The following is a 121,896-nucleotide window of genomic DNA, read 5'->3' on the forward strand; positions in this document are numbered from 1 at the left end:
TTTCCTGTTATCACTGTAAAGCTGTGAAAATTGTAAAAAGCGCTATATAAAAAAAGGTGATTTGACTGGCAGTTAGATTGATTTTGTTACTCATCTGTGTTCCTCTACCCCACTGTCAATAAACCCTGCTATTGAAATCATCTTCAGTGAATCAATGCGTCTGTGACAGAAGACCACACCAACATCATCACAGGGACATCACGAGCTGCTGATGCTATTGAGGAACTGGTTGAACAGCTTCATCGAGCTCTGCCTTCATGAACTCCTCACTCTCCAGAACCAGAGGAGAATCCTATGCACTTTTCTGTTAACCCCTTTTCTGTACTGCGGAGCTGGTGGCTATATCATCTCAGAATGCCCTGTTAGACCTCCTCATCTTCCAGTTAGGTCCATTCATACTCTCCTTGTAATACACTCACTCTTGTGTACTAAACTCACAGTGACCCGTTCCTACATTACTCTCATAGCTATGGCTCTCCTTGACTTCGGGTCCGGCAAAGGCTGCGGGAGCATCGTCTGTTCCTCAGAATCAGAGCCGCCTTAACCTAATGTTAGGCCCCGGGGCTGAGAGGTCTTGTAGGCCCCCCATCCCCTAGATTTATAGTCTCATTTAAAAAAAAGTGTAATATCTAGGTAATCTACATCACAAAATGCATTAGTTTCTTTCGAGACCTACAATAGTGAGGTTTCCCTCTTTGAGCCAGAAAACACCATAATATTGTTATTAAAATATCACTGAGCCCACTTGAGCATAAACACAAGACACTTTATTTTAACAACCACACACAGCAACTAAATTTCAACTTTATGCAAATGAGAAGCAAATTTCGCGAGCGACAACCAATAGGAAAGAAGCCTTTCAGTGGCGCTCAGCCCCCGTCACCGTCTCGAGTGCAGGCAAGACAGAAGAGTTCGAGGCCGATTTCACTGTTTTATATGATTTGACTGTAACTAACCACAAACATGGATATAATAAAATGATGCATGGAAAAGAAACTGTCGACAGTCTCAGTGAGTTTAATTCATACATTTATAGTTCGAGTGTTGTAGTTTTATGATGCAAGTTTAGCACTGCTGCAGTTCATTTTACGTTTCCCCTGCATTATGTTGACTATTAGGACAAGGACAAGAAAATGTATTATTTGTCAAATTCGGATGACGTTTTAGTAATTTATGACAGTATGAGTGAGTTTCATTTGTAGATTGATCGATCGTTAATCTAGTGAATTATTTAATCTACTGAACACTGCTGTGTGGTAATATAAAAACACTCTCCCAACAGCATACTGTTTCTTTTGAGCCTAATTCCTAGTCAAATTAAAATAATATAGTTGTATCACTTGTGATGGTGTTTTGTATAGATGTGGCCAGACGTGCAGTCTACCAACATTAGCGCGACAGCACTATCAACGCCCACAAGCGACTTCACAGTATAGAGACTAGCGACATACAGCGACAAAATCTGACCTTTTCAGCTCATCATGAACCTGAACATGGGAGGCCCCTGAACTTGGGAGGCCCCTGAACATGGGAGGCCCCTGAACTTGGGAGGCCCCTGGGCTTCAGCCCAGAATGCGGCCTTGCTCAGAATGGAGAAGTGTGAGTTTCAGCAGCCTTTGATCCATTTTCTCTACTATAATATCAGTCCTGGGGGGAACAAATGGACCAGAGGAATGTCTAAGCTAAATAATTACCATCCACCATAACAGAGCTCCACTCGCCTCCCTCCTGCAGGCAAAACCCAAGTCTCTGTCCTGGAACACCCAAGCCTCATCTGACTTTCAACGTGTAAAGGATGCCTTCACCAGTGTTCCCATCTTTGTGCATCCTGACCCGAGTGTCCCATTCATCATGCAAGTCGATGCCTCCCTCTTCCTCAGGTGTTAGACTGGTACAGACCCGGAAACTGTCCCCGGTGAAGCAGAGCTACAACATTGGCAACCTGGAGATCTTTGCAATCCAATGCACTCTCGACGATCAAATCACACATTAATTCATACACATTCAAATGCACATTCATAGATTCTGTCCACTTCACTCTGGGCTCTCGTCACCCTGACTGACACTCATCAGACCCTCTTGAGGCTCAGAAATCTCTACTGGTGACCCTGTATGTCCCAAGAAGTTCAGTGTTTCATCCAGGGTTGTCCAGACTGTGCCATCTCCAAATCTCCATACCAGCTTCCAGCAGACAAGCTCCTTCCTCTGCCCGTTCCTCATCATCCAACCCTCTACACATAGCTTGGCAATGATATACTATTTTTATATGATTCCATCATATCAGCTTATCTTTGATAATCAAGCACTATTTAATGATAGAACTTTAGTAATTAGAACTAAAACTTGGTAACCATATATGAATGCATATTTGTCATTATAACTGAACTTAGACTGGTGGTGGTGCTTAAGATATCGTTGGTCATTCAGTGTTTCTGTAAAGCAAAATAGCTCAGTCATTGTTCAACGAGTGAAAATATATAACTTATACTAGCCTCGAACACACACACTGGCTAGAGTTTATAGCCAGTCTAAGGACTAAGAATTTATTAGCCAATGGCTAATGATAAACATTTTTAGTCGCCCAGAGTGAACATTTTGTCGCGTATGCAAATTATTCAGTCGCATTGTAGAGAGTTGTCATCCCTAGTCACACCTCTGGGTGGATTTCATCAGAATCACACGGCATCAGATGCGTTCACCTGTGTGTGCCTGTCGTAGAGGATTGTTTCTCTAAGGATTGTCATTTAGTGCCGTTGAAGGGCCTCGCCACAGCCACTGAGACTGCGCTGTTCCCTTAATTACAGCCTTCGGGAAGACATAGTGTCTGAACGCGGTCTGCAATTCATCTCCTGAGTTTGGAGATTGTTCTCCTGGGTGTGTTAGTAGGCTTGTAACTCATAGTGGTAAAAGATGGCTGCTGTTTGTTTGCAATTCTCTCTTGGTGACTAGCAATGTGTCTATAACTCTGAACACGCTGATGATTACGATGTCTGCGCGAGCAGGATGACAGGCAGGGAGGACATTAGGCCCGAATGCAATGATTGGACGAACATTTTTTGGTCCTGAGACTTCCACAGAAGATATTAAAATATTGTTTGATATCAGGATGTAAAGAGACTTTCAATTAGTATAACAAAAAATGTTTATGAAAAATTGCCTACCCTAACCTTAAAGGTATAGTGGAGGATCTTTCCGAATTTTAGATAAGACCCGCCCTCTCCACTTTTTGAATAAGTTTGATTGATTCACCAGAATGATTGACAATTAGGAGGACCAATAGTATAGGTGATCCACCCGGAAGAAAAAAATCCTCCGCTATACCTTTAATCTGGATCATTTTTAAAACTTTGTTTTTGTTTCAAAACAATCCCCATCCACACTAGCGTTTTCAAGGGTTTTCCGGAAGTTTCTTGTCCACACTAAATAATAATTTTAATGCGCATGCATAAAACATAATAAAATGTCACAAGTCGATACCGAGAAACCAGACTAATATGACATCTCCTGCCATTCTTCTGGCACGATAGTTTCATTACCAAAATATCTCACCACTCACTGGTGAGTCCAGGTCACACTCAATCACTATTCCTTGTTTGATCTAAACACATTTGCCCTCGTGTTTTGCCGCAGGACAGCAATTGCAAGTAAATAAATCAAACAGTCCCACTGCTTTATATCATTGGGGTCCAACTACAGCCCCACATTGTCTCTTATTTTGTACTGAACAGAGAGACAAATGACCAAAATTAAAAAGAAAACTAATCATAATCAATATTTAAATAATAATTCAAATAATTTTTTTTGCCACTTAGAAGGTTCATCCTTACACCTCTTATTTTTTCTTATAACTTAAAACGTTATTTTAGAAGCCTTAGACAGTGCATATGATCAATCGGTATCTATCATTTTATTCCTACTACAAGTGTTGTCTATGTTCTAGTTGTGTTTTTGTTATTAGTACATTAGTAGGTCATGTCTAGCCTTAGATTAACATTTTTGCAGTGCCTTTCTATAGTATTGGACATTACAGTCGTTTAATTTTATTAGACATACAATGTTTACATTTTTTGGGGGGACACTTTACAATACAAAAAAAATATATAAATATATATATATATATATATATATATATATATATATATATATATATCATTTTATTTTTAATTTTTTTACTATTTTTTTTAATTACCCGCTGGCTAAAAGGTCTATAAGCTGACTCCTGACAAACAGTCCTGAACACCAAAGTCACATTCCCAACACTGAACCACGTTGATTTTACTAGCAGACCATATTAATACAGTATGTTCTTCATGGGAAGTACGAACATTGCCTCAAAACATATTAATCTATGATCGATATTGAACAAAACCATGTCATAATCGTATCCATTGGTGTCTGTTGGATAGTGTTACTTTATTTTTTTATTTTTTTAAGTGCTTTGCTCACTGTTTGACCTCCTATTTTGTAATATTGTTGTTTCACTTTCTCTTTGTTTGAAGAGGCACTTACCTTTTGTCCTCGGGGAAAACGCCCTGCGTGACATCCGTTAATTCAGTCAGATCTGAGGCGTGACGGAACACGCGGTCCTGATGCCGTCATTATTACTGTGGGCTGCAGATTCGCGCACGCACTCGATTCGTGCACGGTGTGAAACGTGCGTAAACACTTACTTTAATATAGTTCAAAAAGTGATGAGGTTAAAGTAGTTTTAAGCAGTAATGAGTTGCACATCTGTATGAGCTTTTGTGTTTTTGCAGTACGCGAATGAAATTGGGTCCGTCATGATATTCTTAATTGGGCTATGAAGCATTAGTTGATTAAATGTCTCTTCCATTATCACATTGTAAACCGCAGTCCAGATGACGATGGGAGGATCCCTGCAGCGGTTTCTTTGTCTCTTTCATTCGCTGCCACACCCATGTCTCATGAACTTCATTATAGGCTACGGACATACGGTTATTTTAAAAGATCTAATCTTAATTAGCCTACCTCTAATGAAATCTGCACATTTCAGAATTTCTCCACTAAAGCAAATCTCTTTTCTTTTATACCAACTACTCTGTATCAAAGTAAACATATAGCTAAAGCAAAAACCTGAGCAAATTTAAAGTTCACTGTAAACAATAGAAACATAGGCTACTAGTAATTTTCTGCCAGGACAATGCAATGCGTAATTCAAAATACAGGTAAACACCTGTAAAAAGTGCCTTATTTTTTTGCTGATTTTATTTTTTACAGTGTAGCCTTAAAGGCTACTCATTTTATATCTATAACATCTCAATGCATCCAAATTACAAGATACAACAGGTATCATTATAACAGCAGTTGTAAATATATCAGCTGCTCAAAATATCCTCTATAAATGTCTGTACCTCCACTTTTCAAAGTACTCACTTAACACTCAATCTTTGTCACTTTTAACTTTAACTTTTAACTTTTAGTCCAATTTTCTCTTAACTGGTTAGTTCACCCAAAAATGAAAATTCTGTCATCCTCATGTCATTCCAAACCTGCATGACTCTCTGTCTTCAGCCAAACACATATATACATACAATAAACATACAATAACATTAACTTCTTTTGTATTCCAAAGTTTGGAATGACATGAGCGTGAGAAAATGAAGGCAAAAGATTAATTTTTTGAGTGAACAATCCACTTACACTAGCCAGTATCAAACATTAAAGGTCAGAAGTTTTCTAGATATATTAACAATGCAGAATCTGTCACGTGTAGATGCATACACACCCCACCAGCCCTCACACACACCTCTGCTTGAGCAGGGCCACATCTTCAGCCAGGTTGTCTCTCTCCACCTGCATCTGGTCTCGATCGTTGCCCATGAGCTCCATCTGTCTGCGCATCTCTCTCATCTCCTGCTGGCACAGCTCATTGACCCGTCCCGACGGCCCCTGCTGCTGCTCCTTAAACTGACCCAACTCCAGAGTCAGCTTTGAGTTCTGCTGCTCCAGATAACGCACCTTCTCGATGAAGCTGGCGAAGCGATCGTTGAGTTCCTGCAGTTCTCGTTTCTCGTTGCTGCGTGTGGTCAGGAACTCCTGGTTGACGGCCTCTGCCAGAGAGAAGTCCACTTTATCATAAGAGAGCCGGGGGCCCGGAGCGCTGGAGCGGCTCCTGAAGTCCACCGAGCGGGTGGGTGTGGAGGAGGAGATGTAACGGCCTCCTACACGACTGGACACTGGGCTATAGGAAGGCGCCCCAAAAGTGCGCTGATAAGAGGTGCGATATGAGGAGTGACTCATGATTTTGCCTATAATCCTTGTACTTTTCTTGAATTATTAAGTAGTGTATCTTCCTCTTCTTCTGGTCCGGGTGCCTGTTGTTTTGATCAAAGCTGAGTCACGGCAGGATGTGAGACTGAGAGGCTTTTATACATGAAGCTGGTCAGTACATCTGAGCTCCACCCAGCCCAGCCCATTCCCAGTCTCCCGAGCCCCTGATCTCATCCTCTTTCATGTAATCTATTCATCATTCATCCATACGGTCAGTCACTCCCTCACAGGCACAACCTAGGCACTTCTCGGACGGTTTCCATTTGATATGTGAATTAATGCACTGAAAATAAATGAACAGCTTTATGTGTAATCATTACATTTATAATGTTATAATGGCATTTTTCAGTAAAAGTCAAAAGCAAAAGGATGAATGCATTTTTATTTATTTTTTTGCATAGAAAATGTAATGTGCTGGGAGAATGTAAGAAATTTTCAGGCCAGACCATTGGACTAGAATGGGTCCAAATTGGGCTCAGCTGTAGGAGCAATAAACACACATGAAAGATTGATGTGCGCTCACTGAAATCTCCAAGAACATGTTTAACAACCAAGTTTTACAACCAAGCACAACATTTCCCAACTGACTGGTCAAATGCATTTGGTTGTAATCATAATTTTCTGGAGCTTTCACTTCAGAGTACAAACATCTCTCTTTTTTCTACTAATGCAATGACCCATTCATAAATAGCAACGCTTAGTTCTGTTCTTGTGATGGTTTTGGGTGGGTTTGCACATGTTCTAGTTCTGTGTCCTGTGTTTCAATTTTTTAATTCAACAAAAAAAGTATATCTTTTTTAGTCCCTCACAGACAATTTTCCATAATAAATAAAAAATACACATAATAACTGAAAAATGTGTAGGCTGAAGCCTTGCTTATTATGCCTACCCTTTATACATATTTATCTAATGAGAGTCACTTCTCTCATTGGATTTGGTTTATACAAGATAAAGAAAACAGTTACATAAGACATTTTCCAAAATGTACATACATAATTACAAATGTACACATTTCAGATATTAAGTATTACATAAACAAATTGAATAAAGAATTACATAGACAAAAAATATGTTACTTTGGAGGACACTGCCACAGTGAAAAACATTTATTTATTCTACTTTAATTTAAATTTACATAAAAGGTGATTATTCAACATGTTGTCTGACAACCAAACCATACAGCAATGTAAATCAAGCCTTTGCCTTCTAAAAAGTGAGTTGATTGTATTCCTTTGCTCTTCAGTGAATGTGCCGAGTCATTCTGCAGGAAATGTAGAACTATTTAAATGATTCTTTTGCACACTGTACCACACAAACATAACGGATATGCTCACTGTATGCCCACATTAATCATTCATAAATAGCTTCAATTTTTCCCCCTTTGCTCAGTCAATAAAGGCATCATGACTGAAATACAGTAAACTTCACATTAAGGCAAGCATTTCATATCTCATATATATATATATATATATATATATATATATATATATATATATAGCAAAATTAACAGTAATTATGTGGCAATTAGTGTGACACCTTGCCAAGAATTTCTAAATATCTCTCTTTTAATGTCTCTTCAAGTTTTAATGCAGTGTCACCCCCTGCCCTGACACATTTACTTTCAGTTTCTAAGTAAAATCTGTGGGATACGTCAACATTTTTAAAAGGGACATGCAAAATTCACTTTTACATGATGTTTAAACATAAATGTGTGTCGGCAATGTGTACACAACCACCATAATGGTAAAAATCCACCCACTCCTCTTTCTTTAATCCCCATAAATCATAAGCAGAGTCTCAGAACAAGCTGTTTGCAGATTCTAGAATATGTGAGTCACAAATGCTTAAAGGTCCCATTGCATGAAAATTTCACTTTATGAGGTTTTTTAACATTAATATGAGTTCCCCTAGCCTGCCTATGGTCCCCCAGTGGCTAGACGTTTTGATGGGTGTAAACCAAGCCCTGGGTATTTTTGAGAAAATGAAAGCTCAGATGGGCGAATCTAGAAACCTTCCCCTTATGTCATCATAAGGGGAAAGGTTACCTCCCCTTTCTCTTCTATGCCCGCAAAGAGAATTTGTCCCGCCCATGAGAAAATGAGCTGCGCGAGCGCGATATTGGTTTTTCCTCGAGAGACATCATGGCAGTTGCTCAGTGTTTGGATGTACAAATTACCACAAAGGTATTTTTTTAGTTCCTTCATCCGAGCCTCTGAAGAACCAGTGGGTTATGTGAATTTCTGATGTGTAGTTGTTCAAGTTCAGACAGATAATCTTTCTCTCAAAGTCGTTCAATACCGTTTATGCATCAGTAAATCAAGCCAGTGACTAAACGATCAACTTCACATCGTTTCTTAGGATGAAAATAATCTTACTTAAACTGTGATTAATATAGCATACAGAAAACGATCAAAGAACAATCCCTTTCCAATCGCCCAAGCTGTCAATCACACAGCGCGAGTTTATCTGGACACTTGCCAAAACTCGATATGAAATCAATGACGCTGTTACGCTGCACAACGAAGCTCTTACTGTACTTTCCTCATGTTTGCATTGGTGAAATCATTAGTGAGAGTACAGAAACTGCATTGCAATGATAAGATCTTCATTCACGCGATCAACAGGCTGTCATCTGCTCAGTGCTCATCACTGCAACCTTTTATGTGAAGGGAATAGATCTAAATACTTAAAAAACTTCTCACGATTCGTTAATCTCGATAGCTGTAATAGTAAAAACGTATAATAGCTGTAATAGTAAAAGTTTTCGAAAGAGTTCCACAATATGCTAGATATTTCATATGCAAGCATGTCAGCCAATCACAGCAGTGGGCGTTTACACTGAAGTCTCACAGCCAATCACAGTAGTGGGCGTTTACACTGAAGTCTCACAGCAGACACGCCCCTTCAAACAGAGCGTTCAAATCAGAGCCTAAAATCAGGCTAGGAAATATGCCTTTTATTTCTAAATTATAACAAGTTTTGATCTAAAAAACATACTAACATTATAAGGGCACCCCAGGAAACATTCTAAAATAATAAAATAATCCATGCAATGGGACTTTTAAGCCCCGCCCATGACTGCTGATGGACTCGGCTCATTAGCATAGACCCGCCCACAGTGAGCTGAACACAGTCCGCCATGTTTATTTCTTCGCCAGACCATTTAACAACAGCATTCAAGTAAGAAATGTATTCTTATTAAAGGTATACAATATCTAAGAATTTTGTATCAAAATATCCAAAAACCACTTGCACAGTGTAATATATTTCTTTCAATTGTGTACTTACATTATCCTAAATGTTTCCAAGAATTTGTAAATTCTGAGAAATTCACATTTTAAATAGTGCCCGTCCCTTGTCACTTGTCGCCTGTCAATTAAGTAATATCCGCGTTATCCCTGGTTTCGTTCAAACATTATGGACCATGGCAAGCAGACTTTGGAACAAAAGGAGAAATAAAACGAGGATCAACTTCGACTTGACAGCGAAACTGCTCTTGCATGTGCTTTATTAGACAGGTGAGCAAATGTACATAAAACTAATCAATGTTATAGAGCTCAACATGATGAAATGCTAGAATGTGATCAGTATGTTATTCTAATGTTGATCTAGTAATACTAGTAATACTAATAACATTATAACTTTCAACACACTCAAATGCTGTTTAGTATGATAGTGTAATGTTAGACCAAGTGAAACAGCGCTGCGTTACCTCACAAGTTTAATTCGTCAAATAAACTGACCTGTGTGAGTAGTAGCCTAATTCAGCACTTGCGGGTAGTCTGGTATGAAATATCCTCATTCCTTAATATACGCGGGACTCGCATGTGGCGCTGATATCTGTCTCTCATTAGCAATCATGACCTGCTTCATACCACAGTCATGTTAAAAAACATGAATGTATTCACTCATCCATAAACATTATTAGATCCATCGGCATTACGACAAGTTCCATGATTCCGCTTATTCACTGCGTCATCAACCTACGCCTTTGTTATTGTAAGAGGTTAGCGACTCCTAGCGGCGACTCCTTAAAGCTACTAAAGTTATTCAATCAAGAGCAGTGAGTGATTTTCTGTTTTTCTTTTGATGTTTAATTCACTTTAATACACAGACCTAATATACACATGAGATTTCTTTCCCTGCTGTTTATGTTCACAGACATAACTGTATGTGAACTTTGTGTGTTTTTGAAAGTTTAAGCACAAAAAGACGTAAAAGAGAGCAGTTTAATACTCACGTGACGCTCCGTCTGACTTTCTTTGCGTGTGTTTTCGGGTGTGTGTGCTCAGAAAACCATATATCAGAAGTTTAGACTGATGGGGCTTTAAAACGCATGCAGATAATACACTTTCATGATGATGAAGAACTGCAATGTCACGTCAGAGTGACCACGATAGAGATAATCAAAACCAAACACGTTTTAGTTTTTGGCAGAGTATCCAAAGCTCTAGCGGTACAGGCTCCGCCCTCTTCTGGAAAGAAGCTCAAGCAGCTAATTTGCATTTAAACATACATGCACGAAAACAGCATGATTTTCCTTCCACTCAAAAATGGGCATTTACAACATGATATTGACTGGAAGAACTGGAAGAACTGGAAGAGAGGCCAACTCTCTGATAAAACAAAGGAAATTAACATTTGAACTCTCTCGTGAAGTTAGCATCACCATTTGAGACGCAAGTCTCACCTCAGAATCATCCTAATTTACATCTCTTTCCCTCTTCCCCCATTCCTTCTCTCTCTCATGCTGAGATCACCAAAATTCACCCAAAAATCTATATGGTTTAATGTGAATAATTATCATACAGTATTATATATGTTTGGTATCATTTGAAATGTCTCAGTGCGACTGGTACAAAGGTCTCATCCTCAAAGAAGTAAACCAAAAGGTAATGAAGTTTTTAAGATTTTAAAGATAACTTGCTAACAGAGGAGGGCGGGTCCTCCAGACAAATGGCATCGGCCCTCAAAAGGTATAAACTCTGAATGCAAATTCCCATTGTTGGCAAATGTTTCCATGTGAAAGAAGTTTCTGTCTTGGTCTGGGTATATAAAGAAATGCAACAAGAGGCTCAGGGCAATTTGTAGCTCAAAGTAGCCTGTGATGCGGAGTGTGGGCAAGACTCTCAGCATCATGTATTTTCTAATGTAAGGTTCGCATCTTTTTTCTTTATTCCAGAGCATTTGATGTTTTGTATTTATCATCACTGAACTGATTATGAAATTGGCATGATACATTTACCTGACATAATAAATGTGGAAACATTTGATTTTATTCATTTGTTTTCCCAAGTAGATTAAATGGATTCGTATGTTACCGCAAGTCTGCGTCAGATTAGTGACGACTAATATTTGGCACTAATTCAAGTGTACTTGGTTCGCAAAGACAAGAAGTGAATTTCCGTTTAGAACAGCAAAAATGCTGCTTGACCAATCTAAATTTGGGTGTGTCTTACCTCTGTTTTAATTGAATGATACTTTAGATAAGTGTACGTGGGAAACCACGGCATGGCCAATCCAAAGCTATTATAAGAGATGTTGGTCTACTTATATCTGTAGTAGAGGCCATACCTCTGCCTGAAGTAAACGTTAATTTAAATTCAAGTTCATGCAAAACCACGGGGACTATACTAAAGTATCTTTGATTGTGTAAGCATGACCTTCACCCGTTCTATCGGATACCGCCATTGGACCAATTTAGACGGGCTTACAATATAATAAATGATCTGTGGGGTATTTTGATCTGAAACGTCACAGATACATTCTGGGGACAACTGAGAATTATATTACGTCTTGTAAAAAGGGGCATAATAGGTCACCTTTAAGTCAGCAACAATTTTCTTTTAAATATATGTTTTATTAACAAAGTTTGGGAGGAACACGTTCAAATGATCTATTCAATCAACACGAGAGGAGGCCAATACATACATAGCCGACTCATCTGTTCCTCGACAGTTTTTCTGCATCCCGACGACTCACTCTCGACTGGTTCCTATCCCAGCCAGGGATACTTGGGAATACATACTCTTTACTCTATCTGATTATTTGTAAGTGTGAACTTGTGAAATATGGATTATGTGAAGGGGGAGGTCTGTAATATTCTTATATTGTGTTCAATTTCAAATTTAACAGAATGTCAAATTTGTCTGGGATGTGCTTTTACAACAGTACCATGTGATATCAAAAACAAAATAAATATACCTGCACAGTACCTTTACTAACTGGTTCAAAATGTGAAATGAACAAAACATGTCAAACCCTGTTCTACTAGTGCTAAGTTTCGTTTCACTTCAGATAAGGTTTTAGAAGACTTCACACATCTTTGAAGAAAATTATGCTTGTAAAATTATTAAAAAAAAGCTACATTGCATTATTTGATCTTGTGGTTTTTGGAATAATAATATATTGCATTGTTAGTGAAGTTGTTTACAAAAAAGTTATTGTTAGGGTAGGTTTATCACTGAAAATTGTATTGTTCTTTGTCTACTCTTATTGCCGTTAGTTAGTTTGGACGGAAAGAAGCACAAATTCACAAAGTCAGTGATTTCAGAATGAGCTGTTTGAGTTGTTTAAGACACAGGAGGATGTTCTGAAAGTTACAGTATGTCAACTCTTGCATCAAACTCTTGTTTCCAAAGATCCGGGAAAACTGATTTCTAATGACCCCTTAAAATGCAGAACTAACGGTCAATTTATTGTTGATGTGGCATTCATTTTATTAATTACATAAGTGATCAAGAGCATATGAATGTAAACAGAAACGTAACATGATTATTTTAAGGTTTTTATTGAGTTCTTAAAAACCAAAACGTACATTGAACAGAATATCCACAATTAGCTTTTGTAATGTTTATCAGGGAATTACATGGATTGAAACTAACACCAATACCATTATGTCACTTGGCATTTTCTTAAGCTTGTGAGATTGTTCAGTCTAGGCTACCTGCTCATTTTGATTCTAAGGAAGGCATGAAATAAAGGAAATCTAATATTCCTCACCTTCCTCTTCTCCTTCTCCCTCGACTGAATCTACACCCACCTCCTCATAATCTTTCTCCAGAGCTGCCATGTCTTCTCTAGCCTCCGAGAACTCGCCCTCCTCCATTCCTTCACCTACGTACCAGTGCACAAAGGCACGCTTAGCGTACATCAGATCAAACTTATGATCAAGCCTGGCCCAAGCCTCTGCGATCGCAGTGGTGTTGCTCAACATGCACACGGCTCGCTGCACCTTCGCCAAATCACCACCGGGAACAACAGTGGGAGGCTGGTAGTTGATGCCGACCTTGAAACCAGTTGGACACCAGTCCACAAACTGGATGCTGCGCTTGGTCTTAATGGTGGCTATTGCAGCATTTACATCTTTAGGCACAACATCACCGCGGTACAACAGGCAGCAGGCCATGTACTTCCCGTGACGTGGGTCACATTTGACCATCTGATTGGATGGTTCAAAGCAAGCGTTAGTGATCTCGGCCACTGAGAGCTGCTCATGGTAAGCTTTCTCAGCAGAGATCACAGGAGCATAAGTTGCCAAAGGAAAATGGATACGTGGATACGGCACCAAGTTGGTCTGAAACTCAGTAAGATCAACGTTTAGGGCGCCGTCGAATCGGAGAGAGGCAGTAATGGACGATACAATCTGACCTATCAGCCTATTGAGATTGGTGTAAGTAGGACGCTCGATATCAAGGTTTCTACGACAGATATCATAGATGGCCTCATTGTCGACCATGAAAGCACAGTCTGAGTGCTCTAGTGTGGTGTGTGTGGTGAGGATGGAGTTGTAGGGCTCCACCACAGCAGTAGAGACCTGTGGAGCTGGATAGATGGAGAACTCAAGCTTGGATTTCTTTCCATAATCAACGGAAAGACGCTCCATCAGCAAAGAGGTGAAACCAGAACCGGTTCCTCCTCCAAAGCTGTGAAACACCAAGAAGCCCTGAAGTCCAGTGCACTGATCAGCCTATGAAGAGAGAGGAATGGAAAGAAAGAAAAATATTCATTTAAAAACAAGCGCTGAATAAAAACAGGCTGAGTGCGATTATAAAGATTCCTCACCAGTTTGCGGATCCTGTCAAGAACGAGATCAATGATCTCTTTGCCAATAGTGTAATGGCCTCGAGCGTAGTTGTTCGCTGCGTCCTCCTTTCCAGTGATCAGCTGCTCCGGGTGGAAAAGCTGTCGGTAAGTTCCAGTGCGGACCTCATCTGAACCGCAAAAAAGCAGTTTGAGAGAACAAACTCGTGGATCAACCATAAAGGCCAGTTCACACTGCACTGACAGATGCCAAACAACGGCAAGAGACACAGTGTCGGGTTTTGCTGGATCGACGTTACATGATGTTTTATTAACAAGGTTCGGGAGGAGCACGTTCAGATAATTAACACAAGTGGAAAGCACTCAGCAATCAATGGTGAGAGGTATAAATACTCAGCAGTCTCACCTCATTCCATTGACAGTTTTTGCAGCATCCCTCCACCACCCCTTCTCCACACTTCTAGTACTAAACACTTACATACGGGGGGAGTACTCTGGGTTCGGGCTGAATTCCAAGCTCGGAGCCCTCCCTCCGGACAGCACGCCATATACGCATTAAACTTACCCATTCAAATTATATGTAAGTGTGAACTCGTGAACCTGTCAGTGTGTGTTGGTGTTGGTTGCTGCTTGTTTTCTGTTCCAATTGCCGTTTGTTGGATTGTGGACTGCCTGAGAAGTGAATACTGTAATCTGGTGACTGTCCGCATTGTTCGCCGTCTGTCGGTACAGTGTGAACTGGCCTTAAGAGACAGCAGGTAATCAGATAGATACTAACCGATCACAGTGGGCTCCAGATCTACAAACACTGCTCTGGGTACATGCTTTCCAGCTCCAGTCTCACTGAAAAAAGTGTTGAAGGAGTCGTCCCCTCCACCGATCGTCTTATCACTGGGCATCTGTCCATCCGGCTGGATCCCATGCTCGAGACAGTAAAGTTCCCAGCAGGCATTGCCAATCTGGACGCCAGCTTGGCCCACGTGAATTGAAATACACTCGCGCTGTTGTAGAAAATAAACATTTGCATTGTCATGAACATATATCCTGTAAATTATGGATCGTGTCCAGCTCTGAGACACAATGAAGCTTTAAAAAATTTCTTATGATAGATTTGATTACATCTGGAAGATTTTTTTTTTTTTTTTACAATTTTTTAAGCTGTTATGAAACATAGCAATAGTCTACTTTATAAAAACATGATGTCAGCACCATTTTGAGATGCATAATTGTCTGTAATTAAACAACCAATGGCATCAATGTCATGAAATCTAAAGAGCATTACAATCCCAAAATTTGACTTATGACATATGGGGTGATTTAACTCTCTTTAAAAGCAATAATACTGGCTAAATCTCACAAGTTAACGTATAATTTACAGTACATAATATGATCCTTTTTGGTCTCACAGATCAGAAATATTGGCAGAATTGTATAATGCAGAATTCTATCTCCTCTTCTAGCAATGGCGTGCAACTATACTTAAAGCTGCAGAGCAAAACATCAAAATATATGAACATATGAAGAAATTAATTGAGAAATTAAAGTGTAAACTCACCATTTTGTGTTTTTTTCACAGGTGCTGTCGGCGCTGATGTGTGTTGATCTCACTGCAGAGAAGATGGAGGAAGAGAGAGAGAGAGAGAGAGAGAGAGAGAGAGAGAGAGAGAGAGAACGGGCTGCAGGAGGGAGTGGCTCATCATCATCAAAAAAAAAAAGAAAAACAAGCTTTTGTGTGATGATAACATTCCAGACAAAACGCTGTTTTACCGCGCGCCACTCTTACTGAGTGCTGTTAAATCCTTTATCTCTTTGTGCAAAAGGTTGATTCAAACATCATACAAAGTGCAGTTCGTGTAGCCTAAATTTATTCAAATGACCTGCAACATGCATCCTAAAATCATTTAACATTTTTCCATTCGTGTTTTTACGGACCGTGACGTTACATTTCACACAGTTAAACGTTACACAGTAATCAATAACATGCAAAATTGATGAGTATAATAACGTTAAACAGATGATTTACAATATATGTCTTTTAGATTTGATGCGGTTGATGCACAATATCCAGACAGACAGAATGTGTTTCAAAACGTATAAACTGCCTCTAAAGTATTCTAGTCTAGGGTAGCCTATAATAAACCGCTCCAAGCTCCCAACTAGTCAGCTCACAGGTTTTTAAAACACGACCAGCTCGGCCACCGCCCGTATTAGAGATTCTGCTGCAGTGATGGCGTCATGCTGCAGACTATACCAAGTGATGCACATTGTGTATAATTTTTTTTTTTTTTTACATTTATAGATTTTAAAATAAATCTTTTGCAAGAGGGGTTTAACTGACTCAGTATCATATTCATATTCAGATATACAGAACAATTATAGCCTAGGCTACATAATGACAAAATTATGCTCAGAGATTATTCAGACATCAACGGCATGCATAAACTCGATTGAAACGAAAATGTTCTGGTGCAATAAAATTACAATTCTATATTCACATATAGGCTACATAAAGAAGTGGGTCAGATCCTGCTGCTCTGTCGCTGTATAAAAGCGGCGCGACTCGAGGATTTCTCGCAGTTACTACATCGACTCTTCACCGTCGAGAACAGTAACGCTGTAGAGCAACATCTCGTTTCCAGATCAATCCTAATTAGGCCTAGAGGAAAATGGTAAGTAGCTGACTAACGTATTATTACTTTTTAGACTACACTCTTTAAAATAAAGGTTTCAAAAAGGGATTTTTCCCCACTATAACGAACCTTTTTGTGCAATGGAAAGGTTCCATGGATGTTAAAGGTTCTTCATGGAACTATACCAATAAATAACCTTTATTTTTAAGATTGTATTCTATTTTAAAGACAGGATACGAATAATAAAACAATTACAGCAATAATTGAGTGATTGGTGAATTTATTATTAGCCAAAGCCTAAACTAAATCGGGTTAATTATCTTTGTAGATATTATTATTATTATTATTAATATGCACGTGTAGTAGCAGATAGTGATGCTCCTCAACTGATGCGAGGCTGCAGAGTGTATCTGATCGATATAGACGAACGATATGCTCGATAGTATAGGGGATAAGTTGTTCAGGAATATTCAGCATGCATTTGACGCGGCTCAAACGTTAACATGTTCCACATCAGTGTTCATATTTTTCGTCGAGGAGATGAGCGTTTAAACGTGGCGATACAGTATTAAAACGACAAAACAATAATCAGTGCAACAGTGAGAAAATAGGCTCATAAAACCTTTTAAAACGGAGGGGTAGGCTACATTTCAAACGGCTGGATTAAATCACAATCACTTGTAATCAAGTTACTTATATTGGAGTTTTGATTCTGGTAAGGACTATTCTGAAAATTGTGTCCTATAGCAATGGTTAATTGTGTTGTAAAGGGAGTGAAAACACTAATCTTTCTACAGTGCAGCATATGCAGACAGCCATAATCTCATTAAAATGTATTACCCTGACCAGCTAAGCTCAGGAAACATATGTTGCTTGAAATGCTTTAAACAGATTCATAATTATTCTCAGTTGCAGAGTGAGGACTATTATAAACCCAGAACGAAAATACAGCTCTCAGCCTTTATGGGTTGCTCTTAAAGGCCTACTGTATATACTGTACATTGGAATATAGTAATTCAATTTGGTAAAATGGATTGTAGTTCTTTAAATAAACCTATGTTGATAGGCAATAGGGAACAGCCGGATGAAGTTTGTGGGTTTTAAATAAGAGAGGATGAGGAACGTGGCATCCATGGTTGCTCAGCCCAGTATTTTCCCATAATGTCTCGCCTCTATCCTCTCAGTTTTATGTCTAAAGCTCTGAACTGCAAATATCACAACACCTAATTCACAGTTGCAAATATATTAAAGTCCTAAAGTATATCAGATTTGAAGGATGCAAATAACGAACTATTATATAGCATTGAAACGGTGGCTTTTCTTCCTCACAACAGCGCGAGTGTATTTCAATTCACGTGGGCCAAGCTGGCGTCCAGATTGGCAATGCCTGCTGGGAACTTTACTGTCTCGAGCATGGGATCCAGCCGGATGGACAGATGCCCAGTGATAAGACGATCGGTGGAGGGGACGACTCCTTCAACACTTTTTTCAGTGAGACTGGAGCCGGAAAGCATGTACCCAGAGCAGTGTTTGTAGATCTGGAGCCCACTGTGATCGGTTAGTATCTATCTGATTACCTGCTGTCTCTTAAGGCCAGTTCACACTGTACCGACAGACGGCGAACAATGCGGACAGTCACCAGATTACAGTATTCACTTCTCAGGCATTCCACAATCCAACAAACGGCAATTGGAACAGAAAACAAGCGCCAACCAACACCAACACACACTGACAGGGTAACGTCGATCCAGCAAAACCCGACAAAGTGTCTCTTGCCGTTGTTTGGCATCTGTCAGTGCAGTGTGAACTGGCCTTTATGGTTGATCCACGAGTTTGTTCTCTCAAACTGCTTTTTTGCGGTTCAGATGAGGTCCGCACTGGAACTTACCGGCAGCTTTTCCACCCGGAGCAGCTGATCACTGGAAAGGAGGACGCAGCGAACAACTACGCTCGAGGCCATTACACTATTGGCAAAGAGATCATTGATCTCGTTCTTGACAGGATCCGCAAACTGGTGAGGAATCTTTATAATCGCACTCAGCCTGTTTTTATTCAGCGCTTGTTTTTAACTGAATATATTCCTTTCTTTCCATTCCTCTCTCTTCATAGGCTGATCAGTGCACTGGACTTCAGGGCTTCTTGGTGTTTCACAGCTTTGGAGGAGGAACCGGTTCTGGTTTCACCTCTTTGCTGATGGAGCGTCTTTCTGTTGATTATGGAAAGAAATCCAAGCTTGAGTTCTCCATCTATCCAGCTCCACAGGTCTCTACTGCTGTGGTGGAGCCCTACAACTCCATCCTCACCACACACACCACACTAGAGCACTCAGACTGTGCTTTCATGGTCGACAATGAGGCCATCTATGATATCTGTCGTAGAAACCTTGATATTGAGCGTCCTACTTACACCAATCTCAATAGGTTGATCAGCCAAATTGTATCGTCCATTACTGCCTCTCTCCGATTCGACGGCGCCCTAAACGTTGATCTTACTGAGTTTCAGACCAACTTGGTGCCGTATCCACGTATCCATTTTCCTTTGGCAACTTATGCTCCTGTGATCTCTGCTGAGAAAGCTTACCATGAGCAGCTCTCAGTGGCCGAGATCACTAACGCTTGCTTTGAACCATCCAATCAGATGGTCAAATGTGACCCACGTCACGGGAAGTACATGGCCTGCTGCCTGTTGTACCGCGGTGATGTTGTGCCTAAAGATGTAAATGCTGCAATAGCCACCATTAAGACCAAGCGCAGCATCCAGTTTGTGGACTGGTGTCCAACTGGTTTCAAGGTCGGCATCAACTACCAGCCTCCCACTGTTGTTCCCGGTGGTGATTTGGCGAAGGTGCAGCGAGCCGTGTGCATGTTGAGCAACACCACTGCGATCGCAGAGGCTTGGGCCAGGCTTGATCATAAGTTCGATCTGATGTACGCTAAGCGTGCCTTTGTGCACTGGTACGTAGGTGAAGGAATGGAGGAGGGCGAGTTCTCGGAGGCTAGAGAAGACATGGCAGCTCTGGAGAAAGATTATGAGGAGGTGGGTGTAGATTCAGTCGAGGGAGAAGGAGAAGAGGAAGGTGAGGAATATTAAGATGACACATATCAAGTGAGCATTCAGTTTGTCTACTGCAGTGTAGAAAATGTGCTGTTAATATTCATTCTTTATGATCCTGCAAGGAATTTCGATTTTTAAGCCATATTTTATGTGGATCATCCAAAAACAATGTATAAATAAAATAAAATTATGCACTGACCTTACCAACGTCTGCAATAAATTGATCATTTGAAGGGATGAGTTGTGTATGCCTTTACTGAATCCACACACACATTTATATTCATTTCAGGTATGGTAATATTTATTTTCACACTGTCTTTTCCTGAAAGCAACAAGAATGATTTTATCTCACAACCTTGTTTACTTTTATTTTATCCACTAAATATCAAACTTACCCACTTGAAGAAAAACTTATACTGAATGTAGTGTATTTCTCTCTCTTTTCCCTTGCTCCCTTAAACGTTTGACATGTAATAAAGATTACTTTTACAATATAATACACCAACATCAACACCTATTACACTAAAATAACTACCACTTATTAAAGGTTAAAAAAAATATATCAACATTCAAATGTCACTTAAAAAAGTGGAATTGTAAAATGTAATTTTACTATGGGGAAACTACATTTGTTGTGATGTGGTACTCCTTACCTTATTCTGGCATAAACTTTTTATTTTTCCATTTGTCTAAAATTTAAAGTGCTTCAGTTAGCAATGTCAAGATTGATTATGAATTTAAGTTACATATTTTAAATACCTTCTTACAAAGTCAGTTTTTGATGATATTAAGAAGCATAATTACATTTAAATATGCTTGCAAAGCTGGGTTTGTCAGTGACAAACACCTATAAAGCAAAAATGCCAAACCCATAATTGCAGTGAAAATTATGCAACCCCCTGACCGGCAAGAAATTCTGGTTTTGTGAACAACAACAACAACAACAACAAAAAAAAAAAAAAGAGAGAGTCAACCAAGGCATCATTAAATAGTCATATAAAGTTTATTAATATACATTTGCATGTTTCTGAGAATGAGTTTCTGACTTCAAAAGAAAAACAAGTTGAAACATCCAAGTACAAAATTATTCCACCCCCAGAAGCACTTTTTATAACCTTCAATAAATGCTGCCTGTACTGTAACTACTTACAAGCTTGACACCTCTCCACAGTTAGCTTAGAGATTTTGTGCAAAAGCTTCCAGTTCACTGATATTTCTTGGTTTCCTTACTGCTACTGCTTTCTTCAAATTTACCAAAGATGGGATTTAAATCTGGAGATTGAGCAAGCACTTGAGAACATTCCAGATCAGATCCCTAAACCAAGCCTAGGTAGATTTAGTCCAATAGTCATCAAACTTAAGAGCAGGCGTTCTCAACTCAAATCCACTAGAGTTTAGCTCCAACCCTGATCAAACTTAAAGGTTTACTGATGCAAACCTTGGTAGCTCTCGAGCAGAGATGGTCTTATTATTGGGAGAAATGAGGGCCAGTGGCTCTACCAAAAGTGTAACGGCTATCTTGGATCACGTGTGCCTTGATAACCAATCACATGACAGCCTTCAAGTTACTGAAATTCATTCAGAACTGTGCGACAGTCAATCACTGTTTGCGGATACCATTGAAATGAATAAGTGCCATGAACTGAATCATACCCGTTGCACAATTGTCCGTGACTTCTCTTCTAAAACAGCATTTTTTTCCCTAAAAATAGATAAATCCAAAACGAACGTTTAAGAGCACACATTTTGAAGATTAGCCGATGGGCTGTCGATTTATTCAATGATAAGCTATTTCCTCACAAAAGCAGCTTATTCTGCGTAGTGAAGCCTCTCCTCTATTGACATCCATAAAAAAAAAAAACGGCCTCTGGTCTCCTTCCCTGCATTAGAAGGCGTTACGCTTTTGTTTGCTAACCCTGCAGGCTTGCCTTCACGTGGCTTTGACCTTGTTCAGGTGTGTTTGATTAGGGTTGGAGCAAAACTCTGCAGAGAAGTGGATCTCGAGGGCCAGCGTTGAGAAACTCTGCTGAAGTATGAACTGAAGGCTTCACATTCTTTGACAAAATGGCCTGACACTTCAAAGAATCCTTGATGAGAGTCACACGGTCAAGATTCACCAGTTCTTCTTGGTCAAGAGTGACATTCGGCAAGGAGCCTGGACATGAAATCCTTGCTTGTTAAGCACTTATAAAAAACTAAGATTAACAAAATCAGACCTTAAACCTTGTGCGCAGTGGAAATGTGGGACCTCATTATAAGCCTATGTTGATGTTCACAATTATGAACAGTGTAACTTCACGTGGTCTTCACGTCTTTCACAATTTGGTGATAGCAATGAATGACAAATGATAAACACGTTTGGAATAATCAATCTGTCCCAAATATTCAGGATTTTAGGATTTACTCACAAGCTCAAACAGCTACAAACTTAATTTTTGGTCTTACAAATCCTCATTCACTTTTACCTTTACTCGATGCCACGCATTGCTAAGCACTCCCCGTAAGTTCCAGATAGGGGCAACAGTATCTGGCTGCATGTTGTAACTACTGTCCACTGCTTTGCATACAATCTCCAGCTCCTGAGCCCTATGAGGTAGTGGGACGTCAATCTCCCATAGCTTCCAAGCCCAGGCTTTTCCAGGTGGAGGAGGAGGAGCTTGTTGTCCCTTATCGCCAGTGCGAAGTTTGGCGACATGCCACGTCTTCCCACCATCTATTGAAACATCTACTCTGACAACTTCTCTTCCTCCTCCACTCCATGCATAGCCTTTTACAGTCACCTCCCCGTCACTGGCGTCTACTGAGGTTCCCTCTGCTGGATGAGTGATTGCTGACTGTATGGGGAGTTCCTGTATGGCTGGTGCTGATTTAAAGTCCACAGTGTCCCAGTCGGTACCTGGAGAAAAGCCTTTGTAATCATTCTGCTGCCAGTGACTCTTGCTCTCCTCTTCACTCACAACAATTTTCCCCAACCACTTGACATTGCGGGCTCCAACAATTCCAGGTGCAACCACACGAACAGGGTAGCCATGATCAGGCGGAAGATCCTCCCCGTTCATCTCATATGCAAGGAGAACGTCACCTTCTTCACTCACAGCTTTGTTCAGTGGAATAGATGCGCCATACGCTGTACCGGTCACATCCTTGTCCAACCCTTCGAACTGGACATGTTGAGCCTTTGCTGCTACCTCTGGTCCAAATCCATAGTGCAACAGTACATCCCGCAGGAGTGCGCCTGACCACGTAGCATTGCTTATCGCGGCAATTCCCCAATTGAGTCCTTTGACTTGCTTGACTGTGTTCATCTCAGACCGACGGTTCCCAGCACACTGAAGCGTTGCTGTAATTGTGTGTTTTGGAAAACAAGACTTCAGCTCATTTAGTGTAAGTGATACTACTCCACCAGGGAGACCCTCAATCTCCAACCTGTAGGTTTCAGGATCCACCCTGGGCACTGGAAGATGATTCCGCTTAAAAAATATGACTGAGGGGGTGATGTAGTTATCAGAGAGTATTGAAGAAGGTGGTTCAGCATTGAAGGGTTTCAGACTGTTGATCTGAAGGGCAGGGTGACGTGTTGGCTCGGCAGAGTAAGGGTCTAAAGTGTTGACGCTCTCTTGCTTCTTGATACTCTCTGTATTAAGAACACCAATTTTATACTCTGAGAGGATTTCAAAAACATGGTCTTGTTCATGAACGGCATATAACGCCCAGTAAGGCTCTAGAGATCCACCTGCAGCCAGAAGTATTTTGTCGCCACCAGGGTGCATGGCTACAAAGGCAGTAATATCGTAAACTTCCCCTTTATAGGTGACCCACACGCCGTTGTCAAGGGAGCAATGCTTTGTGACTTCTTCAAGGGTGTACACAGGAAGAGCTGAAGTCTGCGTTACTGGTAACTGTGCTGATGAAGCTGCCCACTCAACCTGAACAAAAATAGACACACACACACACACACAAAAAAAAAAAAGATTACTCAGTGACAACTAAAGCCAAGGGAACACTGTGCAATTTTATTTTACTATTGCACCCAGTGTGATATTACGGAAAGACAGATTGTGAGAAATCAATTATCTTTTATGTCAAACTCTATGATCTTAGCCAAGACTTTAGTAATGATTGACAGCGTTTGAATTTGCATTTCGCTTTGACATCCTTATTTACACACAAACTTTAAGCTGCTGGCGGGGGGGGGGGGACACGTGACTATGTGACACTGTCACACAAGACACAACATAACGTGCCTTTTTATTTTAATATACTTAAAAGTGCACTTTTAATGTCATGTAACGTTTAACATATATATAAGATACACAAGATATATTTGCAAAACATGATCATTCTTCTCCCTCTTTCTCAGGTATAAGTAATGACTTTGTATTTGTACACATAACTCTTACCATACCGGGCCTTTAGTAGATAGATTAATTTGGTTAATGTGCAGATTCTTTTTTTTAATTAGTTGCCTAAATTATACTTGATAAAACGGGGCAAGCCTTTAGTCAACAGTAGCACCATTTCTGCCATACAAACGTGCTTGAAACACACAAAGTGTAAAGTTTGTAAAGTGTGTAAAATTGGCCTGGACCCTTAGTTCCTGTGAAAGGAACTTTTAATGCTTCAGCATACCAAGATATTTTGGACAATTTCATGCTCCCAACTTTGTGGGAACAGTTTGGGGATGTTCCAACATGACTGCGCACCAGTGCACAAAGCAAGGGCCATAAAGACATGGATGAGCGAGTTTGGTGTGGAGGAACTTGACTAGCCTGCACAGAGCCCTGACCTCAACCCGATTGAACACCTTTGGGATGAATTAGAGTGGAGACTGCGAGCCAGGCCTTCTCGTCCAACATCAGTGCCTGACCTCCCTTACGAAAAAGAAGTATACTTCAAGTTCATTTTATGAAGTATACTTAAGTAATGTTCAAGTATATTTTTAAGTATACATACTAGTAGTTTACTATTTTAATACTTGTAGCAAATTTTTAGTTTATGCAAGTACACTTTGAAGTATACTTTCAGTAAACTACTAGTTTAGTAGTTTTACACTACAAGTTTTCTTTAAGTGAACTTAACATTATACTTGTAGTTTACTATTTATATATTCTTTTTGCTCTTTTAGTGTACTCTCAGGAAACTACTAGTTTAGTAGTCTTATACTACAAGTTTTCTTTAAGTGAACTTAACATTATACTTCTAGTTTACTATTTATATATTATTTTTGCACTTGCAGTAGGCCTAGTCTATACCACTATGTTCAAATTGTATTTTTTATACTTGAAAAATACCTTTAACTGTACTTTAATTTTAAAAACATTTTATTAGCTTCATGCATCCTTTTTTATCAACACTTGAATGTTGGTCAGTTTCATAAGGAAAGGCAACATTTTAAACAAAAAAGTTGAGAAAATCACATTTTTGTCAAAGACTACGCCTTGATCAGATTCAGAACGATGATCAAAACACAGATGGAGTAGATAAGAGTCCAACACCCCCAAAGCTTCACAGTCGTTTTCTCTTCATGGGTTGCGCTTCATTTCACTTGGTAATATTAAGCAGTTTTGATTTACACGCTGTTTAATGTTTGATGATCACGTTATTTTACATTTGAGTGAGCAATCTTCTATCACTTGTTTCAGCTTCTTCTTCTCCTGTGTTTTGATCTGGAGATTCTATACTAAAAGATGTCATATAGCACCCCCTACCGTATAACAGTGAAAACATGGATAGCTGGAAAATTCAGTCAATGGCGGGGAAAGAGTAAAGTACAATTAAAGTAAATTTCTATACACTACCAGTGGACTAGCCTTTTCAATACACAGATACACAGAATTACAAACATATCTGTTTTATATCAATATTTTAATCAATATTTTCAAACAATGTAAGTTTCATAAGACTGTATATGAAAAACTATGTAAAAAAAGTATATTTAATAGGCTACTCAAAAGAGTTAACAACTACAAGCCAAGTATACTTTGAATACTTAATTATACTTTTAAGTATATCTCGATCAAAATATTGAGCACAAGTACAGGCCAAATATACTTGGACCTTTCTCTCAGTATAAGTCAAGTACACTTAAGTGTAATTTAAGTATATTTTTGAGAAGTATATAAAATGTAGACTGAAAGTATGCTTTCTTATTTTTAGTTTAAAAGAAGTATAATAATAGCACACTTGAATAAACTTCTTTTTCGTAAGGGCTCACAAATGCACTTCAAGAAGAATGGTCAAAAATTCCCTTAAATACACTCCTAAACCTTGTGGAAAGCCTTCCCAAAAGAGTTGAAGCTGTTATAGCTGCAAAGGGTGGGCCAACTCCATATTAAACCCTACTGATTAAGAATGGGATGTCCTTAAAGTTCATGTTCATTCATGTAAAGGCAGACGTCCCAGAACTTTTGGCAATATAGTGCATGCATCAGTCAGCTGCTGTAGATATCCTTCTTTGAAATCTTTCCCCTAGTTATATCTTCAGAGATTTTTAATTTTTTGAATTGGGAACCTTGGGAACCAAATCTCACCTTGCCTTGGTGGAGCCTGTAGGCTAAAACAGCTCCGGTACCCACCAGCAGCCCCGTCAGTGCAAATCTAAACTTCGGCACCCTGTCACTGAAGTATTTTTGCCTTCCATGGCCACCAGTGCTTCTCCAGCGGGAGGAAAGGTGCCCATCCCACACAGACAATGATGGGATAATGCTCTTTGAAATCCTGGAACTGAGAGTTAAGAGAAGTTTATGCAACAATTTCATAATAACAAACAGCATTATTCTTAAGTCTCCTACTTCCTGAGAGAGATAGAGAATCTGGCCTTGAAATAAATGATAAGGAACAAAGGTTTACATGAAATGGCATAATTACCTTTGACTCCTGATAAGGAAGACCGAAGCAAGACCTTGGCAATGTTTTAGGTGCTGCATTGCACTTTCTGAGAAAAGAGAGAAAGAATGACAACAAGGTGTCAAAGTACAATGACAAGTTTAAAAGCTCTGGTTTGATCTGTTATGATGAATCAACAGTAAAAGGCTCATATATTGGATCGAAGGAGCTTTTTTTCACTTTCCCTTAAGCATTTATACACGTGCACTTCAAAAATGGTGCTGATTGACACGCAAAAAAAAAACAATTTGATTGAAATGTATTTGATATAGCCTAGAACAGGGTTCACCAATCTCGGTCCTGGAGGGCCGCTGTCCTGCAGAGTTTAGCTCCAACCCCAATTAAACACACCTGAACCAGCTAATCAAGGTCTCATTAGGCATACTAGAAACTTATAAACAGGTGTGTTGGAGCTGGTTGGAGCTAAACTCTGCAGGGACAGCGGCCCTCCAGGACCGAGATTGGTGAACCCTGGCCTAGAATGTACTTAAAGGGATAGTTCACCCAAAAATAAAAATGATATCATCGTTTACACACCCCTGATCAACCCCACCCTTTCTCTTAGCTTAACACTTCTCTTTATTCCTTAGTAAAAGTTGGTCTCACCAGCTTTGTGAATAGGTTTTAAGAGAAAACTCTAATCTAAGACTTTTACTGCTATTTAGGAGAACTCTTAGTGGTAAGATAAAATGTTTTGCAAATTCGGCCCTGGTGTGTTACATAAGGAATGTGTAGAGCATTGGGAAGCCAGGACCAGGACTGAAAACCACCGCTCTAAAGCCTGGAACACACCAAGCCGACGGTCGGCCGTCGGGCAGTTTTTGTGCGTCGGCCAACTAACCCCGGATTTACACCAACTGCGGAACGGCTCAGCTGCGTGTCGGCTCCGTGCTCCGCCGTCCTTCAATACTCACCAGGTCCGGATTTGTTGCGGAACGGCTGCGGCCATGACTGACAGCTGAAGTCACGAGGACCCACGAGATCTCGCGAATTCACGAATGGTCACGCGATATAACAGGATGCCCTGTGCTGAATTGCTGCTATTACTGAATTGCTGCTCCGGCATCCGGCAAAAATAGAAGCTCTGCGTATCTGCTCCGGAGGGCTGCGGATCGCCGGAGTCGGAACGCAGCCGTTCCGCAGTCAGTGAAAATAGACACATTGACTTTAATGGAAACCTATTGACTCCGCCGCCGTTCCGGAGCGGATCCGCAGCCGTTCCGCAGTTTGTGGAAATTAGGGGTACGTTTTCTCAGTGTGTTCCGCACCGTCGGCTGAAATTGGTCCTCGTCAGCTTTTTTCCGGCCGATTCGACATGTTGAATCGGCGTCGGGCCGTCGGTGAAAGAGGGAACTCTGATTGGCTGTTCAGCTTAGTGAACGAGTCAGTGCACGAGAATAATAGCAAAACAGCAAGCAAAGAAGTCAAAATGGTACAGATAGAAGGCTGTTCTAATGTTACGTCATCTGACCTGAGTGTTCATTGGCGAATATTTCAATATTAACATGAGCAGAGTGGAATAAAGAGTTTAGCAGGATTGATATTCAAAACGGTAAGCACGCGCTGCTTTGTTTACGGTTTGTGTATCTGCAACCTGCAGCGTCGGTTTCCCTTTTTGAATGACGAATATTCATAGATGCCACCTACGTCACTACCAAATTCATAGATGCCACCTACGTCACTACCAAATAGAACGCCGCCATATTTACGACCGATCTCGCCCGGTATGGCCGCCCAAACTGCCCATTTGAATGAGAGAGAGAGACAGAGATACGTGGAGAAAAATTCAATTTTAGGCTCCGATCCTTGTTTGTTACCCCCAGTTTTCTTCTGTCCATTATCTGCCCCAGACTTGCCCCGATTGGCCTTCCATGATATATATAGAAATACTTAGAGCTTCATGGTGCGCGTTCATGAGAGTCGGGGCGATGTCATGAATGAATCTATGAATCTGCTGCTGTTTGGCATGAATGAATCTATCTAATCTGAACAGCAGCACTGGCAGAGTCCAGAGAGACACCAGCATCAGCACAGCCAGAGACATCAGCCGAAGATCATAAAAGACTGCCATATCTGTCCGAAAGAACAGATGTTCAATTATAGAGAAGGTTTAATACACACAAATATGGAAATGATTGAATCTTTCGAGTCGAATTTAGCAAAGCTACAGTGACGTCATGTGACCCGAACGAATAGATCTGCAGATATAGACAGTTGTCTCATTCACACGCATGTGAATAACGCGCATTCTAGCTGACAGTCGGCAGTAGTTTTCTCTGTGTGTTCAAGTGCAACTTTTTACCCTGACGCGAGGCGACAACACAGTCGGCTTTCATCAGCGCTAGTTCGTCGGCGTCGGCTTGGTGTGTTCCAGGCTTAAGTCGGTGATTCTCAAACCTGTCCTGAAGTGCCCTGCAACACGTTACACTCCACATTTTGAATGTCTCCCTGATGTAACACCTACATTACATTTAATCATTTAGCTGACGCTTTTATCCAAAGCGACTTACAAATGAGAGCAACAAAGGAATTAAACTAACAATAGGACAACGATATTCAAGTGCTGTGACCCTTCCCAGTTTAGTCTAACGCATTTTTGAGATGATGGCATGGCACCACGAGTCGACGTCCACTTGCAAAGTCAAAGTCTTGAGTAATGAGTTTAGGTAAAAGGGAGCAGAGCCAGTGCTTGTTCTGTAGGCAAACATCAGTGCCTTGAATTTGATGCGAGCTGCAATTGGCAACCAGTTTATGAAGACTTGGGCTCTCTTCGACTCGATAAAGACCAGTCTAGCTGCAACGTTCTGAATCAGTTGCAGAGGTTTGACAGGGCAAGCTGGGAGGCCTCCCAAGAGAGCATTACAATAGTCCAGAGCACCTGATTTAACTTGGCTAATAGCAGCATGGTGGTGTCTGAAAGCTCCACAGGAGGCATGAAAGCAACAAGGCACATCCAAATTCAATCATCGTGTCACATCCTGTCTCCTGAGATACCTTCATCTGATCAATTTTTTAAGGCAGGCAGTACATGGCTGCACCCATATCTATATATTTTTCAACCAATGTTCAACTAATGAAATATTTTTTCAGTAGACAACTCCATAAAACAGTTTTGAAAATGTGATCAGGATCATTATGCAGTATGTGTGTCCCTCACAAACTCGTTTTCATGTAATATTCAGTATGGCATCTACCATGACTAAAGTCTACTAGTAGAGAGTGCAAGACACGAAATGGGTCAAAGACATCCAATTATGCAAACAAACACAGTCAGTTCAGTAAGCAGATGGGGCAAAATATCTAATGTGTCAAAATAAAAGTCTTGCAGCTTAAGGGGCCATTAAAGGATTAGTTCACCTCAAAATGAAAATTTCCTGATAATTTACTCACCCCAATGCCATCCAAGATGTTCATGTCTTTCTTTCTTCCGTGGAAAAGAAATTAAGTTTTTTGAGGAAAACATTTCAGGATTTTTTCGTTAATATTTTTTGCTAGATAAGACCCTATTCCTCAGCTAGGATCGCGCAGAGCCCTTTGAAACTGCATTGACAATTTGATGACCGTTGAAGTCCATTGTGTGGAGAAAAATCCCGAAATGTTTTCCTCAAAAAACTTAGTTTCTTTTCCACTGAAGAAAGAAAGACATGAACATCTTGGATGGCATTGGGGTGAGTAAATTATCAGGAAATTTTCATTTTAAGACTTTCATAATTATTACATAATTGAAATTGCTTGTATCAATCTTGTGAGACTTCCCTTACTTTAAGGGCCTATATTCCCTAGTCCATTACGGTTCACTACAATAAAAACAATGCGAGTGAAGTTTATGAATTAAAAGGAAGTGTTCTGTTACTGCAGTTAGGACTTCTTGGGAAGTATAGGGGTCAATAGAGCCATTCCTTCCTAAATGTACCTTTCGGTTTAGCAGCAATATATTAAATAGGCCTATTTGGTGAGTTTAAAAGCATACTGCATGGATCTTTACAGACTAACATCATGACTCATCGAAACTTAAACATTTGTCTTATCATTGCAACCGCATGTAAGCCTGCTGGGTTATGACCAAAAAAAATACTTCACCTAAAATGACCAATGAAAACAGAATTCAAGCTCTAGTTGCTTAAAGCTCTTAATGTCTCACTGCACCTGAAAAAGATTTACACCCCATGTTTCAACATTGCAACATTAATTGACTCCAACATCACATATCAGTCTATTAGCTTGATATCAGCGATGCATGCGCCACATGGGCTACTGGTTTTAAAACGGTTCATGACCCACCATAAACATATATTTGCACATGATAAGACACGTCCACGTCCAAGTGATCTGAAGCCAGAACGCGCGCACACGTCACACACCAGGAAGCGCGTGCGCCCTCAGATCACTTGGACGTGGTTGTGTACAAGAGGTAAAAACGATATAAATACTGTTAGTTTTCTCACACAAACCGCCCGTTTCGTGTCTTAGGCCGTCAATGTATACTTACGATGGGGAATTGTTTAATTTGGACTCTGTGCATGCTCTTTGAGGTGGTGACCATAGACCTGCATTATATGACTGACAGACAAGAATGGTTTGACCTAAAAATATCAAAATTGAAACAGACACCTACATCTTGGATGCCCTTGAGGTAAGCTAAAACATACCAAAATGTCATTTCAAAGTGAACTATCCCTTTAAGCAGAAAGACTCCTGGCACAGAGAAAATCTCTTGGAAATAACTAGGCTAGATTTTGTTTTAAAAAAGCCACCAATCAGCTATGCGCTAATGAAAATGAAAGGTTTGAAATGAGAAGCTGTTGCAAACATATTTGGACTGAATGGATTGCGTCATAACAGATTATACACTTGTTTTGGTACATGCCGTTCTTGTGTACAGAACACATAACCTTGCTGTCAGGACCAGCAGTGTGGAATCTTGGCTTCTCAGCATTTTCATTAACTAGACAACATAAAGGGCCAAAAACAAATCCCACTGACTTTATTTCAAAGTACTGACTTACATTAATCGATATTAAAGCTAACTTCAACATTAGGCTATTATACACTGGATTAAAATGATGTAATACTGTAATTAATTGTGTCCAGGGATGGTTTGACATTTCTGTGACTGAAGTGTGTGCTGTGCTGAATAAAGCTTTTCCCCTTAAATTAGTTCTGTCATAACTCGTAGTGTTTGGCACGGTAATGGATATGACCATATTGATATGTTTGTTATGTTTAGGTTTTAAATCACGTTCTAGCTGCTTCGCAAGTTCAGTCTTATTTAGGAAGTTAAAAGGCATGTTGCTGTAAAAAGCCACAGTTTGAGAAACAGCGAAATTAACACCCGCTAACTGCGAGTGACGCGGTCAAATCACTAGCCAATTTGGCGGTTACTTATTATATTTACTGACTGGGACTTTGCTGTGGAAGTTCGTATAAACCAAATCTGCGCAGATTTAGCGCAAATACTCAACTTCGTGGGTTATCATGATATTAAATACAGTATTGTGCAGAATCTGCCATTTCTGGCTTAATTGAACATGCACGTCACTAAGCAGCAAATAGCGTGCGCTTGTTCATTTGCATTTGAAATAGCTAAGATTAAAAAGCATTTGGTTAACAGAAAAGACATTGTTATTTTCCAATATCCTACATTTTTGTATGTTCTTTGTACTGATGAATAAGAAATAATGTACGAAATACAACTTTTATAATATATATAAGCTGCGACGTTGTTTATCTGGTGGTTTATTTATTTATTTTTGGCAAGTAGAAGTTCTGAATGGCCGATAAATTAACAATTTAGTAGCCAAATTGAGTAAAAATGTGAATTTCAAACCCTGTTTGCAATTAAAGTCAAACATGCTTTAGACACAAAAGAGTATGGATGGGTTAAACTAAAAGATAAATAAATGCACCATTATTCATATCTAATGATAAGCTCCCACTGAGGTACATATTAAAAAATAAAATAGGTCGCCAATAAAAAAAAAAAAAAAAAATACATAACAATGGAACACTTTCCACAAAAAAAAAGAAAAAAAAAAGAAGAACTATTTTAGAACTTGGAACTCGTTCTAAAATGGAACTATTTTCAACGTAGTCTGTCATAATATGCATCCATGCACATGTTTTAACCAAAAGCAATAACTTAAAACATTTATATACAGTAAGCTAAAAAACATTTTGTATAAAATAGGCTAAAAAAACATGTGCCACACAAAAACTCAACCAGCTAAACGATTCTGCCCTTCACGGTCCCAACTTAACATACACACACACACACACACACACACACACACACACACACACACACACACAGTGTTGCTTTGAATTCCAACTACTGACGGTTTCCCGATTATTTATGAATAACGAGGAAAGCTTATTCTTACTGTAATTACACTGCAGTTCCCACAGAAGTAGAACACGCCATGAACTCGCGATCTCGAGCTACTGATCCTTCACTGAACGCGTATCACGCTCGGAAACTGAGAGTGACGCACGAGTGTGACGTGGCCGCAGCCTCCGGCTACATCAACTTAGATCGTTTTAGAATCACGCTAGAACATTCAATAGGGGAACGTTCAAACATTCTAATTACGTCTAGGTCATTGACAATGGTTTATGCATCGTAATATCGTTTAATACCATTGTCAAATTGCCTTTGAGTACAGCGAGAGACAAAAGCAGATTCGCCACCGGTCAAAACTTAATAGTAGGATTTTCTTGTTTTTGAAAGAAGTCTCATGCTCACCAAGTCTGCATTTATTTAATAAAAAATAAATATATATTTTTTAAAAATGTAATTTATTCCTGTGATCAAAGTTGAATTTTCAGCATCATTGCTCAAGTCTACAGTGTCACATGATCCTTCAGAAATTGCTGCTCAAAAAACATTTATGATTATATTATCAATGTTGACAACCATTTTTACAGCATATTAGAATGATTTCTGAAGGATCATGTGACACTGAAGACTGGAGTAATGATGCTGAAAATGCATCTTTGCATCACACGTGTACATTTCAGAGACTTCTTTCAAGCATGTTAAAAACCTGAATTATTCCAACCGTTTGACCTGTTGGTGTATTTACTAACTGTACATTTTATAATTAGATCTGAACCATTACTTCAAATGTTCTTTTATGTCCACTCTGGGCTTGCACCCGTTCATGTCAAGATCCAAAGAAACGCACGCAAAGTTTGCCACTCAGTTCACAAAGTCACTTACAAACAAAGATATTACTTTGCTTACACGGATGTATCATTAAAACATTTTTTTTTTGTTTTAATTGATCTTCATGAATATATTTACACTAGTTCTGTCTTGGCAGAATATTAGCATACCGTCTTTGATTAGACAATGCAAGGCTACTGAGTTTTTAATTATAAACAAACAAAAATGTACAGGTCAAAACACTGAATTGAAAAAGGTTCACTTATACAAATAACAGCAATTCTATCTCACACACACACACACACACACACACACACACACACACACACACACACACACACACACACACACACACACACACACACACACACACACACACACACACACACACACACACACACTGGGACAATGTTCTCAAACAGTCAGTCCTTTCAGTTCAAATGTGCCTTGAATAATAGGCATATCAAATCTTCAAATGATTTTGAACTCCAGATCCAGGCTCAGCTGTTGCGACGAGAGCCCGTATAATCTTGTGCTGAAGGTCTTCTGTTTATGACTCTACGCAGAGATAAAGGTAGGACTGAATGGTGTTTGACAGGTGAGTTCAGCATCACGGCTGGTTCATCTTGGCAGCTTCAGCTTTAATGAGAGAGATCAACTCCTGATTGATCAGGAACACAAAGCGAAGACCTGCAATCTGGACAAAAACAAACACAGATGTGCTTTATTCAGGATGTTTATTATCCAATAACAGTATCAGATTAGATTTTTTTTTTTTTTTGTCAATCATATTCATTCATTAATGTCATTTCAACAGTTAGATCCTCAATAATATACACATCTGGTTAACCAGCTACAAAAACTATATGACATTGCTGAAAACAAAGGCAAAATCAACTAAATATTGCTATTTTTAAAGGGGTGGTTGAATATGATTTGACTTTTCTAACTTTAGTTAGTGTGTAATGCTGCTGTTGCAGCATAAACAACATCTGCAAAGTTACAACGCTAAGTTCAAAGCAAAGGGAGATATTTGCTTTTAAAGAAATTGCTTTTTAAGGACTTCAACAAACGGCTGGTAGGGACTACACCACATTCCTCCCGGGTTAGTGACATCACCAACCCTAAAATGTACATAAACTCCGCCCCCTGAACACAATTTATAGATGAAGACAGAATATGCTAATCAGTGACTAGAAGATAACTGCACATAAATTCATCAACTAACCATTCAGAAATGTTGCTCTACATGTTGTCACTTCTTGAGTCTCTCCATCATCCTGACTTCGGTTTTAACAAAAAAGGCTAAAAGTTTTTGAAATTTTCAGTGCATGTCTGTGTGACGTAAAAGGAGAGCTGTTGTAGCTCCGCCCCCTGTGCAGGGAGCAGCAGCTCATTTGCATTTAAAGGGACAGACACAAAAACGGTGCGTTTTTGCTCACCCTCAAAAAGTAACAACTTTAACATGCTATATAAAAATATCTGTGGGGTATTTTGAGCTAAAACTTCAGAGACTTATTTTACATCTTGTGAAAAGGGCATTATACCACCCCTTTAACAGCTGTAATTATGTGACTCAAATGCAAGTGTATCCGTCCATACCTCCATCACAGAGTTGTTATTGAGTTTCCACTTGTTTCCAGATAAAACTGGTCGTCCGTCAATGTAAATGGGTCTCCGCCCTTCATTAGCGATGAAGAAATCTCCATTGTTTTTCAGTTTAATGATCCCTGGTGTTAGAAAACAAATATTATTTCATTTATTACAGTGTTCACATAACTCAATGCCACACAAAAGTCCTGGTGATAATAATTCAAAGCATCAAAATGTTTAAAATGACATGAATCGTCTGTGACATTAAAGCGGGGCTCAGTAGTTTCGGGATTTCTTCGCTGTATTCTCGCTTTTTGCTCGCAGGTTTCTCTCTAGAGCTCCCCCCACAGCTTCGGAATAGATATTTGACAACACTGTTGTAAAAACTCGTTGGCGATTCTCAGACACCAGAGGCTAGTAGATCAACGACATCAAAGCAGATGGGACATTCTTCAAAACGTCTTCATTCGGGGTTCGAACAGCGTGAGGGAGCGCAATAATGACAGCATTTTAGCAGATTTCTTTTGGCCGTAAAGCAGTTGTTTACATCGCGAGACCTGATATCACGCGATACTTCCTGACGCGGCGGCCGGCGGCCCAAAGTTGCAAGTGCGTATTTTCCGCTCTCGGGCACCAGGGGGGTGCGAAACGACCACCATTCAACCCGAAATAAGTAATATAACCATTCCAATGACTCCGAAGCTGTTCAGTTAAGGTAAAAAAGTTACTTAGTTCACCTTTAAACACTGGCTAAAATGATTATGTGCTTCAATGTAAAGTCACAGCTGACATGGAAAAAAGACAAGAAAAAGCTATGGAAAGTATGGACTATGGACTAAACTGAAAACCACGCTTAACAGACATGGCTGATGTTTTACAAGGATAACATCAGAAACATATGGCATACCAGCAGTAAACCTAAACGGGATGCTGTAATGGATAGCCAGTGAGGCCATGTGACACACTTGGACAGTTTAATATGTGCTGAAAAGTAGTCATTAAGTCACTCAAAAACATAATTCCCTCTCTTTTAAAAAAGTAACTAAAGTGTCGTTGTGATAGTTTAGTGAATAAGCTGTATAAGTTTAGGGGTGCAAAGCTATATTTAGCATAATATTTAGCATCCGGGAGCAGGACTGAACACATACAGACAAATGAAATGTTCAAATGAACAGTTCAATCATGAATGTCATTAATAATGATGTTGAATTGTCTAACCCTGTTTTCTGGAGATCTTCCATGCAGGTCCCTCCAAAGACAGATCCACGTCTATCTGCTTGTCTTTAGTAGCACGACCCAGTGTGATCTGAAACATGTCAATCGAGTTTGTTACTGGTCGTTTGTGGGTGAACTGTTCCTTTGAAAACACCTCACACTGCATTAGATGACTAAATAACAAAGCAAGTCACTTTTAAAAAGATAGCACAAAAACACATTTCAAGTGAAGCATTTGACAAAAAAAAAAAGTTTGATAGGTTTTTAGAACAATAGATAACGCACAAGTTAGTTCTGAGAAAAGCTTGTACAGCAATAGAGAGAAGAGAAGATATTTTGGTAGCACTTTATTTTACAGTCCTGTTCTGAATTTACATACGATGTACTTTACTATTATAGTAATCACAATAACGGTGTAAACACTACATACTAAACCAGAACCGAAAACTTATACAGTTACTTTACATTACTCAGAACATTCTTGTGCAATTATTATTATGTAGTAAGTGTCTTTAGTCGAAGACACTATCACAACTAAAAAGAGGTTTGAGTCTCCTTTAACCCTCTGGGGTCTGAGGTGTTTTTGGGGTCCTCGAGATGTTCTGACATGCCCTGACATTTGTGCTTTTTTCAGTTGCTTATTAACATATTAATGGTAAAGGTGTCATTACACTCTATTTAGCACAAACAGGGCTGGCGTAATATGTGGGCAACATGTATGTACATGTTTGTATTTTTGAGAGAATAATGTTTATGTATGGTTATTGTTTCTGAAATAAGGAAATCATATTTAAACAGTCTTTTTGTGGTTTACAGATACTATTCCATATCGCGATTAGAACAAAGCACTTAAGAATAAACAACTTACTATTCACAATCCTCAGCTGGATCCATTGCTCCTCGAGGTGAAACTAAACCAGCACTTCTGAGGTACATTTTCTAGGATTATTATTAAGATAGTATTCCTCACAGCGTCGCAAGACGACGTGAAGTACATGACCGATTAAACTTGACGTGTTTTATCGAGTTGATGTGGCGTTGACACGTTTGCATGGATTGCCTCAGATCATTTGCGTTTAATAGCGTGCGCTCTCAGTAGGCGTGTTCACATTAGCAGATAATCTCTCTCTTTTCATACAGATTACATAAACAGAGAATATTTGTTTTCGTTTTGAATTAGATTATTTAATAGTAGACACTTAAATGATTATAAAGATATATTGCTCATGCCTGGGTGAAAAGTATTCGCTGAGTTTTGTTTAAGTTTAGAGACTTGCTCCAGAAAAAACGGAGACGGAGAGGCAGAAAGCACACCCTGTTTATTTTCTTTATTTTACAAAAGCACAATGTTTTGTTTCGATCGTAAGTGGACACATAAAAAAGTAGACATTTTACAGCTTATTTTTTCATATTTCTTAAAGGGATACTCCACTTTAAAATGAAAATTCTGTCATCATTTACTCACCCTCATGTTGTTTCAAACCTGTATGAATTTCTTTCTTCTGCTGAACACGGAAGATATTTAGAAGAATGTCAGTAACCAGACAGTTTCTGGTCTCATTGACTTCCATAGTATATTTTTTTCCTACTATGGAAGTCAATGAGACCAGAAACTGTCTGGTTACTGATATTCTTCTAAATATCTTCCTTTCTGTTCAGCAGAAGAAAGAAATTCATACAGGTTTGAAACAACATGAGGGTGAGCATTTGATGACAGAATTTTCATTTTAAAGTGGATTATCCCTTTAAGTCTGTATGACGATAAAGTCTATTTTGCTGCTATGTAAAAATAAAATAAAAATCGACCTCAGAGGGTTAAAGTTCAGGTACAAGTCAATGCACTGATTTGACATATACCAAAGGGATCACAGAAGCACAATAAATGTTTACCATTCCTAAACACTTATAATGTCAAAGCACAATATTCCTGTGTTTAGCAAATGTTCACTGACCTCTCTAGACCTCATCAGATATCTGACCATTCGTCCACGTAAAGCTGCCAGCGTCTGATTATCAAAGTCTGGTGAATTCATGCCTGAAATAATTACATCACACAATTGCTTAAGTGATCACCATTCATCTCATGAGTCACAACCGTATTGAAAACGTCGTCACAAATCTGACCTGTGATGCTGTCCACTAACACCTGCCAGCGAGGAAGTTCCTGCTCCAGTTGTCTGATCTCACGCTTCTGATGTCTGTCTGCAATCATGAGCTCTATAAGACATGCAACATAACATGTCATAGACAGCCACAGGAGAGAGCATTCAAACAACTACACTGACACACATTAAAAACAACAAGAGGCTGTATGAAATAACTCACCATGCTCCAGGACTTCATCTCTGCTGTCCCTGATGAACAAGATACATGATCAGAACCAGAGAGTCACACATGATTACCACAAAAGGCTGCAAGGGAGCCAATGAAGCAACACATTATGAACCAGAATCTGCAGGTTTTCTGCAGGTCAAAACCTTGCATTTTAGCACTTCCAGTTCCATCGTTCTGAAGTCAATGGGTTTTTTTTTAATGGGTTTGTGGTTAAATGCCTGAAAAAAGTTCTGTGGTGAACACAAGCTCAAGATAGTTATAAACTGTATTCTAATACCCTCTTTGTGATTTGTTTTTAAAGCTTTCACTTGTCTTCAAAAAACATTAAACATCATCAAACCAAACAGGTAAAGTCATCTTACACACAAATCCACTTTTACATCCTTGGTGTGTTTATAATCACACTCTTACCAACTATTTTAACTCAAACTTTCAAGGAAAATATATTTAAATAAACAGTTGTCAAAAGCTTAGTTGAAGTCAAGCGACCGTATTGTGGTTCGTTTATAGCCTACGTTCGGCTTCTTACTTCTGCCGATTGTATTTCGTTTCCAAATTAAAGTTGTGTTCATTTGAGAAGAAGTTTATCATCATGAGAAAAATGTGTAAGAATCACAAACTTTAGTTTATTCCTGCAATAATCCAAAAGCTAATAGGAAAAATCCTATTGGGTTTTGTCGCGATAAACCAGGGTGATGCAAACTTATGGGTTGGCCTAAAAAAATACATCATCACTGCAGCGCTCTATTAAGAACTAATGTTATGTAAACTTTTGAAAAGCACAAGGAGTAAAATACTTAAAGGCAGGGTCAGCAGTTTAAAAAAAATAATAAAAAATTCAATTTTTTTTACAACTTTCTTTATATACCAATACATAATTAAAATGTAAGTACTCTGAAAAAGAGAATCGCTTTCGTTAAAAATTCATTCGTTCCGAATGGAAATAAGTAGCTGTTTATTGCGCCCTGAGAGGACTACATACACTTGATTTTTATGCTCTCTTTTTCAGAGTACTTACATTTTAATTATGTATTGGTATATAAAGAAAGTTTAAAAAAATTTGGAAAAATTCTTTTTGTAAAAAACTGCCGACCCTGCCTTTAAATGTGCAAAGCGGAATATGCTAAAACCCAAAGAATACTTCTCTTTTTAGGCATATGTTAGGGTCCGCGTACAATGTGCGTTACGCAAAATCTCGTCATCAGTACAACACGCACATACCGTAAACATGGATGAGAGATTGTGCAAAGAGGTTAGAAAGTAGCCGTACTTGTACAACTCTAGCCTAAGAGATTAGAAAGCTGTGCATATGGGTTATAATTTGTGACAAAACATTGTGTAGACAGTGTGCAAACGGCTGTGTGCACGTTAGGGATGGGCATTCGATTAAATTTTCTTAGTCGATCGTCGATTAATCATTAATATTTTTATATTGAAATTCATTATTTATTTAACTTTTTATAAATTAAAAATGCAATGAAAATACAAAAATACAGTTTGTTTGTCCTCGATGAGATCTTTATTACAAGAAGATCAACTTGTGGCAGTGAAACTGGACGTTCGGTAGACTTGAAGATATGCCCTGCGGTGCTCTAAAACAGCGGAACCTGCAGCTGCGAGCAGGCGTTCTTAAACAGAGACCAATGGCCACTTAATCCGTTTTCTGTGATCGGATAGCTATCCGATCGTGAAAAGACCAAATGTAAATGCCCTCCGAAACGCATTCGAGACGGATTTAAATCCGATCGCTCAAACCACTTCAGGAGGAGATCTGAGACGCATTCCAGACGAAACTGGACAAGAGTAAATGCATCTGGTTGTTGAAACCACATATGTAAATTTGACTTATCCCAAAAATGCTAAGAAATAAACGTGTGGGAGCGTGTTATAGGCTATATGTCATGTTATAGCCAGATATGACGACGCTACTTCAACACTCATAGATGAGCATCTATTCATCAAGCCAACGTGCAAACTATCGCAAATCAAAGTGAAAGTCATTCATCAACACACAATCATCTTCATTAAATGTAAAGAACCGAAATGATCTTACCAGGGCCACACCATACCTTACCATACCAACAATATCTTGTTGCGGTCTTTGATTTAGAAATTTTCGCTGACGATCAATAAAATGCAGCTCATATCAGTTGCTTTCGGTATCGTGCAACAATTTAAATATAGCGCGGGAATTCAAGATCGGATTTATGTCCGTTTTGCAAAAACACATTTATGTGACCAGGTGTAAATGGAATCGTTTGGATAAATCAGATGATCTGAGAAAACGCATGAAGTTCCCATAGAACTTCTGCACCAGTCTACTGATTTCTGTTGAGAAAGATAAGCATGTTGACATGATCTGGGATCAGATGCGACCGCAACCTGGTGACAGCCAGTCCAGCCGCCGAAAACACCCGCTCTGAGGGGACTGACGTTGCCGGGATGCACAGGTACCTCCGCGCTAAAATTAATTCCATTGCTTCAAGACTCACACTACGCAACGCAACCTGCATTAGTTTAATCGATAACAAATAAACGTGATTGACGAAATTCTTAACGATCAATTATCGATCGTCGATTAATCATGCCCATCCCTAGTGCACGTGCACATCTAATGGAGAATACTTAGAAAGGCTATGCGTACAACTGTGCATGTATGCTAGCATGCACGTAAAAAAGGAAGTATACTTTGTCTGGTGGCTTTAATTTGCACACTGGAGGAATAAGTGTTACTGTGAAGTATTATTTGTCAGTAAACTCAAAACACATGATGGTATGTCGATAGGGGAGTTGAAAAAATGGTTCTTACTTGAGTTTGGCATCATCAACCACCTGCTCTGCATCAGAGAAGTTCAACACTTGCTCTCCTTTAGGCAGAGGTTGAACTAGAAACAAATCAGATGAAATTAAATGACAGCGATCAGCACAAGCAGGATCATCAGACCGAGTGACATTTAACAGCATCTCACCGCTCTGATCCTCCAGTAAATAATACTGCTTCAGCAGCTGCCAGTGCACCAGCAGATTCTTAGCAGTGCGTGATGGGTAAAACACATTTGGGTGCTTGTTCAGCAAATCCTGAAACACCTCCAGCTTAGGCTGACTGCTCTACTCACAAACACGAGGCAAGGATCAATTACATTTGAAGTAAACAGAACAGAGACATTTAAAACATTTATAAAATCTAGAAAGCATTCATTGCTACATATCATCAAATGCATGGGATTAAAATGCAGATGTCATTTGCTCACAGAGATGATCTTGGCGAGCAGGGCCTCCTCTGTCTGGCTGAAGAGAGCTTTACTCTGGATAGCAGCGATGGCCTCTGGGTGAAGCTGTCTCATGGCCTGCCACGCCAACCTGAGGAACAGACAAAACCCTTATAAAAAAATTAATGGACATTCAGATTCTAAGATCAAGTAAAGAGTAAAAAAAAAATAAAAATAAAAAAAAAAACTCTTTCTTTATTTACTAACCCTCATATCATTCCAAACCCTTCCAGACAACAAAACCTGAGGACTGTTTTACATGCAAAGCGGTAAAGACTCACTGGAGGGAAAGTTCATCTGTGTAGGATCTAATGATTCTTAATAGCAACCTCTCTGTGTGTGTGTGTGTGTGTGTGTGTGTGTGTGTGTGTGTGTGTGTGTGTGTGTGTATGTGTGTGTGTGTGTGTGTGTGTGTTGCTTCAAGAAAGCAAACATACATCTGTGGTTTTCTTAATACTTAGAAATTGCCTTTGTACCTACTTGACTCTCATTTGAAATTTTAATATTTTGTAATACAAAATAAAATTCATTGCACCAATGTTATGCAACTTTTTGACACCTGCCATCAACTTTATATATGTTTGTATGCACGTACAGTGAGGAAAATAAGTATTTGAACACCCTGCTATTTTGCAAGTTCTCCCACTTGGAAATCATGGAGGGGTCTGAAATTGTCATCGTAGGTGCATGTCCACTGTGAGAGACATAATCTAAAAAAAAAATCCAGAAATCACAATGTATGATTTTTTAACTATTTATTTGTATGATACAGCTGCAAATAAGTATTTAAACACCTGTCTATCAGCTAGAATTCTGACCCTCAAAGACCTGTTAGTCTGCCTTTAAAATGTCCACCTCCACTCCATTTATTATCCTAAATTAGATGCACCTGTTTGAGGTCGTTAGCTGCATAAAGACACCTGTCCACCCCATACAATCAGTAAGAATCCAACTACTAACATGGCCAAGACCAAAGAGCTGTCCAAAAACACTAGAGACAAAATTGTACACCTCCACAAGGCTGGAAAGGGCTACGGGGAAATCGCCAAGCAGCTTGGTGAAAAAAGGTCCACTGTTGGAGCAATCATTAGAAAATGGAAGAAGCTAAACATGACTGTCAATCTCCCTCGGACTGGGGCTCCATGCAAGATCTCACCTCGTGGGGTCTCAATGATCCTAAGAAAGGTGAGAAATCAGCCCAGAACTACACGGGAGGAGCTGGTCAATGACCTGAAAAGAGCTGGGACCACCGTTTCCAAGGTTACTGTTGGTAATACACTAAGACGTCATGGTTTGAAATCATGCATGGCACGGAAGGTTCCCCTGCTTAAACCAGCACGTCAATGCCCGTCTTAAGTTTGCCAATGACCATTTGGATGATCCAGAGGAGTCATGGGAGAAAGTCATGTGGTCAGATGAGACCAAAATAGAACTTTTTGGTCATAATTCCACTAAACGTGTTTGGAGGAAGAAGAATGATGAGTACCATCCCAAGAACACCATCCCTACTGTGAAGCATGGGGGTGGTAGCATCATGGTTTGGGGGTGCTTTTCTGCACATGGGACAGGGCGACTGCACTGTATTAAGGAGAGGATGACTGGGGCCATGTATTGCGAGATTTTGGGGAACAACCTCCTTCCCTCAGTTAGAGCATTGAAGATGGGTCGAGGCTGGGTCTTCCAACATGACAATGACCCGAAGCACACAGCCAGGATAACCAAGGAGTGGCTCTGTAAGAAGCATATCAAGGTTCTGGCGTGGCCTAGCCAGTCTCCAGACCTAAACCCAATAGAGAATCTTTGGAGGGAGCTCAAACTCCGTGTTTCTCAGCGACAGCCCAGAAACCTGACTGATCTAGAGAAGATCTGTGTGGAGGAGTGGGCCAAAATCCCTCCTGCAGTGTGTGCAAACCTGGTGAAAAACTACAGGAAACGTTTGACCTCTGTAATTGCAAACAAAGGCTACTGTACCAAATATTAACATTGATTTTCTCAGGTGTTCAAATACTTATTTGCAGCTGTATCATACAAATAAATAGTTAAAAAATCATACATTGTGATTTCTGGATTTTTTTTTTAGATTATGTCTCTCACAGTGGACATGCACCTACGATGACAATTTCAGACCCCTCCATGATTTCTAAGTGGGAGAACTTGCAAAATAGCAGGGTGTTCAAATACTTATTTTCCTCACTGTATGTGTATTGTATGTATGTATATATATATATATATATATATATTAGGGCTGGGTATCGATTCAGATGTTACAATTCGATTCGATTTCGATTCTAAATTTGATTTCGATTCGACTCAATGAATATATATTTAATACAAATCCTATATATATATATATATATATCTATTTTAAAAAAAAGTGAACATAAGTTTACAAGTGGTTAATTAATTTAAAAGAAATTAAGAGCTACAAACCTGTATATTAAACTCTTTATTTTAGGGACACTTGGGTACATTAAACAGTTAATTACTTAACTTAAATATACAAGCTTTATAAAAATGATCATTCTAGAAGAAAATTTCAGATGGCACTTAGAGGCTTTTGCATCTGAACTCTCCATATATATATATATATATATACACACACACACACACACACATTTGAGCAGTATTTATTTTACAAAACATTTATTAAAATAATTAATAATAAAAAATAATTATTTAAAAACAGAAAGTATAGTTGGTGGAGTTAGGTGACAAGCCAGAATGGTTAGCAACTGAGGAAGCTTCTTGTAACAAGACTTCATTAGCGGCTCTGCTTAATAATCCCATTAAAATTGATGTAAAAAATATAAATGGAAATATAGTTATTTCTAACTTAAAGTGTGGAAACAAATTAAATAAAATATTTGAAAACAAATCGGACATCGGATAGCTTCGAAGAGCTATAGAACAATAGGTATATCTTTTCTGATACTATTATGAAATAGTATAATAACGTGGAAAACATTCTTGAAATTATGTCGTTTTGTGTTTTGTGGAAGCCATTAGGGTTTGATGACAGTTTTGTAATTTGCCATTAATGTTTAAAACAGGGCTTATAGCTATGTAAGTCAAAAACTCACTTTGATATGACAGGGTCATACAGCAGAGCGTACCAGCGCTCCTGGATCTCCCGCAGTGTGAAGCGACAGCTGAATTTCACCCCCAGATGAACTGACGTGAGATCTGTAGTCTGAACATAATGTACATGTAACTTCAGTTCATCTCTGAACTAGTCAGCTTCTAAGCGCACTCAAATCTGAGAGCTGACCTGTAGGACAGCATTGATGAGCAGCAGGTCATCCGTGGGTTTCCAGCGGCCCAGGTCTTTGGTTATCTGTAACGGCTGCTTGTTTTTCTTCATTCGTTTGGACATCGATGAAGGAGTGATCACCATGGTAAGAGGAGGCGTGAGAGAGCTACCGGACTTTAAACCCTGTGGTTCAGAACGAACAACAACAACAACAAATCAAAGCACGTTCAATGAAAACGAGTTTATCATCACAGACACTAAACAATTTCGTAAGTATTGAGAAAAACACCGTCACTGAATATAAACCCGTACTGACTGCATATATTGCACCTACCTTCAAAATAAATGAAAGGGAATGACATATAACTTATTATATAAATGATTCAATTATATTAAAAAAAGAAAAATCGTACAGTAACACAAGACATGCTACTGCAGCCATGTAGGATATGTGTTGCCTGGGACAATTGTTATCAGGTGCAGTTTAGGCCGTAATTTAAATGTTACCACTTACATAAAACTTTCTCACATTCACATGAAATAATCGCATAAGTGCACAACACACAAACATGCCTCGGATATTCACATTCACTCTCACACACTTCCACTACGGCTCAGAAGTTTGGAACAAGAAGAAGTGTCTTATGCTCACCAAGGCTGGATTTATTTAATCAGACATACTGTAAAAACAGTAATATTGTGAAATATTGATGCAATTTAAAAGTGTTTTCTATGTAAATATATTTTAAAATGTAATTTATCCCTGTGAATCTTCAGCATCATTACTCCAGTCTTCAGTGTCACATGATCCTTCAGAAATCACTCTAATATGATGATTTGACGTTTCAATGTCTCGATTATTGTTGCTGCTCAGTTATTAATAATGATTCTTATTACTGTCAATGCTGAATAGTGTTTGCTATTGAATATTTCTGTGGAAACGATGATACTTTGTTTTTCAAGGATTATTTAATGATTAGAAAGAACAGCATTTATTTGAAAAAACATTTTTTGTAACATTATAAATGTCTCTAATGTCACTTATGAACATTTTAATGTGTCCTTGCAGAATAATATTTTTAAAATCTTATCCCAAACTTTTAAATGGTAGTGCATCAGGGTTTAGACAAAATTAAGGAACTGTTTTCAACATTAATAATAATCAGAAATGTTTCTTGATCATCAAATCATCATATTAAAATGATTTCTGTAGGGTCATGTGACACTGAAGACCGGAGTAATGATGCTGGAGATTCACACACAGATATAAATTACATTTTAAAATATATATTAAATGTTTTAATTTGTAATAATATTTCACAATATTTTTGATCAAATAAATGCAGCCTTGGTGAGCAGAAGAGACGACTTTCAAACACATTAGAAAACTATAATTATTACAAACATTTGACTGGTAGTGATTAACTCACGCTTTTCAGTCTCTCTCTCGCCCATTTTCAGAGGTCAATTATACAGTTTAGTGATGCTTGACCAGAAAATGATACGATTAACCACAATCAAATATTCCTTAGAGTTATATAATGACATACAGTAACCTTCATTACCTTCTTCTTGTCGCTGGATGCAAGGTCACTCCCAGGGCATCTGATTGGCTCAATGACGGGCTGACCTTTGACCCGACTGGTAGATTTCGCGAGGCTACTCTCAACCAGTTCATCATCAAACTTCTTTCTCTTTATTGATCTACAATATAATGACAAGACACCTTTGATTCACAATGACATGTACAGTAGCAGTAGTGAAGCAGACGGTGGGAGATGAACTCTCGTGACCTGGAGGAGCTCCTGCGTTTGGGAATCATTCCCGCTCCACTGAAGGCCTGAGCAGCGGTTCTCTTCACACCAGTGGCCTCCTCGTCCTCAGACCTGCTCTGTGAAACCATCGGCCCGACCGACGCTCCTGCAGCCGCGACAGACGAGATGCCCGCCTTTACGTCTACAACACATCACATTATCAAACAGAATGCATAAACTCGCTGGGAGCAAGGATAGATAGTGATCATAGTAATTATTCAACACATCCGGTCAGCTTTTCAATATTTTAGATGCCACTGACCCCCCACATATGTTAAATAAGCTAATTGACATTTTTTTTTCTCAAGACTTTTCCATAGACCTTCTGTCACTCCCCGGAGCCCAGTTTGAAAACCCCTGACGTACATCACAGAAAATATCTGATTATATGAAATTGCTAACAAAAAGGTGTCCTGTACAGCAGAATTACAGTCAAACTGTAGGCTATCTATTATAGATCCAGCAAACGTACAAAAAGCTCAGACTTATAACATATTAATGTTATTCCTCTGTTAATATCATGTTCATGTTGACTTACCTTTCTCCATGATCAGCTGATTAACTCTCAGAAACCCGATGAATCATGAATACTGAACACAGACACAGACAGAGAAGAGTATGAACACCGACATACACAACACACACTATTAATACAAGTGCATCGTTAGAAAGACACTATAATAAATCGCTTATTTGTATGTTAAAAGTGTATTATATAACTTAATTGCTTTGTAAGCTCTAACAGCGACAATTGTTGTTTCAACCATGACACCAAAACAAGACATTTAGACATCAAAAATCGAGAATTAGGGCGATGTATGTTTTACCTTTAGAATAGGTATCGCTGCGCGCGGACTCTGAATAATATAATATACTATAAAATTCTAATATTACGCAATATGTTATTCTTATATTTGATAATCAAAAAAGAAGCAACGAGGCTAAGCTAACTGGAGGCTTCTGTGGAGTTTGGATCGTTTCCGGGTTAGACCGGAAATGTCGTTCCAGAGAGCAACAAATCTCTGTCCAAAGTTACCAAAGACTTGAAATAACTGCACTGATTGTGATACATACACAGTAAATGTAATGTATTGTTAATGGCGCTAAACTGTAGTGATAGGAGAAACAAAGCTTTTTGAAAACCAACGATTCACTCGAAGCGCTAAAACCACCACAGTTTAGCGGCGCCTGTGTGTAAATGCAACGAAAACTTATCTCAAACATGTATAATGAATCATCATGACATCTTTTACAAACCAATAGCAAATGTTTTCAAGACAGCATAATCTATTAAATACAGTCTACAAATAATTAATTAATAATCTTTAGGGTTGTGTTTTAGTCCTGTGGGTTTTTTCATGTTTAATCCTTCTGCTTCTGACATTTTAAAATGACAGAAGATTTTGAAGGTTGCAAAAAATGACATACAAAGGATCCAAAAGGGCCTGCAGTTGGGCAGGAAAATATCAAATGCAGACAAGACCCTTCACATGTATTACTGTGAGGCGGTCTTTGTGTATGCACACATGCAGCTCCCAGGAGCTGTTGAAGACATGACGGTAAGTTGATCTATTTTAAGTAGTTTATTTGTTCACGTATGGGGTTAGTAAATTCATTCTCTCAAACACACACACTGATAGTCTTCAGGCTGATCAAGCTTGCAACAGGTTTTTCGTGTCCTGTTCTGGTTCTGCTGTCCACACCGTGTCCCAGGACATGAACCACCTACATTCACATACACAGATCAATGTGCACGTGTGTGAATGTATAGGCTACACTTAGCTACATCTTGTCAGTCACAGTCATTCCAAGATTAACATTTCCTTTTATATTTTATTTCTACAGGTATAAAGTGGACATGTTTAGAAGCCAGGGTGTGAGGAGGGTGGTTATGGTGGCTGCGAGCACACCAACAGGAGTGCATCAGCCTCTACTTGGCCCGTAACGCTGGCGTGGGACAAAGTGAGAAGGTGGTAGAGGCAGCTGAGCTTTTGCACTCCTTGGCCGTGTATGTCTCTTCATTTATCAAAGACATAACACAAACTATTTGAACAGCAGATTAGCAACTTGTCTACATTTATCGTATATTACTATATTCTTTATATTCCTCACTTATACAGGACATGTTCAGACGAAGAGCAAGCAGTTGCTGGAACCAGCATGTGGCGTTCTTTTTCTGATTTTTTTGGAAACATTTCCTGTTTCAACTCCAACTAAGAGGCAGCGGATTGACCGTGGGTTCCCAGGAGACTATAGAGGTTATATTACGATATATTACAAGTGGCGCCTCTCACAGTATGGGCAAAGAAAAGAATATCTACTTGGTAAGTCTCCAAATCCATCAATACAGCATTGGCACCCATTAATTTGACATTAATTCACAGTGACAAATGACTTGCATGAGTAAAGTCTTGTCATTCTGTCTTTCAGGTTATTTCAGTCTCCGCAAGCCTTCTGCAGCTAAAGTGGCAAGGGTGATTGGTCAGGAGGGGTGGACGACCAATTGCCCAAAACCAGATGATATTGCAAAGCTGTGGAGGCCATCCTCTAAACAGAGGGTTGAAACGGATCCTTTTATCCAGATAATCCAGCACTGTGTGGCTGAGCAGACCTGGACAGGCCTTGCTATTAAGGACTTTTTTTTTTTTTAAAGGTCAAAGGTGACCTTTTAACAGCCATTTACTGCACCTAAAAGTAGAATTAAATCCTGATTTTTTTTTTTTGTCTGCATGTAAAGTATGTTCAGTAACTCAAAATGTAATGTTTTCCTAATTACAGGAGTGGTGGTCTTTCAGTTTTTCTACAAAGCTAATAGCTCTGCCAGTTTGCTCAAGCTTCACCCAGTCGTGACTGAGAAGGGTGTCTATATGGCCACACTTTGATATTGTTAGATGCAAGTGCTTTATTGAATATATATTTTGTCAGCTATTAAAAACAGTCGTGTCTCTTCTGTCAGCTCAAAAGTCAGAGGCAGGTGAAAAGCAAGAAACCAACTGAGGTCAAAACGAGTTTTAATAAGCTTACTGAATAATATAATTTAATAATCTGATTTGCGTGACTGACCTGCATACATTTAAGTTGACTCTGAAGTTTAGATAGAAAGGAATTGTTTCCGCCAGTAGATGGCGCTCGTGCAATGTGATCAATGACGTGGATCCCAGTCTATGAGGCGAAAGAGAAGTGAGCGCGGGAAGACACAAGTAGGCTGCCTACAACAGCCGTTGGTTCTGCTGTAGGCCTAAATATGCTGTTTCAGACTATGAGTAGGCCTACATTCGTTTTTATTATGGAAAATCTACATCTTATTGACTTGACTAATCGATTCATTTTAGTTATAAAAAAAAAAAAAAATACAACCAAGCCTGAGTTAATCCGAATCAGATCTTGAATCCGAAATTAGAGAAATCCGAAATAATGGGAAATTATTACTTTCGTCATGTCCGACCATAGACTTTAAAAAAAGTGTCCCACTTAATAAACCCATGTTGTACATTTATTGAAACTTAAGCACGTTAGCATACTGACTTGTTATTCACATGACAACGTGTAAAGATTATGAGTTGTGTAACTTGTGTTGATCCATATTTTATGTAATGAATAAACAAGACCTGATAAACGCGTAACATAATACGAGCAACTTTCAGAATCAAACATAGGCCAACCATTTAACAATGGAATTTTCTTGATAGAAATTTATTATACATTATTTTGTAACTGTGCTGCTAAAATAACGCTAAATTGTGTGTCACTAAAAAGTTATCTTTAGTGACGCACACACACACACACACACACACACACACACACACACACACACACACACACAACTGGAGTTAAATACAAGGGTTTGTCTTGTCACGATACCATAAAATTGTCCTACGATTCAGCCTAAGTATCGCCATACCATGCAGATGCAGTATTGTGTTAATTTATAATTCAAACTTTCATAAATACACAGGCTAGTTGTAAATGAAAACAGACCAGATTTCCTCTGAATACTTCATTAATGAGAATGAATAACTGGATATTGCTAACAATAACAAATGAAGTCAGTGTAAACAAAAATTATCCTAGCACTGTACAAGCTGATATTGTTGCACAGCATTTGCGCAGCAATTACAATTGCATAAATAATATTATGAGATTAACGTTTTAAATATAAAACTATAAATAGGCCTATAGACATATGAAATGTTGGAAAAAATGAAATAATAGGCCTACTTTTAGATGGGAAACTAAAGCCGCTATAGGTGGCAGCAAGTGTTCATGAGTCACTGAATCCTTCAACCGATTCGCTCAAAACGGCTGATTCGTTTCGCTGATTGAGGAAAAGAAGCAAATGACTGTGGCTGCGTCCAAAATCGCATACTATCTTGAGTAGGTACTTATTTTGAATAAGTGATTACTTCACGGCCACTAAAAAAGTATGAATGTGTGTAGTATGAATCTAATCTGGACATACTGCATTCGCTGTGTTGTCATTTATCATGTGACTACCAGCGTCTGTTGCGTCGCCTCACTGCCATTCATAAACCCTCTCCTGATGCCTCATGGGATAGTAAAGTGTCTGTCATATGCAAACGTCAGTATCTCACTAAGTATTAGGTCATCTGGGTACTTTTTGCCTACTCTTTATGAGTCCTGTGAATTCTGACATACTTTTGTCACATACTGTTTTTCGCCGACTATATATTAGGGAAGTATGCAATTTCGGATGCAGACGTTTTTTATGAATGGCTTAGTGAATCAGTGATTTGCCTGGTTTGTTCAAAAACAAGGATTCTTTCAGACACTAAACAATAACAGCACTCTTGCTCATGTCACATTTTCGAAATATCGAAATTTTCAGCCCTGACTGGAGAGCAGTATATATATTCATTAATTCATTTATAATTTTAACATCTTTACATTATAATGATTGATATGACTGATAAGAACCGAGTGCAAAACCACTATGTTGATTAATGGAATGGCATTAGTCTGAATCGTCTTTGCAAAGATGTTTCTAGAAACAAACTATTACACCTGTTCCAGAAGTGATCAAATGAGCAACGGAAAAACGGCGAGAATACATTCTTATATAAAGATATTATGATGTTGATTTCATGATGCTTGAGCTGCTTTTTTTATCATTTAAGGAGGGGGGACGCGTGGCGTAGGGCGCTACCTGGACACAAGTCGGGGCCTGATCACCCCCGGCTGGGTCGCCCGGGTGAGTGTGTCTGATGTAAGACCCCAAACACCCTATGACCCCGGGAGCATCACTGACGATGTGTATTCAAGTACACTGGAGAAAAACCGTTCACATGCACTCAGTGTGGAAAGAGTTTCACACTGGAATCAAGCCTTAAGACACACATGAGAATTAACACTGGAGAAAAAACGTTCACATGCACTCAGTGTGGAAAGAGTTTCACATCCAGAGGAGATCTCAAAGACCATCTGCACCGTCACTCTGGAGTGAGATCATTCCGCTGTGATCAGTGTGATAAAGCATTTGGTGTGAAATCAAGCTTAAAAAAACACCTTAAAGGTCATACTGGTGTAAAGCCTCATTTTTATTTTTTTGGAGAAAAGAATTTTTCACAACTGCGATATTTACAAGCTCACCAGAGTGTTCATACTGGTGTGAGACCTTATATGTGCTTTGACTGTGGTAAGACCTTCCCTAAATCGAGCACCTTAAAAATACACCAGGGGATTCATACTAGAGAGAAACCGTAAGTGCTCACACTGTGGAAAACGTTTCTCTCGGTCAGGAGAACTGAAAGCTCATGAGAGAATTCATACCGGTTCATCAATCTGAAAAAGCGTTGCCGGAAAGTTCAAAGTTCATGTTCTGATCCATCACGTTCATGTAAATAGTTTAATTTTCATACAATAAATACAGATAAATGTCATAGAAACAGAGAGTTTCTATTGCAGCAGTCAAAAGGCTTGTGCTAGACTGGATCTTTTATATTTTTGAATGTGTCAGTGTTACAAATTCAGTGGTGCAATTTTCCATTTACCTTAAATGAATAGTTCACCCTTAAATAAAAATTAGCTGAAAATGTACCCACCCCTTATAAACAGTGCTTGATCTGTGCACGTTTCTCTCCTGATTAAGATGAGAAGACTTTTTCACTGGAGAAAGAAATATTATAAATGGAGGACTCTTATTTTAGCCAGAATCAACAGTTTGAAGTTAAAAACACCTACATTTATTACAAACATTTTTGGGAGAAAATTATTCCGTTAATGCATTCGGAAGATGATTTTATTCAAAACGACTCACCCATTCATTCATTTATACATTCTTTCATTAGGAATCAAATTCCTATCATTTAAATGCAACATCATGCCATGATTACAGTATCAAACCAATGTGTCAGAGCTGAATATATGCAAGTTTAAAGGGTTTTTAGATTTAATCTCATCATGTAAGCACGTTATCATTTCAAGAAGAGCAATGCAGTGAACGTGAGAGCATATCTGAACTGCAGAAATTAATATTTACAGATGACTACTATATGAAACAATTGAATATAATGCTGACAATAATGTCAAAGTCACTAGCCTATGTATATACAAGACTAAACGAGGGAACTATTGAGCTAATTAAACAACAACATGTGAACTGAATGAAACAGGCACATACATGGAAATAAGGTCAACTGACAGGGCACACAGGTAGAACCAAGCGGCAGCCTTCCGGTCTCTTGAATCCAACACGGAAGTGACTTAAACTGCAATTCATCGACTGACCGCTAGAGACACGCTTCAAAAGGTACAAAAAGTTTTGGTCTATATAGCTAATTTTTTATCTATGTCACTACTATCCGTTTGTCTGCTGTCTGTTAGCATTACGTCACCTCAGCTAATCCCGTCTCTTTGCCCATTTTCGGTTATCCAGGAGTGACGCGCTGCCAAGATGGCGATGGCCGGCTCACTTTGGGCTTCAAAAATACTCTTTAGAAAATTACGGGTGATGTCACGGAAACTACGTCCATATTTATTTACAGTCTATGGACAGAACCAAAAACCCAATGAAACAAAGTAAAAACAGCATACATGTTACATCATGTATACTCCCCCGGAGTACACAAGTTACAACTGAGGAGGAGGGCGGGGGCTCTGGAGGGGGACGTGGAAGAGAAGAAAGACACGAACAGTCCAGGGCAAACAAAACAGTCAATGGGGGAGTGGAGGGTGGGAGGAGCCAGGGTGAGGCAGGAGCAGAAGGAGCCAGATTATAGTCCAGAGTCCAGCCAGGATGAGGCCACAGGACAGAGTCGAGGATTGGTGAAGTTTTGGCTGACGACACCCTGGGGACGACTGATGGAGATGGAGCCGCTGGAGATAAAGACTCAGGTGGAGCTGACGAGACTAAGAGCCCACGCAACATGGCTGGCACTGGAGACCGAGGTGGAGCCTTGGCGAGGAGCATCCGAGGTGGAACCAGGGAGCCTGAGGACTGAGGCGCAGCCGGTGGGACAAGGGAGCCCTGTGCAGCCGTCAGGATGATGGTTTCTGGTGGAGCCGAGGGAGGGAAGTGCCAAGGTGGAGCTGACAGGTCCACAGGAGTGGAGTGATGAGTTCGTAGGCTGGGAGCTGGGAGCTCTGAGGCAGATCCTCAGAAAAAAAGGTATTTTAAAAGGCCATGGTGTGGCCCCTGATTCTCTCTGGCACGGTAGTTGCCGGCTCACACCCCTGGTTAGACTCACACTGGGGCATCTGGGTACTTTGATTATGTCATACACCAATCGGTCTGCACAGCGGCGCTTCAAGTCGAACACACCTATTAATTTCTGAAGGATCATGTGACAGTTTTAAAAGAAAACCAAGGCATCATAACTAAAAAGTCCACTTTAAAGTCCAGCTACAATGTCAACATAAAACACTTACAAAAAAATATCAAATATTTATTTAAATCTATTTACTTGCTAGTCATATGACTATTTAAAAACATCAGAGAAGCGTGAATATGTAAATGTGTTGTTAAATTATTGAATATTAACTTAAAATCTCAGGGGGTTCATATTTTATGTCTAAGGGGTTCGACTGGCAAAAAAGTTTGGGGTTTGAGGTTGGATTGAGGTCGAATCCTTTTTTAACAAGAAAATATTCATCAATCAAGCTTAATTACGATTAGTTAACCTCGACAGCTGTAAAAGTAAAAAATGTGGTTAAAGTTTGCGAGAGAGTTCCACATGTAATATTGAACTATTTCATGCAAAGATGTCAGCCAATCACAGCAGTGGGCGTTTACACTGAAGTCTCACAACAGACATGCACTTTTAAACAGAGCAAAATCAGAGGCCAAAATCAGGGTAGGAAAAATGAAAAAAAAAAAAAAAAATTTATGTACAAATCATACTAACATTATAAGTGCACTGTGCACCCCAGGAAACATTACAAAACAATAAAACAATGCAGTTCATGTCCCCTTTAACAAAAAAAATTGCACTTACAGTACAGTACACACTAGCCCACCGTTACACGCACTAGACACTACGCTCCCCATGATAACACATCCAGTGTGGACAGTTTACTCGAGAACAGACGTGATAAGAGATAATGCGTTGATTCTGTGCTGGGTCACTTTAACTGACCCGGGAGGAGGTTCCTGCTCGAGTTCCTGTTTTGGATTTCCTGATAGCCAACTTACTGTTTTCTTAAATTTGTAAAGTTTACTCTGGACTGCATATACGGACTCTTCATCGCACGGTCATCAGAGTGACAAACGTAAAAAAATATATATCTTCCATTGTATCGATTTGATTACGAATGTCAGGATATTAGTAAGCACGTAGATTATGTATAGCCTACTATTATGCAAATCTGTTCTTCCTCTTTATGCTTAGGCTACATTCTGTGGCCACATCAATGCAATGTAGAAACGTGTTGGTATTGTTTGCAACAGATTTATTCTTGAATATCTGGTGGTACAAAGAAAGGTAGGCTGCTCTGTATTTGTTGTGCTTTCGGTTGACACTTGTGGTTGAAGTAGCCGGAGGAACACCGCGGATGATTTTGATGGTTTGAGGTTTACCCATGGTTGTTAACCTAGCTAACTATCGGTTAACTGAATTGTCCAACAACAAAAATGTCACCTCGGTCAGAAAATACCTTTCGACTTCGAAGCTGTCGCCACCTTTGTAAAGCCGTACATATTCTGATTCTTAAGGGAAAACTGAAAAGTTGTTCTCACCCTGACAGATTCAGGTTGTAGCCAAGTTTTTTTAATGTCAAGTCAAGAGGGCAAAAATATTTAGATGTTATAATTTTGTGACAGCACCCAGTTTATGACCTGTAACAACTAACTTGTTTCCCCTCTAGTTCCCGATGGTAAAATAAACAGCAACTTTTTTTGTGGCAGCCAGAATCTGTTGTGTTTACTTCCCTGTTTGTCGAAGCTAATCTGTTCTAAGCGGTTCTAAGGCGGGTAACGTTAATGCTTTTTTTGAGTCATAACCAAAAACAAAAAAAACTTTATCCCAAATATTCATTACAAATGTGGCTTCTGAAGCAGCAATTAGGTGTCTACTACACAGATTGTTTAAAGTCATAATGAGATCAAAATTGAAAATTTTTATGGAATTCTGCAGTAGGCCTATTTATTAGTAAATTATTTTTTGTTTTAAATTCATGTGCCTCGAAATCTTTAATCAAAGAGCTTCCCCTCCCTCTTGCAGAAACATCTCTTCTCTGATGATGTGTTTACTGGCGTGAGGGCGGGGCAACCTGTCACTCACATGAGATCCACCAATCGCAAACCACAAACATCCAATCAATTCCCCATGGACAGAATCAAGCCACGCCCATAACTTCCCCTTGTGGGGTTAATAAAGTGGTTAACTTAACTTAAAATTTGTTCTTGTTCCAGAAGCCATTGTGGTGACGAATCGGGTCCTATTCGCAAATTGGGTCTAGGACCCCAAGCGATCCCATTGGCTCAAATTACTTTGAATAGGCACTCGCCAGTTTACAATTCTTACAAAATCATGTTATGATAAATGCTGTTTGAATTAACGTTATAATGACCATTAATGTTTGTATTAATTAGCTTATGTACTAGCATAGCATACAGATACCCGATTAGCCTGATAGCTTAGTTTATACACACATTTGTACTTACTCTACATGTATTCACAGTAATTATGTGTTAAATTTCCAAATATTTCAGTTTTAAAAAGAATGTAATCATGTTAATTTATTCACTTAATAGGCTATTATTATTAGTACTATTTATTTAATAACTAACAGTTTTATCAAGTGAAAGAAACGTTCATTTTGCTATTATGCACTATATAGTAAGTTATACATATTTCAAATGAATATTGTTTGTACATTCTTAGTATAATCATTAACTGATTTCGAGGGAGGACCCGATTCGTCATGACACTGTTTCAATTCAATACGTCGCAATTGAAAAGAAAAGACTATCGCAACTTCAGTTTCATGCTGACTTTAATGCTGCTCAGAGGTGGCATAGTTGCATTTACACAGTAATTACTACTTTATAATTTGATTCTAGGGTCTGAGATGGATCAGAGCAGGCATAATTTAATAAGCAGCATTATGACTTTACACAGAAGTTTGAGCAGGGACAGAGCAGCCTTAATTTTATTATAGTATATAGTAAAAAAAAGTATTAAGTTACTTTTAAATGCATTGCATTTTTGCTGGAAAAAATCTCATAAGATGTAAATAGGCTTTTTAATGACATTGAGTGAACTTGCTCCATTTTGGTCAATGAAATGCACGTTTGTAAAAAAAAATTTTTTTTAATAATGGTGGAAATCTCTCTCTCTTTCTCTATTTCTTACTATACAGAAGTTGACTGCAAGCTCGAAGACTTTCCAATAAGTTTTATTTTTAATTTCCTCCACTCATAAAGATGGAGGAGGCGTATACAGCGCTGTATCAGGAGTTTGTCCGTCTCCAGTCTCTCTGCTTAAAACAAGCAGCAATGCTACAACATCTCTCTGACACAGTGCAACGACAACAAGGTCAAAGGACTCAAATAAACCAGTACTTTTTCAGTACTTCATTTATTATTAATATCTTAATGTATTAAATGATTGTAGAGACTGTGATAAATGATTTAAATGACACTGATGTGCACTTTCAGAGTCGGCCAACCTGTGCCAGTGTACAGCGAAAGAGACGGGACGCCAACCCCATCCTGCAGAATCCCATGAATCTCGGACACATCCCACTGAAACACGCATACTGAACCCTCAAAGTACAGGATTCTCATTATGAAAGTTATTCTACACTGATGTAAATAGTTTTAAAATACAACAAAGATTATTTGAGCATTTTTTAGAAGAAAATACTACTTTAAAATGTCATTTTTAATTCAGTGTTACAAGCCGTTTCATTGTAAATAATTGTACAAGCAATTTCTGAGTGAAAGTTGTCAGTGTACCATTGATATCACTTACTTTTGTAAATCTTTTGAGCGCCAGTTTTTTCACTCTGCCGTTTATGTGTTTGTTTTTCAGCTGCTCATGATCTCAGTCACATTGATAGAGGACTAGACCAACTGCATCTTAACCTGGACGTGTCCGATCAGAAACGAGGTAGCCACGATAATGTGGTTTTCCATAATCCCGTAAAGACGGCTGAAACCAGTGCCTGGGATGACCTGAGGAAAGTTGAGCAACATTATTACGCTAACCAGACTTCACAACGGCTGCGGGTATGTATCATAGCTGTTTTTAGTTAGCTTTGGTTCACTCCGGTTTTCTTTTCGGTTTTAAGCTCCTAAACTTGAAGAATGACTTTTAATTTATTGTGTCTAGTCCTTCTGACCTCACCTCCTGCTAAACCTCTTTCTACACTCTTGTTAGAAAAGGTTCTATATAAAACCTTGAAAGCCTTCTGTCAGACGCTTCATATATGGAAACAGTTGTTAATAAGTCATATTATGGATTTGGTTTAATTTTTTAATGAAATTCAATTAATTAAACAGCTCGTAAACTAAACTAGACAAAAAATGTAAGTAACCCCCATAAAAGAATTATGCAAGAATTTAAAGTCACCTTGTAGTCAAAAATTGTATCGCTTAAAACTCATCTTTGATCACCAGAATGACACGTTTAAACTTTTTTTTCCTTGAAAAAAAGTTCTTTATGACTTAAAATAGCTTCAATGTAACTCGACACCCTTGCCTCATTTAGTACACGCGGTTCTATGAATATGCAAATGAGCCCCGCCTCCACTCACTCACTCAGCTCAGAGATCCACTCGTTGACGATCACACGTTGTTCTGATTGGTTACAAGGTATTTTCAAAGGCGATTTCAAAGCGTGTTTTTGAGACTGTCTTTGGTTCACTGCAGTTTTAAGGAGAAAATACTCAGCAATGGTGTCGACTTGTGAATTTACTCGTGGTTTGTCTTAAATCACATTAAAAACACCACACAGACATAATGTGACACCAAAATGAACAGAATATGTCATTTTGGCGATCAAAGATGAGTTTTAAGGGATAAAATGATGTACTACAGGGGGATATAATAATGTAAGCCAATGGGAGACTGCAGACCTAGTTAATATAAAGATATTTAATACAAAGTATCTTTCCAAAATTAAGTTTATTAGTATTTTTGTGCCGTGACTGTGGGAGCAGGAACATGAGTGTCACAACGTGACGTAGTCATGCTCACTTACTAGACGGTCTCATTCTAGGGTTTAATGCTGACAAGGACTAGACTAAGAAGGACACAGCCATCCGTTTGAGAAGCGCCCTAAGAGTTTACAACCTGATGTGTGTGAAAAGAGTGTTTGTCTGTCCCACAGAGGCCCTGGTCGTCCTCCTTTCTGGACAGCGAGTTGATCAGTCAAGCCGGAGGGCTGTTCATGTCTGGAATGACGCTGCAGTCGCAGGTGTGTGAGTTCTGTCACGCTGTGTTTCCGGGACACACAAGCACCCGTGGAGAGTTTCTGCGTCACCTCACTACACACATGACCTGAAGAAAAGCAGTGCTGGGAATCAAATTCACTAGGAAAAAATATTTAAGGTTAGGTCAGTGATGGTCAAGATTTCTTTTTATTAAATTGTAATGCATACAAAGATGTAGTGCAAACACATAATGGCCTGGTTTCACAGACAGGGTTTAGATTAAGCCTTCATTCAATTAGGACGTTTAAGTAGCTTTTATTAAAGTGCCTTAAAAAAAACATTACTGGTGTGAATCTTGAGACAAAACAATGGCATATTTTAAGATAAATCACTGCGAGATGCTGTCAGTTAAAACAGCTCAAACATGCATTTTAGTCTGGGAATAGTTTAGGCCTTATCTGTGAAACTGGGGGGAATATGATAAAGCAGGAAGAACAACAAAAAATGTTACTCATGCACATATTTGTTGTTTATCATGTGATGATTCATCTCCTGTCCTAATTATTTGGTTCCATCACAGAAAAGTGTTTTGTACAAATATAAATATCTCTTTTTTTTTTTTTTTTACCCAAATGCTGTATTTTCACTACCCTATAGCGCAGTGGTTCCCAATTCCAGTCCTCGTGACCCACTGCTCTGCACATTTTGTATGTCTCCCTTATTTAACACACCTGAACCAGATCATCAGCTCATTAGGAGAGACTCCATGAACTGAACTGAGTGTGTCAGATAAGAGAGACCTACAAAATGTGCAGAGCAGTGGGTCACGAGGACTGGAATTGGGAACCACTGCTATAGCGCATGATAGTGAATAGTGCTGTCTATCAATTAAAGATTAAATACACTATAAAATGATGTTTTGTGGGGCATTAACGGATCATACCAGCATGAATGCTGTAAAACCTCATTAGATTATCATTATGTTTAGGCTACATGTAAATCAGTGGTATCCCAGCTAACAGGGAATGTTCTCAGAACTTCGGCTAACGTTCTGGCAAGGTTCTCTCAAGGTTGTGAAGAAACGTTCTTCCAGTAACAATAATAGAACATTCATTCAAAGTTATCTGGTCTTTAATAATGTTCTAGAAATGTTATTATCAAAAACATTATTTATACATCATTAATTGAACGCTTTTTTTCTGAAACATTCGTCTAACTTTTTTTTTCTAACAAATGTTACTACTTGTTTCAGAACATTCAGACAACATTCAAAAGTAACGTTATCATTATGTTTGCAAAATGGAATGTTCCCTTAACATTTGTATAACCGAGCAAATTTTTGAAATCGCTGGTGTTTCTGATGTCACAAACTACCTTGTAACCAATCAGATCCACGTGTGATCGTCAACGAGTGAATCTCTGAGCTGAGTGAGTGAGTGGAGGCGGGGCTCATTTGCATATTCATAGAACCGCCAATACTAAATGAGACAAGGGTGTCGAGTTACATTCAAGATATTTTAAGGCATGAAGAAATTATTTTTCACAAAAAAAAAAGTCAAATAAAATTATTGACTACAGGGGGACTTTAAAAACATGACAAAAACAACGTTTTGACTGTTTAGATAACATTCGGAATCATAACTTAATATGAACGTTAATATGAAAATGAACGTGGAACAATTTATTTATTTATTTTTTACCTGGGATGATTATTGCCATTAATGCATAATTGGATCCTAAATGAAAACTGTGCAACCCAATGTCACAAAAAAGACTTGTATATATGTATTATAGGTCATTTTTCAACTTTAAAGTGTTAGTTTCTTTCGTTCATGATTTTGTCTGTTTTTTTCTAAATAAAAATCAGTAAATTTATTCTCGTTTTTTTTATTTTTGTCTATTTAAATTCTATTTACAAACTCACCACACACAATAATGGTCAATAACTGTAATTTGTTGAAAGCTTATCTTTTTCTGAAAAAGATGACACCTTGCACATACTTTTTTTTTTTTACCTGGGATGATTATTGCCATTAATGCATAATTGGATAAAGATTTTTACATGACATTACGAATCTCTTCAGTCTTGTATGCATCCTACTTGCCATTACTTTTTATTATGTGTTGCTTTAAACACATGCTAACCAGTTTATCCAGTATGCATGTTTGGGTTTCTGTACTCTGTACTTTTGTGTTCCACGGATAAAGAAATTATGCAGGTTATGAGGGTAATTGATGACAGAATTAAAATATTTGCCTTTCCCTTCAATCACTGGTCTTTACAAGCACATTGCATCAATTTAATGATTACAGATTGATTATTCCAGTAAAGGTGAATTTTTCAGAATTGAAACAATTAAGACAAGTTTCCAAAACACTCCTCCATCTGTGAGATTGATGATGATGATGATGATGATGATGTCAGGATCGGGCCAGTGAATCACAGGCATCATCTGTCTGGGTTTGCTGAGATGAGACTGGGGCGAGTGGGTGGTGGATCAGTGTGTCAGAAACCTCAAAATTCTCTATACATTTTCATATGCAGTACTTTAATTCCTTGAGACAGACAAAAAGCAGCATATGGGAAAAAAGTTGTTGTAAAACAAAGTTTCTATATTTTTACACTATTAGCAAGTAACAGTCTCAAGACGTAAAACAGAAACATTACGATATAATTTATTGAGGAATTAAAAAATAAATACTCTGTCATTAAAGAGGCCACAGATATATTTCTAATATTGGAGCTGTAATGCACAAATTCATTATAGCCATTCAACCTTTAAACAGTGAGAATACCATTCTTCCCATGATTCATTTGAATCATTTACACATTGTTGTAACCTCGGAAATCTACTAAAATATGAGCATTTAGAGTTGGTATATTAATATTCACTGCATCGGTGCAAGTAAATAGTGTCAGGGTTTCTCAATACAGTCAATTTCATGATGCAAAACATGTAAAGGTTGACATATTTTGCCCGCTGTACATCATAAAGTGTTTGAGCAGTTTATATAAAGCGTATTCTAGCATTGTCATTGGTTGGATTAAATGAACACGCACCTTATGAACTTTAGTTTAAAAATACCATCGAATCTGAGAAAATGTACTGAAACCTACAGCTCTTCAAACGAGAAGCATGCCATTTATCCTAATAAATAATGGTTTGGTAATGGATCAAAATTAGCACCAAGTCTGTCAAGTTAAAATATCCTGACCAAGAAAATGAAATGTATTTGTAACACGTTGTTTGCGCTAACCTGCAATTTGAAAAGACACAACTTCATGTCTGTAAATGTTCTAAAAATGAACGTTCGCGAACCGAACACCACGGCTGCATGATATCCGACCTGAGTTCAACACAGAATGTCGGTTATGGGTCGTCTTTGGTGTTCGCTGGACTGATGCTTCTGTGACTCGATCCTCTCCTCTCGGACACCTTCTCCTCCATCTCTACGAGAATATAAACAAAGTTACTTTTATTTACATTTGAGTCATTTTTGACTATCAACAGGATTGGGAGCACAATACAGTACTTTACAGTATCACAATTTCGTCAATTGTTATATGCTTGCTCACACTGACACTTTTAAAGGTTAAACTGACTTAACTTGAATGAGCAAATTGCCTTTGAAAGTGACACATTCCCCATTGAAAACAACAAGCAAGACAGTTGATGGTCAGGATTGTCCTGCACATTGATGTAAAGAGTTATCAAGAGTCTACTGAGAGTCTACAATATGGAACTGGGAGAGTTTGTATCACAGGGTTTCTTATTGCATTTCTACTTGTGTTATTATTGACGTGATTATGCTTTTAGACAAGTGGATACCTGATTGATTAAACAGCTGACACTAAGGCTACATCTAATTTGAAACCGGATACATTTGAAATGTTAATACGTTCAAATCGTCTTACTGCACATGCGTAAAACTTAATAAAAGCTCACTGAAATTATAACGAGAGACCAGATATAATAAAGACCGCACACTATTCTTCTGGCACAATCATTTTATTGATTTTGGTGAGAATCAAATTACATTCAATCGCTGTTTTGATGCAGGACAGCATTCGAGTAAATTTTCTCTCATCTTTGCAGGAAGGGAATCGGACAATTGTACAGTGTAACATTTATCTTTAGTAACACATAAAAGTAAATATCGGTATAAACAGATTTCTATTGGTACAATATGCGTCATAACTAAACGTGCGTCGTCGTTTTTAAATACCTCAATTTTCGAAGTTGACACCACAATGCCATTTTCAAATGAAAAAAAGTGTATTAAGTGTCTTAAAAATATATTTCACAGGACAAAACTGTCACAAGCGCCGGTTACGCGACATCATTTTCAACTAAAAACAGAAAACATTTTATGCGCTTTGGCACGACATTTACACGACAACTGCAACTGCACAACTGCATTTTGAGGGGCTGAAAACGCAAATATTTGAAAACAAGTTTAAAGTGCAAGTTTTTTTTTAATGATACTGTTATCGTCTCTGCGTCATAGGCAGTATGCTCTGCGTAAGCAACAAAAACACTAATATGTGAAAACAAAGATGTCATGTGTTCAGTCAATAAGACCTTAAAGGAGCTGTATGTAAGAAATTTATTTCAATTAATCATAAAATGGCCCTGATATGTCCCTAGACATTAAGAAATCATCTTCATTTCAAATACTTATATCACTGACAACAGTAGTCCGGCCAGGATATTGTCATTTAAAGGGATACTCCACTTTTTTCGGAAATATGCTCATTTTACATCTCCCCCAGAGTTAAACAGATGAGTTTTACCGTTTTAGAATCCATTCAGCCGAACTCCGGGTCTGACGGTACCACTTTTAGCATAGCTTAGCACAGATCATTGATTCTGATGAGTCCAGTAGCATTTCTTTCAAAATGACCAAAGAGTTTCAATATTTTTCCTATTTAAAACTTGACTCTTCTGTAGTTAAACCGTGTACTAAGATCGACGGAAAATGAAAAGTTGCGATTTTCTAAGCCTATATGACTAGGAACTACTCTCATTCCAGCGTAATAATCAAGGAACTGTGTGTCTGTACCATGGGTGCAGCAGGCGTAATGATATGACGCAGCGCCTGAAAATAGGTCTAATAGGTTAGACAAACTTAGTCCCGGTCACGTTGGAAGAAGTTACCGAGCTGGGGACTATTTTCAGGCGCTGCGTCATATCATTACGCCTGCTGCACCCATGGTACAGCCGCACAGTTCCTTGATTATTACGCTGGAATGAGAGTATAGTTCCTAGCCATATAGGCTTAGAAAATCGCAACTTTTCATTTTCCGTCGATCTTAGTACACGGTTTAACTACAGAAGAGTCAAGTTTTAAATAGGAAAAATATTGAAACTCTTTGGTCATTTTGAAAGAAATGCTACTGGACTAATCAGAATCAATGATCTGTGCTAAGCTATGCTAAAAGTGGTACCGTCAGACCCGGAGTTCGGCTGAATGGATTCTAAAACGGTAAAACTCAACTGTTTAACTCTGGGGGAGATGTAAAATGAGCTTATTTCCGAAAAAAGTGGAGTATCCCTTTAAAAAGTGAAGTTGCAGCCCTCAACTGATGTTGATGTTGTCATGTTGTGTTTTGGCCTGAAGCGCCACCCTCCACCTATCTACCAATCACGAAGTCAGTAGTGTTTCGGCATCGGGGTTGCCAGCTCTGCTCTAGTTACCACAGCTACGTAGCAGCCTACGTTCCTGCTGGATCCTGCAGCCTATCTGGCAACCTCGAGTCAGGGGGGAGGGGGAGGGGACACACCGCTCTACAGTAATTTGAAAGTGATTGCAGTACCAGTTTTGGCCACAATCTTACATACGGCTCCTTTAACGCGCCATAAAAACAATAGTGCAGCCATCTTTAGTATTTTGTCTTTGAACTTCAGTTTTTGCGGCAGCTCTGTATATTTCTATGGCATCGCTTTAGCTGGTGAAGTGGATTTTTCTTGTTGTAGAGTTAATGAAAGTTATCATGTTTGAAGCGGATGTCATAACTATGGAAGCTTGTTTCCGCCACAAAATTAAACATTTTAAAAGATAATTGCGACTTTTTATCTCACAATTGCGAGTTTATATCACGCAATTCTGACTTTATATATCACGCAATTCTGACTTTATAACACATAATTGCGAGTTTATATCACGCAATTCTGACTTTATATATCACGCAATTCTGACTTTATAACACATAATTGCGAGTTTACATCTCGCAATTGCGACTTTATATCACGCAATTCTGACTTTATATATCACGCAATTCTGACTTTATAACACATAATTGCGAGTTTACATCTCGCAATTGCGACTTTATATCACGCAATTCTGACTTTATATATCACGCAATTCTGACTTTATAACACATAATTGCGAGTTTATATCTCGCAATTCTGACATCTTTTCTCAGCATTGTGAGATATAAAGTCCAATTCTAAGGGAAAAAAAGACAGACTTTTTTTTTTTTTTACCTCAGAATAGTTTATATCTCACAATTCTGACTTTATAACACGCAACTGCAACTTTATATCATGCAATTCTGACTTCATATCTCGCAATCCTGAGAAAAAAAAGTCACAATTCTGACTTGATATATCGCAATTGTGATAAAAAAAAAGTCACAATTGTGAGATAAAAAGTCGCAATTATTATTATTTATTTATTATTCAGTGGCGGAAACAAGCTTTCATACATAACAGATGTCAGTAGAAAGAGAAGTTTTTAAAACAAGCGATTCATTTATAAATCCGTAAGATCTTACCTTCATGGGGTTTTCAATTTATGAGTAAAATAAAGCCTTTGTTAACCATAACTTGACGATAGTACCTTCACCCCTCTATGGCGCACAGTGTTTCTTTAGTGACATCGCCAACTACTGGCTGGGCTGCAGAATACAGCGTTTTTAGTCATTTTTGCAGAACCGTGTGGGGATTGTTTTGTCCTATCCGTTTTTAGTAGGCTACATCGCTGTCGAGTAAACGTGCCCTCAGTGTGGACGACCAAAACATATAAAAGATGTGTTTTCAAACGTATCCGGATTTGTTACAGCAATGCAATAAAACAACATATTAAAACTCTTTATTTTTATGTGAAGGCAGAACAATGCTGAGGAATGTAAGTGCAGAATGATTGACAGCGCAATGAAATGAGGAACTTGCATTTTCACTTGAAGGAGAGACAAAAAACCCAGAGAAAGACTGATTAAAGCTCATTTTTGGCCACTGAACAGAAGCACTGGTGAGTTTGCTCATTAAGAGAGAGAGAGAGAGAGAGAGACTGCATCCTTTCACTGCCCACATGGTTTATTTTTACTCTGTCTTTCTGAGTCAAAGCGACGCCCTTCTCACTCCCTCCTACTCATTCACCCCCTCTTTCTCTCCATCCATCCATCCGCCCTCCACTCACACATTTTCATGAGCTTTGACGTCAGACAGGGAAGAGGGGCTCCAGTTTATCACCCACACACACTTCCTGTGGCCCCCTCCGCCCAAACACATTTCTCTTCTCATTTCTCTTTTATTCTGCGGTCCCTAATGACGATGTCTGACTGAGATGTTTGCCTCTGCAAGAGCTTCTCAAATTCATTGACAATCTCTGATTCATCCCATCCAAGATGAGCAAAATTAGCTAACCAGATAAGTACAATAAATCCATTTGTCACTGTTCTTCTATGCATTCCTCTGAGACACTTCAAGGTGTGTTAGTCTCTTCACTATCATCTCTAGTAAAATTGAATTCTTTCATAGCGAACCTGCAGCCTTTAAAGGAAATTTCAGTAACACTTTACAATAAAATCTCGTATGTTAACAATAGTTAAAGGGATAGCTCACCCAAAAATTTAAATTCTGCCATTCATTTCTCACCCTCATGTCGTTCCAAACCCGTAAGTCTTTCGTTCATCTTCAGAACACAAATGAAGATCTTTTTAATGAAATCTGAGAGCTTTCTGTCCCTCCATTGACAGCTACGCAACTACCACTTTAACACTTCAAAAAGTTCATAAAGAGATCGTAAAACTAATCTGTGAATTGAGCGGTTTACTCAAAATTTTCTGAAGAGATTTGATCGCTTTATTTGATGGACAAATTGCTTAGTTGCGTAGCGGTCTACGAAATGAGGGTGAGTAATAAATGACAGAATTTTCATTTGTGCGTGAACTAACCCTTTAATAATAAGGTGAATAGATCCCTAGGGTTCTGACTTAATTATAAAGAACCCAAAAAGGTTCTATATTAGTAAAAATGTCTTAAATTATTGCATAATTTCAAGTAAAAAAGTATGTTGACATGCTGTTTAATTCATAACATTTAATCAAAATGAAAAAAGAATTATAACAAAATGAAAGAATTAAAACTAAATCCATAAACTGATCCCATGATGGGAACCTCTAAAGGTTCTATATATGAAGTGCCAGACAGAACCTTTTAGATTCTATTTAGAACCTTCTCATCGTGTACTTTACTATAGTTTTAGGATTAGTTACATTGCAAGAATGTGTGTTTTACGTAGCGTAACTACACTCCCTTAAAATAAAGTGTCATAAAAAAATTGAACAGCTTATATACGTTTTACCTGTTGAGGCAGATACACAACAAGGTAGATAATCATCTGATGGTATAAGCATCTCTTTTTTGGGCAATTTAAGTTTCAAACTATGTTTTGTACCCTATTCATGGTGCATGAAAAGCGTGGTTTATGTTATAAAACATCACAGAATTCACCTGAAATCTGTCTCTTTTCTGACCCTAGGCTGACTTTGCTTGCGTGGTCACGTGACACCATTCTAGCCAATCTGAGGCCCTCATCCATGAGAGTTTGCTGCATGAGCTGGCGACTCCAGGTGATGAGGCCAGTGGTGTCGGTGGGGGGGTGAGGGGATGAGGACGGGTGCAACTGAGGGCTGATATCTATCAAGACACACACACAATTAGACAAACATGCCTCTCAATCACGTTACGGTTTCTTTCAGCAATGTTTCAACCAGACACGAGTATGAATGGACAAAAATGTGGAAAATCTTGCATGATCTTTACGTCAAAGTAACCCACTTTACGTGTGAAGAGGCCCTGCGCGGCACAATGTGGGACAATGATGGTTTTGGGGTTACATGTCTAGGATTTACTGACAAACTGCAGTGAAAATAATAATAATAAAATTCTTACCTTGTGTTAAACTATCTAGACTTTCTCCAGAGAGGCTGTTGTCATCTGCTGTAGATCTGATGTCACTACTGGCTACTGGGTCCTTAGACAGCCTGTCCGAATCTGTGACCTGTAACATGTTAGTATTATGTGTTTTTGCAACAGTAGTTGATTTGTTTCAATATTAAATATTTCCAGTGTTGGGGAAAGTTACTTTTTTACTTTGCATTTCAATATTCTGTTATTCCCCCAAAATGAACTAATTACGTTACTTTGTTACATTTTACATTAAGTAAGGTGTTAAGTTACTTTTGCGTTTCTTTCTCTCAGCTGGCTGAGGCTCGCTCTCTTCGAGGCCTTGTAGTAATGTATTCAACAACATAGTCTATATAACATCCACTTTCAGTAAAAACACATATAAATATTATTATTCTGAGCACTTTGAATATTTCCTGATCCTTAGAGCGATGTACGCTACACATAAGCTTTACGTTACTTTATACATTATGGAGAAGAGAGAGAATTTTAATTCAGTGCTTTTAAGCTAATTAAAACATTACATTACTAGTTACATCAAAAAAGTAATCTGATTACATAATGCATGTTACTCGTAATGCGTTACCCCAACACTGAATATTTCAACCTGTTTGATAAAGTTACAGATATCGTTATAAAATCAATATTTCAAACAGAGTTCAAAGCTTCTTTTTGAAGTTTGACACTAGAGACCTGCACTCCCGTGGGACGACCTTGGGAACCGACGCAACGGAGTGCGACGCGGGACAAGATTTGATGAGCGATTGCGGGTTGCGGGAGAATAAACTGATTTGCGGGACTCCCGCAACACAGAAATATCTAAGAAATAAAATTAAGGCACATACATTGTTATTTAGGGTAGAGTGGGGGAAAACGCCCCCCACCTGTTTTTCCCAAAATGATCACTAAAAGTAGTCGAGAATTTTTACTGTTGCTATGCACTACATTGATAACGGGGATATACAAATCTCTATGGAGAAGCTGACACCAGCGACATATTTTAAGAGAAGAGGATTACAGGGTAAATGCTATAATTTTCAGATATTAGTAAACAAGTGTTTAATACAATATTGTTCTGCAGGATATCGCAGTGATGTATGATAGATGAATAGTGAAGTCTGTAGTTTGAGATCATATGGTATTTATAAGGAATATAATTAAATTTAAAAAATTAAACATTTTTTTAAAAAGTCATAGCTTGTGGGGTAAAACGCCCCCTACGCTGAGGGGTAAAACGCCCCCCCTGGGGGCATAGTTTCTCTCTATCATAATTACTATAATAAAATATTTATGTCTATCAAATCCTTTGTTTTACACTTAATGCAGTATAACTAGGTGGTAAAATCTAAATATTTGAACAAAACATGAAAAAATTACCTCAAGTGAGCATTAACTAGCTAGCTTGCTAGCAAAGTTAGCTCACTGATGGAAGGTAGTTAAATTTGGCTATTTTGGACATTGCTGAAATAAATATTAATATATATACATGTTGATACATTACTTGCCTTTTACTTTTAGAGATTAAAAACTATTGTCTGTTAATTTTGCTGTTGATCTATGAAGCAAACTGGTTGGTAAGAAAGGGGGCATTTTACCCCACCTTGGGGGGCGTTTTACCCCACCGCTGGGGCAAAACGCCCCCTTTGTACAAAAATATTTTCAGTGTAAATACTAATTAATTATGAAGGCTGAGCAATTTTAATATTTGGTGAATAACTCCTGCCATAGTCACTCAAAACCGGGATGGCAATTCTAGTCACATTTATGTTTTGTTTCACTGTAATGTCACACTTTCCTTAAGGGGGGCGTTTTCCCCCACTCTACCCTATCTATTGCACAAAAGCAACAAGAACAGCTAAAATAAAGTTCAAATTATTTACAGGCGCAAGCCAAGCTGCCCATAACTGCAGGTCTAGGATCAGTTTTCTCTACAATAATAGCATATTAGCGAAACAGATTTGGCAAGCGATCCAGTGCATATTTGTATTTGCGCTCCGGAGAGCATCAAAGGATTCTATTTACAACGTGTTTTTTGCAGCGTTGAGTGATGTAGCCAATCACAGACATATCTGTTGATTTCATGAACCCAGTGGCCAATCAGAGGTGTTTAAGTTCCCCTCACCACTGAAAATAACAGGTTCGTGAATGTAGATGCTTTGATAACAAATCATTTATCGGGAGCATTTATGCTGGGATGGTAATGTGGCTAAGTGGCACGTAACTAAACCGTTTCATGGAAATTTCATGGACGTACTGGAAAAATCTATGTTTGCATTCGCCTTCGGGTGGGACTGGGAGGTGGTGACATTTATTTATGAAAAATCCGTCCCACGCAGGTCTCTATTTGACATCCCACGTATAGCTAAAGACAATGACTAACTTCATATCTTTGTTTTCATCTCCTTAGGTATCCTATTACCTTTCTAATCATTTTATTAATACTTAACCTGAGCATATTTCTAGAAGGCTTGTACACCTTTTTATGCAAATGTATAAATAGACACATATCTTGATGTACTTACATCAAGCTTGATTCTCTTCTGAGCAGTACAGTCAACAGAGGGAGAACAATCATCTGAGTATGTCCTGAGATAATAATATAACAAACTCAGCTCAGATTCCCAGCTCAGAATAAAAAAAAAAGTCACAGTAATGAAGTCAAACACTCATTCTATTCAATATTCAAGGACATATGTAGGGGGCGGATTGGCTCGCAGTCAAAATATCGCATTAACTTTAAGTTTTTAAGTCAAATGTCAAATGACACAAATCTGTTTTTCCTCTATGAGTTGAAAGATTCTGTCAGATGCATTTATTAGACTATATATTTAGTTAGCATGTTACCAGGTCACACAAACAGTACATTGGGACAAGGATTTATAATGTTAAAATGCAAGAAGGTAACACTGGTTCAAAAGAATTTAATACAGATATTGTTATATAGATAACTTATTTAATGTCTTTGAAAGAAATTGATACGTTGGTGAGATTCTGCTCAGCCTAATGCACAAAGTCTAACACTGATTTTGTATGTTCTTCTACACCTTTTTAAATTAGAATAATTTCTATGAATTCTGTCCGTCATCATATTTCTGCTGAATCTGTTGGATAAACAACTGAACAGAGTAAAAGCAAACAACTGTAAGGTAAATAGTTAAATCTTTAAATTTGTGCTCTTTATCTCAAACCGTGTAGCAGCACCAACAATTAAAATTGGCACTGCAGTTTGTGATTATGTCTTTGCACCATATGGTCTGAAACATAATTATTTTTTCTTCTGATTACTGGGCTTGTGCCAAATCAAACCCAAACCATGGATTCAATTTCTGCCCAACTTTTCTGAAAAACATACTCTTCCTACAGCGTTCATCATATCGTCTTCACCCAATTTAGCTAATATCATCTTCAAAGCTTTTTTGATATAATCAAACCAAATCATGTAATGATTCAAATAATTAAACAGAAAGCACACTAAAAATTACATGAGGGTATCTTCACAACGCTCTCATCACAACCAAGACCTGAGGGCACCTGAGCAGTTTGGAGACAGCGCTACCTACTGGTCATGAAATCTGAAGATTTTGCTTAGAACTTTGGAAAAGCTCTCCATTATCAGCACTGGGAAATAAGAGACTATTACAGAATGATCAGTTTCTCTGGATTTACTGTTTATAGGTATGTGTTTGAATAAAATGGACAATTTTTTATTTATTCTATGAGCTACTCACAACATTTCTCCCAAATTCCAAATAAAAATACTGTCATTTAATGCATTTATTTGCAGAAAATGACAACTTGTCAAAAAAAAAACACAAAATAATGCAAAGAAAAAAAGTTCTTATTAATTTTTAAGCAACACTATACTAACGGTTTAAGTTAAGAAAATTTTGGAAATCAAGATTTGGTGGAATAACCCAATCCCAGCTTTCCTGCATCTTGGAATGCTCTCCACCAGTCCTTCACATCACAGTCCAGAGATTTTCCAATTGGGATCAGGTCTGGAGATTGAGCTGGGTCTTCACAATCTGTCTGATTCAGCCTTGTTTAAAGGGATAGTTCACCCAAAAATGAAAATTCTGTCATTAATTACTCACCCTCATGTCGTTCCAAACCCGAAAGACTTTTGTTCATCTTCAGAACACAAATGAAGAACCGCTTAATTCATATGGATTAGTTTTATGATCTCTTTATGAACTTTTTGAAGTGTCAAAGTGGTAGTTGCGTAGCTGTCAATGGAGGGATAGAAAACTCATATTTCATCAAAAAGATCTTCATTTGTGGTCTTACGGGTTTGGAACAACATGAGGGTGAGTAATTAATGACAGAATGTTCATTTTTGGGTGAACTATCCCTTTAAGTACCACCAGATCATCACCGGTCCTCCACCAAATTTCAAACTCGGTGCAAGACACCGTGGCTTATAGGCCTCTCGAGGTCTCTGTCAAAGCAAAGCTGAAAACTGGACTCATCAGGCTGAAAAGATGAATGAAGTCATGTACATGGTTAACCTGGAAGAACACCTGCTTCCTTCTGCTCTCACAATGTTACCCAATGAGACTCCAGGTGTGGATGGAGGACCACCAGATCAAGACCAAGTCATGACCAGCCCAATCTCTAGCCCTGAACCCCACTGAAAACCTCTGGAGGAAGAGGTTCAAGGATCAAGAGGAAGATGGATGGCCACAAGCATCAAACAAAACTTTTGATCTAGAAATGGCATACAAAAGTTTACATAAAAAAAACAAATAAGTTAATTTTACTCAAACACATGCCTAAAATTGTAGAGAAACTGGTAATTTTGTCTCTTAATTTTTTCCAGAGCTGTATATGTGCGTGCATGTGTTCATCTGTTTGTCTGGGTCTATAAAATTCAAATATTTTTAACAATATATGCAACCACCTCATCAAAATGCAAAATACAAATCTTGAAAAAACTAAAAGTCACAGTAAGATTCATTCCTGACCTGTGATGTTTAAATGTTGAGGTGTAGGCACATTCTCTCGCCACTTGTCGTGCTAATGAGAAGAGTTCAACTCTGCGTAACAGCAGAGCGTTGTCCCGGATGCAGAATTGAGCCGCCGCCTCATTGATGAGCATCTAAAAGTGGAAATATGAGAATCAACACGTTGATGTTATTTTAGCAGATCATCTGAGCTCTGTGAAAGTGCTTAAATCATGCAAAAACTACCATCTACAAAATGCATTAAAAAACGTAATGTTTTTTTATATATATATTTACGACATCTCATATTTTAAAATGGTTGAATTGTACAAGAATCTAGGAGTTGCAGTTATCTTTAAAATGTATCATAAATTTAAGTTGGAAAAACACATGCAAAGACTCATGTGATATTAATTCTCTGAAAATAACTGTAGTCATCTAAATCAATGTTGTTTTTTCTTTCTTTTTTTCTTGAAAAAGTTTTAAATGGGCTTGTAATCAAAACAATTGTAGAATCAAATCTTGCTTGCTGTGCTAAAGTCATGGGGACAATGCTAAGGTTTTCTTAGGCCCTGTTTACACCTAGACTGAGTCTCAATCAGTTCCCTAGCTTCCTAGAGTGTGAATCAGGATATCGCGTACATGTATTCGGGCACTGATAAGGACGCTGGCTCACTAGATGCCTTTCTCCATTGACATTCTGATGTTCAAAGCCTTTCTAAGCCAGGATGCTGATTTTTAGGAGGTAGCTGTCGGACTCTGAGATGGTGAACGGGAACACTGTTTGATAACGTCGTCAAGCAAAAAGCTAATCATATTAATTACAATTATGTGTCCGAAGTTGTAAAGGGCAATACCATTGTGCAGCGTTTACTACAGTAAATTTGACCAACCAATTTGAGTGGATCTCTGAGTTGGTGTGAGTGAGTGGAGGTGGGGCTAATTTGCATATTCATGGGTCTGTGTTTACTAAATTAAGCAAGGGTGTAGTGTTACATTCAAGCTATTTTAAGGCATGAAGCATTTTTCCCGGGGAAAAAAAAAAATCTTTTAAATATGTAATTTTGGTGATCAAAGTTTTAAGGGATACAATTATTGTAGTGTCTATTTACACAAAGTGTAATCGCCTGTGTTGCTGGCAAAGGCTATTTACACTAACTCCGCCCACCAATGCCTGGTTGGGCCACACAAGATTAAAAAAGACGCACGCCTTTCGACATGATTGAGCCGAGTTCGAGTCCGCCTTTTGCCAAACTCGCTCTTATCCCTTTTCCCATCACATATCAGACCAGTTACTTTCAATAAAAATGAAGATGTGTGATAATGAAGATAAAAGTGTAAATAAAGTGCCTAACGAGTGTTTAATAATAAAGTATTTATCGGGTAAGGTTAGGGGTAGGTGTAGGGAGTGCATATTGTCCCAATAAGGTGGCATCCATTTAATTTAATTTCCATTTAATAAATATAATAATTGACACTCTATGTTATTATTGCATACTGTTTATGTACAACAATACTGGGGTGAAATTAGTATCTGCCACTATTTATAAGTATGCATGGCATCTGACAACTATTTGCACTTGACAAAAGGAATCGCCGGTGCAGCACAGATGTCTACTAATTAAAATATTTATTTAAGGTGCATAACAATAAATGACTAACGTTTCGATGTAAAGTTACATCTTCATCAGAGTCCTTGGAGAGAATGAGCAATGAAGCCATTAATAAGGATCATCAACTGGTGTGATAAAGGGGGCGTTGGCCACCCAAAAATACACCCCTCTAAACCAAGGTGTCACACTCACACATCAGTCATTAAAGGGCAAGTACCCACATACAGATAAAAAAAAAAAAAGTACTATAAAGTTCACAATACAATGGGAATAAAAATATATTCATCTTAGGTACTGTATTTTAATATGCTTAAGTGTTTAGAGAAAGCATATTAAACTCAATTCTTCATTTAGACCTAAAGGTTCTCGAGTGTTAAGTGTATGTATCCAGAACGCTTGCCTGCATAGGAGTTTATTGATAATATCACCACCTCTGGGTGGGGGTGTGATTTTCTCGATTCCCCAAAACTTCAATGATGCAAGGGAACCGTGATTAGCCTGCTTATAGTGCCTCGCCATGGCATATGTTAAGTTCTGGGTACGAATTGCTGTTTTGTGTTCAGCTATCCTTAGTTTAAGTTGACGTTTTTGGGTGGCCAACGCCCCCTTTATCACACCTGTTGATGATCCTTATTCATGGCTTCATTGCTCATTCTCTCCAAGGACTCTAATGAAGATGTAACTTTACATCGAAACGTTAGTCATTTATTGTTATGCACCTTAAATAAATATTTTAATTAGTAGACATTAGTGTGCTGCACCGGCGATTCCTTTTGTCTGGTTTGTTTTGTCCTGCCCTGGTTGCACCGGATTGTTTGTGGATTACAGAAGCGCAGAGAACCTTCTTTTCGACTGAAAACTATTTGCACTTATTGCAAAGAACTGCTGCTTTTATATATAGTGTAAGTAGAATGCATCGCTATTATCACTTAGTGCAAATAGCCGATGCCTAAAATTATTTAAAAACCACTTCAAACTTAAACCTGTCAAACTTAGACCTGCTTCAAACTTCAAACTCTTTCTAACTTAAAACAACTTCAATCTGCTTCAAATGGAAAACTCCTTAAACTACTTCAAACTTGTTAGGCTTTCCGAAGCCACCAAAGTTTGTCTTGACTGTTCTCTTTCACAAACCTCATGATGGGTGAGCTGTTTCCCTTCCCTCCTCTTGGAGTCAAAGCGCCCGTAGATCAGGCTGTATTTGCGTATCTCTTCCTCTTTGCTCTTGTCATGAGGTTCCAGGTTAAAAATGTGGCCCACGGTCTTGGCCATTTTCTTATTGAGTCTCAAAAGCGTCTTCAGCTCGCTTTGATCGGCTTGAGGCATGGTTCTCAGAAGCCGATCGACGCTTTCCTCCACGGCTTTAACGGTCTCAGAGTCCAGCTGACCTCCAGGCCACGGAGAGACCACAGAAGAGGAAGAGGAGGAGGAAGAATTAGGCGTTGGAGGACCCAGAAGACGCGAATGGCAAGCGAAAGGCAGAGAGGGAATGGGCTGGTCTTCATCTAACTCACCAGCTCCATACATTTCAGGGCTGAGCCAGTGAGGGTCCATGGGGGACAGTTTTTCTCTGTACAGATGGTCTGGAGGAACAGGAGACGCCTGTGAACAGGGACTCCTCGGACTGTTATCTCTGAGCGGCGTAAGGCAAGACCCCACCTCTTCTCGTTCACATGGAGAGCCTGGCTGACCATTGCTTAAAGATTTTCTTGCACCCATAACCGAGCCAGCAGAACTGGTGCTGTCGATCCTGAGGAGAGGGACTCCACTGGGAGCCACACTGGTGGCCAGTGGTTGGTTGAACAGCGTTGGGTTTGATGCCCAGTCGCGCAGGGCTTTCTGCAAGCGCCGCACGTGAAGGGGTTTTGTGGCCATGCCAACTAGTGCCATGATCTCGAGAAACTCCTCTTCGCCCGCCTCGCACAGCTGTTGGACATCATCGCCTCCCTGCTGGATGAAGGTGTCGTAGTACATCAGAAGGTTTGCTCTCTGTAAAACTCGGTAGAGCTGCAACTCGCCCAGCGTCCGGGGAAGTGACATGACTGCAACAGGATTCCCACAAAACATGTCATTAGTACCATATATATTAAATACTATATATGTTAACACTTTACAATAAGGTTCATTAGTTAACATTAGTTAAAGGTACACTGTGTAGGAATTTCTCCCATCTAGCGGTGAAATTGTATTTTGCATTCGAACGAATAGTGCTCTCTAGCGCCTCGCTTTTTCAAAGGCGTGTAGCCGTTATGTACCAAGGAGCTATGACAACATGTCTTCCAATAGCACTTCATCGAGTTTTCTTTCGGGTGATGAGGTTTCGTCGGTCACGTTTCCTTTTAATTAAAATTTTTCGCTTTTTTGGCGACGAGTATTCCTTCTCCTGTGGCTCGGCATAAGTATGATCCTGCATTATGAAGTACCGTGCAGTGCAGCCTTTCAGATTTGCCGGGGCAGTGACAAGCGCCTCTCACTGATCTCCTTGTCCGCTTCAGCTGGTTTCAGTCACGTGACGCTGGCTCTGAACGAAAATGAGTTGTGGAAACGCGTTGAGGTAGACTACTGCTTTTTGTCCCTCTCTCTGCTATTATCGTTTTTCAAAATGGCGGAACGACATGGAGGCCTCCTTGGACTTACCCGTCCAATGTAAATAAAGATAACAAACTCTTTGCTTACGAGGATAAGTCAGATCATTAGCAGAGGTAATTTTACACAAATGAGGACATATTTATGAATAAAGACATTGATTTTAGCTAATAAAATACTACACAGTGTACCTTTAAATACCTTAATAGCTAACATAAACTAAGAATGAGCAATACTTCTTCAGCATTTATTAACCTTTGTTAATACTAATTTCAACATTTACTTATTAAAATCAAAGGTTGTATTTGTTAACATCAGTTAATGCACTGTGAACTAGCATGAACAAACAATGAACAGCTGTATTTTTATTAACTAACATTAACAAAGATTAATAAATACTGTAACAAATGTATTACTCACTGTTAATTCATATTTGTAAATACATTAACTAATGTTAACTAATGAACTTTATTGTAGTGTTACCATATATATATATATATATATATATATATATATATATATATATATATATATATATATATATATATATATATATATAAACAAATAAGTGTAGAATTTCAGTAAGATGCTAGTAAATTTCACAAATAATTACAGAGAAATGGCAAGTAACACATTGATTTACACATAAAATGTTGATGTAGAAAGACTATAATAGTATTTTCTTGTAAAACATACTCCAATAATTTTTGAAAATGTAGTTTTTTGTGCAAATTGCAGTAAACGGTAAAACTATTTGCTCTACTAATCAGTGTTCTTATAATTACAATAATGAATTGAAATTTCTACGATAACAATAAACAGTTTGCAATACAAATCAGCTTAACAGACTGTTTTTGGCCGTGCACAAGCTTATGGTAAAATGACGGGCCTCCAGACTATTGGAAGTTTTTAAAGCAGGGCTCAGTAGTTTCGCGATTTCTTCGCTGTTTCTCTCTAGAGCTCCCCCCGCAGCTTCGGTATAGATATTTGACAACACTGTTGTAAAAACTCGTTGGCGATTCTCAGACACCAGAGGCTAGCAGAGACTAGCAGATCAACGACATCAAAGCAGATGGGACATTCTTTAAAACATGTTCTTCATTCGGGTTCGAACAGCGTGAGGGAGCGCAATAATGACAGCATTTTAGCAGATTTCTTTTGGCCGTAAAGCAATTGTTTACATCGCGACGAGACCTGATTTCACGCGATACTTCCTGACGCGGCGGCCCGCCGTCTCAAAGTTGCAAGTACGAATTTTCCGCTCACGGGCACCAGGGGGGTGCGAAACGACCACCATTCAACCCGAAATAAGTAATATAACCATTCCAATGACTCCGAAGCTGTTCAGTTAAGGTAAAAAAGGTACTTAGTTCACCTTTAAACAAGTAAGAAAATTGTGATAAATGAAATCCTGGGAGTGAACATGGTATAACTGTTGTGTGTACAGGAAATATTCATAACACACGGAATAAAAATATCAAACAGCTGACACTTTTCATGCAATGTTAGATACAGTTTTATGAATACAGTTTTATAGATAATTGTTCCGATCAACTCACCACTGCAGAGGTCTGATCAACAGCAGTAGAAAGTGTTTGTTTGAATAATGAATGTGGATCTTGCAGTTTCTGAACAGACTTCACATAGCTGCTGCCTTGATTATATAAAATATCTATTTAGTTTATCAGCATGGAGCTGTAGGTGTTGTTTCGATATAAACAGTATGTATTTATCCGTAATAAATAAGATCATTGAGCTCATGAGCTCACAAACAATGAGCTCATTGAAGTAATTATTTAAGTTGAGAAAATAATGCTTAAAATATATAGAAAATGTAGCATTGGTGTATGTTGATTCAGATTTTACACCATCTGAAGTCCTGGCAGGAGTTGGAGTCGTCTCTTCTGATGTCTTCATAAGAAGCTGGATCCAAACTAGAGCTTCGGGAACTATTTTTATTTTCAAGTGTTTTTCAGTCCAGTTGCAGTGCAGTCAAATTTCCTTCTGCTCCTCCCACAGTACAATATGGAGACTCTTATAAATAAAGGTTCATTTATAGGCGTCCATGAAGGACCATGGAAACTTTCCATTCCACAACAGGTTCTTCATAGTGGAAAAAGGTTCTTTAGATTATTAAAAATGATCTTCACCCTTAAGCCGGGTTCACACTGTACGATTTTGGCCACGATTTGGCCATTTGGAGATTCCTCTGATCCTAGGCTAAAATCTGAAGTCTTGGATCGTTAGTTTGACATGTTCACCAACAGCCGATTAAAGGGTTAGTTCACCCAAAAATTTAAATTCTGTCAGTAATTACTCACCCTCATGTTGTTCCAACCCCATAAGACTTTCGTTCATCTTCGGAACACAAATTAAGATATTTTTGATTAAATCTGAGAGCTGGATCACTCCTCCATAGGCTTATGGACACTATAACTTGCTGGCCCATAAAATGTATTAAAGACATCGTTAATATAGTCCAAGTGACTCCAGTGGCTCAATCTTAAGTTTATAAAGCGACGAGAATTCTTTTTGTGCGGAAAAACAAACAAAAATAACGACTTTATTCCACTATTCAGTTCATTCTCTCTCTGTGCCTCGAGTTAGTTTACGTAGTGTTTTTGCGCAGCGCGTCTGTGTTGTACGTCACCACGTAGGCTCACTATTGGGCGATGCTGGTCATGTGTGTGATGCGTGGTGACGTGCAACCATGCGTGCAACACAGACGCGCTACGCAAAAACACTACGTAAACTAACTCGAGGCACAGAGAGAGAATGAAATGAATAGTGGAATAAAGTCGTTATTTTTTTTGTTTTTGACAAAACTGCAGAACATGCAGGCTTCAGAATATCTCAAATTTAAGGGGTCCTTGAATATTTCCCTTTTTTAACTTTAGTTAGTGTGTAATGCTGCTGTTTGAGCATAAACAACATCTGCAAAGTTACGATGCTCAAAGTTCAATGCAAAGGGAGATATTTGCTTTTAAAGAAATGGCTTTTTAAGGACTACAACAAACGGCTGGTAGGGACTACAACAAGCTTCTTCTGGGGTTGATGACATCACAAACCCTCAAATTTACATAAATCCCGGGAATACGCAACAAAGAGGGTGAGGCCATGTTGGGCTGCTTTAGAAAAGAGGAAGAGTTGTTGTCGCTGTTGTTTTTTACACCCCAGAAAATTTTTGTCTTAAGGCTGACGAAAATATATTTTTAACACTGTTCCTGAAGCTCATAACCTCAAGGTTTGTCTGTGCGCTGCACATTTTATGGAGAACAGGACAATGCAGGCTATATGCACAAAACCTCCTGAAGACGTAGCCATTCCCATTTTGTCAACACTACATCAATACTGTAATGTTAGTTAGCACGTTAGCGGAGACAAAGCTTTGCCCTTCATAGCAACTACATAAAGCTTATAATTGGAACTGTTAATAGAAAACACAATTACAAATAAGACGACATACCTACAAGTTGTGATCCATAAACAACAGATTGTCAAAAATGGCCAAATTCTGTGACGTACTGCTTTATACAGTAAGTTTCATTTGTGACTTGATTCAGTGATTCGATCTGTCGCTTCGCATCAAAGACGGGGTGAATTTATGAATGAAAGTGTGAAAGTTCTGTCACAAAACGGTGTGGTTATGTATCCTCGTGCTTTTTTAAGTGGGTATACAGAAACCCTTGACCTTTCCTAGTGGGTACGACTATACCACTGCCCATAAGATCTCCGTTCATCTTCGGAATACGAATTAAGATATTTTTGATGAAATCTGAGAGGTTTTTGAACCAGCAATAGGCAGCAACATCATAGCAACTTTCAAGGTCCAGAAAGGTAGTAAAGACATCGTTAAAATAGTCCATGTGATTACAGTGGTTCAACCTTAATGTTATGAAGCGACGAGAATGCTTTTTGTGTGCAAAGAAACAAACAAAAATAACGACTTTATACAACAATTTCCTCTTGTCTGCGTCAGTCTCCTACGCTGTTGAAGTTGTAAATACAGGCTTCTACATCCGAATGCTGGCTCATTATTGGCCAGTTCCTGCATCAGCATCACACACACGTGTCGTGGTGCACACGTGACCAGCATCGGCCAATAATGAGCCAGCATTCTGACGTAGAAGCCGGAAGCGCTGCTATGTATTTATAATGTAAACAACGTTGTACCGCGTTCTGAAGACGAACGAAGGTCTTTGTTACGTCCCCTGGCGTTATTAAGGGTTTTGGGGAATAACATTACTGACTTCGGACTGATGTCAGCGCAAGCAAATGAAACCAAAGCACTAAAGGCAAACAACAAGTGTTTATTTACAATAATACAGTGGGAAAATTCGTAAAATCCCTTTTTAAGTTGCATGTTTTTTCGTGGCAAAAATATTGCAACACAGTCACAGTAATTACAGTTATAGTAAAACATACAGGCTACATTTTTTTTGCTTACATAGTTAAAATTCACAAATAATGAGCATAGTTTGTGTAAGGCATTCATATCAATGGTGTTAAATACAGCCTACAGTAGTTTCCCTGTGAAAATGTATAAAGATAGTACACACTTAAAAATAAAGGTTCCAAAAGGGGGGTTTCACAGTGATGTCATAATGAACCATTTTTAGTTCCCCAAAGATCCTTTCAATGAACCGTTCTAAAAAGAAACATTTTTTTTCTTAGTATGAAGAACATTTTAAAAATCCAAAGAATCCATTTCCACTATAAAGTAGCACATTTTGTCCAGTGTAAAGGTTCCATGAATGTTAAAAGTTCTTCAATGAATCAAATGCCATTAAAGAACCTTTGTTTTTAAGAGTCTGCTGAATGTACATCGGTAGGCTAGTTGTACTACTCACCTCGAGAGACTTCAAGACAGAATCCAGGACAGGATCCAGAGGAAACTTGAGCTTCAGTAACCGAAGCGACGGAATCTATAGACGTGCACTGCTTTAACTCACTTCAAACTTTTCGTTCTATTTATAGACCTGTATCTTTACGCCTCAAACAGGAAACTCATATTTGTTTTCAGTGCTTGTTAGACCTTATTCCACAGATGTGAGATTGTACTGAAATACTCTTGAAACTCTTGTGTTGTCTAGTCTCTCTCTGCTGTGCTGGCAGGAGCGGTGAGTTAATGACGCTCTTTCGCTGCCTGTGTGGGCGCGAGAAACGCGTGGGCGGACTGCGGCACGCCATCTGACCGAATAAGAGCCTTCCTCTCCGGTCTGAGCTCAGGGGGGAGCGCCTTCCTCTCCGGCTCTCGCAGCAGGGCGTGTGGAGGGACGGGGAATCTGTCCGTTTCACTGTTTAAGCTCATGCCTGTATAAAATGGTTAGGATAGGAAACTAAACAGCATTACAGAGACGGATCATATCATAAGTAGCTGATTTAATGAGCAAACATGACTGCAGTCCGTCACTCCTGTGTGGAGGAGTGCCGGAGATCACCGGGTGTGTGGGCGGTGAACGTCGCTCAGTGACGCGGCTTGAGCTGCGGGAATCCCCGGCGTTTGCGTCAGGCTGATCTGGCTTTATGCGCGACTGGGTTTTTAAAAAGATTAGTTATTATTGCTTTTTATCATTCATATTAGATACTTTACAAATGCCTTTATGTTTACTTTTTAAAAAAGATATAACTTTATAGAATTGCTTATATAACGATATAATGTTTTTATTTAATTATTATGCAAATTTCTTGAGCGTATTTAGGATCCATAAACTGTTAGCTCTTTATCATTAAGATACTTTACAAATGCTATTATGTTAATTTAAAAAAATAAAATAATATATATATATAGCCTATATATATATATATATATGAAGAGTTCAGATGCAAAAGCCTCTAAGTGCCATCTGAAATTTTCTTCTAGAATGATAATTTTTATGACGCTCGTATATTTAAGTTCAGTAATTTCACTTAAATGGCAATGAAGATTGGTAAATATCAGATGGCACTTAGAGGCTTTTGCATCTGAACTCTTCATATATATACATATATATAGAATTGCCTATAACGATAGAATATTTTTATTTTGCGCCATTGCCGATCAGTTTTTTTTTTTAATTCAAATTATACAAATGAACAAATGTAGGGAGGGTCTTTATTTTGCCAATGCGGAATTGATTGGATGGCTTTAGTTTGCTATTGGTGGATCTCACTTGAGTGACAGGTTGTCCCGCCCTCGCGCAAGTAAACACGTCATCAGAGAAGAGAAGAGAAGAGAAGAGAAGAGAAGAGAAGAGAAGAGAAGAGAAGAGAAGAGAAGAGAAGAGAAGAGAAGAGAAGAGAAGTCACTGCAAGAGGGAAGAGATGTTAATTTGATTGAAGATTACGAGGGCAAATTATTTAAAAAATAATAATAATAATTTGCTCAGATAATTCATTTATGAATATTGCAATATTCCATACAAAATGTAAGAATTGTCAATTGTGATATGACTTCAAAATGTCAATTGTTACGTCCTGCATGAGTCTACGGGTATTGGCAGACGTAACAAAATAAAAGGTTTAAAGTTGATCTGAGCCCTGCCACAGCACTACAAGCAAATAATACCGTAAAGTGTAACAGGAACTGCTCATGGAACAGACAAGGTATTGTAATAAATAAAAAAACTTAAAAAAGAAGCAATGGCTTCAGGAGAGGGCATGGCCAAAAAGCTTGTTTCTGCCACATAAAACAATTTAAAAGATAATTGTGACTTTTTATCTCACAATTATGACATTTTTTCCTCACACTTGCGAGTTTACATCTCCCAATACTGGCTTTTTTTCTGAAAAAGTTAACGGGATAACTTAAAGGGATAGTTCACCCAAAAATTTAAATTCTGTCATCATTTACTCACCCTCAAGTTGTTCCAAACCTGTATGAATTTCTTTTCATCTGCTGAACACAAAAGATGATATTGATGGGCCCCATTGACTTCCATAGTATTTTTTTCCATACTAAGGAAGTCAATGGTGCCGATTAACTGGTTACCAACAAGATATTATGAGACCCTGGGTCATAATTGGTTAATTATGAGTTGCTATGTGAGTAACTGCTGTAACACATCACAATTCTGGGTTGACAGAGACCTCTGGTGGTACAAAATATGTTTGGACTGGTTAAACGTCCACTAAAAACATTCACCCACCCATCCATCCATCCATCCATCCATCCATCTATTCACCCACCCATCCATCCATCCATCCATCCATCCATCCATCCATCCATCCATCCATCAATCTATCCATCTATATATATATATCTATTCACCCACCCACCCATCCATCCATCCATCTATCCTTCTGCTGTTTTTCAAATTATATTAAAATTCAAATGCAGGTAGAAAAGTGACTGGCATGTGGTTTAAAAGACACTTAATATTTAGTGATATTATCAGTTTGACTGCACTGAAACTACTGGATGAGATCAAAACATGAACTGAATTGAGTGATGATACTGTTGTCATTTTAGAGCTTCTTTATGGCTGAAATTGCATTTGTTTCATAATTGAAGAACTTTGCGACCTTATTTTCTTGTTTATTACTGTGAAGCTGCTTTGAAACAATCTGTATGAAGCTCTATACAAAGAAAGGTGACTTGACTTGGCATGTGCAGGAAAGGTTATGGACTAAACAACAGGGATGTTTTAATCCACTGTACTTTTAGGTGCAAATAACTTCAGCTTTGGCCATAGAAACACAAAACATACAGCTGTATGCAGACACAAACATGTGGGTAACATGCACAAAAAAAAATACTAGGCCTACATATTAAGAGGACACAACAGTGAATAGTTTTCACTGCTTTAGGATTTACAGAGCTTTAGATTGTTTCCATATACACTTTGAATAAAGTAAAGAGAGGATTTTTTTGTGTAATTTGGTTACAGTTTTTTTGATGAGATTGGATAAACATTACGATATCTGACCAAAATGTCTCTGTCTTCCACAGAAGAGGAAAAAAAAAAAAAAAATTTAACATCTGACTTTAAATGTTATTTCTTTTATTGGTAAGAAAATGCTTTTGAGGCAAGGACCACACTTTTCCCAGTCTCTTTTTTATTTAATTACATTTTTATTGAATAACTGAACAAGTAGGCCTAGCAAACATAGCATATAGGCTAGCATAAAAAATGCAATACAAGATGTGACATTAATTTGTAACATGGGATCCAACAATCATATCATAATATTTTAAACATGTCAATTCATTTGGTTTTTCAGAGAAGACATAAAACAATCAAATTCCACCACAAACACCTTAAACAGTGGGGATTCATTTAAGCATATTTGTTTATGTAGGCCTATATAAACAATTCCAGTTGATATTATCAATAATAGAGTTCCAAAAAAATCCTGTAGGTGCTATTTTATGTCGTTTTTTGACAAATAGTACAAATATGTTTGTTATTGCATTTTTCATCTGTCAGCTCCCCAAGGTACAGACGATCACGTAGTCAATCGTGATGTCACCCCATCCCTCGTGTTAATGACAGGAAAGGGTTACTTACACGGAACTGACGTTAGGCTTGTGTGCTGTACTCGGAAGTGAACTGGAAAGAAGAGAGAAGGGCAGTGAAAGCAGTTAAAGATAGGTGAGAAAACAGGCTTAGCTGCTTCGAGCTCATGTTACACTCGAGATTAACTTTGCTGCCCGTACACTGTCGTCGTTTTAGTGACGTAAGGCAGGACTGCTAGCTGTAGGTGTTCTTCAGTTAGCATGTCTGCTAAAGCAAAACAGCGTCGTAAATGAAGAGATTAAAACAAATGTAAAGACTATTAAACATAAACATCCAGGAAATCACAACCACCGTATGTAAACCTCAGTCGACAGCAGTTGAGGAGTCGATGCTCGTGTACTTTATCAGGACAGAGAGGTCAGTAAGTTCCAGACTTGTTTACATTTCATTCTCTGCTCCGTCTCTCTCGTGGATCTGATCTGTTTTAATAGCTCAGGAAAACTGATGGGTTTGTAGTTTTAACTGTGTAACTTTAGGACATGTAGAACAGCACACTTGTTGGCACTAACGGTGATATGTGTTTTGTTGTCAACAAAATGTAAAGTGAACCAGCTACATATTATTAACAACAATTTGTTAATGGTACAAATTGTGAATGCATTATATTTTAGCACTGATTGGTTGTAAAAACGTCCAAGCGAATATTTAAGAATCTTCCACTGACCAAAAAATAAATAATAATTATATATATATATATAATCCACAGATCTCAATATGGAATGCAACAGTAACTCGAGTCTTTCTCCAATTCATTTCTCTCTATAAGAAATTATTTAGGTTCTGTCTAAACAATCAACCAAGCTCTGAGATTATATGGCGCCTTAGTTATTGATTTAGTGCATCTCTTCAAGATTATCAATTCAATTCAGCTGTTCTTTTAATGAATTAGAAATTACACTGGCTACTACAGAACTATATGCCATTGGATGGTTGGTTTTGAAAGTTGTGATTTTTACTTCTGGAACCTTACAGTTGTGTTGATGTGAAGGTTTTATACATATTCAGAGTAAATTGACAGATTTTTCTTTTCATTTGCAGGGGTTCAGAATGCTGGTGTGATTCGGAAATGTTAATCTCCGATCGTCTGCAATGCTGGACATGCTGAAGACCCCATATTGTGTTTCATTTGTGAATATGAGACCGCTGTTAAACGCAATGCATGCTGCATGTCTAAGTCTGCTGCCACCCTGAAGCTCATGATGGATGTTTCCATGTCTGTCTTAAGCGTGAGGGAGTGAACGTGTGGATATCTGAGCAAGATGGAAGAAGACATGGCAATACATTGGGAGACAGTAGAGGAAGGCACTGACTGTGGGCCGCCCGTCGTTTCTCTGGCCAGTCCGAGTCATGAAAATGACAGTCATGTGATGCCGCCTCAGGGACCTGACTGTGAGCATGAGGCGTTTGATGATTTGGATTGTGAATTCCCTGATGAAGACTTTGATTTGGAAGTAGACGAGAACGAAGAGCAAAATACCGCAGCTAAGGATCAGGAGGAAGACGGGAGTGCTGAAAAGGAGAAATGTGAAAGAGGAGGGAAAAATGAATTGGAGAATGAGTTGAGGGGCGACGGAGAGTCTAGATCCCGCAATGCTGGAACCGGGAGGAAAGGAAAATCCAAGAAGAGTGGACCGGCACAGGGGCCTTGTGATCAAACACCATCATGGACCGCTTCAATGTCTCATAGATCCTTCCTCGCATCGTCCGGGCCCAGCAGACACAAGCAGGTGAAGCGACGGAACCAGCATCTGCACAATCACAGCCGCGCACGAAGGAAAAACGGGAACCAGCTGGTCATGGTGTGTCGGGATTTCCTGGCGGAAATTGTCAGTCCCTGGTGCATTTCATGCATCCACATGGTCGTCGAACTCATAATTTCTTTGACCCACAGATGTGGAGTCGTGGTGGAATCGTCCGGAATCGCGTTGTACGACTTTGGATCACGCATGCTTTGCAAGGTCACGGATATTCCAGGCTTGACTCAAGATTTGAGGCGGATCCTGGACTGGAGCCGGTTTTCAGCTGTAGCTTTAATAGAAGCCATTGGCAGGACTTTGTGTTGGGCTCGACACGCTCTTCTTTCCGGTTTCAGATTAGTTTGCGCCACGCTAAGCGTTGGCTCTCAGATGATGAGGTGCGTCGTGGGAAGGCTGGCGGGAGAGAGAGGCAGAAAATGGTGGCTTGCCTTCCAAAGCAGCAGGGTTTGGAGGAAAGTGTCGGATCTGGCCGCGAGGATTCACGGGTGTTTCTTTAAACAAGGCGCCGCGAATGAAAGCTCAAATCCAGAGTCTCCCAACAGGGGGTCAGAGAAGTGGCAACCTGGAGAAGAGCTGCAGAGACTGCTGGCACTAGCCAAGGTAGTGATCTAGCGTTGATGTCTGATGACTTGATTAAAGAAGAGTTCAAGCACTGTATTTTAAAGCAAAACTACACTACCTTTCAAAAGTTTGGGGTCAGTAAGTTTATTTTTCAAGGGGTCCTATTATGCTTTTCCACTTTTTCAACTTCAGTTAGTGTGTAAGGTTGCTGTTTGAGCATAAAAAAGACTCCAAAGGGAGACAGAATCCACTTTCCAAGAACTACAATGAACTGTTGAACTGAGTGTTTGGACTGCAACTCAATTTTTCCTGATCTTATGAAGTCACAATGTAATTCATTTAAATAATCCGCACCCACGGAATACGCAAAAAAGGGGACAAGGCTTGATTGAGCTGCATTAGAGAAGAGATTTCTGGTAATAATCAGAAATGTTTCTTGAGCATCATATTAGAATGATTTCTGAAGGATCACTGAAGACTGGAGTAATGATGCTGAAAATTCAGCTTTGATTACAGGAATAAATGACATTTTACAATATATTCACATAGGAAACAGTTCGTTTAAATTGTAATAATATTGTAATAATTGAACAACACTGTCTTCACTAATGCAGCTCAATCAGGCCTCGTCAAGGAGACGCTGTTTTTTCCACAACGATTCCCAAAACTCATTTGTTTGACCTTCCTAAGGCTGACGGTTTAAACACTGTTCCTGAACATTATAACCCAAACGTTTATCTGTGTGCACTGTGCAGCACATTTTATGGAGAACAGCTTGTTTTCTGTAGCTTTTGTAAGCTCTCGCTTTTGTGAGATGGTTCACCACCGCTCCTTAGCTGAGTTTTGTGATTACTGTTTGTATTACCTTAGTTTTCCGACAAATATCACAATTAAATGGTGGATAACATTGTATCGATACTGTAAAAGGAAATTACAAAAAACGTACCACTCTGAAACGTCCTGTAAAATCCGTGCTTGCAAAGTCTGTGCATGAAATCCGATCTTGTTCGTTAACATTGTCAGGGTCTGAATCGGGCTCGAAATTGACGCAATCCTCATTTACACTAGGAGGGGCGGGACATTTCCCGAACACGTGCTAAGCGCTGCCAATCACAACACATTGGGCCAGCTAACCAATCACAACACATTGGGACCAGCTAACCAATCACAACACATTGGGCCAGCTAACCAATCACAACACAACACATTGGACCAGCTAACCAATCACAACACATTGGACCAGCTAACCAATCACAACACATTGGAGCAGCTAACCAATCACAACACATTGGGCCAGCTAACCAATCACAACACATTGGACCAGCTAACCAATCACAACACATTGGACCAGCTAACCAATCACAACACATTGGACCAGCTAACCAATCACAACACATTGGACCAGCTAACCAATCACAACACATTGGACCAGCTAACCAATCACAACACATTGGGCCAGCTAACCAATCACAACACAATTGGGCCAGCTAACCAATCACAACACATTTCGTAATTCGGAAGGAAGGGCTTCATCAAAATCTGTGTGTTCGAGCCAGACTGGGGAGAGAGGTGCTGTAATGTAAAATATGTGAAAAATAATGAATGTTTTTTTGAACAATCAAGCATGAAAACATATTAAAACAAAATCAAGACTTCGTAAAAGGACATAATAAAACCCCTTTAAATATTTTTGAAAGAAGTCAGACACAACAAGGCTGTATTTATTTAAATTAAAAATACAGTAAAACCAGTAATATTGTGGACATATTACAATTTAAATGAACCGTATTCTATGTGAATATAATGTAAAATGTAATTTATTCCTGTGATTTTCGGCATCATTACTCCAGTCTTCAGTGTCACATGATCCTTCAGAAATCATTCTAATATGATGATTTGCTGTTCAAGAAACACTTCTCATTATTATCAATGTTGGAAACAGTTGTGCTGCTTAATATTTTTGTGGAAACAGTCATACATTTTTTCAGGATTCTTTTATGAATAGAAAATTCCAAAGAACAGATTCTGTGCATGAATTTATGTTGATGTAGCTACATAACAAGCTTTATTTGGATTACTATTATTAAGGATCAAGTGAGTTTGAGCTTTTATTAGAATCCAGTTTCCAACTTTAATGGTTTATGCAAATATAAAGCCTATTCATTTAGTAAGCTCTTGATATATTGATGTGTTGCTTGGTGATTTGATGTTGGATACTGTCATTTTACAAGGACAGGTAATGAGTTTTTAACGTATTATCAACCTATGCTGTTCTGGTTCAGATCCCTGAAGAGGAGTTGGACCCATTTAATGTTCTTGGAGTGGATATTCATGCCACTGAATCTGAACTCAAGAGAGCTTACAGGCAGCTGGCAGTACAGGTGAGATGAAATAAAAGAATTGCCCTGAAACCTGTTTAATGTCTGTGCTGGATGAATTATGGGTTTAATGTATTTGTCAAGATTTAATGGATTGTTTGCGTGCAGGTTCATCCAGACAAAAACAAGCACCCAGGAGCTGGCGAGGCCTTCAAGGTGTTAAGAGCAGCGTGGGACATCGTCAGTAACCCAGAGACACGGAGAGAGTATGAACTGTGAGTGCTTTTAGAAAATAACCACTGAATTGGCTTACAGAATTGCCACAAAAGAATTAAAGGGACCTATTATGCTTTTTTCCATGCTAATCTTTCTTTAGTGTGTAATGTTGCTGTTTGAGCATGAAAAAGCTCTGAAAATGGTCCTAGCAGGAGTTCTTCTCTATATCAGTGTCACTGTTTCTGAACTCCCTGAAATGCCTCCATTGTAGTCTTGAGTTTTCTTCAGGGAATGAACGCGTCACAATATTGAATATTCCTAATTTAAATTATTCATACGCAGAATAAAGGGACAGGGCCTGGTTGAGTTAGTTAGTAGTGTGTTGAAACTCGTGGTTATGGTAAAGGGCGGGACATTTCTCTAACGGCAGTAATTATGACCTTGGTTATCTAACCCAGTGGGTCACCCCGTGTGCACAGAAATGTGGCTTTCGATTTGATTCTGGACTAACATTTGATAAGCTAAAGATAAATATTGTAGTTAAGTCAAGTTTTTTCCATTTTCAACGCCTGGCTAAAATCAAATCATTTCTCTTATTGTATGTACAGCAATTTGGTCAACCCATGGTTGTTTTTAAATGTGCTTTATGAAGAAAGAAAGAACAGGCTGGAAGAGCTTGACCAATCACAACACATTGGTCCAGCTGACCAATCAGAGCACAGTGCTTTTCAGAAGGAGGGGCTTCATAGAGACAGGAACTAAAGGACTGGGAAGAGAGGAGCTGCAATAATGTCAAATAAAGGGAAAATGTGTTTTTTTTGAACATTCAAGCATGAAAACCTGTTCTAGTAGAGTCCAAAAACTAAATCAAGACTTTGAAAAAGGGCATAAAATGTCAAACAGAATTAAGAAATTATATTTTGCATGAAAAAATTACTCCTGTTATTTTGGATTGACAATATTTTCTTGACAGTCGAACAAGTTTCCCCCCAAATTCTCGTTACTGTAATGCAAACCAATTTAGTTCTCTCTTAATATGAGAATGTGAGAAAATATTCTAGTTAAAGCATGTATTATACTTAATGTTAATTTCAACATTTACTAAGTTAAAACAAGTTTTATCTGTTAGTATTATTTAATGAACTCGAGCTAGCATGAAATAACGATGAACAGTTGTATTTGTAATGTTAACAAATATGTATAATACCATAAGAAATGTTTAGTTACACTTTATTTGAGTCTGTCCATGTTACAGTGTAATTATACGTTTAAGTACGGAGTAATATTACTGAATTATTCTTACTTGGGGTTAGGGTTTGGTTAAGGGTTAGTTGCTTGTAATTACGCATAATTTGCTGGTATTACTATAGTAAGTTCATGTAAAGTGTAGCAAGGGCACTGTAAAATAAAGTGTTGCAAAATGTTTTGCTCATTGTTAGATGATGCATTCAAGTATTTTTAAAGTGTTACCAAAATATTGTTTCATGGGAATATCTGTTGTATTGCCTTTCGTTCATGCTACATTTTGAATTCTGTGATTTCTTAAAGTTACCCGACTACAATATTAAGAATTAATCAAATTATAAATGTGACGTGTACATGTTTCTTTGATATAAGCACAAATGTCTTGTTTTTGTGTTCTGTGTCTGCAGGAAGCGTATGGCTGCTACAGAGCTTTCAAAATCCATGAACGAGTTCCTGACCAAACTACAGGACGACCTGAAAGAAGCCATGAACACAATGATGTGCACTAAATGTGAGGGCAAGCACAAGTGCGTATGACTGACATTGTCATCTCAGTCCTGTTCTTTCATACAAGCTTCTGTTCTGTGTTACATTCTTGCGTTTCTATGCTCACCTGAGCATGGTCTTTTCCCCAGGCGCTTTGAGATGGACCGTGAGCCTGGCGAGGCCCGATTCTGTGCTGAATGTAATAAATGGCACAGTGCCGAGGAGGGAGACCTGTGGGCTGAATCTAGTATGCTGGGACTGCGCATCACGTACTTCGCCTTCATGGACGGCAAAGTCTTTGACATTACTGGTAGTTTATTGGCATCCACACCGTCAGATATTTGTATGATGTTCATATGTTGTATGTTGAACGCATGTCCCCATGTTCACACAGAGTGGGCCGGCTGTCAGCGTATAAGCATCTCTCCAGACACTCATCGCGTGCCATATCACATCTCTTTCGGCTCTAAAGGTAGCAGCAGCGCCAGCCGCCACAGGTAACCACTGTGACCATTTTATCTTCAGACCATTATAACGTCATCAGCTACAGGGCCGGTCAAAAGTTTAATAAAAAGTCACTTTCGCTCACCAAGGCTGCATTTATTTGATCTGTTTTGTATGTTAATATATTTAATGAAATGCAAGTTGTTTTCCGGTCATGCAAAGCAGAATTTTCAGAATAATTAGGGGCTTTCGCACCGGAGGAACCTTTTCATAGTTCCTAGAACTATTGGCGGAAGTTCCCGGACTTTGGTGTGTTCGCACCACAGGAACTAGGAATGATTTTAGTTCTAGGAACTCTTTTTTTTTTTTTTTTTTTGGAGGAACTAATTTAGCTCCTGCTTCAGAGTCGGGTCTAAACCAGCACTATAAGAAGTACCCGTGACATTAGTGTTCGCTGATTGGCCGAATCCACGTGAAACACCAGCACTCGCCATTTTAAAAAAGTGTAAACTCACAGATTGTAGCTTATATATTTACTCCAGAAACTAACTCTACGTACGCTGAGGAGAAAATCCAATACAACTTGATTATATATTTCTGCTCAGCTAGCGACACTGGATATCAACCACACGGCATACGCTAATACCTTTTACTGTCTACTTTCTATGTATAACAGTACTATCTAATAACTTATTAGACAGGACTTTTAGACAGATAGTAAACTAATGAACACGGAGAATGTGAGCAGCGGCGTTCTCAGCGCCGTCAAAATAAAGGTCACAACAAGATGCTCGGCTTATGTCACTTAAAGCAGTGTTCCCCAACCCTGCTCCTGAAGGACCCCCAACACTGCACGTTTTCTTTGTCTCCCTAATCAAACACACCTGATTCAACTCATCAGCTCATTATCACATGCAGTGACAGCCCTTCTCTGATGATGTCAGTTTGACGGATTGGGCTTCGGCTTAACGTCCTTAACCACGCCCCTCCATCTGACAGTCTGCTGCCTGAATGAAACGCCTACTTTTCTAGATTTTTTTAGATTTTCTAGATTCTTTTTCTCCCTCTTATGATGTATTTCCGAGTGAAACGGCTTCTAGAACAAGAACAAAATGTAGGGCGGGGCTTGATTTTGACCGTGAGGAATTGATTGGATGGTTGTGGTTTGCTATTGGTGGATCTCATGAGTGACAGGTTGCTCCGCCCCCTTCATCAGAGAAGAGATGCTACAGGAGGGAGGGAAGTTACTTTGTTTCAAGATTACGAAGCACATGAAGTAAAAAAAAAAAAAAGTTGTCAATGTTGATTTCATGGGGACTTTAAGATCGTAAAAAAAAGTGCACCCAAACATGTGACCGACTCTAAAATGTTTGGGGAAAAAATAATTAATTTTTAAAATGTTTACATGCATTTAGTGGAAGGAAAATATGATAAATGTCTTTTTTAAATTTTTTATTTGTTGTTGTTGCAAAATTGCATAAAATTGTATATGTTGAAGCCTACTGGGATACAAAGACAAACACACACATTTATACGAACTCACACACCCCTTTTAAACAGACTTGTTTTTTTGATATGATTCGTTTCTTAATTTTCTTGGAAATCCTTATTTGCCATTGATCAATCTACTAAAAGTTTGTCTTTATTGAGCTGAAAATGTAAGCGAAGACGAAAGAAGTATGAGGGATTTCTACATTAAAAGAACAATTAGCAACAAACCACATGTGACTTATTGTTATGACAGTCTGATCCATTGATACACAATTGTATTTCTCTTCTACTCTATATTTTTGCATAGGCTAAACCGGGAAGGGTCACAGCACTTACATACCGTTGTCCTATTGTTAGTTTAACTGCTTCTATCGCTCTCCTCATTTGTAAGTCGCTTTGGATTAAATTGTAAATGTAAGCGTCTGTGTCCTCTAGACCCGCCCCGGATCATCCTGCAACTGGTGGCGGCTCGCCCGCGGACCTGCAGGACTTCTTCAGCCGCTTCTTCCAGGCCGGAGCTCCCAATGACGCCGCGTCTGCTAATGGAGGATTCTTCCCGTCGGGAAACCCTGCGCCTCATGCCTCCGCAGCAGCTGCAGGGCCTGCAAACATGTTCTCAGGGCCAGCTCCACAAACAGGGTTCTTCAGCCCAGGAGCCCAGCGGGGCGACCCCAGCGAACACTGGACTGACGGAGGAAAGCCCCCGCGCCGGCGCAAGAAAGTTCGCAAGCCATTCCAGCGCTGAGAAAGGTACTATATTACGCAGAGGTGGAGCGCTGTGTGTTGCCATGCTGTGACGTGATATCGGCCAACTAGTGCAACAAAACGAGGACACAAATCTCTTGACCTCATTTGAACATCCAGTGTTGGCGCTTTTGAAGCTTCCTGATTATAAAATGAAATGGCGTTGAATTTCGTAGAGGAGCAAGCGAAAAGAGATCTTTTCGTTTCGTGTTTGAAGGTATTTTTCGGTTTTGTTATCTCTCGTTTTGACACAAATGAATCAAATCACATTCTTTGAAGAAACAGAAGGACTCGTGCGTAGAGACTCCTGGTGTATCTTGAAGAATATTTGACCCAATGTTAAAAATTGTCTATTTACTCTCACCCTCATGTAGTTCTAAACCTTTATGCCTTTTTTTTTTTTTTTTCATTGGATGTTCTCACAGCTTTTTTTCAGCACAACAAGAACAAAATAGCCAACATCGTAAAAGTAGTCCATGTGACTTACGGTTTCAGATGTTTTGAAATATAGCATATATAAGATGACGTTATGTGACGACCCAAAGACCCGAGTTCAAGCTGTTCGCTGATCATGTTCTTCTGGGGTTTAGGGTTAAAGAGGTCGAAGCTTTTTGTAGTCCATTTTGTATCTTCAATGGGCGGGATGGATAACTTTTGCTTTTGGAAAACAACTGCATGAAGTTTCTAAAAAAATTCTCCTTTTGTGTTCTTCGGAAAAAAATGACAGCATCAGCGTTTGGAACAAAGTGAGGGAAATGATGACCCTTTTTTTGGGGGGGGGTGAAGTTTTACTTTAAAAATGTTTCCGTTTTTGTCAGGCTTGAATCTGATGGAAAATGTTGGCTGAATGTTTTGTGATATGATCACGTTAAGATGATGTATAAATCACACACAGACCTCAGGGATTCTTTTCTTTCTCTTCATCTGCTACTAGTAAGAGAACAGGAAGAAAACGTAGCTGTGATTTTTTTCCCCCAGTGTTCCTGGGCGTATTGTTTAGAGATCATGTGATCCTGATTAAACCAGTTATTCACGCCGCCACAGAATTCAGCAGTTCAACATTAAAACCAGTTTGTTCAGGTGAATCGTTTTTTTCCCCCCCCATTGTTTAAATCACAGGTTTCGGAGGGAAATGCTTCAAATATATTTACAGATGTTGTACAAAAGTGACAGGATATGGGTTGGTATTCTTGAAATGGCTCAAATCAACTGCTCACGTGATTGAATGGAACTTTGAATCAGAAGACGGAAGATTCTTGTGGGATTTTTCCCATTAAATGCTCTGCCTGATACCTGGATCTGTTGACGTAATCGCTTTCCGCTTCACTGTACAAAGAAAAAACTCTTTGAGAAAAAAACACATTCATTTGAGTACGAGTTAAAGCACAAATGAAGTGATGTAGACCTTAGATGTCTGCATGCATAGATTTTGAAGTCAAGTTCAAAATTGGGTTTTGATGTGAAAATCCCAGAGCCTCCCTTTAACTTTTAATTTTTGACCACTTCTTAACACTCAGGAATCATCTTAAAAGAATATTTCATTAATCTGCCAGAGCGTCTCTCTCTTTCCAGGCCAACAGATTCATTAGTGTCCAAACCTGACATTGTGTGTTTTTCTTTATTTCACACTCGGCCCAATATACGTTAAGACACGGACAGCTTTGCCTCTGTACAGCTGAAACATACTAATGCATAATGCGTTCAGCTTCATGTGTTCTTCTCAGAGATGCTCTCTGTTCAGATTTACTTATATCTCCTGTTAAATGCGCTTGTTTAACGACAGTCTTTAAAGGAAATGATCAATTACAACAATAAAGCGATTTGAAGAGGCTCTACTCTCCAGAAATGAAATCAAATTGTTGTTTTGCTCTTTGTCAATGATCTTTAAGCCTGTCACTCCACTGTAAAAAGCGTAGCGATGGGTATAATGGTTTAATGTGGTTGGGCAATGATTTAAAAACCGCATGATAAAATAGCAGCACGTTTACCGATGAAATGATCTCGAAGGCTAAAAATGACTGACCACACTGTAACTATATTTTTCTGACGGGTTAGGGTAAATTTCAGTTTAGTAAACGTTTACCTTTCGTCAGATTTTCACAGTTGATTCTGATAATTTTTTTTATATTAACGCTGATTTAATTTCAATTCACAGCTGATAATTGAAGTGGCATACTAGAAATAAAGCATTAGACCGTTTATTATTGCACTAAACCTCCTCTTGATGTTAAGGCGCTACTGAAGTTTTCAACAAAAAATTGGTAACTTTTTAAATTAACTTTAAGTCTAAACAACAAACTCAGACATGGTTGTGAATTGTGTTGCTTGTGTGACTTGATTGTTTGCAATATATTCCACTCATTGTTTCTTGAACACATGATGGGTATTGCATCCATTATTCACTGTACTCGAGGAGAGTCTGTTTGAAGTCGGCACAAATGTATTTCATGATTAAATGAAGGTTTGTTCCAGACGGATGGTGTTGTAGAGAGTGATCTAAATGTATATGCAAGAAAATGCTCTAGGATTCAGATAATCATTAAAGTGGTTATATTGTGCAGGACAATATAGGAACATTATCTGGTATTTTGTTGCCGTTCTCCCCAACCCTCCTACATTAAAGCTGATTTTCTCAAATGCTTTGCTCCTGAGCGTGTGCAAGTATAACGTTTCTGCATTGAACTCTAGTGTAAAGTAAATATTCAGGCCCACATTAAAGCGCTTCAGCTTCAGCTCTAGAAATATCGTTCTACTTTCATTCATTGAATGTGTTACAACTCTAAGTTGACAGAAGAACATTAGGACGATACAGAATCATTTGTAAAGCCCATTTGCAGCTAAATGTTTTTTCTGGTTATGCTCAAAATGCACTTTCGTGAGGGTAACATTCATTTTTGTTGAAATGCGAACATATTGCAGTAGGGGTTCAGCGAAAAATCGGCAGCTGGCAGCAGGAAGTAGCTGCCACTGGCAGCTGACGTCAGCTGCCGCTAATAACCGGAAGTCGGAGGTGGATGCCGCTTTTAGCAAGGCAAATAGATTATTATATCATTATCAATGTGTATATATATAATTTTAGTACTTATTTAAATAAAATACTTACATTTTTTTTATTTTATTTTTTTATTATACTTTATTGTCCCATTCCTGGGAAATTTGTCTTGGACAGCATGACACGGCCAGTACACAACTTCAATCACACACAACACAATACATACAATGACATGCAATAATAACAGAACAGCAACTTTTTCGATGGATTACTTAAAAAACTAGCAGCATCCTACATAAATTTTAAAGAAAATCTCTATTTAAAATTTTAACCGCAGTTGGGACAAAAGAGTTTTTATAACGATTGGACTTGCACATCAAGACCCTGAATCGTCTCCCCGATGGTAACAAATTAAAATACATATGTAAAACATGTGTGTCATCAGAGACAATTTTTTTCACTTGCCTTAAAATAGATACCTCATACAGCTCTTGTATGGTTCGTTTTTAATTATTTAATTATTTAATTATTTGTAATTACTTTGTAATTGATTTAAAAAGGTTTATCAAATATAAATTAAGTAACGAAGATCATAGACATAGTACAAAAAACAAACATTAAGCTACACTTGAAATTATGAATTTGTACGTGTATAAATATAATTGGTAACACTTTACAATAAGGTTCATTAATTAACATTAGTTAATGTATTAACTAACATGAACTAACCATGAACAATACATTGGTTACTGTATTTGTTAATCTTTGTTAATGTTAGTCAATAAAAATACAGCTGTTCATTGCTTGTTCATGTTAGTTCACAGTGCATTAACTAATGTTAATAAGATTTTAATAAAGTATTAGTAAATGCTGAAATTAACATTAACAAAGATTAATAAATGCTGTATAAGTGCAGTTCACTATTAGTTGACACTAACTAATGTAGTTAACTAATGAACCTTATTGTAAAGTGTTACCATATAATTTGTGTACATGTTTGTCAAATAATGAAATATATACATAAATCAATGCCTATATAATAATATTGTATGTTTATTAAACGTACATAAACATTCATTAAACAAATAATGAAAGTCCTGTCTAAAAGAAAGAAAAAAAAAACATTTTCTCAATGACCTTTATTTAAAAATCATATTTTGCTATCATTTAAGTTCAGTTTTACATTTGTAGTATTTCAATACATTCTTGTCTTTGTTTTATAAAACAGCTGTAACTTTGAAAACAGGCTTGATATTTGTTGTTCTGAAATCAGAATGAATAACAATTCTGAACTAGATGTTAAAGTTCATAGAAAAACTAAGTTGGCTTGAAAAAGCCTAGCTAGAAAGTTTGAAAACGTTTTTACAATGTTCTAGCATGGTTTAACATGATTTACAATGTTTCTAGTGTTAGGGAATAACAGCTTAAAGACCCAAGACCAGATATGATGAAAGAAGACCAGGAGTCGTGAGGTTCAATCAAATAAGTAAAAATGTACTGAAGAATAGTTTCATCGGTAGAGCCAGGTGTCAAATTCTCACGGGGTCGCAGGCCAGAGACTCTACCGTACACAAAATCTCACACCAGTTATACCATTTCCAAGGGCATGATTGACATCAGTACATACAGGTTGGCTACTTCTCATTGGCAAAAGAACAAAGTTAAAACAATTCTACACTTATGGATAGATAGGAGGGTAAGTCGACATTGTCATCCGAGTCCAAGATGGTCCGGTGATGACCTCGGAGGTCGTAGAAAGGCGTCTTGGGGTCAGCTGCTGCATATTACAAGACCTGCACAGAGCATTCAACACACACACACAAAAACACAATGGAATCGCAGTTCCTCCAAAAGTAGTACAGATAATGTTCACTTTAAAGAAATACACATAAAAGTACAATTCTGTGAATCAGATCGCATAGTGTTTAACCCCTGTAACCTTAAAGGAGACATATCATGCTTTTAAATTGTTTCTTTTTACATATAAATCATACATTTGTAGTCTATATAAAGCGGAACTGCAATGCTTGGGTCTGAATTCTTCATTATTATAGCTCCACAGGCCCCGTTTCTACCCCTTTTCTGATGTGCGTCTGAGAGCAACTCGTTTTGGTGCGGTCTCTTTAAATACAATTGAGACACTTCATACCCCGCCCCCTCTCCAGGTTGCAGAGGTTCAACTCCACCCCGTTCGGCCATTTTTGTAGTTTGATAGCAGAGATACGATTATCTAGCGGCACAGAAACTTTTTATTCACACGTTATTAACAAAATGTCAACAACGGAAGACTTGTCCAGCCAGCCTTACATGTTCGAGCCAGAGTCGGAGCCGGAGCGCGATGAAAATGAAGACGACGAACCTGTAGAACAACGTCTTCATATGGATGTATCGCACTGGTGTATACTGTATTTACACATGAAACTTTGGTCTTCCGACCTTTTACCACCGTGTCGATTTATTTTGATTAATATGTGCGAGGGAGAGAGAGCAAGACAGCGTCTAGTTTGGAGACGGTGAAGTCTTGTTTACAGTTTCGCCTGGCTCTGAAGAGAGAGAGAGAGCGCGCACGCGACCGGGTCTCTCTCTCTGCTCGTTCTTTCAGTTAAACATGCGCCCTGTCACAAGCGCGGCAGTGTATCTACATCAGACGGTGTAATGAAGCGTGTGGGTTACTACATCCAACAACCGAACATTTTAACTTACCCTCTCGTAACTTCTGCATCCTTTAGCTTGGACTACAAAATTGCAGCGAGAAATAAAAATGGCGGATTGCTCGAAGTGGTGGGCCGGAAGTCAATGTCCTTATTTGGCAGTTCCGCTGCAAATACTGTGACGTAATAGTTCAAAAAACGTCATAGATAACAGAAAAATCGGAACAGGTTGAAAAATATGACCAAAACAGAATATAAAGATATCAACGAAGCACCTGAAGAGAATAATTTCATATTTTCTGTACTTCTAAACAGTCCAAATATACAACAAAATGCATTTAAGGGCTAAAAAAGTGCATTTGGCATGATATGTCCCCTTTAAGATTAGTAAGAAAGACAGATGTTAGGAAAAAGTTAGACAAGTTAGAAAGAAATAAAAGACAGACAGACGTTAGAAAAAGAAAGAAAGAAAAACTTGAGTAATGTTGCTGTCAGAGCATAAACAATATCTGCAATATGAATAAGTTACGACGATCAAAGTTCAAAGCAAAGGGAGAATTTTTTTTTTTTTTTTACAGAAATCACTTTAAGGACTACAACAAACAACTGGTGGGGATTACACAAGCTTCCTCCTGGGCTAGTGACATCACTAACCTTAACACACACACACACCTGAAAAACAAAATTCATTGGGATCAGCCTGATGTCTTTTGATGACAATTATTATGGATGTTGGGTTATCCGTAAAATAAATGTTGTTATGGGAAAACAAAACCACCGTAATAACTTACCATTAGCATGAATACACTGCAGTCCACAGATCCCAACTGAGCTGGAACACCCTGAAAAAAAAAAAAAAATCTAAATGGAAAAACTAACATTTTATTTATACACTAAAGATAGCAAAGAAATCAAAATTGTTGTAACATGAAATCAATACCTTATTTTTAACAAGCTTCCAAGATCCCGGATCCATCTTTATTGCAAATGAGCTTAAAAAGAAGGGTGAAAAAGTTAGTTATTTTATACACACGAGAGAAAGAGAGAGATGAACTCCGTGTTGAACCACTTAGCCATGTTGCAGCAGTAGACAGTAGCATACCTGAACTAGAGAGCAGGTGTAATTTATTTTTTAAATGCCACTGTCTATGTCTATCTAAAGCCAGAGAACAAAGTGTTGAACTGGACTAATATGTAAACCTTTGAAGCCCGGTTTCACAGATAGGGTTTAGATTATGCCAGGATTAGGCCTTAGTGCAATTAGGACTTTTATAAATATGCCTTAGAAAAAACATTACTGTTGTGAATCTTAAAAGAAACAATGGCACTGATATTTTAAGATATGCAAGTGTAATTTGCTTTCAGTTAAACATGCATTTTAGTCTGGGACTAGTTTGAGCCTTGTCTGTGAAACTGGGGGTGAAAGTTATATGGAAAAAGTAAACAGTTCCAGTATATTTTGAATAGATATATATAAAATAATTGGGTGATGATTGGGTCCCATCCAAAACATGATCAAACTAAGAAAATAAACAGACACTGAAATGTCAAATTTTCGATACAATCTAGAATTTGTATATATAAAAAATAAAAATAAAAGATAAAAAACAGAATGCCTTTTGCCTGCTTTGATCAAGACAGGATATAATACATTTGAACATTATGTTCCTTATGTGAAAACATACCAGTGAATTTGTTTGGTTGGTTTTGCAACTGGAAATCTGGGGTTTCCTTCCTGGTAAGTATGTTTGTCCGTCCCCAGCAATTTGTGACAGGCTGTGGTGAACTTGGTGAAACTACAAAAAAACAGAAGTTTAGAATATGGTGAAGTAATGTTGATTAAAATGGTGTTTTGTATTAAAACATAGATCATTTGGGATATGTTTTGTTAGCGTTGCACGTGTATCATCAAGGCTGAGCTTGTCAATCCCAATAAATCAGCATGAACTTTATTCTAATCAATAGATTAAGTTAACAAACGCTAATATTTAATGATAATGATAACATAGTATTTGAAGTTAATGATAGCCCCTCACAAACCAGGTGCACAAGCTGCGTTTCTACAAATGATTAAATGAACCAATTCAACTTAAGTAGTCACAGATACACTAGCTGTGTCCCAAAGTGAAGGCTGCGTCCTTCGAAGGCCGTATTTGAAGGCCGGATGGCCGTATTTGAAGGCCGATTGCGTCACCGCGGCGCGACGAAGGACGTCCCAATTCAAAGGCTGCATCCTTGGAAGGTCGCATTTGAAAGCCGATTAAGTCACCGCGGCTCGATGAAGGCTGTCCCAATTCAATTCTCCATCCTTCGAAGGCCGGTTGCGTCATCGCGCCGCGACGAAGGCTTCCCTGATTCAAAAGCGACGTCAAATGCACCCTTCGTTTCCCCGTGAAAAGAAGGATACATAAATGGACACTTAGCGGCCTATTCTACCCCATAAGTCATTGCGCGCCGTTGACGACAGCATTTATTTATTTATTTTTAAAGGCGGCCGAGACTAGAGATCGGTGGTGGACAGCAAATTCACATTTAAATGTAAGTATTATGTTTTCATTTACTCAAATAGCTAGCGAAACCAGAGTTAAAATTTCTTATAAACTTCTTAACTCCTTCGTCACCATTGCATGGCTTCATTTATCAGGTAGTTTTAGGCAAAACTTGTGGTAATAACGTTAGTTTAACGACCTATTTGTAATATTTGCTCTTGTGTATTATAAGAAATATCACTCACCCAATAAAGCCCAAAACAATAAGAAAAGCAGTAGATAAGGCAATGGGGTTTCACTTTTATGTGTTTTTGTAGTGCTGTCATGCAAGGTATGTGGTTTTAACCAAATTTTAGTATACAGAAATATGATTTCTTAAGTATTTTGTATGCATGTCTTGATGTGTCATATTTTGCAGTGTTAACAGTGCACTTAAGATTGCTCCTCTGTGTTAAGTACCCTTTTCTGCTTTTTTAGAACAATTCAGGAAAAAATGGGTCTATATATATATATATATATATATATATAAAGAAAAGTAATACACACATCTTTGCTGAAATGTATTGTCCTGTTGTTGTTAACAAGCCATGGTTCATTTGCTCTGCCTTTAGGATTGCAAGTGTCCTGGGACAGGAGAGGGTGTGAGTGGGAAACCCACTGCTGAAGCTTGGCCCTGGTTTGTCCTTATGGATGAGGTGTTGGGACAGATGCATTGCACCAACCCCCCTGTCCTCATCGCCTCAATCCCTGAGGACACACCAGGGCCGAGTTCAGTAGTGGGTGCCCACGGTGAGGAGGAGCCAGGGGCAGCAGCAGCACAAAGGCGGCGAGACAGGACGAGTTTTTGGACTTGATCAGAGAAGAAATGCAACTACAGAGGGAGGCAGAGGCGAGGAGTGCACAGGAAAGAAGGAAGAGGATGGACAGGCTGTTTTCTCTTCTTGAGAGAATGATTGAAAAATATATATATTTTCTACATATTCTTGTTTAACTTTTTTCACTTTTATTTTTTAAAAGAAAAATTATTTACATTTATTTTTATGCAACTTTATTTGTGTAAATAAAAGAGAATGAATTGTTCTGGACATTGTTTATTTTTGTAATGACAGTAATACTTTCTGCATGAAACAAATTCTATACCTTTTTATTTTTTCAAATAAAATTGGTAAATGAAAATCAATTGTTCTTTAGGCTACATTAAAGTACTTTTTCCAACTATTTACAAAATACGTTAAACATATCAAAATCAACATAAACATTTAATTTTACAATACATAAAATAAGAAAAAAATGATGTAGACTCTATTGAGCTGAGCTGCTGGACCGGGATGGGCTGCCCCTGGTAAGGCCTCCTGCTGGTGGGACATCATCTGGGATGGTCTCCAGAGTGTTTGAGTGCATATTTCCACTATTCACTAAGTTGTCTACCAACAGGTTTGCAGGGCTGATTCAATCGACGGCTTTCTGAAAAACGTACTTTTAATAACTACTGCATTTATATTAGGCTACTACTGCATTACTGCGTAGGCTATGTTGCATTTTACTTCTGTATATTTTCAATATACAGTAATATCTGGTTGTTACATTATATACTTTTGTGTAGTGTAATGTAATCACATTGTGATGTGAGGGAAAAAAGTAGTTCAGGTTACTTCACATTTGTAAGTGAAATTCACTTAGTGAATATTTAACGAAATATGCAGTTCCGAAAATTAAAGTAACAAAATGTAGGCTTATTGTCACAATATTAACAAATTGTTGCTAACTACAGCAGCGTCCCATATCAAAGGGCGCATCTGAAGCGTTCGGACCGGTCTAGCCTACGAAGGATTGTTCTTGTCGCCTGGCAACCGTGACAGCTGCAGATGACGAGCGCGAGAAATACTGGACTTTTTATATTAAATTGGGTTTTGTATTCAAACAGGGCTAAACCGAAAATACATGATCCGGCAGCGCCGGGGCACACCATGACCTCCAGTAAAATATAAAACATAAAAATGACAATAGCCAATTCTGGCTCCATAGCTGTTTACTCAGTTATCAAAATGAATGATCAGGATAGCAGCTGTCCTCTCGCACCGTTGCTTGGCGCCAGGAGCGGTGATCGGGAACACCTGGTTGCACAATTAGGAAATCCTAGGAAGTTACATGGTGCGTCCTTCAGAGGACGCATAGTCTGCGTCCTTCGAAGGATGCAGCCTTCAACATTGGGACACAGCTTACTGTCTCTAACATAAAAGTTAAACTCCAACGTACAGAGCAACAATTATTTATTAATCTGATAATATACGAATTTACCGAGCCAAATACCGCCGCCATTACTGAAGATTCGCCGGCGCCACCACTGGCTGCTGTCGCTTGACTCCCACGTAAATGTGATTGGTTGCTACTACGTTGGACGATACTGATTGGCTGCCACGAAATAGCAGGTCCCTCCTAATATGGCAGGGCTTCCGGCTGTCAATGGCAGCTACTTCCTGCTGCCAGCTGCCGATTTTTCGCTGAACCCCCTCTCACATATTGTTTGCTTAGTATCAGTGATTGACTCAAAATTTGCGCACTTTCAACTTAAAGGAACACTCCACTTTTTTTTTTTTTTGTAAATGGGCTCATTTTCCAACTCCCCTACAGTTACACATCTGAGTTTTTACCGGTTTCGAATCCATTCAGCCGATCTCCGCGTCTGGCCGTAGCACTTTTAGCATAGCTTAGCATAGATCATTTGAATCTGATTAGCAGCTAGACCGTTAGCATCTCTCTCAAAAACATGACCAAATATTTTTCCTATTTAAACCTTGACTATTCTGTAGTTACATCGTGTACTAAGACAAGTTGTTTTTTCTGGTTATGCTTAAAATATACCTTCGTGAGGGTAACATTCATTTTTGTTGAAATTCGAACATATTGTTTGCTTAGTATCAGAGATTGACTCAAAAACCGTAAGATTTGCATTTCCATTTTGCGCACACTTTCAACTTAAGAATAGAACAAGATAAAATTAGCAACAACTTTGTGTTTTTAGCACAATCAATCTGTTTTTATATTTTTTAAAAGCTACATATTTAACTGATCACTACTTGTATCGTTGGCCTTCTTGTCCACGGTTGCCCGGTTTGGCGTAATGTAACGTTAAGATTATGCTGGCTAGATTTCTTTTCCACTCCTGCAGTGTGGGACTGTAATTTATCAGACTATAGGCTATATTGTACTTACCATTTAGAACCACAAACAATTGTAAAAAATAAACTTAATTTCGATCTACCCTTCATGCAAAAATAATTTCACAATAAAAATAATCCATAAAGTAATCTGATAACGTTACTTGAGTTTTTACGTAAAACTCGTAATGTTCCGAGATCTTTTGTATGCCATACATCGCTCTAATGAAATATTTAAGTGCTCAGAATATAATATTGCAAATGTGTTTTTAAAAGAAACTGAAGGTGGATGTTGTATAGATCATTACTGCGTTAAACGCTTACAGAAACACATGCAAGGCCTCGCAAATAGAGAAAGTAACGCAACAATAGTCACTTCATTTTTGAGGGAGTAACACAATTTCATAACGCAATTCCCCAATGCTGATTGTGGATATTTTGACACATTAAAGAACAGCCAAAGGGGTTTTGTTAATGTGAAAATGTGATTTGTAACCACAATTTTGATCAGATTTATCCAGTATTTTCTATAAATTGACTCAATCACATGGCCTGTATGTGTACAGTGTGAAGTGACGCTTTTCTAGTCATAAGCACTGGCACAAAGCCGAGAGAGAATTAAAAGAGGATCTTTTTGATGGTTTGTGCACATAAAAGGGCATCAGTGTTCCTCTGAGCTGTTCCAACACACTTTCCCCATCAGCTCCTTTGCTCTCAAAGTTTTTCCATCATGGTAACAAACAACAATTTTTCATTTTCATTTTTTCAAAGTCTTCATTATTTAATATTTCAATACATAATGAAGACTGTTACAGACTGTAACAGCTATGATAAGTCTTGAACATAAAATATCCCATAAATACTGAACAAAGGTTGCTGTATGTAAAGCAATGTTTTTCATATGAGTCACACTGGTGGTCAAAAGTTTGGAATAATAGATTTTTTTTAATGATTTTTAATGAAGTCTCTTCTGCTCACCAAAGCTGCATTTATTTAATCAATTTCAGTAAAAGCTGAAATATAACAATTTGTTTTCTATTTGAATATATTTTAAAATATAAGTTATTCCTGTGATTAGGAATTATAATATCCTGATTTGCTGCTCAAGATTAATTTCTGATTATTATCAATGTCGAAACAGTTTTTGCTGCTTCATATTTCTGTTGAAATCATGATACGGCATCATTCAAAAGTTTGGGATAAGAACGAAGGAGAAATAAAAAACGTGCTTTCTTTTCATCAAATAATCCTGAAAAAATGATCAAGGTTTTCACAAAAAATGTTAAGCAGCACAAAAAAAGAAATTTCAACATGGATAATAATAAGAACCATTATTAATAATTGAGCAGCAAATCATCATACTAGAATGATTTCCGAAGGATCATGTGACACTGAAGACTGGAGTAAATATTCCTTTGATTACAGGAATAAATTAGTTTACAATATCAGATAGAATACAGTTTAATTTAAATTGTAATAATATTTCACAGTATTTCTTAAATATGTCCGTAAAGGTTTAGAATGAGACAGTAAAGTACAACTCAAGCCAAATGTGGTTCCGGTGAGAGACTGTCATTGCACTCATGATGTTTCTGCTTTTCTCAAAATTAAGTAAAAAACATCACCATAAAAGGGCATGAATGTCCATGTGTTACTAGGCATGACAATCCAAACCCACAGAACTGCCAGTTTCTAGCTCTCCTTTTGTCTCAAGTAACTGTAAAACCTGTGATATCATCTGTAATGAAAAAGTGATTGCTTCCCTTTCCCCTTTCTCTTGAAAATGAAAACTCCTCCAAAAAATAAAACTTTGCAAATAAGTATGATATATATATATATATTTTTCTCCTAAAAACAACAACATTTGAATATGCCACTATACATTATGAAACTAAAATCATAAAAGGACATAAGTTTATGCGCAAAAAATAAAACTTGCATAATATCTCTGTCATATCTTCCCAGCAAGCGCCTCCACGACTTTCTCAATAACGCTGGAGTCCAAGTAAGCGATGATTCCTCCCCGGTTGGCCCATCTGTCCACCCCTTGACTGTGTGTGTGTGGTTGATGGTATGTGAGTTGAGTGGTGTGACCCGTGACACACTGGCTCAGATCAGACACTCCTCCACCCAGCGCCCGCAGCACCGCATGAGGAGCGCACGAGTCCCACTTAAACGTGCTCCCCTCCGACAGCACGTACACGTCCACCCGACCCCGCACCACACACAGGAGCTTGTATCCCGCGCCCGCCGCGTACATCAGCGATCCGTTGGGAAGCGTTGCGAGCGCGTTCTTCACAGCGGGCCTCTCGCTGGAGCTCAGCAGAACCGACAAACGCTCGCTCCGAGGATTCGACGGCCGAGTGAACGAGCACACGTTCACATCTCCGTACGAGACACCCCAGATGTGCTGGCCTTTCCATCTACAATCAGGACAAAATCAGAACATTATGTAATGCAGTAACCGAAGTATTGGGTCATGATAGCTTCAATCTTTCTTAATGTGTTTTTGACCCACACTCGATAGCAGTGGTTAAACAATTTATTTCTTCTTGAAATTTTGTGACTCTTTCACATAAACGTGCTTTTCTGAAACACATCTCTTACATTAGCCAAAATTTGGGCCAAAACTCTTTATGTAATCAGATTACTTTTTTGATGCAATGAGTAACATGTTACAAGTAACATGCATGATGTAATCAGATTACTTTTTTGATGCAATGAGTAACATGTTACAAGTAACGTGCATGATGTAATCAGATTACTTTTTTGATGCAATGAGTAACATGTTACAAGTAACGTGCATGATGTAATCAGATTACTTTTTTGATGCAATGAGTAAACAGTAACATGTTACAAGTAACATGCATGATGTAATCAGATTACTTTTTTGATGCAATGAGTAACATGTTACAAGTAACGTGCATGATGTAATCAGATAACTTTTTTGATGCGATGAGTAAAAAGTAACATGTTACAAGTAACGTGCATGATGTAATCAGATTACTTTTTTGATGCAATGAGTAACATGTTACAAGTAACATGCATGATGTAATCAGATTACTTTTTTGATGCAATGAGTAACATGTTACAAGTAACGTGCATGATGTAATCAGATTACTTTTTTGATGCAATGAGTAACATGTTACAAGTAACGTGCATGATGTAATCAGATTACTTTTTTGATGCAATGAGTAAACAGTAACATGTTACAAGTAACATGCATGATGTAATCAGATAACTTTTTTGATGCAATGAGTAACATGTTACAAGTAACGTGCATGATGTAATCAGATAACTTTTTTGATGCAATGAGTAACATGTTACAAGTAACGTGCATGATGTAATCAGATAACTTTTTTGATGCGATGAGTAAAAAGTAACGTTACAAGTAACGTGCATGATGTAATCAGATTACTTTTTTGATGCAATGAGTAAAACGTAACATGTTACAAGTAACGTGCATGATGTAATCAGATTACTTTTTTGATGCAATGAGTAAAAAGTAACATGTTACAAGTAACGTGCATGATGTAATCAGATTACTTTTTTGATGCAATGAGTAAAACGTAACATGTTACAAGTAACGTGCATGATGTAATCAGATTACTTTTTTGATGCAATGAGTAAAAAGTAACATGTTACAAGTAACGTGCATGGTGTAATCAGATTACTTTTTTGATGCAATGAGTAAAACGTAACATGTTACAAGTAACGTGCATGATGTAATCAGATTACTTTTTTGATGCAATGAGTAAAAAGTAACATGTTACAAGTAACGTGCATGATGTAATCAGATTACTTTTTTGATGCAATGAGTAAAACGTAACATGTTACAAGTAACGTGCATGATGTAATCAGATTACTTTTTTGATGTGATGAGTAAAGCATTTATAAATTTACACATTAATATTGGGTGTTGAATAACAATTCAGAGTATACAAGTTATAGTCAAGTCAAGTATATTTGTATAGCGCTTTTCACAATACAGATTGTATCAAAGCAGCTTCACAGTATTAAATTAAAATAATACAACAAGGTTTGTTTCTAGTGGAATTTATTGAATGATAAAATCAAATTAAATATCCCCAAAATATCCCCAACTGAGCAAGCCAAAGGCAACATATACTCAAATATATTTGTTATACTTTTTATAACAAAAAAGTTATGCGTCAGTTTAAATAATTTGCTTAATTTATTAAACTGATGAATTAAAGTGAAGTGTAGAAAAGTGTTTTGATGTGTAAATTTGTGCAGACTTTCCAAAACACATCTATTAGCCATTTTGGATATGGTTTCTTTTTTTTCAACCGTTCGGAGAATTCCGGACCGCGAACGGTTCATTATGGTGCTGTGCCGAACCAAGCTCAAGTGGGAATATAACTGAAACCGTTCATCCAGTCGGTGCAAAAGCAGATATTGGTTGTATTTGGGTTCAAACTGACATGGTTTTCACGAAATTCACCAAAAATCAACAATTTGTAAAGCAGCAAAGAGGTAAAAACAGAAAACCTTCATTGGAGCTGGTCAAACACTAATGCATGAGAAATTATGAAATTTAAGACTCAAGGTTTACTCAAAATTGAAGAATATTCCATGCAAAATACTCAATTGAGTTTCATAGTCAAAAAGTCTGTGAAATGATGGTTTTGGATCTCTCAATTACTATTTTGTTGCAGCACTGAAAAGAAGTGTGAGAAAACCAATACTTTTAAAGCATGGGGACCAGATGTAAAGGCAGTATTTACACAAATAATGTTAGATACTATTTATACTTGGTTGTAGTTATTTGCACCCCAGTATGGAAATAGTCACTACAAGTAGTGATAAAAAATAAATAAATAAACTTTAGTGTCTGTGCAGCTAATTTTGAACATACAAATATTCGGGTCAAATTGACCTGTAACACAAAGAGAATTTTTTTTTTTTAAAGTAGTTTTTCATTTCTCATATTTGATTTTTTTTTTTCTCCGACAAGCTACAAAAGCAGTTTTCTGTTTTTACATGAATCTTTAGGGAGTTTTTTTTATTGTTGTTGTTTATTTTTGGCGAATTGCTCTTCAAATTGACCCATTGGTTTGCATGTAAAAGCGGCCCGGTATCGTCTTAGTTGGTTGTGTGTATTTCTCCTACGATCTCCTGAGTTTTCTTTTGTGGATTAAATAATGACCATTTATTTTGGATACTTCTTTGTTTCGTCGTGCATTCTCCACAACTCACTGTGACAGATATGAAATAAGTAATAATTGTAGTTCTTGAAACTCTTAATCAGTATAATTTAAGACTTAAAATTAACTGTTGGATTTTTTTTAACTGCAGTTTTGGTGTCCAACTCAATCCTTAGAGATTTAATTAAGGTCTTTATGTATTATTGCGATATTTACAAAGAGTGTAATAAACCCCTTTAGCTGTGACTACACTTACACACAGTAGAGCAGCACTCTTACCCTTTACCCGTGGAGTCTTTGCGGTTGAACGGCTGGTTTATGACACCCATGATTGGTTGGCCAGTGGCCCGTAAATAAACCCCAATCAGAACCAGAGCACACGGGAGTCCAGAAGGACAAAAGCCTTCATCCGGCTCCTCTTCCTCTTTCCCTTCAATGTACTGACTTGTCCCGTCTGTTCAAAGAAAATAACCAAATACATCTGTTGATAACCTGAACAATTCACACACTGAGAAAAAATAAGGCATTTAACTTGTTTGAACTTTTGTTTTCCATTCTACAGGTTGAACGGTTTCAAAACAAGGTTTCCAGTGTCAGCCACAGTTTCTGTAGTAATTTTTCACATAGTTTTAACATGACTATCTCTTGTACATGCCTGCAACTAGTTCTGCAACTAACTGAACAATGACACACCTGACATACACAGTTAAGTTAAAGAGATAGTTCACCCAATAATTCAAATTAGTCCATGATTACTCACCCTGAAGCCATCCTAGGTGTATATGACATTCTTCTCTCAGACGAATACAATTGGAGTTGTATTAAAAAAAAGCCCTGGCTCTTCCAAGCTGAGGCCATACGCACAGACTTACGCCAAAAGAGTTAGTAACACTTGAACTCAGTGGTGGAAATGGGCAAAATTCACTGGGTGGACTCTATTTTGAAAAAAATAAATAATAATAGATAGAGGTCATCTGGCTTTAGATGACCTTATGTTTAAAAACCTTTATAATCTATAATAACTAAATTATATAAATTATTTATTTTATGTTTCATTTAACCCCCTGGGGTCGGCTATTGCAAATAATAAAAACAAAACGTTGTGTTTTTCATAAATTTACCCCTAAATACCCATCATTTTTCAAAATGATAACTGCAAATCCACCTTTCACTGCCTGGAATTCAGTTGTTTCTATGAATTGCAGTGATCCATTTGCGTAGCTTTCGCCATTCTGTAAAAACTATACTTCAGATTTGTTGTCAAATCTAATTGTGCAGTCAATCTCTTTCCCTTTTTAGATGTGTTTTTCAAACAAATGCTGCCACTCAGTCTTTTATGTGGATTTATGGTATTTTTATTATTTATTTGCCAAAACAAAAACTTTTATCAAATCGACTAGTAGTTTTTCATATAAAGCCATTCGTGGACAAATCGTATATTATTTTAATGACTTAAATAGGCTATATAGCCTACACAGGATAATGAGCGTTTACGTAATATAGCCACACTCAAGCGCACGACCGCACGCATAAAGCTTGCCACAAAGAACCGGTATAAGTAATGATTATGAATGTGTCTAAAGTAGCAAGGAGACATTTAATTATTTATTAATAAACTGGTGTTTTCTTTGTCGCTGCAAAGATGAAGTTGACGATGCGGTCTCGCCATGAACGCCAGAGAGAAATGCACATTTCATATGGATTTCATAATCAGAGAGTAGGCTAGCCTATTTCTTTTGGTTTTGAATATTTTCGTTTAAAAGTAGACATTTCAAGCTTTCTATAATAGATAGCCTATATTTCTAAAATCTGTGAGGCACAAGCTGAGTTTCGGCGCCCTCCAGTTCACGTGAAATGCAAGTGATCGTGCCGGCGCCTTATTACATTGTCTGCTATATATTTGCTTCTTATTTATTAAATACAGGTACGTGGTTGATAAAACATTGATCAAAATTAAGATACAATTTATACAAAACGAAAATCTTTTAAATTGAGTCTTTCTCACGAGTGGATGATAGCCCTGAAGACACCTAGCAATGGTATACCTTTAGTGGTAGCATACCTTTAGTTAAGTTATACCTTCGTAGCGCACTATAAGAGACAACGCCAGGTATGATGCGTAATTGAGATTCCAAAGCGCTCTTCTTTGGTCAGAACGATGGAGAGCGATCACGGATCGGTCCGTCCTATGCACCGAAACTTTTTACAATGCAACAAAATATTCAAAGAGCATCAAGCTATTAAAATCTATATTAGGCCTATGTATACTCTCAGATAATATAACAGTATATTAGTCAGTAATTTTTATTAGGTTAAACAGTGATTGGATAACGTTTTTAATTTAACATTTTAATTTAAAGCCCACCCACAATTGGTCTGGCCCATCCATCCTATTTCTGGATTAGCCTACAGTGTGCGTTTCTGGATCTGTTACTGTTTTTTTGTTTGTTTTTTACTCGATACGTGTAACGGGAATTCGATTTCGAAATCCGAAAAGCTCTTTTCGAACAAAACAACCGGTTAATTTTAAGATGGACATTTTTTATTATTATTTTAGACCGGATCATTTTGGCACTATATATATAGCCTATATATACTTTTTTTTTTTCAACTGGAACGCCGCCCCCCCTCGAAATTCACTCACCCCACTCCGTCCCCCCGCATCCCCCCCCATTTCCAGCCCTGCTTGAACTTGACGCACAACGTAATGATGAACGCGGTTGCCCAGTCCTGTTTGTTTGAACAGCGAGAGGCGTCAAAGCTTACGCTACTCTTACATCATACATGCGTCACTCTTTTGGTTTATATTTTTCTTAAACCAATGCAACGATTCGCTTCAAAAGGCCTTTATTAACCCCTCGGAGCCGTTTGGGACACTTTTATGATGGATAGATGCACTTGTATGGACTTAAAAAAAATTGTGCCCATTCACTCCCATTATAAAGCTCGGAAGAGCCAGGACATTTTTTAATATAACTCCGACTGTATTCGTCTTAAAGAAGAATGTCATATACACCCAGGATGGCTTCAGTGTGAGTAACTTTTTGGGTGAACTATCCCTTTAAGACTAAAAATTAGATGACTAACTTGTCAGACTAGTCTAAGCAGTTACAGTCGAAGCAGAATGCTGTACATGTAAAACTAAATATTTAAGTTAAACAAATTATTTTATTTTATGGACAGAAAATAACAAATGCATTACCGATGGGATCAATCCAGATGCCCACGTCGGCTGGGCTGATTGACAGCTGCAGAGATTCGGCGGTTTCGTCTCTGAGCTGAAGGTCCTGATGGATGGCTTTGCTCAGGAGGGACGCGGCGGTTTGATCCCCATCCAGGACTTTAGCCAACAGAGCAGTCGTGTCCTGTTCCCGAGCGCAGACCGTCACAGTAACACTCTCCCCTGATGGACATACAATCACAATTTATTCCATTAATACATTGACTAGCTCTGAGTTTGAGTGTTCTTTGCCATCACAGAAGCATAGTTAAAAAGAATCTAAAAAATAGCTTGGAATCAGCAGTTAAATAAAAAAATAATAATGATGATAATAATCTAAAAATAGCTTGGAATCAGCAGTAAAAAAAATAAAAAATAGCTTGGAATCAGCAGTAAAAAAAAAAAAAAAAAAAAAAAAAAAAAATTATATATATATATATATATATATATATATATAATAAATAGCTTGGAATCAGCAGTTAAATAATAATAATAAAAATATTAATAATCTAAAAATAGCTTGGAATCAGCAGTAAAAAAATAGCTTGGAATCAGCGGTAAAAAAAAAAAAAAAATTATATATATGTATATATATATGTATATATATATATATAGCTTGGAATCAGCAGTTAAATAATAATAATAAAAATAATAATAATCTAAAAATAGCTTGGAATCAGCAGTAAAAAAATAAATAAAAAATCTAAAAATAGCTTGGAATCAGCAGTTAAATAATAATAATAAAAAAAATATACAAATAGCTTGGAATCTACGGAAGCGTATTGCATTCACTTGAGGAAAAATAATCTACTCTGTTTATATGAATTAACGAGTTCAGAATTATGATATAATTAAGTCATTAATTCAGAAAAACAGAGCAAATTTTTTTTTCCATTAAAAATTCTCATAATTCTGAGATAATTAACTCGTTAATTCATAAAAACAGAGTAGATTATTTTTCCTCAAGTGAATGCAATACGCTTCCGTAGGAATCAGCAGTAAATCTTTTTTTTTTTTAAATCTAAAAATAGCTTGGAATCAGCAGTTAAATAATAATAATAAAAATAGCTTGGAATCAGCAGTTAAATAATAATAAAAAAAAATAGCTTGGAATCAGCAGTTAAATAATAATAAAAAAAAAAATAGCTTGGAATCAGTAGTTAAAAAAAAAAAAATAGCTTGGAATCAGCAGTAAAAAAATAACAATAAAAAAAAAATCTAAAAATAGCTTGGAATCAGCAGTTAAATAAAAAAAAAACATTTTTTTTTATTGTTTGGAATTGGCAGTTCAAATCGTTTCAGAAAATGTCTAAATTAGAATAGACCTACATGTTGTTTAGGCAGCAACGTTCTTTTGAAACTACATGGAAACATCCTAAACTGTAAATGACTATAAAACCTATGACTTAAACTATTTTGCCATTCAAATTTGGATAATTTTTTTCCCATAAATGATAAACCTCCAGGCTGAACTACTAAATGATTATGCAGATGGCAGATGGCCTGAATGAAAATGCAAATTCACTCTCTAAAAGTAGGTGGCACTTATGGAAAACTAGAAATATGTAAAATACACTTATGGAAAAATTACCGCAGTTACTCCTGTACACAAAGCATCTCTGCGCTACTTTATTCAGTGAGAAGATGAAAAGAAAAAGCAATTCGAATTTTTCTGAACATTCCCAGATATACATTCATATAAGCCCTCATAAAAAAACCTCCTTTCAAATTTCACAGAAAGGTGATGAGTTTGCAGGTATGAAGACAATGACATGTTATTCCCAGGCATCTCGTGAACGCCTCAAAACAGACATTTGCATTACTACTTTATCCCACCCATCTGATTTAAAAATGGTTTGCATAACGTCAAATCAAATCCTGGCATAAGCCATATTCGCACTGGCATAGTATTATCTGGGGACCTCGTGTGATTTAGAAATGACCCATTCGCACGGGATAAGCGAAGCCTGTGATTTTACTCGAATGTACTGACTTATCTCCCGGATATGATGTCAATAGGCTATTGCTTGGAAATGTATGGTCGTTATTATAGGTCTAGCTGTATGATATATCATAAACAGAAGAATGTTCCTCACCGCTGCTATACATGTCATCCATCTCCATCGAATCATTCTTTTTGTTTTTGTTCTTCTGATGGTTTTCAGTTTTCTCTTTCTGCAAATTGTATAGTTGTATCGTATGGTGTATAGCGATATGACCCAGCACCCAAAATACTATCAAAACACTCAAACGCAGCCTCCATTCTTCACGAAAGATGAATAAAAAAAGCGCACAGGAAACAAAAACCTTGAAAACATAATAAACGACCTGCCAAATCACAGAGATGCCGATTCGCAGGGGACTAATATCATCACAGGACCTCGGTGTTCCCGAAATATGGTAGGTTATTAGCGGGGGAATTTTTACTTTACAAATCACAGACATGGCCGATTAAGATCACAGACAACCTCCGCAATTATAACAAATGACTAGAGGTCACCAGGTAATACTTATCCCGTGCGAGTAGGGCTATACACACCCCCATGAATCAGGCTAAAAACTGTGATCGGAAACATTTGCTTGAGTTTGGTGTAAACCGTGCCTGTGACAGCACTTACAAAGGTTTTTTTTTTCCTGCATCGTGCATCTTTCTTAACAGGGAGTCCCACAGGGCTCTGTACTCGACCAATCCTACGTTGTCTATAACCGAATGCGTGGATCCTTTATGAAATCATATAGTTTCTTATAGCACTGCTACAAGGACAGCACACCTCAACATACCGTACTTCAACTCAGAATTTAACCTGTTTTAACGTTCGCATAATTTTATCGGATTCTGCTTTTCCAAATAATAATAATCTGCATGCAAAGAAATGTTAATTATATTGTCACACAATCCACATTATGCCAGCTTTCCATATTTCAGTTGAGGTAAAGTGCATGTGCCTCGTAACCTTAATCACTTTATTTTTCAGTCCTGTTCCCCATGTATATATGTACTTATTATAGTAATTACAACTAAGTAACGTACTGTAATAAAGTGCAACCCTTTCAGTGACATCTCTTTTCTTCTCTTGATCACATGTTTACGGTTGTTTACTGGCGCCAGCCCAGGGCGAGGCAAACAGTCAATCACATGAGATCCACCAACAGCAAACCATCCAACCAACTCCCTATGGACAAAATCAAGCCCCCACTCACATTTGTTCTTTTTCCAGAAGCCGTTCCACTCGGATACACGGAAGAAAAGACCATCGCGTGTCTACCGTTTCATGCTGACTTAAAGAGTCAAAGATCAAGTACCACAAGAGCGGTGGACGACATTTAAATATAATTGCATATTGAAATCCTTTCAAATGCAGCACAATTAAAAAAAATGACAGGGTAACTCACCGAGCCCGTTCTCAAACTTGTTTGACTCCTCTCCATGAATAAAGCCTGTCAATTCTGGAAACTATAATCATAAAGCAAGAATGAAGAATGTTTAGCCCTCACCACAAACTGATCAGTTTAATTCAAAATGAATTTTGATCTCAATGAAAGCTTTATTTTTATAATAACCTGGGCACAAACATCATGGCGAATCATTTCCTGTATCACCACGTCAGCGAGCGTCTTGAAGTCCTGGACGAATTTCTTGTTTTTGTCAGCTCCCGTCTTTTCCTGCACGAGGAGCTCAAAAAGAGACGCTTCTTGACGACAGACGCGTGCCACATTTGCAGCCTTTTCTGCCACGCTCAGGAGCGACCGCAGCAACTCTGCCATACTGGAGACCTGTGAATCACGCATACATAAGACCAGCTGTATAGATCTCATAGTCATAATGATGCTGTTCAACCCCTTAAGTGTCACTTAAAACCCGTTTACCACATAATGGTTTTGCATAACCATTAAAATGCACATTCCGAACTTAAATGGTTGTAATTCGAGAATGCTTTGGAATATAGACGTAAGATTGGTCTTGTTTTTAAAAAAAGACATTTGGCAGATTTCTGTAAATGTGAAATAAATTAAGAGAGTGAAACAGAAAAAAAGTTATACATTTTGAGTTTATGAAAAATGTAAAAATGTAATTCTTCATATTTTATATAAAATATATATTTTCAAAACATGTTGTACTCTGAAAGAAAATCAAAGGCAAAAAGGCTAATTTTAGGTTGATATCTAAAAAAAAAAAGAAGCTTTTTTTTTTTTTTAAAGTATGTCAGTTTCAACACTAAATAGGTCAAGAGAAAATAAGGTCTAGCTTTAAAAATATTATCAACCTAAAAAAGAGCTCCAACTGGGACAAACACTTTAAGATCACGACGAACACCCGAGGACAATGACAGACAAGATGTCTTTGTGCAAATCAAATCACAGGAAATGCCTCACAGATGTCGAACGCATGAGTTTACTGACGCCTATATAGTTGCTAAGAGATTAGATATGCCATCATAACACTGAAGACAAATTTAATGTAAAGTGATTTAAACAGTGAGTGTATTGTATGAATGTACAAATGCATACTTGCTTGTTCAACTTTGGACTCAAATATTGGGAATGGTGCAAATAAATGCAAATAGACATGCAAATGTATGACATCAATACATAGTGAAAATGATATCAGGATATACTTAAAATGATATATTGATGATTACTTTGAAAAGCAATTCACAGCTGTGGTGAACAAATAGGCTATAGACATTTTTTCATAATGTTACACTGTTTACGTCAACTTTACAGACACGCAAAAACAAAGACACAGAACCCAAGCACGTATACATGAAGCGCACACACACACATACACAAACACAAACACACACACACACACACAAACATCTGTACAGAATCACTTGTATTTGTATTATTGACTTGAATTATTATTATTATTATTGGACTTGTATTATTACTGGATAGACCTAACATTAACAGATAAAGTAAACACATAATAATTGCAGCTCATACCGTAAATTAATCCGCAGTGTTGTCCTCGAGTTGAAGTCGCGCGCTTCCTATATGTCACTGTAACTGAATCTGATCCTGTGTCTGAGGGCGCGCGCACACATCATCTCAGAAGCGTGACCTGCGGATTCTTTTTAACTCAAGATAACGGAAACGCCTCGGAAATGAGCGCATTTCCCCGCCTTTCCACTGCACACGTCATTCGCATACGATTGTCGCATTCGCCCCCTAGCGCCAGTCGCTCGGTCGTGAAGCAAAGCAACCCTCGGCTATTCACAATGGTAAAATTAATGATTTTAATTAATGTAATGCATGCATGAATATATCCACACAAAACAAATGACCCTCAACACATCTAAAATAAAAACACAGTCGATTTTATAGAGCTAATCAATAAAAATATTGATTTAATAATTATAAAATAATTATTTCTGCCATAAATATATTAATAACCTTTACAGAATAACATTAAAGAGTTAAAATATTGGTAATCCTAGCTTCGCGCTCATTGTTTTGATTAGAATACATCACATCCGGTCGACCGGTCGCATACTGCGGTCTAACCACAGAAGTTCAGATATTTCAACACATCCGAAGCTCAAATCGGATCCGAAATTTCCGCATACGCAAATGATCCGAACATAGACGTTAATTATAGCGATCTATAGGAGCGTCGTAACTCTGTTTCAACGGCTCTGGATCGGAACTCCACGCATCTCCCGTACTACTCTCCATTGGAAATGCATGACTTCCGGTCCGACGGCTGTCCGCTGTCATGTCCTGTGCAATGGAAAGGCGGCTTCA

At 38.2% G+C, this 121,896-nt stretch overlaps 9 protein-coding genes across 13 annotated transcripts in view; 3 read left to right on the forward strand and 6 right to left on the reverse strand.

The window, feature by feature from the left end:
• Positions 1 to 10,589, reverse strand: part of prph (peripherin) — a 24,920-nt gene extending 14,331 nt beyond the window's left edge. Inside the window, exons 1-2 of the mRNA XM_084394854.1 lie at positions 10,532 to 10,589; positions 5,768 to 6,574 (exon numbers count right to left, since the gene is read on the reverse strand). Coding sequence (XP_084250980.1) covers positions 5,768 to 6,261 — 494 coding nt within the window. The 5' untranslated portion in view covers positions 6,262 to 6,574; positions 10,532 to 10,589. The remainder of the gene's footprint in view (positions 1 to 5,767; positions 6,575 to 10,531) is intronic.
• Positions 10,590 to 13,065: 2,476 nt separating this feature from the next.
• On the reverse strand, positions 13,066 to 16,038 carry LOC311281685 (tubulin alpha-1A chain). Its single transcript, XM_084394856.1, has 4 exons — positions 15,890 to 16,038; positions 15,113 to 15,335; positions 14,356 to 14,504; positions 13,066 to 14,260 (listed from the first exon to the last, which is right to left on the reverse strand). Exons 1-4 carry the CDS (start codon positions 15,890 to 15,892, stop codon positions 13,280 to 13,282), a joined length of 1,356 nt encoding a protein of 451 aa, XP_084250982.1. The 5' UTR covers positions 15,893 to 16,038; the 3' UTR covers positions 13,066 to 13,279.
• A 699-nt stretch (positions 16,039 to 16,737) lies between these two features.
• On the forward strand, positions 16,738 to 20,255 carry LOC311281684 (tubulin alpha-1B chain). Its single transcript, XM_084394855.1, has 4 exons — positions 16,738 to 17,003; positions 18,299 to 18,521; positions 18,830 to 18,978; positions 19,074 to 20,255. Exons 1-4 carry the CDS (start codon positions 17,001 to 17,003, stop codon positions 20,052 to 20,054), a joined length of 1,356 nt encoding a protein of 451 aa, XP_084250981.1. The 5' UTR covers positions 16,738 to 17,000; the 3' UTR covers positions 20,055 to 20,255.
• Positions 20,256 to 22,337: 2,082 nt separating this feature from the next.
• suox (sulfite oxidase) lies at positions 22,338 to 33,462 on the reverse strand. Its single transcript, XM_084394850.1, has 4 exons — positions 33,284 to 33,462; positions 26,886 to 26,952; positions 26,549 to 26,741; positions 22,338 to 23,944 (listed from the first exon to the last, which is right to left on the reverse strand). Exons 2-4 carry the CDS (start codon positions 26,942 to 26,944, stop codon positions 22,460 to 22,462), a joined length of 1,737 nt encoding a protein of 578 aa, XP_084250976.1. The 5' UTR covers positions 26,945 to 26,952; positions 33,284 to 33,462; the 3' UTR covers positions 22,338 to 22,459.
• A 795-nt stretch (positions 33,463 to 34,257) lies between these two features.
• mcrs1 (microspherule protein 1) lies at positions 34,258 to 48,537 on the reverse strand. Of its 2 annotated transcripts, XR_014625840.1 has the most exons (16): positions 48,371 to 48,530; positions 48,082 to 48,133; positions 47,523 to 47,685; positions 47,295 to 47,433; positions 45,748 to 45,912; positions 45,560 to 45,669; positions 42,462 to 42,570; positions 42,180 to 42,318; positions 42,020 to 42,095; positions 39,202 to 39,230; positions 39,001 to 39,093; positions 38,829 to 38,911; positions 36,880 to 36,967; positions 35,671 to 35,798; positions 34,442 to 34,765; positions 34,258 to 34,354 (listed from the first exon to the last, which is right to left on the reverse strand). XR_014625840.1 is itself a non-coding variant. In XM_084394853.1 (15 exons), the coding sequence occupies exons 2-15, from the start codon at positions 48,089 to 48,091 to the stop codon at positions 34,679 to 34,681; spliced, it is 1,419 nt and encodes a 472-aa protein (XP_084250979.1). In that variant the 5' UTR covers positions 48,092 to 48,133; positions 48,371 to 48,537; the 3' UTR covers positions 34,258 to 34,678. The 2 variants fall into 2 exon arrangements, 1 of the variants encoding a protein (XP_084250979.1); XM_084394853.1 differs by having other exon boundaries at positions 34,258 to 34,765; positions 48,371 to 48,537.
• Positions 48,538 to 56,133: 7,596 nt separating this feature from the next.
• On the forward strand, positions 56,134 to 61,918 carry LOC311281689 (uncharacterized protein). Of its 2 annotated transcripts, none has more exons than XM_084394862.1 (5): positions 56,134 to 56,267; positions 58,359 to 58,534; positions 58,657 to 58,770; positions 59,033 to 59,229; positions 60,332 to 61,918. In XM_084394862.1, the coding sequence occupies exons 2-5, from the start codon at positions 58,423 to 58,425 to the stop codon at positions 60,503 to 60,505; spliced, it is 597 nt and encodes a 198-aa protein (XP_084250988.1). In that variant the 5' UTR covers positions 56,134 to 56,267; positions 58,359 to 58,422; the 3' UTR covers positions 60,506 to 61,918. The 2 variants fall into 2 exon arrangements, with proteins under 2 accessions (XP_084250988.1, XP_084250989.1); XM_084394863.1 differs by lacking the exon at positions 56,134 to 56,267 and adding an exon at positions 56,381 to 56,479 and having other exon boundaries at positions 60,332 to 61,912.
• Positions 61,919 to 62,644: 726 nt separating this feature from the next.
• nab2 (NGFI-A binding protein 2 (EGR1 binding protein 2)) lies at positions 62,645 to 83,817 on the reverse strand. Of its 2 annotated transcripts, XM_084394851.1 has the most exons (7): positions 83,561 to 83,817; positions 77,259 to 78,166; positions 74,533 to 74,666; positions 72,091 to 72,154; positions 69,554 to 69,662; positions 69,113 to 69,298; positions 62,645 to 63,825 (listed from the first exon to the last, which is right to left on the reverse strand). In XM_084394851.1, the coding sequence occupies exons 2-7, from the start codon at positions 78,162 to 78,164 to the stop codon at positions 63,746 to 63,748; spliced, it is 1,479 nt and encodes a 492-aa protein (XP_084250977.1). In that variant the 5' UTR covers positions 78,165 to 78,166; positions 83,561 to 83,817; the 3' UTR covers positions 62,645 to 63,745. The 2 variants fall into 2 exon arrangements, with proteins under 2 accessions (XP_084250977.1, XP_084250978.1); XM_084394852.1 differs by lacking the exon at positions 69,113 to 69,298 and having other exon boundaries at positions 62,911 to 63,825; positions 83,561 to 83,698.
• A 3,342-nt stretch (positions 83,818 to 87,159) lies between these two features.
• On the forward strand, positions 87,160 to 99,216 carry dnajc14 (DnaJ (Hsp40) homolog, subfamily C, member 14). Of its 2 annotated transcripts, none has more exons than XM_084394848.1 (8): positions 87,160 to 87,565; positions 88,247 to 89,565; positions 91,809 to 91,907; positions 92,013 to 92,119; positions 93,713 to 93,832; positions 93,941 to 94,101; positions 94,186 to 94,288; positions 96,162 to 99,216. In XM_084394848.1, exons 2-8 carry the CDS (start codon positions 88,468 to 88,470, stop codon positions 96,469 to 96,471), a joined length of 1,998 nt encoding a protein of 665 aa, XP_084250974.1. In that variant the 5' UTR covers positions 87,160 to 87,565; positions 88,247 to 88,467; the 3' UTR covers positions 96,472 to 99,216. The 2 variants fall into 2 exon arrangements, with proteins under 2 accessions (XP_084250974.1, XP_084250975.1); XM_084394849.1 differs by having other exon boundaries at positions 87,183 to 87,283.
• Positions 99,217 to 109,566: 10,350 nt separating this feature from the next.
• Positions 109,567 to 121,384, reverse strand: inpp1 (inositol polyphosphate-1-phosphatase). The gene is made up of 6 exons (XM_084394858.1): positions 121,096 to 121,384; positions 119,710 to 119,922; positions 119,542 to 119,602; positions 116,131 to 116,331; positions 113,208 to 113,382; positions 109,567 to 110,183 (listed from the first exon to the last, which is right to left on the reverse strand). Exons 2-6 carry the CDS (start codon positions 119,911 to 119,913, stop codon positions 109,712 to 109,714), a joined length of 1,113 nt encoding a protein of 370 aa, XP_084250984.1. The 5' UTR covers positions 119,914 to 119,922; positions 121,096 to 121,384; the 3' UTR covers positions 109,567 to 109,711.
• Between the last annotated feature and the right edge of the window lie 512 nt (positions 121,385 to 121,896).

The sequence above is a fragment of the Rutilus rutilus genome (genome assembly GCF_951802725.1).
Source record: "Rutilus rutilus genome assembly, chromosome: 22".
Lineage (NCBI taxonomy): Eukaryota > Metazoa > Chordata > Actinopteri > Cypriniformes > Leuciscidae > Rutilus > Rutilus rutilus.

Bases quoted from the DNA above. Each gene is read 5' to 3' on its own strand.
- LOC311281685 (XM_084394856.1), bottom strand. The intron at 14,505-15,112 runs GTTAGTATCTAT...TTTGCGGTTCAG, and splicing joins TCTGGAGCCCACTGTGATCG to ATGAGGTCCGCACTGGAACT. The intron at 14,261-14,355 runs GTGAGGAATCTT...CTCTCTTCATAG, and splicing joins TTGACAGGATCCGCAAACTG to GCTGATCAGTGCACTGGACT.
- LOC311281684 (XM_084394855.1), top strand. The intron at 18,522-18,829 runs GTTAGTATCTAT...TTTGCGGTTCAG, and splicing joins TCTGGAGCCCACTGTGATCG to ATGAGGTCCGCACTGGAACT. The intron at 18,979-19,073 runs GTGAGGAATCTT...CTCTCTTCATAG, and splicing joins TTGACAGGATCCGCAAACTG to GCTGATCAGTGCACTGGACT.
- suox (XM_084394850.1), bottom strand. From the start codon at position 26,944: ATGCAGCACCTAAAACATTGCCAAGGTCTTGCTTCGGTCTTCCTTATC. The intron at 26,742-26,885 runs GTAATTATGCCA...CTTAACTCTCAG, and splicing joins TTCCTTATCAGGAGTCAAAG to TTCCAGGATTTCAAAGAGCA. The intron at 23,945-26,548 runs GTGAGATTTGGT...ATTTTTGTTCAG, and splicing joins ACAGGCTCCACCAAGGCAAG to GTTGAGTGGGCAGCTTCATC.
- mcrs1 (XM_084394853.1), bottom strand. The intron at 42,571-45,559 runs GTGAGTTTTTGA...TCTGTTCCTCAG, and splicing joins TATGACCCTGTCATATCAAA to GTTGGCGTGGCAGGCCATGA. The intron at 38,912-39,000 runs GTCAGATTTGTG...TAATTATTTCAG, and splicing joins GTTAGTGGACAGCATCACAG to GCATGAATTCACCAGACTTT.
- LOC311281689 (XM_084394862.1), top strand. From the start codon at position 58,423: ATGGAGGAGGCGTATACAGCGCTGTATCAGGAGTTTGTCCGTCTCCAG. The intron at 58,535-58,656 runs GTCAAAGGACTC...GTGCACTTTCAG, and splicing joins CACAGTGCAACGACAACAAG to AGTCGGCCAACCTGTGCCAG. The intron at 59,230-60,331 runs GTATGTATCATA...TCTGTCCCACAG, and splicing joins AGACTTCACAACGGCTGCGG to AGGCCCTGGTCGTCCTCCTT.
- nab2 (XM_084394851.1), bottom strand. From the start codon at position 78,164: ATGTCACTTCCCCGGACGCTGGGCGAGTTGCAGCTCTACCGAGTTTTA. The intron at 72,155-74,532 runs GTCAGGAATGAA...TTATTATCTCAG, and splicing joins TCAACATTTAAACATCACAG to GACATACTCAGATGATTGTT. The intron at 69,299-69,553 runs GTAAGAATTTTA...GTGTCTTGATAG, and splicing joins TCTAGATAGTTTAACACAAG to ATATCAGCCCTCAGTTGCAC.
- dnajc14 (XM_084394848.1), top strand. From the start codon at position 88,468: ATGGAAGAAGACATGGCAATACATTGGGAGACAGTAGAGGAAGGCACT. The intron at 91,908-92,012 runs GTGAGATGAAAT...GTTTGCGTGCAG, and splicing joins ACAGGCAGCTGGCAGTACAG to GTTCATCCAGACAAAAACAA. The intron at 94,289-96,161 runs GTAACCACTGTG...TGTGTCCTCTAG, and splicing joins AGCAGCGCCAGCCGCCACAG to ACCCGCCCCGGATCATCCTG.
- inpp1 (XM_084394858.1), bottom strand. From the start codon at position 119,913: ATGGCAGAGTTGCTGCGGTCGCTCCTGAGCGTGGCAGAAAAGGCTGCA. The intron at 116,332-119,541 runs GTGAGTTACCCT...TATGTCCATCAG, and splicing joins CAAGTTTGAGAACGGGCTCG to GGGAGAGTGTTACTGTGACG. The intron at 113,383-116,130 runs GTAATGCATTTG...TTCTTTGAACAG, and splicing joins CATCTGGATTGATCCCATCG to ACGGGACAAGTCAGTACATT.